The sequence below is a fragment of the Centropristis striata genome, chromosome 15 (assembly GCF_030273125.1).
Source record: "Centropristis striata isolate RG_2023a ecotype Rhode Island chromosome 15, C.striata_1.0, whole genome shotgun sequence".
In the NCBI taxonomy this organism is placed as follows: domain Eukaryota; kingdom Metazoa; phylum Chordata; class Actinopteri; order Perciformes; family Serranidae; genus Centropristis; species Centropristis striata.
The window spans coordinates 31,586,606-31,708,501 of NC_081531.1; the positions used below are offsets into that span (position 1 = coordinate 31,586,606).

At 38.0% G+C, this 121,896-nt stretch overlaps 7 protein-coding genes across 17 annotated transcripts; 4 read left to right on the forward strand and 3 right to left on the reverse strand.

Moving 5' to 3' along the window:
• Window positions 1-1,340: 1,340 nt before the first annotated feature.
• Window positions 1,341-24,580, reverse strand: cxxc5a (CXXC finger protein 5a). Of its 5 annotated transcripts, none has more exons than XM_059352411.1 (4): window positions 24,463-24,580; window positions 24,280-24,337; window positions 14,504-15,522; window positions 1,341-2,792 (listed from the first exon to the last, which is right to left on the reverse strand). In XM_059352411.1, exons 3-4 carry the CDS (start codon window positions 15,296-15,298, stop codon window positions 2,748-2,750), a joined length of 840 nt encoding a protein of 279 aa, XP_059208394.1. In that variant the 5' UTR covers window positions 15,299-15,522; window positions 24,280-24,337; window positions 24,463-24,580; the 3' UTR covers window positions 1,341-2,747. The 5 variants fall into 5 exon arrangements, with proteins under 5 accessions (XP_059208394.1, XP_059208396.1, XP_059208397.1 ...); XM_059352413.1 differs by having other exon boundaries at window positions 24,276-24,337; XM_059352414.1 differs by having other exon boundaries at window positions 1,341-2,789; window positions 24,280-24,569.
• An 11,976-nt stretch (window positions 24,581-36,556) lies between these two features.
• Window positions 36,557-72,783, forward strand: ppp3ca (protein phosphatase 3, catalytic subunit, alpha isozyme). Of its 2 annotated transcripts, XM_059351493.1 has the most exons (14): window positions 36,557-36,759; window positions 44,980-45,180; window positions 53,304-53,428; window positions 53,529-53,640; window positions 54,075-54,220; window positions 54,310-54,449; window positions 62,928-63,005; window positions 63,133-63,227; window positions 64,713-64,838; window positions 64,944-65,024; window positions 65,378-65,462; window positions 65,603-65,700; window positions 67,703-67,753; window positions 69,881-72,783. In XM_059351493.1, the coding sequence occupies exons 1-14, from the start codon at window positions 36,705-36,707 to the stop codon at window positions 70,057-70,059; spliced, it is 1,572 nt and encodes a 523-aa protein (XP_059207476.1). In that variant the 5' UTR covers window positions 36,557-36,704; the 3' UTR covers window positions 70,060-72,783. The 2 variants fall into 2 exon arrangements, with proteins under 2 accessions (XP_059207476.1, XP_059207477.1); XM_059351494.1 differs by lacking the exon at window positions 67,703-67,753 and having other exon boundaries at window positions 36,559-36,759.
• A 1,055-nt stretch (window positions 72,784-73,838) lies between these two features.
• dnajc18 (DnaJ (Hsp40) homolog, subfamily C, member 18) lies at window positions 73,839-81,494 on the forward strand. The gene is made up of 8 exons (XM_059351986.1): window positions 73,839-74,537; window positions 75,629-75,797; window positions 76,011-76,156; window positions 77,301-77,510; window positions 77,649-77,761; window positions 78,037-78,146; window positions 78,266-78,438; window positions 79,659-81,494. Exons 1-8 carry the CDS (start codon window positions 74,411-74,413, stop codon window positions 79,781-79,783), a joined length of 1,173 nt encoding a protein of 390 aa, XP_059207969.1. The 5' UTR covers window positions 73,839-74,410; the 3' UTR covers window positions 79,784-81,494.
• A 1,135-nt stretch (window positions 81,495-82,629) lies between these two features.
• Window positions 82,630-100,961, reverse strand: brd8a (bromodomain containing 8a). 2 transcript variants are annotated; one of them, XR_009395754.1, is made up of 20 exons: window positions 100,484-100,961; window positions 99,090-99,186; window positions 97,013-97,082; window positions 96,854-96,903; window positions 96,602-96,724; window positions 96,408-96,488; window positions 96,240-96,304; window positions 95,998-96,140; window positions 94,621-94,812; window positions 92,695-92,785; window positions 91,461-91,604; window positions 90,392-90,543; window positions 89,305-89,758; window positions 89,142-89,185; window positions 88,747-89,015; window positions 88,545-88,637; window positions 87,734-87,802; window positions 87,212-87,546; window positions 83,998-84,042; window positions 82,630-83,788 (listed from the first exon to the last, which is right to left on the reverse strand). XR_009395754.1 is itself a non-coding variant. In XM_059352450.1 (20 exons), the coding sequence occupies exons 1-20, from the start codon at window positions 100,500-100,502 to the stop codon at window positions 83,729-83,731; spliced, it is 2,544 nt and encodes an 847-aa protein (XP_059208433.1). In that variant the 5' UTR covers window positions 100,503-100,961; the 3' UTR covers window positions 82,630-83,728. The 2 variants fall into 2 exon arrangements, 1 of the variants encoding a protein (XP_059208433.1); XM_059352450.1 differs by having other exon boundaries at window positions 87,264-87,546.
• A 3,783-nt stretch (window positions 100,962-104,744) lies between these two features.
• Window positions 104,745-106,136, forward strand: gng8 (guanine nucleotide binding protein (G protein), gamma 8). The gene is made up of 3 exons (XM_059350931.1): window positions 104,745-104,854; window positions 105,542-105,655; window positions 105,897-106,136. The coding sequence occupies exons 2-3, from the start codon at window positions 105,572-105,574 to the stop codon at window positions 106,023-106,025; spliced, it is 213 nt and encodes a 70-aa protein (XP_059206914.1). The 5' UTR covers window positions 104,745-104,854; window positions 105,542-105,571; the 3' UTR covers window positions 106,026-106,136.
• A 445-nt stretch (window positions 106,137-106,581) lies between these two features.
• tmem45b (transmembrane protein 45B) lies at window positions 106,582-110,014 on the forward strand. Of its 2 annotated transcripts, none has more exons than XM_059350930.1 (6): window positions 106,582-106,722; window positions 107,785-107,982; window positions 108,071-108,280; window positions 108,373-108,557; window positions 108,915-109,057; window positions 109,760-110,014. In XM_059350930.1, the coding sequence occupies exons 2-6, from the start codon at window positions 107,793-107,795 to the stop codon at window positions 109,869-109,871; spliced, it is 840 nt and encodes a 279-aa protein (XP_059206913.1). In that variant the 5' UTR covers window positions 106,582-106,722; window positions 107,785-107,792; the 3' UTR covers window positions 109,872-110,014. The 2 variants fall into 2 exon arrangements, with proteins under 2 accessions (XP_059206913.1, XP_059206912.1); XM_059350929.1 differs by lacking the exon at window positions 106,582-106,722 and adding an exon at window positions 107,005-107,026.
• A 124-nt stretch (window positions 110,015-110,138) lies between these two features.
• On the reverse strand, window positions 110,139-121,401 carry nfrkb (nuclear factor related to kappaB binding protein). 4 transcript variants are annotated; one of them, XM_059350925.1, is made up of 27 exons: window positions 121,309-121,401; window positions 120,784-120,936; window positions 120,479-120,680; window positions 120,261-120,388; window positions 120,014-120,185; window positions 119,804-119,908; window positions 119,642-119,715; window positions 119,474-119,555; window positions 119,188-119,383; window positions 118,986-119,097; window positions 118,281-118,407; window positions 118,121-118,198; window positions 117,948-118,024; window positions 117,770-117,816; window positions 117,446-117,506; window positions 117,171-117,345; window positions 116,954-117,060; window positions 115,885-116,008; window positions 115,702-115,781; window positions 115,373-115,569; window positions 114,994-115,264; window positions 114,733-114,912; window positions 113,501-114,220; window positions 111,915-112,021; window positions 111,144-111,279; window positions 110,621-110,774; window positions 110,139-110,500 (listed from the first exon to the last, which is right to left on the reverse strand). In XM_059350925.1, exons 2-26 carry the CDS (start codon window positions 120,907-120,909, stop codon window positions 110,634-110,636), a joined length of 3,825 nt encoding a protein of 1,274 aa, XP_059206908.1. In that variant the 5' UTR covers window positions 120,910-120,936; window positions 121,309-121,401; the 3' UTR covers window positions 110,139-110,500; window positions 110,621-110,633. The 4 variants fall into 4 exon arrangements, with proteins under 4 accessions (XP_059206908.1, XP_059206910.1, XP_059206909.1 ...); XM_059350927.1 differs by having other exon boundaries at window positions 110,139-110,774; window positions 117,446-117,479; XM_059350926.1 differs by having other exon boundaries at window positions 110,139-110,774; window positions 115,373-115,566.
• Between the last annotated feature and the right edge of the window lie 495 nt (window positions 121,402-121,896).

The window sequence follows — 121,896 nt, forward strand, 5'->3', positions numbered from 1 at the left end:
TCCTCCCTCCTTAACAATTGGACTGCATCAGTTGCTGCTATCTCCCCGTTCAAAGACGGTGGTGAGCGAGTGGAGAAGGGGCCAGCCTGTGCAGGGGCATTTGGATGGGGGGAAGGGCATGTCTGCTGGCAATGAGGGTGAGTAGATCAGTGCGGCTCAGAGTCTGTGAGGCGGTGATAAGATTCCAGGATTTTCCCAGTGTGACAGGCCTGCTCACCAAGCCGTACACCCCTCTGCATGAAGACAACCACCACCACCACCACCTGACACCCCCCCTCCCACCCCCACCCACAAGCACCCCTGGGCTGCTACACCTCAGCAGGCAGCAGCCACAGTCACCTGCAGCCACACCCCAAACTAAAGCAAATCTAAATTCTTCTGTCTCAGGTGTAAATGTGAAATAAAAGTACATGAATGATTTTCTACTTTCCAGTCGTGTGCTTCCACACTATACACGAGTTGTGCTGTCTCTTTCTTTCTCTCTGGCTCACTTCTCTTTCTTTATCTCTGCCTCCTCAGTCCCCCCTCCCCACTCCTTCTCCCTTGGATGGCAGGTCAGGCAGTGAGCTGTGCGGGCTCAGAGGAGGTAAGGACGCCGCGGTGCACATTAATAATGAAAGGCCTTAGCCACCACTCCCCCCCCAGACGCACACATACACACACACACACACACACACTCGTGCACACACTCCCCCCATCGCCATGGCGATGGCACTAGCCCAGCACTGTCACCGGGGGGGAAGCTGGGAATATAGCTACACTCTCCAACCCTCCGCTCGCCAAGCTGATCACGAGCTCGTACACAAGCCCACCATACTGGGCCTTCCACCACGGATATTCACTAATTAAAAACACTCAGCACTACGGCTGCGGCAGAAATCTGCATCTACTTCCCCACCTGGATATGAAAGAGTGACTGTGGAGCTGTGAAAAAAAATAATCACTGAGAATCATCATTTAGCAGGAAATGGAAATTCACTCTAGTGTCACAGACCTGAGGCATTAGAATCAGTAATTACTCTGAAACCAGTGTGAGATTGACCACGTTTTGGAAAAGGCTTTTTAAATCAGCAATGCTTTCACTTATCCATGTCTTGATCCAAACTTCATTCCATGTATGCATAACTCATCCAGCCCTTAACACTTTATCCAGGCTTCCTCTGGATAGCCTTTTTAGCTCTGAAGACAAAACTTCCCATCAGTAATCCATGTCTATGAATGATTTTCTGACTGTAAATGTCATGGCTGAATGTCACAAAGAGAGAAGAGTGAAAATCATTGAGAGAAAAAAAGACATTTGGTAGGATTTTCAGGAGGTTTCATGCATTTCGAAGAAACACTGCAATCAAAATTGTTCTTATTCAAACATCTTTTAAATAATTTTGGTTACATTTTAGCATAGCAAGGCTCCATCAGTCATTCCACTATAGGAAGATATTACATAGGCAGAGAGAGAGAAAGATCTCAGTGAAACCAAGGACATCGTGGTGATCCAAACCACCGCCTGATTTACTTTTAATGAGTTCTGCTTGCGTCAGAATCTGTGAGAATTTTCCAACACCATCCAATTGTAAAAGAAAAGGGAACATTTTTTTAATTCATGGAAAATTCATACTTAATGTTCTTTTTGTCAAATCAGCTGTTTAAAAAAAAAAAACATGCATATAGACAAGTAGACAAACATCAGAATTGTAATTTTTGACACGAATACATGCATTCCTTTTTATTCACAAAACCAGTCCAATTTTCTAAACAAATACAAAGATTGGTTATTTTTAAAAGCTGTAGCTACCCAGCAACATAACAAAATCATGAAAATATAACAAAAAAAACAAACAAATAAAAAAAAAATGTAATCTTGTCTCAGTGCGTTCAGTAGGGTAGACTTAGAGCAAGTGCTGTCTCTTAGTGCTATTGCCCCGAGCAGTGTTGTCACATGCTCAGTAGGGCCACAGTAACATAAGGCTGCCAGTTTCACTAAAGGAAAAGTTTGGAAATGCAGATGAGGGCTGATTGAGGAGATTACAGTAGTGACGGCTCGGGCGAACAGCATCTTCAACCCAGTGAAGAGTCTCTGGAGATCCGCTCAATAACTTTTTCACTTTAGTTTAAATCCAAAATCAACAGCGTCACAATTTAAAATATTTTCCTTTTTTTGTCTTTCAAAGACAACCAGCGACCTGTCTGAAAACTAGACTCTTTAACAAAATGAATTGGAAATTAGACAAGGGTTTAAGTAACATAATGGTGAAGAATTACAATAATGTTTGCCATTAGCCACTAGTTTTGAAATATAGCTGTAAATTTACATTCTCTACACAAGTACTGTATCTTTCCACACATGAACAACATTAACACCAAACACAGAAATTAGTTGATTGTCCACACTCAGTCCGTCATTTCTGTTTCTGGCAATGAACAGTTCCATGTTTAAGCGACAGAAAAAAACCTGCTGGAAAAAGGGACAAAAGGTACCAAAATGGAAACATAGAAAAGGGAATGAAAGTTGCCATAGATGCTTTTCTTTACGCTTCATTTTTGGTTCAAGGAATAAGTAGGTGCATCCATTACCCGATTGATTTTTTTTTTCTGTTCTGCTTTGTTTTTTTGTGTCATTGTTGTTGTTTTTCTTCTAGAATTTTATTTGTTGCTTGTTTGTTTATTCGCCAGTGTCTGTTCCGGAGACAATCCAGGAGTTGGCATTGCACTTGATGGCAGAGCTTTGGGTAGGGAGTGGAGGAGGAGTCCTACTGGAACCACCGGAACGCCGCTCCTGTAGGAAGCATCACCTTCTTGGAGAAAGCAGAAGACGAGGGGGAGGGGGAGGGGAGGGGGAGAGAGAGGACAGGAAGTTGGAGTTGTTAATGAAAAACAGCACATTTGCGATGCTAGTAAAATCAAATAAACAACTTCACTGAGAAGCTACTGTTTCTTCCAACCTGGTCTCACAGAAATCCGTGAAATAGTCAAAATATTGATTTTTCACTAAAAATGAGAGAACTGTCCGCCATGTTTTTTGTTCTGACTGCCGGGACCTTGAAAGTCACGTGACTTGGAACAAACCAATAGCCACGGGATATGACTGTCATTAACTTGCATTGTAGCGAAATCCGTGTCAGTTTCACGGAAATTTGAGCGATTCCGTGGCTATTCCACAGATTTTGAGTTAAGCGAAATCCGTGGCTATTTCACAGATTTCTGTGAGACCAGGTTGGTTTCTTCACACATTTTTAGTAAGACATACATACATATTGTTTCCCTCCTGCATTCTCTGTTATTAAGGACTGCAGCTAATGACTGTAGTTAACGATTCATTTATCAGGGTTTGGTTTTTTTCTTCCCAACAGTTGCGAAGATCCCTGTTTAGTTGTCTTTGGCAGCACCTATGGCAATAAGCAGTAATTGCAGATTTGCCTTTTGTTTGTTTTTGAAGTTTCATTATCTGTAGTATTTCCTTTGTTTGTTCAGCCATAGTACCCATGGCATTAACTGAATGCTCAACTATCGGCTAAAAAGTCACTTGAATATAAAGGAGAGAATATACACTTCCTCCTCATTAACCTGCCCGTCTTCCTAATAATACACCAACCTCATCAGCTACCACTCCACCACTGAGAGTAACCATTTACTCACAACAGAAGTAAAGACTGGAAAACCCCCACTATGCCTTAACTCACAGTATTACACTGAAACAACAAGTGATTAAAGGCTCAATCAACTTTGATAACTTAAAAACAATATTGAGACAACTAGAACATCTACATTTTTTTCTAAAAACTTTATTTTCCAGGTTGAAACAAACTTTTTTCATTTTTTATTCAAACAGATGAATATTATTCTTCAGGCTAACTCTGGCTCATTCAGTCTGACTGTTTATTAATGTTCATTGTCCCTGGAAAAATAAACCAATACATAAAAAAAATGTTGACTTAACTTTCATTTCAAGGCAGCAGGTGAACTTTGCATTTTTTAATAATGAAACTTATTTATTTCAAATTATGAGATAACTGTCTTAGAATTTTAAGAAAAGTTTTAATCTCTTGTTTTTCGAAATTATAAAAAAAATTGTCTGGCAGATTTTTTTCCCCATCAAAAATTGTAATTTTAAGATATTTATCACATTCTAAAAAAGGTGTTTTTTCCCTTAAGTGAATGCATTATGCTTTCGAAATTGAGTTGAAGAGTCTGTTGCATTAGCTCTGCCTATCCTCTCTGGTGGACCAACTACTGCTGGATGATGAAATGGTCACTAACTGTGCGCTGCTTGTGGTTTTTCCGGGAATCTCGCCACAGACATCCAGGCTGTAATGCTACAATCACTAAGCCATATGCTTTATCCACATCACCTTATTAATCTTATTAGGCTTTTTTTTAAATAAAATCCTCAGGATTAATGTATGGAATGTGAAAGAAGTCTTCAAACTGCTTGTTTTGTCCAAACAACCCTCACATTCAATTTGTGATACTACAGAATATGATAATAGAATAAAGCAGAAAATCATCATGTAGGAACCAGTTCATGTTTACTATTTTTACTTGACAAATTACTTAAATTATGAATGTGCAAAAACTAATCGATTAACTTCCATTACGCTCCATCTTCCTGGATGAATAGTAAGTGTGAAATCTCTACATCCTGCATTGTCTGGCCCAACAGCTGCCCCCCTCTCTCCTCAGCAGCACCACAGGAACGGGCTTCAGTCCTGGCTTCACACAAAACCCGATATGCCACATTTATTATTTAGCCACCACACGCGTTGCTCTCCCACACTATCATCGATGATTATGCCACTCTCTGTCCCTCATTCCTCTCTCGCTGTGGTTATCTGTGCCTCTGATTGCACCGAGCAGGAGTGGCACACATGCATGCAGCTGCAGGGCTCAGCAGCGGCCTGCCAGTCAGGAGATAGAGAGCCGCTCCAGGTCCCTGGAGCTGCAGCGCGGCTGGCCTCCTGCGAAGTGCAACTCGATTCTGCAGCACGGATTCTTCCGTTAGCCAGCTCTGCCTGGAGCGAGCGAGGCAGGAGGAGCTCGGCAAACATTTATGCACCCACACACACTCTCACACCGAACCAATATGTATTCAAGTACAGTCACACACCTCCACACACAGTGGCACGTTAACCGGCACTCACAATACACCCCCGAAATCACACCAAACAGTGAGGCTGTTAAACTAAAATTCTCATACACGACGGTTTCAAATTCCCTTTTCCATCAGTAGGCTACTCTACAGCAGAGGGTTTAATACGGAATCAGACATACTGGGAGATACACACTCATGCATACAGTCACACTTATCTAATGGAAAGTGAAACAGAAGGTGTACTGCATGTTAGCGTCATAAACTATTCACATGTCTGTACTCCCTCTGAAGATATTAAAGGGATAGTTCAGATTTTAAAAAGTGGTGTTGTATAACTTATATACTTATTCATAGTCAGTATATTAACTACATAATATGGCGGTCAGTATGGCTTCAGTTTGGACAATAATGCAGGAATATAGGCACGGAAGCTAAGCAACTGATGAACAATGTAAACTTAAGTGTACACTATATTTAGACACCTGTTTAAGTCGACATGGGGAAATGAAGCAGTTACTGGAAAGCCACCAGACTCCACTGACAGAAACAGTCATTTTATTTTAATTTTTTTTTTTGTATTAACATTTTTATTATTATACAACATAAGATAGACACAATAGTAACAGTAAAAGTAACATTCATTCAACAGTCATTTTAGCTTGCAAAACACGGAGTTGCTGGTCTATCGTTCCATGGATCAATTAGTTTGTTTGTGTCATTGTGTGGCTTTATAATAGCACTAGCGACATGAACAAGTTTACTGTTTGAGGCAGTGGTAGACCAGCAACTCCTGTGTTCTGCGAGTAAAATTACGTTTTTTTGTCATTGGAGTCTGGTGGCTTTAAAGAGGGTGTAGATATTGACTTAAACTAGACACATAAACTTAAACATGGCTATCTGACAACAAGGTAAAGCAGTGAGACATCACATACACTCAAAGGGATTGATATTTTTTGGGGGTGGCTGAAATTTTGCTGCAAGAGTACATTTCTTAGTTTCTCATATTCTTAATCATATTTCTTAATCATAATCTACTGTAGATGGTACACTATGGATATGGATAAAATCCACATACAACTACACACCCATGAAAACATTTCAAAATATGTCCACATTCTAATGAAAAAAATATTTTAAAAAAGGTTGTGTCACCTGAGCTAATCAAACTTCTTTTGTGTGTCTTGATGCACCATTTTCTTGCACAGCTGCAGTGAAATTATGAGTCTTTCAACAAAGGCATCAGAATCAAATAGGCCATTAGTGCAGAGAAGTTAGTTTGAAACCAAAAACAATACATGTCCTAATTATTTTTCAGGGCCACTTAAACCGCTCCCCTATCCTTGAATCAGGGGTGTAGTGGTATTTTAAATGGCATTGTTCATATCTGGACATGAAACTGAGTGACAGCGGGGTTTGTTCTCCACAGGTTTCATTTACTTTTATTTCAAAAGTTGACTCCTGCTGACAAAAATGAAACATTTTTGCTCAAGTAAAAATACTTCAAACAAGGTAATTATTCTGGTTATCTCAGCCAAATATAGCCCACACTGTGCTTTATTTGTTAAATTGACCTAATCAGGAATAGTCTGACAGCGGAGACACTGAAAGCCACAGTGCTGTCCGTAGCCCCCACATGCATGTGCCAGTTCACATCAGCCTCTCAAATTCATATCGGTTTCTCAAAGATGTAGCAAACGCATACATGTTTAGGAAATTATTTCAAGCTCACATGAATATTCACAGGAACAGAAAACCTGGAGGTTAACAGTCAACATATTGCCAACATTACTTTATGGTCCGTGTGTCATCATTGGCCCGCCATCCATCTCTGTGATGACCTTTCTACAGCAGCGCTCAGCTGTTACGAAGACAGTCAGAGGGCAGCAACATCTGGCGCTGCCACAGATGTCAAAAACCTGGTAAAAGCCGGACGGACCATGACGTAATGTGTGGGAAGAAAACCAACACATCCGCTCGCTAAAACTGTAAATGCTGTTTTTCCTCATTATCAAAGATGAGCAATCAATGGTAAAAATGGCAGCAGTTCAGGAATAAAGAAACCCTTCCTTCACCAACACTGATTGCACCGGTTCAAACAGATGGAATCTGTGGGTGTGAAGTGGCCAATCACTAAAATCGATGGATGTGTTTTTTCAAACAAGGCAGGCGCATTTGTCTTAGCGTAACACACATTTGGTGTACAACAAACAACAAAAGTAGAGAAAAGAAGCATCTGTTATTTTTCGAACAAACCGCCTCTAAAACAAGCTAAATAAATCCACCACAAATTACAGGTCATTCCATGGGAACTGCCCAGATTGGACCATTAATTTTCAAGATGTTTGATCATAATTAAACCAATAATTTTACATTCATTCGTATGAAGAATAAGTCAAAACCACAGTGCATGTTTTACAAGTTCAATCATTACTATTTTTATATGTATATATATCATCATACTAAAGCTTGTGTAGGGGTGTTAATATTTAAAGTATTAAGGTCAAAATTGTGATAAAAGCCAAAACAAAACTTTGTCTGAATCTTAATGTTTTATACAAATTGATTTGGAAAATTTCACTAAAAATAGTTTCCCCCCCTGCATTTTGAGTAAGTGTGTGGATATGTTAAGCTTGACAGAGAAAGTTCTGATTGAAAAAAAAAATCAAAACTGCAAACCAGTTTTTAATTTTAATTTGTCTTCTTCAAACTCTTAAAGATGCAATTTCCTCTTATTAATGCCACTTAAAAACAGTACGGTATGTTGGTGCAGAAATACATTGGTGTTACATGAAACCTATGGACACATAAATCAATGTATTTTAAATTTGATTAACACATTTCGCATAAATAGGGAAAGATTTATGCTCTTAAAAACAAAAACAAAACATTGATTTATCTCACATGAATGTAAGTTATGATCAGAACAGACATGACAAAATGACTTTAAATTAAACACTGTAATTGTATTATTTTATTTTAGTTCATGCTAAAAAAGTACACTTGAATCAGTGTCACTATCAATGACAATAATATCTACAGTATACAGCCTAATCTTTGCCTTTACATTTTGGGAACCCAAACTTAACAGTTTTCATAGAATGATTTTTATAATGGCCCTTCAGAGTACATCACATTTAGTTAGGTGTTACTGATGCAAATTCCTCTAAGCCACTTTAAGCCATCATGAATTCAGTTGTTGCCCCAGGGCACTACTGAGCCTTCTGGTTATTGTTTTCATGGCTTTATCGTCAACAATTGTGAGGATTCCCTTATGGACACCCACGACAGGATGAACGCAAAGCATCTCCTCATGCAATAGTGCATGTGGGATGTAACACTGTCTGCTGCTCACAAGGAGCACAAGAGTAAACCTTTAAAGCAACTGAATCAAAACACAGATCACTTCCAGCTGCAATGAACACTCACTGTTAGTCCGACTGAAGGAGGGAAGCATTTTCCGAAGCCTGCTCTCCCTTCTAGATGTAATTTGTGATTGATATGTAAATACATTGGTACGATTTTTCTTAATGAACCAATTTATAGATCTCGTAACCAGGTCTTTAACACACACAAGCTGATCCATTAGTTCAACCTATACATTTTGTAATCAGCCAAATACACGCTCAGTTCAATGTTGTAAATAGGGCTGCAACAAATGATTATTTTCCATTTATCTGCCAGTTATTTCTTTTAATAATCTATTGATGATTTTGGACGGTGATGACTGCTATTTACCCATTTGTTCCAAAAACCTTAAGCCATTCAGTTAACTCTCATGATATATTAAAGAAAACAGCAAATTTACATAATTGAGAAGCTGGAAATGAAAAGCGATAGAAACAGTTACTTTTGATAAGATTAACTTTTGCCGATCAGCTAATCGTTGCAGCTCTACATGTGAATATGTATGTTGGATATTAATGTTTATAATGGCTTATCTTAACAATATTTACAACATTTTTATCGACACTGAAACCGAGGAAAGGCTTCATCCTGGATTTTAATTTGGCTGGCCGAGTTACCCTTCAGATATAACTCCCTGCTAAAGAAGTCCACTGGGGAGCAACTACAACCATTAGATCTGGGAAAAGTAATTTGATTAGTTTTGATGCTCCTCACATTGATTTTATATTTATTTGGCTCAGGTGGTGTCCAAAACAGCTTGGCGACTGTGCCTAAGCCGTATAATGGCAGGGAAAACCCTGTTGTGTTAATTCAGTGAGCAACTTGAGAACAGGTCTAAATGAAACTCTTCTGTTGTCAGTCTGTGTCTGTACTAGACTGCAAATTACAAAATTGCTGCTTAGTGGATGGACTACCCTGTTTTATTCATTTATTTTTACAAATAATACCACAGACCAAAAGCAAAGGACTCTTTTCTCAATGCACTACACTCCAGTGTACAGTACAACACCTGGGATGCCTCACTGCCTTCTTTCTCTCTGTCTTCCTTAGCCTCCTCTGTCCACTCCAACTTGTCCCTCTGTCTGCCCAGCAACTTGCCCACACATCCATGTGTCTCGGTGTCAGTCTGCGTGCCTGTCAGTTTGCATGAGCCTCTTCTGTCCTGACTGTCTGGTGTACGGTGTCTGGGAGGCAGGAAAGACCATAAGGGAATACGCTGCTCCCATATCAACGTCTCATACTGGCAAAGTGGCCCCCAATGGACAACACTAGTATGTTCAGCTGTTTAGCTGTGTCTGATGGCAAAGAAGCACAGTCTTTGACACAACCAATACATTTCAGACTAATTACAATATATTATTCTTATATTTTTTTTAAATACATCAGTACAGTATACCCTGAACGTACAATGACATACAAGTAAAAACAAGAACAACTTCCTAACCCTGACCCTCCTCTTTGTGTTGAACAGCATCGCTGAGACTGACACCACTGGAGGGTATTCAGACATAGAGCAGAAAGGAACTGCCTTCCCACTTATTTCTCTCAAATGTAGCATTCCCAGAATAAATCCAGACATCTTCAGCCAGTGAGCTATGAGGTGGCAAAGGCCTCAGCATGCTAACTCCCCCTCACTTGCCAATTTTACGCTCCTCTTTGAGCTGCCATGAGCTTTCAATGGAAACCGTCAACACCCTTAAAATAAGCACACTGCTGCTGCTGGACTGCACTTGTGTACCGACGCGTATACGCTCACAGGCTCGTACAAACACACGGACAAAATCCTCCATGCAAATACAGTAAAACAAAGCCAAAGTCTTTCGACGGACATGCGCCTGCACGCACAAAGCAATCAAAACCATATGACAAACTGACCGCAATACGTAGGTTAAATAAGACTTCATGCCCATTTAGAGATTGCACAGTGAGCAGAGCAGCCACAGCAGACGGAGATGTGCCGCTCTATCTTTGATTGGAGGGGAATGTGACACTCAGGGGCTGTTTGAGCTACAGCTGAGGCTCACTGCAGTTCACTCTGATAGCTAGGACCATCTTCTCTTCTGGCACAGGTGCTTCCTGAATATGCATCAAGAAAAAGCAGGAATTTCTCCTACAGAAGCCGTGTTTAAACATAATAAAGAATACATACAGTAATATAATATTACATCATCTACGCATTATTGACATTTGGGATTTACTGCTGACTCTCTGCTCTCTCCTGACACAGCACATCCTCCATGAATCTTATCCTCTGACATTTAGCTTGTACTGGTGACATCACGCTCACTGACAGTGCGGCCCAGGCCGTATCCTCTGATCTAATCACCTGCTGAACAAGAGCTGTTGACTTAATAACAAAGCCATTCGAGACAACTACTAGACTGCTAATGGGAAATGTATGAGTGCATGAGGACAAATAAAAAGCAGGCAAAATTGAAAATGGTGTACTGCTGTCGGAGCTCTATACGGGGAAAAAAACCTGATGCAGCAATGGTGTAGAAAATCAAGTTTGTGGCAAAGAGGTAACAGGTTGCAGACCTCTGACTAGTCTCATTCTGATTTCAAACCTATTTACCATCCATATCTTTTATTTTGTCAGTTGTGCTGCAATGTATACAAACTATTTTTAAAGGGACAGTTCAACCCAAAATCAAATATATATTTTTCTTTATTGTTGTGCCATTGATCAATCTAGATTGTTTGGTAGGCTCATGTAGTATTAAAATAGTTTCTAGATGAGAATCTCTGGATTATCTCAGCCTGATCTCACACCCAACGTGTCAGATGCCATGCTTTATCAAGGCCCTTGCCATCAGACATTGACCCTTTAGTGTCTGTATAAGACACAGCAAGCTTTCCAATGGCTGCCATGTAAACCTGCCCACGTCATTATTAGATGTTCTGAGCAATCAGAGTAATATAGTAGCGCAAATGTCCATTTAGAGTGGTAAACCAATCACCTGGGTTTGACCCAGGACACTGGAGTTTGTGTCCTGTGTGAAACCAAAGTCATTATTGCTATTTGAAAACCCACTTTGCATGTAACAAGCAAAGAAGATACCATCCCTGACCACTCCAACCAAAAGTGATGCTTAATATTGGTATCTGATGAGTTGGGATTGAGAATGTGCTGATTATCTTTATTTAAAAAAGAACACTACAACATGAGCTACAATAATTTTATGGTAAATGCCCCTTCATAAAACAAACTTTGCAATGTAAAACCTTGTAACAAAGATGCCCAAAGTACTGTAAGGAACTTGAAAAAGGCTATTAGGTTTAAAAGGCAACATTTAAGGAATATTTCAGGGATCACCTTGTCACAAAGATTTGATTTCATGCCGTGGGTTGTCAGGTGATTGAGGTTATGGTTTGATTCATGCTTTCTGTGTGGGTAGAGGTGTAGAAGCTGCACACTTTGGCACAAATGTTTCTTGCCTTTTCCATGGCAATCTCATGCCAAAGACATTTAGTATGACTGTGGCCCTGCACAAACCCTTAGTTATCTGAAAAGGCACTGCATCTTTTTACAGATGTCATGTTTCATCAGTGTGCTGTTTCTTTTGGCAATTAATGAGATTCTGAGCATTCATGTAATCACATCCATTTCTAGTTGATGAAAGAACCAACTTTAGTGTAACATTATTCACGATTCAGCCAGGTGAAATATACTAAAACGTCATTCTGACTCTGATGTATTACTAAGTACAGGCTGAAAAAAAATGTTGCCTGGACAGCAAGCAGAAACTTTTAAAAGTACAATATTCATTAGTCTAATATTGTCATAATGTATATGTTAAATTAAGTTGCAAGCACAGATTAGCCTCCTCATTTCTGGTCCGGAAAGAGGAAATTGCTTGACAGACGCATTAAATAAATTAGCAAGTAGTACATACTTTCACATGTCAGGAGTAGAAAATATGTGCAAGGCAATTACAGGACTAACAATTACTAAAATCAATAATCAGACTGCTATTATACTTGGTACTTAGAGGCTTGGCAGGTTTTTGTACCCTGGAGTTTCTTTCATATGAGGTGGCCACTGGCAACCTCAGCAGACTGACGTTTCAAGCAGCATGATGACCTATATCAACATCAACATTCATGAATATTCAAGCCCCCTTGGGTTTGGCATCACTGGTGTGAACGACTGGTATTAGGCTAACTGCCATGACAACATCAATTGCAAATCATAAATTAAAATTAAATTCCTTTCTGTTGCAGACATTGAGTCGTACCACCTACATAGCGAGTCGACACATTTCACCATTTTGGTGAATCATCGACGGAGAAAAAAAGAAACCTCTCATTAATTTGCAGCTGAACAATACAACAGTAAAAAACAACATGCTAGTTTTCAGAAGTATTACTCTGATTCTCAACTTCAGAGAAAGTCAGGTTTTTTCAGTCACAATGGCACATGATGACCAGCATACAGACCTTTTAATTCCATACATGTGGGCACTTTATAAATCAGGACTTTGTATTGTATTAATTGCATCTGATTTTTTCGTATTAATCTGACTTGACTTGTACATTAACTTGTTAGTTGAAGAAACTTTAAAACACTATTCCAAAGTCACAGTACACAGCTACTGTTACAACTCAACAGCAATTTTTCTTTGCAGAAACTACGGCATGGTTGCTTATGATAACAGACATCTCTACAGCAGACATTTCCAACACAGTTTTGATTTAATTTTGGGTTGAACTGTGCCTTTAAACATTTAGAGCAGACAAAACAAAGTAGACTGTGGCAAAAAAACAATTGTCCAGCCGATGTCAAAGCTCCATGAACATCAATGAACTAAGCTATGGTAGTAGAATAATCTTACATACATAATGACATCACCCCGTGCTGTGTATTTCACTGTGGATGGATATAGCACATGGAGTTGAACAACCAACATTTCAGCCCTCAAACAAGAGGCCAAGCTGTCACCCTCAATCAACATCAGAAAGAGAAAGAAGTAAAGCCATTAGCAGTTTGAAGCGCAGATTCAGTTTGTGTCAATTAGACCAGAGGCCTCTCCACTGGTTCATGTTCACACTGTGTTACATACATACCCAATTTATTATGTAATGCCAAAGTGACACTATTATCCATCGATCACAAAAGTTTATTTCCTTTGAGATGGAACATCTGCTGGAATTGATTTTGTGATTGGTCGCTCTGTCATCACAGCCGGGGTTAGTTAGGCCACAGAGTGTGATGGAGGTAACCCACAGGAAGTTGGAGGGACATTTAGATGAGCAGGAGTGTCAGCAGAGAGAAGGACAGAGGCAGCAAAAGTCGGGGAGGAGGGGCATGTGCCACACTGACACCTGGTACTCCAGATGACAGCTCTGTGGCCAGATGGACCTTGTTACATGCAAACACATACACAAACATACCCCTGCGTGTACACTTACACTCTCACACATACTGTACACATATTCACAATTACTGCCACTCCGCCTCCACATATACATATCTATGCTTCACAATTAAAACATATGCACAAGGAGGATGTACTTGTGACCAAACAGAAAATGCTCCACAGAAGGGATTGCATTGTGTAATCTTTAGTTTAAGCTAGTGCATTAGCCTTCCATTTAAAAGATGTGGGCAGGGTGTGTGGTTATGGTGGACAGATTAAAGACACCCCATGGTGCATGCTTACCCTGCACATACCCACCACACTCCTCACCACCTGTCATTTCCCTGCTTGTGGAGCCATCTCCTCACCAACCTGTACTAATTTTCTTAAAGGGGAATGGCATCCAGGTATGATCCAGAAGTTCTTTCTGTGCTTTCAAGTGGGAAGCTGAAATGTGTTTGTTTTGCAAACTCTTTAGTATTTAAAAAAAATAATTATTCCAGTTTTTAACAGGTTTCTAACTCTGTGAAAGTGCACCCCAATATTGTTAGTTTTTCTCATTCAAAGCAGACCTGTTGTAACTCTTTAAATTAAACCTTTTAATAATTATTTTTGGGCCAAAATACAAAGGTCATAACCACTGCCCACTTACCTCCAGAGCAGCAGAGGGCTTCTTCTTCAGTTCCTCACATTTGCGAAACTTGCAGATCTGGTGGCCTGTTTTGCGATTCCGGCAGCTACTGCATTGCTCGCAGTTAATCCGCCGTCGGCAAGGTGGACACATGCCGCAACGTTTTCGCTTCTTTTTACCGGAGTTGATAGCAGAGGCCAGCTCGCTCTGCGCCGGGTACTCGGCCAGGCCGGCCATGTGCAGCGCGCTGTCCGCCAGAAACACTCCTGCCGGCGTCATGATGAAAAGCCCCGGGTTGAAGGGGAAACCACCCCCTACTCCATATGGGAAGTCAACAGGACCACCTACGGCGTCCGTGACAGACGTACCCTCCAAGTCGCTAGCCCCCGAGCCTGCGTCTCCACCGCCAACTCCCACTCCCATGCCTCCAGGCAGGAGCATGTGCTCCATACCGGCCCGCTTTAACAGTGCTGCTGCCTGGGCAAAGTGCAGCAGGCCATTCTGTCCCTCCAGAACCTGTTCTAGGGTCCGATCCAACTTGGCTGCTGTCAGTGCGGAGACAGTGGGCTGGGGCTGCGGGGGTGTCGGAGGCTTGGCCGAGTGGCTCTTAGTCTCACTATTGTCCTTGTGTCCATTGCTGGTGGCAGAGGGGACTGCTGTATACTGGGAGAGGGTACGGGACTTCTTAAGGCTCTTACTGAGGGGCTCACTGATGATGCCACTGCGGTTCCTGCGCTCTATAACAGGAGAGTCCTGTTTGCAGCTGTTCCGCTCCTGGTCCTCTGTCCGGCCCCCCTCCGACAGCCCGCTAGACATGGTCCAGAGCGTACGTGGCTGGGTTGGGGGTGAGGGTGGAAAGGGGGCAGGGGTGAGCAAGGAGGGGGAGCAAAGACCTTTTCTCGGGCCGTTCTGTGCCCCGGTGAGAGTGGCGCCTCACCTCAATGGACCAATCAGCCAGCCGTCACCAGGCAGGCCCCGGAGCCTTCTGCCTGCACTACAGCTCAGCCCTCATCCACGTTCTTCCATGGGCCACCTGGAAACTTCACACAGGAAGAGAAGAGAGGTAAATTACTCATCTATGATCACTTCACCAAAACACTTGAGAGATACATTTTCCATTTTTGGTAATAATCAAATTAGGCAAATACAAGCAAAACTAAAATGAAGAACTCGTCTTTAAGATGATATGCTGAAATTTTAGTTCAGCATTTAGTTTAGCAGTTATGGAGCAAAATTATCATTAAATTATTGTTATAGGCCACCTGAAGAACACATTATCCATATATACTCAGTTTTAGCTCCATTTTTGGTCTCTACCAACTCCCGAAGGAAATATAGGACTATTTAGCTGCTAAATGCTCCTCTGTGTTCACCAGCTAGTCGCTAACTTTCGCTGTCTACTTATGATGTTGAGCAGCTGCCTGCTGTGGCCTCAAATGACTTTATGAGACATTGTAGATGTTGTGAGTATAGTTGCAGGTTGGACAGCTAAACAATGAGCTGAAACTGCCTATAAAGCTCCATAAAGCTGAGCCGAGCTGCAGGGATGTAAATATAGACTGTGCAGGAAGTGCAGTTGCACTGGTGCCTATAGGGCAAGGGAAATTTGTATTGCCCCCTTGGAAATACACCTGTGTTAAAGGGAGATCTCCTGTTAAATTTAAAGTGGTGCCAGTTGCTATATTTCCCCTCTAAAAAGCAAATACATTTTCTATAAACTCTAGAAAAAAAACTCTAAATAAACTACTCAGTTAAATAATTAATTATTTGGGGGATTTTTGTCAGATACATACATGCAATGATGATTGTGGGGTGTTATGTATGTTGATGTTGTACAGTTTCTATTTTAACATGTAATGCAGAAATATATAGTAGCTAGTTTACACAGCACCCCGACTTTTTTGATGTCAGAGTTGCTGCAACAAACAGCTTCTGCTGAGATTACAGATGTCTAACCTCACTTACATAAACTTCTTAATCTGTTGCCTTATTACCTGCTTGGAAATGATACCCAGGTGAACTCTTTGACCTATCAATCCTATTTTTCTGTAGATCTCTGTTAGATGCAAATAAAACTGTCATTACTGTCAGATTGTTTTAGTGAAAGTAGTCACTTGACATAATTAGTATTTATCTGTAATAATACATAAGCCCTATTTGAGACAACCATTAAAAATAAATTGTAGTCCCCTGACTTTAGTTCAGTCATTTAAGAAGTGTTGCATTTATTGACTTACAATTACATGCTGAGATCCGAGTGTATAACCTTGTGATACAATATGCGTGTCCCCTATTAGACTCTCGCACAATAATCTGGGAAGCTGCTGAAAAAGCCCAGATACAGAACAAAGAAAGTTGATTTTCTTTTCATTTCCATTTGGGTGTATTATGATTGCTATAATTATCTATATTATATTACTTTTATAGAGACCAAACCTGTAGAGCAATACCATTAGGCAAAATATTAGCTGAAACAAAGTGGTGAGGCTTATGAGGAGGGTTCAGCAGACTCCCCACTGGACAGAGATGCATCCATCCACCAGCTTTTAGCGTAAGATTCCTGTGACTGCTCATCTATGAAAAGAAAAACTATGCTGCTATTCTCCTGACCTGTCCATGTTCACAAACAAGCATACTACCTCCCACAGAAAAGCTGAGGAAATGGCCGGGCCAGTCCTTATAAGGGAAACAAAGGGAAAGGGAGGGGAAGAGGATGGAGGGGGGGTGTCTGTGCAGTGTGTGGAAATTGGAAGGCCAGAATTAGTGGGAGGTAAAGCTTCAAAGGCAAGAGCACAGCCCCCACATTCTCACCAGCTCAGGGGGATGTGGCGCCAGCGAACCAGAGCCAGCTCCGCAGCCCCTCAGCCCCATAGTTTCAGTTTCTCCCACTACAGCACTGACCAGGGTCCGGTTTCCTGAAGGCATCTCAAACTAACTGCATCTCTGCCCAGTTGTGGTTGAATGCATAACAGCGCTGCAAATCAACAAACTGATACATGGGTGGTTTTGGTGGTTTAATGGAATATTGGACCTGAAATGATGTGTTTAGTGGTCAGTTATAAATACTTTAAATTAGTTAGAGGTTATTTTTAATCATTAGTTAATGATACATTGTCGCAATTGTGCTCCCTGGCAGCTGTGCATCTATAAAACTAAATCTTGGTATCTAATTGTACAACAACACTACTTCTTGATTAATCATGGCCTGGGAGAATATCCAGCTCTGATCCAACTGCTTCATCAATGCTCTAAATACAGTAAATGTGATAAAAGACTTGAGTTTTCCCCATAATTAATGAACTGGCACATTATCAATAGCTAGAATAAATGAGTTCTCAAGTCGGCTACAAAGTGACGAAGTTGGCAGTCGCGGCTCATGAAAACAGTTTCAAAAATATCACCAATCAGCTGTAACATAATGATTCAGCCAGGGAACTATTATCAAACCAGCTGACCTGCTGATGACACCACTGGCTTTCATAAAAAAAATTATAAAAATTGGAAATAACATAAATTCAAACGGCTGCTTTCCTAAAGTGTGGATGATCTTGACAGTAAGGATGTGACAACACTTTTTATTCTGCTGACTTGCTTTGCGTCAATTCCAGCAACGCCTGCTCTGTGACGACAATGCAGTGACACACAGTCTCTTTGCTCCTTCAGTGAAGTATTAATAATTTGACAAATGACTAGGATTTATACGCACAAGGTTAATTTGTATTGTTGCTGAACAGTGTAACAAGTGCTAAAATGCTTCAGTCATCAAGGTTATATAACTCAGTGATGTCATAGAAAAATAAACAGGTAAAAGTGATAACACACAGAGTTAGTGTTAAATGGCCAACAGTTATCCTATGATGTGTAAAACAAAATCAACAAATTCTTATCATTTTATCAATACTCGTAGACAGTCATTTTTACACAACAAAAATTGCAAACTGCACTTCAATAGTCAATATTCTGCCACAAAGAAAATACTAAAGCTCCACCATACCAGTCTTAGATGAAAAACACATGTACGCAGATGTGTATCTTCCATGTTTACAGGTTGTGTTTGCACCGCACCACATTTGTTGCTTTGGTCTACCACACTGTGTAACGCATGAAAGCATGATCACCTATTTTAGCCTCACACTCAGCCTCCTCTGCTGTGTGTGTAGAAATCTGCCTTCCATACTGACCTATCAGTCACACTCTCTCCATCATCATCCACCCTGAGCGTGGCATATAGTCTTAGGCTAATCACCCTCCTCCAATTCCAGCGTCATGGCTCTTCAGATCGCTTCACCACATCATTTACAGAGGAGGTTTATGTCCTTATGTGAACTGTCTCCTAAACCACAACTGTCTCTAGCACTGAGAGTGCCATTGCCAAACTGCTGAAACCAGATAACTGGTGCTGTTTTGTCTTTTAAGCATGTTCACGCAATTATCTGCAATGTTATAGATTAAGTGCTCTGGTTCATATTAGTGCCTTACACCTCAGGTTTCTGTGAATTGGCCTGACAATAGCACCAGGGTTAAAGTTATCTGTCATAATCATATCACTATATGGACTCTTTTTCAAAAAAATTTTTAAAAATCTGTACATTGTTTAGAAAAAACATGATAGTTGGTAAGGGAAAAAAATCCTCCTGAATCTACAATTCACAAATTCACGTCATCCAAAAAGAGGCAATACCTTTTAAGGTACTATACAGGTCAGGCTTTCCTCATTCAGTTTGTATGATTTCCTAAGAAAAGTAATACACTGGAATTTGTATGTATTCAATTAAATGTTGACCAGCGCAAAGCAAAGTAATATTAAAATGACAACAAGGTCACATGTAGGGTCGCTGGAATGGGTATCAGAAAGTTACGCCAGGAGCTCTTTTTGCCTAACCCTGCTCTTTTTGTGCAGGTTTTTATGGCTAAACCTAAAATACATGTTTAAAACGGTGATTGTGAAGTAGGGTACATGTTGATAGTATATTTTACGGTCACGTGTCAACACGTTAAAAACAGCGCTTATAGCATTTCACATTTCGTAGAATATCATACAAATTACACTGCAAACAGTACTTTAATAGATAATAGAACTTTGAATCAACGTTTTACCATTCCAGTCAGAGAGACTGAAGGGAACACAAAGCTGAAGGCATTTCAAAAACCTAAAAGATTTGGGGCTTTAGTAAAAACATTTGGGGCTGGAGACCCAGAAACCACCCCCTACCCCTCCATGCTCCCCATAGAGCCCTGTAACTTGTAGTCATGTGTTAAGAGAGCCACATTTCTTGCCCCGCAACCTGTCTCAGTTAAAAAATAGGTGTAAATATTAGCTATACCTGATATTTCCTTAAGTCTTTCTTCAACGTGCTGCACATGGACGGAGATAAAGATCTGGGTATAAATGGTCTGAATGATCAATACGTTCTAACAGCCTTTCTGGGATCGACCAATGAACTCAGTTGGACATTGTAGAACACAGATGTGGCCTGAGAGGCTTGATCTAAACCTGCAGTCCAAACATCCATAAAAATGATAGGTGGCGTCTTGTGTCTTGTCTTGTTTAAACTGCAGCAAGAACAGTCACAGTTTATTAATATTACTTTTTGAACCATTTCTTTGATGCCTGATTCAAGGTAAAACTGAATCTCTTTGTTATTACACTTTAAGGAAAGTAAATCGGAGTGCTGGATAATTACTTTAGTTTTAATGGTCAATAAGTCATTTAGTGTAGCCGACAAAATATTGACTAGCCCAAGGAGGTATAACACAGCGTTCTTAATGCGATTATAAATGTTGCTGTTCATTCAGTAAAGACACTTAGTGAAAATCTTGACATTAATTCCAGCCTCTTTTGTTGAATCAGCTGAGTGATGTCAGCTCAGTAGCTCTGTCACTTTGTGGACACTTTGTCAACAGCAGCTGGACAGCAGGACCTAAGAATTTCTGAATGTAGGTTAACAAAATTTCACATAGGTAAATACATGATATATCAATTAGTAAGGAAAGTTTGATTTTGTTTAATCTGCAAAGAGCTTATAAATGAGTCTGGATCCACATATAATGTAGCTGTTCTGTCAATATATACCAGTATTTGTGCAAACAGCCTCATGAAAATTCAGAATTGAAAATGTGAGGGTGAAATAGGGTGTTGTTAAACAGATGTTCCTGCTCTGCAGAATGCTATTGATCCTTTGAGAAAAGAATCCGTTGTTGCTGTATCTCTTTTTTCTACTTGACCATGCTGCCTGAAAAAAATCCTCCCCTGCTGTGTATAGGTTTGTTTATATCGTATAATTTGCATTACACTTGCAGCTCAGTTTCAGTGACCTGAGACACTCAAATTAAAGGAAAGGTTTAGCATTTTGGGAAATGTGTTTATTTTTATTCCTGCAGAGAGTTTAACAAGATTATCAATATCATGTCCTTTATCCCAAATACGAAGCTACAGCCAGACAATGTGTGCATGTTGAGGCTACTTTATATGATAACATGAGTGCATCATTGTAAGAATGCAGAACAAAAAGCCTCATTTTGGTTTGATGAAAATTAAAAGTGGGGGCTAGTTTTATCCCTAAAGCGTGGGAAATCATAGGTGAATAATGTACTCATATAATATGAAATCAGTTTTTGGATGCATGTCAAGCATGAAGGCATACAAAATATACTATTCATGTTTTTTTTTTTTTACCTAAATGGAAATTGATAGTCTGCCTTGTAAACCTGTTTGGGCTGGGTATTTACTGAAACTACACTGACTTCAGAATACAGATTCCTTCATGAATATATTTTCATTGTTGAACAATAATTAGTCTAGATAATTTTGCAATATTCAGCTGTGAGTCCTTTCCAGTGATGGTCAATGTGAGAATTTATCAGCAGTCAGGTCAAATTCATTTGTAAATCTGCAGTGAAGTCGAGTGGCATCTGCATGCCAGCAGTACAAGGTGCAAATGTGTATCTTCTTAAATTCATAATCAAAAATAAATAAGAAATCATCTCTGCATGTCTGAAATAATAATTTGCCGTGAGGTCTCGAGTAGGTTTAATTTTTTAAAAAGTTGGTCAATAAACTCCTGTTTACGTTACAGTTTTGCTTATCCAATAAATTATAAGAAGACTCAATGCGACCCGGCTAGAAGGTTCATCAGGCACAACACTGCAGCAGGAGATGCTTAGCTTAGCATACAGATTGGAAACGGGATACAGGGGGTTTGAAGGTAACAAAATCCACCTATCACCAGCTCTAAAACTCACTAATTAACACACTAACCTGTTTCTTTAATCCATATAAAAAGTGTAAGTGTTTAAAAAAAAACAACAATTAATCATTTTACATTAGGTTATGTGCTGAACTAGTTCTTGTTCAGGACCAGTTGCCAGGCAACCAGCAGAGACACCAGGAAGTTACTAGTTCTGGCCATTAAATAGTAACCCTCTGTTAAAACGCCCAACAGTCTTTTTAGCCAGCTCCTAGTGGTAACTTCATTCTTAGTGTATGAACATGTGAGTGGTTGGCTACCAATCTTCCCATGTGTAACTCAGAGCAAGAAAGACAATAAGAGCTTATCGAAAAACTTCTCCTTTAAGCCATGATGCACAAACATGATCAATGCATCCTGCATACCTGAAGCAAAACTGGTCAGAACATCTACACCGTGGGTCAAAACAATACAAAACCATTCAAAAGCTTGATTTAATGTCAGGTGTTAGGTATATGAATCATTGGCCATACAAGCAGGTCTTCAATGTATGTGCCGCATTTACAAAAACATTTTAGCTGAAATCAGTTGAAGTCGTGATGTAATAGAAAATACTGTACTCGCACAGTAAAACCAATGAGAGGTACTTCAGAACGGCCGCAGTGTTGCTGGTTGACCGTTGTCAGCACTGTGATGCTTGTATGAGCATGAACAGCTCATTTAACACTCACATGCAGCTCTCAGCTTGTAAAAGCTCCAAACTTTTAACAGTTTCCTCAAATAAGCAGTTTTTCTTTTAAAAAGTGTGTATAAAAATGGATGTCACTCCACCACACCATACAGTGACAACTGAGTGATGGATGAGTGGTTGGTTGGTTCAGTAGTTCAATAGGGTCAATCAATAGGTGATGGAGGAAAGCATTTGGGGCCAGTTTGTGTTTACATCTCCAATTGTTTTTAAGAGTGTAGGCTAATACGCTTGTTTAGAGCAAAATCTAAACAGAGTAAACAACAAATTAACCAAGAATTACCAAGGGATGTTTCTCCATCATGGCTGCTGAAATATTCAACACACTGACTGTCCCCACAGTAGCCTAATATTACTGGTCAGAAACACATGTTTGGGGCTGTGATGAACATTTAGGGTTAACGCAAGGTATGACTCTATGAAACCTTCTTTACATAATGCATCCTGATTGATTTACATATTTTAAAACTAAACAAATAGTCCTGCTAATTGATATAACATCAAGTTTGATTAGACAATTCACCTTCTTCACTGAAGTAAGTTTCCTTCCCCGACGTCACTGCATGCGCAGGTGCCAGGTAATCACAGTCAGTTTTGTTTTTCTAATTTCCTGCAGGGTTATGAGGCATTTGGCCCGCCACAAACTCTGGAGCAGCTGACTTACACCTCCAGAGACGCGAGAATACTTAATGCATTAGTTCAGGCGATGCAAATGCAGCGTCCCCCCTCCCTCCCCGCCCAGACGCGCTGTCTGCGGACTCTTGTACTTGTCTACGGTGAGCTACACATTCTCTATTCCTCCCACCTCCTGTCGACTGACGCGCGCACACGGACACGCACACACTCACTCATACATGCATAGGCTGCACACGCAGATGCACAAACAGAGGAAGTTAAAAAAGCCTGGTGACAAAAATAAGACTCAAGGCTCCATCCGTGGTCTATAACCTGCTGCTTCTTATTCCCCCTAATGAGGCTATATGCACACAAAAAGTTAGAGGAGAAACGCAACCACGCCGTGCATACTGTGACTCCAAATCATTCGCAAACATATGGAGCACTTGGAGCTGCGATACCGGAGGCTGATAGCAGGGAGGGGGGTGACTGTAAATCTCCGGGCACCGCGGTGAAAACTGGTGTACCTGGGAACTTTCTAATGATGCCGGCAGAAAAATAAAGAAGAATATGACATTTAGAATAAATAAAACCAGACTGATTTCTTCACCTGTCCTTTGCGAGCGGAAAACTGTGATATCCACTATGTTTTTAGTGTAAAAGTTTCAATTAGGATAGACAGGGTGACGATCAGTAGGAGTCTGTTGTCAGATGTAAGCATGATCCGACTCTAATGCGCGTCGATCATTTCTTTCATTAACTGGAAGCATTAAGTTTAGTGCGCATCATTAACAGCTGATTCACAATAAAGCATCGGGCTTTTGGTTCAGGATCAGGAGGCGACTTATCAAATAGAGAATTTTGAAAAACTGACAGCAGCTTTATAATAACCCTCTTCAGCCCAGTACAGTGCTGAAGCATCGTTACCTATCCAAACACCAGCTATTTTAAAACGGTATTTTTTTAATTTTCTTTCAAGAGTAAAAGCAGATGAAAATAGCTGGCTTTTGTCTGGACCCAGTGATCTATGAGCACGGTAGCCTATCTGCGGTACCAGCATATGGTCTGCAGTCGCACATTTCCAGAAGAGCCCCGCTTCACCCCGCTATAACTTGATCCTATAAGAATGACATCCCAACTTTCAGCAGACTTCAACAAAGTATGATCCCCCCTATCACCACCCCTCCTCCCTCCCCTTCCATGTATCTGCATATTTGCAAACACGGGTCCATTTTATTCGCACCTACCAAAGCAGATCCGAGCAGAGGGGAGGGCTCCCACAGTCCGAGCGGTCCGTCTCTCAGCCTGCCGTGCAGAATGGTGACAAAAAAAGAAAAGGGCAGGGGGGAAAAAAGCTTATTCTCCGAGAACACAATCCTACAGAGTGCCTGCCTGTTTATGACAAATGTGAAAAGAAAAAAAATATTCACCGTCAGTTATTCGGGAAAAGCGTACTTTCTCTGAGGCTGAACGCGTGGGTTCCCCCAGCTTTCTCGGTCCTTGCAATCCCACCTCTACATCCCCGCTTGCAGAGAGGAACATGCAAACACATTTCATAGATTTTTGGAGCTTCGCGGAAAAACCGAAGTGGACTTTTCTGCGGTGCGCGCGCTTCTGCTGAGGCAATAATAAACCGAGAGAGAGTGAGAGGCTCAGTGTGATCTCAGGACAGCTGAGGGGAGAGGTGTTGATTCAGAATAAAGCTGAGGGCTGAGGAGGATCTTCACTGCTTGTGTTTCTTTAATGGGGCTCCATCTTAACCAATAGCCTAATATTATTGATTTAAAAAGAACTACATGTATACGGATTAGTTTTAAGCCAGCGACACAAAATTGCCTGGGTCTTTTGTTTCATAATTAAAGAATTAAAAAATATAGGCCCAAAGAAACATTTTTAAATGTTAGTATTTGCATTATTACACTTTTGTGACAAGTGTGAGTTTATTTGCTTGTTTGTACTTTTTTTGTCGAAAGTGGATTGAGGCTGGTGGAGGGTAAACACTGAATGAATTCATCTGGAGGAGTGTTTATGATCCACCATGGGAGGCTGACAGCAATCCGCCTCATCCCCGGTCGCTCCTCCTCGCGCTCAGCCCCAGAGTCCACTCCACCTCTTTCGACTGTCCTGTCTGCTGGCAGGCGGCCAACCCAAGTGTGTGGAAATGACACCGCCAGGGCGGCAGAGATTTTCCTTCATTTCTCTCCTTCCCGATCGCAGACTGGCTGACATTGGCTAGAAAGTGGAGCAGCTCGTCAGGGACAATCAATGCGAATCGATCGAGCTGCGCGGTTGAGGCTCCAGAGCTGGAAAATATCGCGGCAGCTGAAGAGAGAGAGAATGAGAGAGAGGGAGAGAGACAGAGAGAGAGAGAGAGAGAGAGGAGGGGGTGTTCTACCAACTCTGCCAGTAGCCAACCAACCTCCCTGCAAACAAATATGCTCTGGCTCTCATAAACATGACACTCTCTTAGTAAATACTAAAAGTCAAGAAGCCACCAAATGTGTAATTACGCACGGGGTGTGTGTTCCAAACGCATACACTGTAAGGATGTCCACCATAACAAGTTAATTTAAAATGTATTTAGTGTATAATCACCTGAAATAGTGAGTTAAATTAAATGGGATCCCAATGGGATACAGTCTGTTTCCCTTGTTTCTAAATGTTTGGACTTGTTTCAGATGTTTCTCACTTGTTTCTGAAAATTATCTCACCAATCAGACATTTTTCAAGCTGGAAAATCTGCTTGAAAATACAGTACAACACACATCATCCTTATTAATACACAATGCATAAAGTTACTTTGCATTGTGATTTATTTGTATTAAGGAAGACACTTTCAATATAAAACATTGAAGAAACCATTAAATTGAAATAAAATGTGAGAAAATGCCTTTATCTGATGTCTGTTTTTAGTATCATGCAATCTAAGTCAGTATAAAAGAGTGGGTGTCATTAATTAAAATGATGGGCATCTCATTTTGGAGTGTATCTCCTTAGTCACCCAGTATTATTGCTTATTGCCCAAGATGTGTTTGTCTAATTTGCGAGGCATTGTGACACTTTCACTGAATTGTTTGTCAGAAGATTAAAATGTTATTTTCATCAAAGTTTTCAGATTAGATTTTTTGTGTTTTCTTACAGCTGTTAGTAAAAAAAAAAAGAGAAAGAAGGCATTGGTTTAACAATTTAGGCTGGTTAGAACATTTCACTTTTGTACAGTTAAAATGGGCAAAGAATATCTCTGTTCCTCACACATAATATAATTGCAATCCTTATTATAGACACACATCAGCCCAATGTATGTGCTTTAAATCGCACAAGAATTACTACTTTATTTTTATGTATATTCAGAGTACAAACATGAAAACTATAATCAATAAGATCTTAAGCATCCATAACTGGAAAAAAAATGTTCATATTTGTTTTGCCAAGTATACTTGTAACCTAGAAGTGATGTGATGGTCACTAAATTGGCCTTAAAGATGAGGAAACTAGACACTTTTTAGCAAGAACAACAACAATATATGGCATTACGAGACCAGCAAAACAAAACACATTGAAGAAAAGATCCATTTGTTTTTCAAAAAGCTGCTCTCACTACCACATGTCCCCCCGTGTGTTCACTGTCTGCCTATTCACACCTGTGTTGTTTTCTTTGCAGACCAATCCCTTCAGTCTCAGGTTAAGTGACTTTTCAAAACAGCTCACCAAAATTAGCAATGTGGTTGGGGGTGTGAAAAGGATCCAACAACACACTCCCAAGTTGAATACAAATTGTTGCAGTGTTTCACTGATATGTTCCAAACATGAGAACATTAAGATCAAAACAGCTACAACTATTTTCATTACCAAAACACATTTGGGAGGAGATGTAATGCTACTGTGACCTTTTTTGAGAGCTGCATGTGTTTGAAATGTAGCTGTTACAAAGGTTATCTTCATGTGATATATATTCAACAAGACTTCCAAGCCATACGGCTGGATAGGTCATTTGTTCCTACCCTCTAAAGAGAACCACAGGAGCATTTCCTAAATTAGAGCCATTTACCAGGAGCAGGAGATCAACATCTTATCTAAATAGTCACAGTTTTGAAACACGTGGGTAATACTGTGAAAAATTGCAGTTTGGTGAGGTTACACCAACAAAACTATTAGGTCCAGCCCTCAGGATGCTTTTTGCTCCCTTTTTTTTACTATTATTTCCTATGAGCCTACATGTTAGGCAATCACAAGTTGATAACGAGTACCCACAATTCTGTGCCATTAGGCAGACATGTCTCTCGTGAAATGATGTAAATGCAAATATTAAGGTACTTCAGTTTAAATAAAGACTCATACAAGTCTCACATTTGGCATTGACTATGCTGAAACAAAGGGTAAAGTAACTAAATAAGATAGTGGGGCTTTCTATGCCTCTATTTTGAAAAATCACTGTGATTTTTTTTGTCTTTTTTAGGATGTTGAGATATTTCAAAATAGAGATCCAGAAAGCCCCAGTATCTTATTTTGCTACTTCCCCCTTTGTTTCAGGATAATCATTGCCAAATGTCATATTTATTTATGTGTAGTACCTTAATATTTGCATTTAGATTACTTCACCAGAAACATGTATGCTAAAAGGGCTTTTTGACCCCCTGAAACCAAAAACCCAGAGTTGAGGGTGCTTGTTGTCAACTTGTGATGGCCCAATGTATAGGGTAACAGGAAATACTGGTGAGAAAAAGGTAGCAACAAAACATCCTGAGGGCTGGATCTGACTCAAAACCTGCTTATTTATTTTTGGGAAAAGTTCATGGTTTGGGTTAAAATAAGTATGATGGCAGCATTACTTAACTTCCATACATGAGCACCTGACCCAGTTATGAAAGTGATGTAGAATGTGACTTACTAACATTACTAGCTAGTTTGATCCATCCATCCACCCCAATCCCCTTCCAATGCAAACATTTTCTCTTTTGCTCCCATCATAAGTAGTAGGGCACCTAGAGATGGCCACCTAACAATAAAAATAAATATGGGTCGGAATACACTGCTTGTACAAACAACATATGAGTTGTTTTGGGGGAGGACAGTCTTGATATCATTGAGTTCATATAATATTATCCAGGACTCTTTCTAGCATAACACTGCACTCAATTCCAATGCCAGACAATCCTCGCCCAAATTCAGACATGTATGCATAACATGACTACATTGAGGATTGCCTTTGTTTAACAAACAGCTACCCTATCCTTGTTGTCATCCAGCAGATTGTCTTTTTACTGACATGCAATAAGAGACTACAGCAAAGAGCTCCAGACGTGACTTGTCTAGTTCACAAGGCCTTCATTTTGGCGGGAAAGGCCATAAGAGTTCCAATTTATACTTGAACTCACTGGACATTGAACTCTATATTTCAAAACATGTCGGATGAAACATCACTGACCCTTATAATGCCCCTTGATGGTTTTCACTAATCTCGAAACAGCCAGAATGGACTTGCAGTATTCAAACATCTACAATTATCTGATCAACTTTCCTCTCATCCTATTCTAGAGAGTCCCTGAAAAACTATAAGCGCCTGGAGGGACATAAACAGGCGAAATCCTGGATTTATGAATAACATTCAGCTTTGCAGTCTACCAGCTAAAGCTTCAGTTCAGTAACGCTTAGCATCATCAACGGGCAGTGTACCATTAATGCTAATGGGTGTGCTAGCAACAGTTAGCTAGTCTGTACCTCCGTTAGAGTATCTAAATCATTACTGTCTGAATGAATTTCGAAAGGAACCACCTCAAATCTAAAAAAAAAACCTTTATGATAAACAGCAGCTGTCTTGAGAGTGCCATGATTTTCCCCCCCAGTACCTGATTTGAAGCGATCACAACGCAATCCATAGAAGTTGCAAACGAAGTCCTGTTGCTCAGCTTCTTCTGTTCACTTCCAGTTTTATTGCAGTAATCCATTTTTGCCGTCTTTCAGGAAGCTTTGAGAATAGAATAAAATGCTTTCCATTATATTTGTCCCGTAGCAATGTTCTGGTGGATTAACAGCTAGCTACCACCATGCTAACCCTAATGTGACGTTGTTTTCATTTCGACTGATTGCATGAAGAGGGCACGTGTTGGGCGTTCCCGATGGCACACCTGGTAGAGCGCGTACCATAGAGTCCTAGTAAGCGGGCGGGTTCGAATCCCACCCAGAGCCCTTTCCCGCATGTCTTCCCCTCTGTCTCCGCCTTCACTCTGTCTCTATCAATAATGCCCAAAAATATCTTTAAAAAAAAAGGCAGGTGCTTGTGGTGCGTTCATGTCAAAATTGGGGGTCGGAATTTCCTTGTTCATATGTTCAACTACTGACCTCAAAGCATTCCAGTTGGATATACAAACGTAGACACAAAAAAACATGGCTGACTGCCACAAACTGATGTTTTTTCACTGTTGACCCCGCAGCAGCCTCCATGTATATTGAACGAAAATTGGAAAGGAAATGATACATCAACCAAGGTATGTATTATTTTCAAGTGTTACAGGCAAATATATAATGTGTGGACTTTTTATTGCAGGAGACCGGAAGTTTTCGAGTTCCGAGGTGTCTGCAACGCAGCATCAATCCTGGTGTAGGTGCTGTATAAAGGTATGGAGACATAGTTGTGAATATAAGTATATTGTTTACTATTTTCACCAACTTAGTTTAGCTTCTTATTATGCTAACATTTGCAAATTTGCACTAAAGACAATCTACAGCTGAAGCTTGCAGCTATTAGGTCATACCTTCCTACACTTACACCAGGTTTTGTCATATCCATGCTTTTGAGAAATACTGTGTGTCAATTTTGTTCTATCTTTTAGCTATCTTATTTTTAATTTGACGGCACTAAATTAGAGTTTCACTTTTGTTTCTCCAATTTCTGTATGTTTCCATTCAGGGTTTTAGACTCTTTGACTTTAATCATATTCATATGGAATGATGTAACAGGAACTTGAATAATTTTGTCTCCTTAAAAAACAACTCTGACCACATTCTTTTTCTCTAATTTGGGCACTCTATGTGTCCTCCTTCTTGACCTTCTAAAGTCCTCTATCTCTGGTATGAAACGGAGGTACATTACATTGAGCATTGCCTGCAATCGCACACGTCTTTCATAGGTTGAAAAGAGGGTCAAAAGAAAGAAAGCACAAGAGAGAAGAAGAGTCATGCATGGGTAGATGGGTAGGAGGGAGCAGCAAGCTGTGACTCTTGGACATGTTCTGGTGGGTGCACTGAACCCCGGAGGCTGCAGCCACACTCAGCTCTTTGTTGTTTTCGTTCTGCACAGGGAGGCAGGGTACTTTCCTGAGCTGGGGAGGAGGATTAGCGTTGCATGGCCTCCATCCCCATCTGCACACATGACCGGCACCGTAGGAAAGCCCCCGAAGACGGCCCAAAAAGAGGTACGTAAGGGATGAAGGGAGCAGGGCGAGGCATGAACATCAGCTCTCTCCAATACTGAGGAATGTTGCAAGCTCTGTAAAGCCTCCAAATGATCACTGTAACACACTTTCAACATCCCCCTTATTTCGGTGAGGCTGACTTCTTGTTCTTCTACTTGTTTCGCCAGTGTCTTTCCCAGCATACACTTTCAGTTAGTACACTTACAGATTGTTTTTCTCTCTCATTGATCTGCAGCACCAGAGAGTTGTTACATTCCTTAACCTCTAATCCTTTTCCACATTCATGATAAACATCATCAGGCCATCCCCGCCTTCACCTATGTATTTATCTAGCTATATAAATCAGCATAAATTTTAATATTGACAATTTTACAGTCTTGAAGATGCCTGTGGTTGCTGAAAATGACTATTTATTCATACTTTCATTGACAAAATGATCCCATCCAAAACACAGCTGTGTTTGCAACTGTTTCATTGCTGATTCTGTAACTGCTTTAGTTTATTTATTTGTTATATTTTTTAACTACATCAAGAAAAGCCATACGAAATTTCATAGTACCTGAGAATAATGATGATAAAGATCCTTCTGATTCTGATCCCGACTCATTCTTTCTAAAAACATGTGTGAAACCTGACATCTACTGGCGACGAACAAAGCCCTCGCTCTCTCCCATTGGCTGGTCTTTGGTGCCAGGTGATGTCACTTCCTGCAGAATACCATAGATCGTCTGTCACCAAATTTACCAGCTGTTGGGGCAGAGAGTGTTCCAGTTGCTGTTTGTTCTCACAACCTCCAGGCAGTCACTGAGTTCAGAGCGAAATAGTTCCAACACGTAAAACTTAACCAGTCTATTTTTACATTTGAGTATCTACACAGATTAAACAAACAAGACACAAGGTGTTAAACTACTGAACTTCAGAGGTGTAGGTAGGCATATTTCTGAGCCTCTGAACCAAGCTAGCTGTTTCGCCTTCTCATTTCTTCCTGATCCTTCTGATCTGCATGCTAAGCTAAGCTAAATGCCTGCAGGCTGTGGCTCCATGCACAGATACGAAAGTGGTATCAATCTTCTCATCTAATTCTCAGCAAGCAAGTGTGTAAGCATCTTAAGAGGTGTCACTGTTATTTGCAAGGAAACAGATAACTATGTCTTGGTTGCAAAATCAGCCATGCACCGTCTAAGAGACTGAGACAGCTACATAATGGAAAAAATGATAAAATGAAAAGGGAAATCTTTGTGAAGGGATAGACACCTGAAATTCTGCATGTTGCTGAACAGAAGAACACTTTACTTCTCTTCATGAGAAAGAAAATATTGTTATTTTCTTGTTTTTCTCCTATGAATTTAGATGAGCTTATTGGATTAGTTTTTGAGAGTCTGATATCAGCGTACCTCATTTCCTGCTTTCCTTCCATGCTGAAATAATTACTGCTGCCCCTAGAGGTCGCCTTCTAGCAACAAATGTCTATATCGGTCGTAAAAAGCTGCTCCTCCGTGTTGACAATTATGTGGCAGTTATGTACCAATTGGAGCGCATTACTTTTTACTACAAATGGTAAATGAGAACAGCAGATTTTGATACTAAATACAAATTTATTTATTTTTTAAGATACAGTGAAGCACATTTCCCAAAAGTCCAACAATTCCTTTAACAAAACAAGTAATTCCAAAGTCAATTGGCTGATAAAGCAATTTTGCTCAATAATTTACTTTACTTATGGTTGTCAATGTAATGAGATTCTTTTGTTGTAGAAGCCAGTGATTCTCTGCCATTAGACACCACATAAAACTCAAGTCAATCAGAATAAAGCAAACTCATTGTATCTCATCTAAATCCAGATTAGCTCATTTGAAAGTGAGTTCTCGGGGCATGACACGGAGAAAAGAAGAATTATATGAATATAAATGTACTTTTGTTGTTACGAGCCAAGACATTGTGCCTGTGATGTCATTGAATCACATGCAACGTGGCTAGTGATTTAATTAATGGCTCGTGCTGTTGACGTGTCTGCAAATAACTGTGAGTTAATTATGTGGGAACAGCTGTATAAGCTTCAGTATATAATGTTGGAACTGGCCATTTCTTTGTGCCGTTTTCTCCTACCAATGTGCCAGGACAGCATGCCAGCATAAACAGCATTTTAAAGGAGGGGTCAACAGTTGAAGCTGCCAACAGGCCATTGCCACTGCGGAAATACTCTACACCAGAGAACTAGATTTTAATTAAAAATAAATTTCATTTAAAATGATGTTTGCACACTTTACCTCTGGAACAGTCAGTTAGTCACTTCCAAGAACATGTCACATCATAGTCATGCTATAATTTTTGTGTTTTATACATAAGAATACTGACCTGAGAGTGAGAACAGCAGCACAGAATACAGCGTAGTTGGCCTTTCCTTTCAACACTACCTTCTCGTTTATCTGTTCCAGCAATATTGGCAACTTCAAGGACACACCATGTCCATTGCAGACTCTGCTATCAATTGAGTCTCCAGAGTGTTAGGGATATGGTGTTGTGTTTTCTCGTCCTACTGAACGAGCGTATAAGTCAGTCACGCCTTGTGTGAGCCTCACAGCTCTGCTCTGTAGAGGCCTGCTGCCTGATGAGCAACACTGGCTCCATTTCTAGAGATTTATTACTCATCCTGCCACTAATCACATGCTCAGCCTCATCTGTCAGGAAGCAAGTGGCTCTATTGTCTTGACTGACAGTATGAGGACAAAAAAGCATGACAGAATTACATCAACAACTGTTTAGCTTGTACCACTAAATAAGTAGTGTCAGTGCTTTCTCAAATTATCATGTCTCTAAATGTGAGGCGGCAAATACTGCCCCTCCTGTGGCAATACCAGCCGACCAGCTGTTGCTGCTGTTGCAGTTAAAATCAGGGTTGGGGCCCCATCTAGTGGCAGGTCCTCTCAGAAGCTTTCTGAGAAACTGCATCAACAATAAATCTGAATGTGGAGAATTGAAATAATGATGAAGATGCCTAACAAATGTGTACACTTTTTAGGTAATAAATGAGTCACACAAGTAAAACTCTTAGTGATCATTCAAGCAGTGTGTACCCCGTGGTGCCTCTTAAAGGTATACTATGCAGGATTTGCCTAAAAAAAACATATATAGACTTATACAAAAGTAATCCCTCTAAATCATCATCTTTGCTCACTAGATTTACAGAGACCGTTCCCTCTGACATTTCTGGGCATTCCCTTTGGGCACAGCACCACAAAAATAACGGACAGAACTTAGAAAACACCCTCAAATATAGCAAGGCAAAATGGTTAGCAGACAGAGGGGATCTTCCAAAAATAAGAGTAGATATGGGTTTTGCTTTCACTTGACCAGTGTTTGTGTCTAAGAGTGTTATTTGGAGTCAACCTGCGTAACTGCATCTGGTAGTAAAGTGCGGAAGTAATTGTTTTTTAAGCCTGACCCTGTACTTCAACCCTATCCATAGTCAAGTGCTGTTACTGTGCAAAGCTGTGAACATGGAAGTTTATTTTGAAAATGTAAATGGGCTCAGAGTGTTTGGGGTTTTTTTGGACTGCACCACATACGGCACCCTCTGTGTTTCCCAGAATACAGCATGCAAAAATCAAACCGAGCATCCTGCTGTTTGATTGCTGAATTCGTCAAGTAGGCCTACTTTCAATCTAAAAAAAAACCAACAACCTGGTGCTAAATTGCATATTCATTCTGGCTTAACAGGTTAAACATTGTATTTTTGAGACATGTTTGCTTGGGTGTACTTCATTCAAATCTGAACACTGCAGTGATGTAGGCATATAGTTTGATAATCGCATTGTTCCAAAAATGCATACTTTGAGCCACATCTAAAAATATAATATATAAATAATATATAATATATATAAATATATAAAAAAAACACAAACAGTACACAGAACTGCCTTCATTCACTGTTATATGCCTTAAACAGATATTAAACTAATGTCCTTCTTTAATTTGCATGTGAGTTTATCTCAGCTGTTTCTTGTACTATGTGATGTCCTTCACATCTCTTAAGTTCAACAGTGTGTGATCCCTGTGTGTTTAAGCATCACATGATGGATGACATGAGCAAAAATGCAGATATCAAAAAGCTGAGGTCCTGTTTTTAAAAAAAGAAAACTGCTGCTGCTCCAAAGAAAAAACTAGCAAGAGGAGAAAAATTAGGCAAGAAATGCACAGCTTGCTGCGAAAAACAATCCTGTCCACTGTTCAAACTTTTTCACAGCTACTAACAAGAGCAGCAGTGTGCTCAAAGCTTTTACTGCCCGGAGCAATAACGAAGATGAAAAGCTACCAAACATCACAAGCACTGAAATGAGTCATTCTTGTTTTTCAGAACAGTTGTTATGACTGTTGCTAATAACGATGAAAAATGTTATGATTGTAAAGATGCAACTCAGTGATCAATGCATGCAACTCAAGGAGTAATCCCCTTATTCAGTCAGTTAGTAAGAAACACAGCTACATATTTCAGTTCTTGTTAATAAGGCAATGAAAGATTTACATAAATATGAAACAATAATGAGTGAATGTGCAAAAGTGAGCCAGCAGTTTTTCAATTCTTCTTACATTTTCTCACTCTGTTTCCGACACTGACAGTTTGGATTGAAACAGTTATATTTATATCAGTAACTTTGTTGTCACTTTCTTTTTAGTGCCATTTGTGTAACATTACAACTTTACTGTCATAGATGTAATTTTGTGTATACAGGTCTGCCTCTACTGGTGGTCAGGGAGAACTGCAGCAGACACAGAGGCTGTACAGTGGTACTGTATATTAACATAATGTATTATTAGTATTATGTTTTTTATTAGTAGTAATATAATATAGCTATTATTATTATTATTATTATTATTATTATGTTATTTTATTTGCACAATAAACAACACAATAGAAAAAAGAAGCAGGGCGTACAGGTGAGTTTAAAAGAACCCTAAAGGCGAAAAAATGTAACCTCAATACGAAATAAATACAGCAAATACAAAAAATGGGAAGACGAAAGTAATTTAATCCACATAAGTAAATAGATAAAGATTTTAAAAATCAAGCAAATTTATCAAATAGAATACTACTACTACTACTACTACTAATAATAAGAAGAAGAAGAAGAAGAAGAAGAAGAAGAAGAAGAATGATAATAAGAATAATAAGATGTTTCTTAAATACAAAAGTCATGTAGCCTAATCAACAAAAATAAAATAAAAAAACAATCAGAAGGTAAGCAACATAAATCAAGCAAATGTATATTATAAAACAATACTAATTTAAAAAAATATATTTCCTTGTCAAAGTATCTGGTTTGACTAATTGTTTACATTCTTATAACTAAATAAAATAATTAAAAAATAAATCAATACTTTTCTTGATTAAGTAAGTTAGTAAATAAAAGAAATTCAATTCAGAAGGTAAGCTACAAAATTTAAGGAAATGTTATAATAATAATAATAATAATAATAAGAGGAATAATAATATTAGTATTATGTCTCTTTATTTGTGAAATTATCTGGTTTGAGTAGTTGTTTAAATTCTTATAACAAAATAATCAAATAATAACAATTAAAAAAAAAACATTTTCCTTGAAAAACGTGCTAGATCGCCAGATTTTGTTTGCACAAACCCTGATGGTTTGTCGCCACCAAGTGATATCCCCCTGCCATCACTGCGATGAATTCAACTGCTTGTGATGCTCGTGTCGCGTGCACATGCGCGCGCGCCTGTAATCAAAAACGCACCTTGTCTAAGTGATCATGAATGTTACACATGTTTTGAGGCCGAGGCCCATAATAACGCTCTCATCTTTCGGGCGTACCGAAATTTCGAGAATAGCGAGACATGGCGCAACCGTGCGTGCGCTGGGGCAACCCCGTCTCAGCCTCCATCTGATGGCAGCATCAGGCAGTCCCGTGAACATTTGCGTGGGAGTTCCCTTCACCGCCATGTCGGGATAGTGCACATCTCTCTCTCTCTCTCTCTCTCTCTCTCTCTCTCTCTCTCCGTGCATCCTCCCCCACATTAACAGCTTAGCACAGCAGCAGCGGCAGCAGCAGCTCCTACAGCATCCAGCATCCATCCCTGCCTGGGGAGCAGCAGTCCTACCCGGCGCAGCACCGACGCACGGAGGGGGCGCATCATCTAAGTGATGCCACAGCATCAGTCGCATTTCGACAACAAATACTAAAAGAGTAGACCCCAAAAAAGGAGGGAGAGAAAACAGCTTCAGCCTCGAAGACAGCAACTGCCCATGAAGATGTCTAACGCTGACATCGTCTTAAACGCCACCGATCGGGTGGTGAAATGTAAGCTAGCCTACATTTTTATGGTTGTGGCTGTAGATATTACATAACATCTCCAAATGTTTAGCTCCTGGCAGAATGTGGCCTTTATTTTTCATGTCGTGCATTAATATGGTGTATATGCGGCCATCAAGTTGCGTTCACGGTGATGGTATAGTGGGATGCTGGAGCTTTGATGTTGATAAACAATCCGGGTTTCTTTGCTGCACAGCCCCCGCGAAGATCGGGTATAAAGCTTAGAAGCAGCAGCAGTGCAGCGGAAAATATGGATTTTTTTTTTTCACACGTTTATTTATATTTCAATCTGTGCTGTCACGATTTGACTGTATCTTGGCTTTGGCTCGGGTAGGCAGCAGTGGAGAGGAGAGGAGAGAGGGGGAAAAAACAGCTGAATTGCCGAGCTGTGGTAGAAGCTGGGGCAGTGATGCAGCAGGATTTCACAGGCTTTGACAGGGCCAGTGGAAGAGGAAGAGGGCATGAAATTGACATTTAATGGGGGGGTATATTTTACCGGGAGTGAGTCATGTTTTAATGTGATGAGAAAAAGGAAAAGGAATCCCAAAAGCCGCATCAGTAGATGTGTAGAAGGCTGTCAGAGAATTACTGAGGGATACAACTTGGATCAATGGAGGGATGATGAAGTGCTCACAGTTGTGCCATAACTCATTTAGCCGTGCTCATTTTTGACCATGGATCAGCTCACAGTCATCACTGTGCCTGAATATATTCACATTCAGTGTATTATCGTAATGGTCCAGCAGCTCAGTCAGCATTAACAACTTTGTCCTTTAGGCTACAGAGTTGTGGAAACACGGAGTAATCTGCGCTGTGAGATACACTTATGTGACAATGACTGCAGGCACAATGAATGTCCTGTATGTACACGCTGTTACAATCAAAAATACTTATTTAGTAAATATACTAACACGTCTGGACCTTAAAAAAGGAACTATATTGTCAAAAAAACCAGTCACAATCTTTTTATTCTGACTATTTTTAAGGGAAAATAACATTGTGCATGCTCTTTTGCTGATACATTTAGTTAGCAGTACAGTTTTGCTTTGTTTGCAGATGATATTGACATTTTATTAGGATATTCTCATCTAATTGCTGCTCTGACATTTGTCATAATGTCCAATGTCTAAAATGTTGTTTTGAGCAAGACCTCCCAACCAAGGTAAAAAAAAACATTGTTGGTTATGTTTTTTGGCAAAGATTTACTCACCTCTAAGCGTTCAAAAATATGTCGAACAAAAAGGTTTATATCAGCAAACGCAGCACGGCCAAGAATTCTGACTCAGATCTTTGGTTTTGTAACATGGTCATGTAACATTTAGGATTTTTTGTAAGGTTTGAAAATGCTCAAAGCATTTCTTTCTAGTTGAGTAAAATCATATTGCATTTGTTTCATTTTTTTTTTTTTTTACCATTCTTGTAGCCTCGGGCTATGCAATTTAAAAATCTTTCTCAGCACCTTCATCTATGTGTTCAAACCCCTACTAATTTACTTTTCCAGACGGTTGAAATGGATCATCATTTCCCCAGAGGTGAATATTCCTTGTTTTCCACTTTGAAATAGAAGTAAAACCCAAGTTTTTTTTCAAATCCCCGAAAGACTAAAAAGTAAAAAAGTAAAGCTATCAAGACAATGGCAATTTCAATGAGTCAGTTACTGTGTGTGGCGCATGTAGAAAATCGAGCTCTGATACTACAAGCAACTCCAAGTTATTTATATCTTTAAACTTAAACCACAGCAAGTTTCTCTGCGCTTCTCTCTTCTCTCCCATGTTTTAACCTGACAGAACATATCTAAAGAGATACAATAACTGCTGGTCTGTGCAGTTTGTTTTCCACGGCACTGTCACCACCGAGCTGTGGGCATCTAGAGGCATATTCAGGTCAGTTATTTCAGGGATGAGGCCTTTAGTACACCTGTGAACTATTACTTTATTATAGCACAGCAGAAAATAATTTTCTTTGTGTGTCAGTTCCTGTATTTTAAAAGAAATGCAGGTGAAATAATCAGCAAGCTGGTTCATTTACTAATGTTTTTATGGAGCAATAGTTGGGTTTGGAACAATATATCAGCTTTTATCGACATGTTTAAAGCAACTGCAAGAGATTTTCATTTTGTGGTGATTTTGGCGGCTCCTGTGGACAGAAGCGGTCATGTTTTCATGATCTGGATGTGGCTAGTGCATGCATTTGTTTTTTTTAAAGCAAGTGAAAGAAAAATGCAACTTATTTCAAATTATATTTTTCTTTTTTTAAACACAGCTGTTTGCAGGATGCATAGCAATAATGTAATGTGGCAATTTTTTTGTTTTGTTACGTAATTGTAATATGATAATGGTTAGCTGAAGATAACGTATTGTAAAAATGTAAAATCACATATTGATATATTTCGTAATGATTTAAATAAAATGGAGTTATTACACACTTATCTAGGGGGAAGAGGGACATAGGCGCAAATTCTCTATCTATCTGTTGAATAACCGACCAAGGTTGACTTGCGTTTGTCGCCCCGTGCTCTCTTTGTCCCCATCAGTCCTTTAATTCTCTTAAGGAAAATCTCCTCCTGCTGCCTTTTTTGCCTGGCTATTGCTACTCATTGCCAATCTTTGGAAAGGAAAATGTAAACATAGACTCTTCTGTTCTGCAAGTCGTAAATCATTTCATCAGATTTTTGTGTGGGATCTGACCTGATGACAGGCTTTCAGAATAACTATATAGAAATTAGGCCGACAGATATATCGGTTGACTAATCTTATCAGCCTATCCAAGGCCTATTGGTATCGGTGTATATACTGTGCCGTTGTGAATGTATAATAATGTATATCAATGTTTAACATTGTTTAGTAAAGTTTTATGTTTGAGAAAGTAGCTCTCTGGGTACTTTTACAGAGTGGTCAAAATTCAGTGCACAATCTACATAAAAAAGGTCTGTTTTCATTCTATCTTAAAAAATGACTTTATCGGCCGCAATATAGGTTATCAGTTAAATTTCCCCTTCAAAAATCAGAGTCGGCATCGGTCTCAAAAATCCCATATCTGATATCACTGATGGTCTTGTTTGCTTATGTAGGTCATATGAAGGCATCATAATTAAAATTGAGACTGTTTCACAACTAGTTTAAAACACTTTAGATGGTATATAACCCTTCAAACATCACATAAAGCAGATCCCAGCTGGTGCAGCTGTAGGCTGTAAGCAACACAACATTATGTTAAAAGCTTGACATTAGAGGCTGTATCGTGTATGTTAATTGGACCTCTTATAAATGCACACTGTCTAGTTGGTCCAATCAGATGAAGCCATTCAGCATTTCCTGACTGAACCCAGGGTTGCTCATTAGCAACACAAACCTACCACATATATATATATATATATATATATATATATATATATTCTTTTCAAGCTTGCAGTATGCCAACCATTTTCAGAAAAATATATGTAAATTTTGGCGTTTAAAATAAAAGGTGCACGATACAGGCTCATGCTCATCAATATGATCGAAGAATTTGACTACCGCATGAACATTTCTAACAGCATCTATGTGAACCTCCAATGCAAATTGCAGGGTTTTTTTGTGGCGGTACTGGCTGTACTCCAACAGTCAGCTGCTGCTGCTGCTGTTGCCCGGCAACATACTGTATTTCATAGTTCAACTCTGCTCTGGTGCTGAGCAGAAGTCAGCTTTTCATCTCAATTCATCTCAGCATACATCTATATCAGTACACTCGTACATTTGTGAGTGTGTCTGCCAAATGCGTTGTTGAAGACCATTTGTTGAGTATCTGTGCTTTACTTGAGTTTTATTTGTTATAAGTGGGCTTAATTGTTTGTCGCTACATTCTGCAGAAAAAAAGCTAAATGTTTTTCCTTTCAAAGCATCTGCATGTGACTTTATTTTATTTGATTTATTATTCTTTATTTTATTCAGCTTTTTACAGTGTAATTTGAACAAAAAATAGAGCATGGGGTGATTTGTTTTTAAAGAGGAAAAATGTAAACATTTAAAATTACAATAATATATGTGTAGACATGCATTCATACCCATACATTTATGCTTCTGAAATTGCATGCATATGGGAAAAAAATTGAAACAAAAGAAGGGTGTTATGGGGAAATATATATAAACTTTCCATTTCTGCCATATTTCCTCAAATTTATTTACTTGATGCTTCATGAAGAAAGTGATTCTTTCCATTACAAAAAATCATAAATTATATCATACCATTCTCCTGTAGCCATTTCCTTATAATGGCCTTTCTGGCAGTATGCCAAATACTGTTTTATTTTAATTATTCTGTTATAAAGGTGCCAGCGGTTTGAGTATCTTATGTGTAGAAGTAAAACCAATTCAGGGTAATTTATGTTTCTGCATATTAAATTTGTATAATGTAAATTACAGTACTTATAGCAAGATATTTAGGAAAAAGTCAATCATTCAGTATCGTTATAGCTCATTTTGCTCATTCACCTCCTCTCAATTCCCATAAAAATTTGTCTGTTAAGGTAAAGGTTAAGGTATTTGTTGTGTCATCACACAATGACATTAACCTCGCTAAAACTTTATAAAAACTTTAGTGGCGACTGTGGTGATTTTGTTCTAGCTGGTTAAGTGTCACCACATCACCATCACAGATACACGCTGCACATTGTGAATTTTTTTTTTAGTTCCATTAAATCCACTCGCTCTGGCCCGCCTCATTATCCCAGGAGCAGCGACTTTGAGATTTCTCTAGTCAAGCATTCATTATTAAAGAGCATGTTGATCATGTTCGGTTTAAGCTCGAGCTTTGAGACTCTTCCTTTGTCTTCTCTTCATTTGGCACTGCTGAGTGGCCCTGTTTGCTATGCACTGCACAAATCTGGCAAGCATACCCCTACTCCTGAATATACTGCTGCTGATGTGTGTACATATGTGCAGGACTGGAGTAGAGTATGAGAATATTCTACTAAAAACATGCAGATAAAGGTAAAAAGTGGGTGACAGTAAACGTTACTGCATTAAATTTTTAAAGGGGACGTGATGGTTTATCATGATAATGTTACATGATTCAACTATTAAGCTAAGAAGCACCTTTAGGCTGCAAAAAAAAGTGCATAAACAAGTCAAAGTATACACTAGTGATACAACATCATGCCACCAACCCTTATATACAAACAGCAATAACTTGCTTATGATAGACAAAAATTTGCATCCTTTGCAACTGCTGAAAACAATCTTCTTACCAACAATTAATAGAAAACGATATGGACGCTGCAGCATGGGCAACAAGCATTATGATGGCTACAGTTGGTTGTTGTACTCACCTGTCAAAACGTCATCATGGAAGTCTTATGCTCCACAAAGTCCTCCTCATTTGGCCTGGGGTTAAACTTCTAATATAACTCAGCCTCTCTGGTCCCATTGTTCTTCTGAAATTTGAAAAGTTTCAAGCCAAAAGAGCACTTTGCAGTCACAGCTAATGGATTACTGTTGAAAACAGCAGACAGCAGCAGGCCTCACACACCTCACTAAAGGTGAAAGCCCTGAAGCAGGTATAGAAGTCACTGCCATCCTTATTTTATCATTTAGGATTTTAAGTATGCCCAGCATACACCTGTCACAAAACGTCTTGGGTGTGTTTAGCATGCTCACCATTTACCGTGCTGAGTTAGTATGATGCAGATACAATAATGCTAACCTTAACCACTATCCATAATTATGCCATCCTCAGCTTGTTGCATTATGTGCATTTTTGTTCCATCTATTAACTGCAAACCTTGGCCAGCCCAGGTACATCCGTACCCCTCGCACCCCCTGACATACTGAAAATGTTTACATGCAACATGCACAGTGGCAAGAATAGGGCAATTTGATACGTATTAAGTATATGGGCTAGTTCAGTGTACGAGCTTGAACTGGTTTGATGAATCAGCATTTTTCATAATGACAAGGTCCGGCAAAGTGAAAAGCAGCCGACATTGGCAACCTCTGCCAAAGGCGTCACAAACTAAAATCCAACTTGTATTTAGTGTTTTGACATACGACGACATATAAATGGGTGAGCCACCAAGGCATATTTATGGCGATCAAAGTGTATCAGGAAACATTTTGGATCAAAGCTGAGCCTAGTGGTGATTCCAATAAACCGGTCTGGTCAGGTGGTTTATATTTAAGAAAAATGGTTTGAAAATTTTAACACCGGCCCAGTCCTAGTCTATATCATGATACATACAGGCTTTAAGATTCAATATGTTGTGATTTTTTTTTTTTAATTGAATTTTAGAAAACAATCCAGTATGAAGAGCACAACACCATGTGCATAAAATCAGAGTTTACACTGTTTAGGCATTTAGAACAGTGAGATCTGCATTTGCATTTATCACAATCCTGAAACATCATAAGTATTAATTACAAATAAATTCAGTTGTTAAGAATCAATACGGTATCATGAAACCAAATATTGTGATACTCAAGAACATTGTTATTTTCTAGCATCCCTGAAAACGTTCACCAGCTGAGAGTGGAGGGTCTTTTTTTATTTGTTCCTTTCTCACATCTCAATCATGACTGTGTTGGTGTCCGGCTAGTCTAATGAATTTTGCAACTGGACCTCATGTGACTTATTTCTCTTTTCATCTAAATTATTTACAGCTCTAAGACTTTTCTGTGTTAAACCAGATGACCTGTAGATTAACGGCGATACATGGGCCTTGAAAGCTTACAGTCACAGCACACAGAGATCAGCAGCGTTAAGATCTAATAAATAACCTCTGCTGCCACTGAAGTAATGATCTCTGGTTGGATTTCACACGTTCACAGGCAATCTGTTGGGTAGGTGACTGGTGCATTTTAATGGCCACAGGCTTTAGCGGTCCAGAGAGAGTGCTGGATGAACAGAGTGCTTAGATGTTAGCTGAGTTTTATCCGGCACTCAGGAAATACTTAACCACACATCTGTACTGGAATAACTGTTATTAACTGGCAGCTTTTTGTATATCAGTGGGTCTCAGATGATCTAGCTGATATACAATTTACATTTATGTTTTAAGTATTCAATTATTTGCTTTACAAAAACACATTACGAACATAAAATAATATCAGAATATATATATATTTAAAAAAACACAATGCATAAATAACTGCAGAGTGATTTACACCTCTGACCCGCTATTACAAGACATCACCCTCTTCAAGAGATCAACAAAAATACACTATCGTAGAAAAAAAACTAAAAAAACATCCTCGATATTTTAACTTTCTGACAATCCTTGAACGGATCATAGGTCAAAATCACTTTATTCTACATGTCTCATTTAAAATGTCACCAAAAATAAACTGTTTTGAATGACTAGATCCTTTTAAAAACATTAAATTCGGCTCCTCAGGGACACAGTGAAACCATGATTGATCCTGCTGAGATGAACAGTCACTTGAAAAAAAATCACTGAATATCTGTTTACACAGAGCAGAGTGGAGAGGACAGGAGAGGAGAGGTTGTAAAAATGCAAATAGTTCAATATGTATAGCATGTGGAGACACAATTTTTCCCCCAATAATCATGACACTTGTGGACTTGTAAAAAGTTGTATGTATAATAATATATAATGTAATGTAATATGTAATACATATAATGTAATAATGTCATTCCATTTTTTTAATGTATCAAAGAAATTTAATTTTTTCATTTTTTGTATGATTTGTGGCATTATAACTTATTTATTATTCTGCACAAAAGACATTTTTGTTGTAGTTACCACTTCTAGCCATGATTGTACTGATTCCATAGAGCTTCAGGACCTATATATAGCAGAGAAATACAAGGCCACAGTGAGAAAAATGAAAAAAGACAAAAAAAAATTGCTTGGGGTCCAGAGGGTTAATTTAGATGTGCAAATGGTTTCTCATACTTTATGCATATTAAGCAAAGCCATGTTTATCATAATTGTATTCATGTTGAAGATGTACATATACTGTAAGTCAACAGAGATGGATTCAGCAGAAACACATTAATGCCTGCGGGAGAAACATGGATGGGTTTTGCTCAAATCGGATTTCTGCATGAATTCCTTGATGATATGTTGGCTGGATCCTCCTGAGTCTCTCACGCAACAACAACAAAAAACAACAACACTCAAGAATTGTATTCTCGATGGCATTAACCGTAGCCATAGTAACTGTGAGGTCCCCTCTGTTTAAATGTCACCATGTGCCTGTGCTCTGTCCTCAGCTGTCCCCTTCCCCCTGAGCCACCGCCTTACCATGAAGGAAGTGTTTGACTGCGAAGCGAAACCTCGCGTGGATCTCCTGAAGGCCCACCTCACCAAGGAGGGCCGCGTGGAGGAAGCGGTGGCGCTTCGAATCATCAACGAGGGAGCGGCGATCCTGCGTCAGGAGAAGACCATACTGGACATCGAGGCACCAGTCACAGGTATCAAACCGCTTGTCCACTGCACTTTAATTCAGCTGGAAATTGTAATGATTCAGCACTCAGATATAAGATGACACAGGGCTTGAATAGGAGATCTCAGTTTGAAAATCACATTTATCTACTTTGTCGCAAAATGTGAAAACTTATTTCACACTTAGGTAATAATAATGCATACTAATGCAGCAGCCCTGCAATAAATCTTACTTTCCTGAAGTTTCTAATGTTCCGTTTTGTGATTTTCGAGAGGTGTTGATTCAACTCACTGGTCATTTTGGAAGCCACAGTCTGTGGTGCTGTGATTGCATTATACTGAGAGGTGTTTCTGGTATTTTCTTCACCCATTTATATAGATGAGGATAGAGATGCTGGTCTGTGGATGTGTGACATTGTCTTACTGTTTGTTTGTTCTTTTTGGTGTTTGTGGACAGTTGATAGTTGAGACAGAAAGGAAACAAATGGGAGGGAGAAGGATATGACAAAGACCAGACCAGAATAAAACCAGGGATGTCGTGGTTGTTGAAATTTTATAGGTGAAAAATATAGAGAACAGTCCTAGAAGAGTCGGTACCACAACAATCACATTGTCAAGAAGAGTGAAGTCTTTACTGTACTGCCAAATCCCTCAGCAGTCTCTTTGCCCAAATGTTTCACTTTTTTGGTAATTGGTTATAGAAAGTTCAGCATTTAGCAGCTGCCTCGACACAGAAGTATGGTCAGCTTAGTCATCAAGGACAATATGGGTTAAAAGAGGGTTGTTGTTTTTTTGTTTATCCGAGGTTAATATTGGACTTTGGTTCTTTAGACGTTCCAAAGTAATGTTTATGTTGCTCCATGTCCGCTGTATGTGTAAGAAGGCAATTGTTGCCACCTTTATGCCACATATTTGTTTGTATACTATGGTTCTGAAGCATCTAGTTTGGCATTTTTGTTTTGCTTATCTGACTTCTTCTTGCAAGTGCAAGTGGAGTCGCCCCCTGCTGGCCATTACAAAGAATGCAGGTTTAAGGCACGTGCAAACTAATTTCATTTTTCAGTCTGCAGCTTGGCCAGACTTTTTGTCTTATTTTTTACTTTTGTTTTAGAGCTAGCTATATATAGAGCTCTATATTAAATTTTCAGTTGACCTTATGATGTTAGTTTAATGTAACATTTAAATCAGTGAATGTTTGCCATTGTTGACTTTCACGTAACAAGGTTGGATATCAAAACCATGCCTAAAAAATATGTCATGGTCATGTCATATAACTCTTTTGCCATCAGTGTGGCTCTCTGAGGCTGTTCTTGAGTTAAATACAAACACCAACATGTTCGCATGCTCACAGTGCACTGTAAAACCCAACTTGTTGTTTCAACTTAAATATTTGAGTGTCCATGCTGCAAAATAATTTTATGTCAAGACAACAAAGATAACAGAGTTAACTCAAATTAATCTTGCTATTTGACTCAATATTTTAAGTTAAAATGACTTTTTGCACAAATCTTGTTGTATTGAAAAGGAAAAAATAGTTATAATAACAAACAAGCAACATTGGGTTTTACAGTGTGACAATGCTAGCATGATCAATCATCAGGTGAATGCATCAGGGGTAGTCGTTGTCATGAACTGGCATGTTTTTGGTGAATCGATTCAAATTTAAGTTCAAGTGTGTTTGAGGTGACATGAATGCCTGGACGCAATTTATTTAGTTTTAAGATGATTATGTTTCATTGCTAATTTTTCCTTCGGGAGAGTTTAGCAGAGAGGATGACAGTGGGAAAAAGAGAATGAGCCGTAAGAGGCAGCGAGAGGATGTGGACTGACAATGCTTCTGTTTGTACAAAAATAAACAAGGCACCTGACTGGAGCACAAGCAAAGATGAAATGCAGATAAGAGAAATTTATATGAATGTAAATTCTTACAGTAGGAAACTGTCGCTTTCAGGTAGAATCATCATTATGAGACAAATAGGCCAACAGTACGTCAGAAACACTGTATCTCCTAATATTAGTCCTCTCATCAAACACACAATCACTGGTTCCCTTATGTGAAGGGTTTTTAATAGAGTGGATGGGTCTTTTTCTTTTTCTTTTTTGTTAAATAAATCAACCACATTCTGACTCAGAGTAAAATACTCAACACATGTAACTTATCTGACTAAAAGCACAAACAATTATACAGTGGCAAGAAAGTGAATCCTTTGAAATTACCTATTTTTTTGCATTAATTTGTCATAAAATGTGATCTGAACTGCATCTAAGTCGCAAGTAAAGAAAAACACAATGTGATTAATAAGTAGTAATCTAATACGAGTCAAATTAATAATTTCATAATGTCCACATACTTGTTCTTACCAATGTATATTATACCTTCAAATCAAGTTGATTTTTAGTCAAAATGTTAGACAGTTTTATTTAGTTGTTGTACAACATTAGGCTAACGTGCTTCTTTTAATAAAAGGGAGTAAAATAAATAAATAAATGGCCACCCTGTCTGTATCTCTATTCTCACTATGAAAAGGTCAAATCTTACCATGAAAAATAGCATAAAAAATGTCTCTGGCTGCGACAGTGAAGGTGTCGGCCGCATGGCGCTCCAACATGGACACATGGGGATAAATATGTTCTACGCTATAATTAGGTGGCATAAGCTGAACAGCTCTATTACTCCGCAACCACCATGACTAATACCGTTTATTAGCTACAGCCTGTCCAGTTGTTTATCACTTGAAGATCTGAGGTCCAATAAAATACAACCCGGGACCCTGTGTAAAATGTAAATAAAAACAGCATGCATCAAATTCAGAATTCAGAGTGTGTGTGTGTGTGTGTGTGTGTGTATATATATATATATATATATATATATATATATATATATGTATTTATTTATAATGCAAAAGCATCAGTTGGCACATAAAATATACAGTCTTCATACAGTTTTTTTCCACCTGACCACCTGTCATAAAAACGAGAAAACAAATATTTTAGAAATCTTTCAAAAGCTTGTTAAAAACTAAAATGTTATTGTTATTTATTTGGCAAATAACAAACTGAATTGACCTTTTTATAGCCAGATGTGAGGCGGCTCACTGGGCTTCTTTGAGAAGTCAGAAATTAAATATTCATTAAAACTCATTTTTCTGTTCAGGAAACAAGTAAATAACTATAATTCAATATATTGATCAAGAAATAATAATGTGCTTTACTAGTTTTACAGGGTTTTTTTTTTGTAAAATAGTAAATTAAAAAATTCATGGATAACAATAATAATTATATTTTAGCATTAAAAATATAATTTCATTATAGTAATTCCTAATGCTGTTAATTTATGACAGCTATGGCACAAACCGGTGGTCTAATAAATGTGTTAAGCACTGTATGTCACAAAGGATTGGCAAATTATCACATTCTGTTTTATTTTTTCCATTGTAGACAACCTCCTGTGTAAATGTAAACTGTGTAACTTTGTAAAAGTTGTGTAGTGTGAAACTTGAAACTGTGAAAACCACCCCAGAATGAAAATGCTCATCCAGACATGCATTGTCCTCGCTTCCCCTCTTCCTTCTATCTTCCTTTACATCCTCGCCTCTGCAACAAAAATAAAAATATAATAATTTATTGATACCTAATCCTTGCTGATTGATGCTGAGACATGCCCATCAAAGGAGTTGACTATAGAGCAATGAAGAAAGTCCTGAAACTCGTAAGCATTTTGCTTCAATCAAAGTTGCATCTTTGTATTCTTGATTAATTCCTGAAATCCCCATGAATAATTTGCACCGTGCACATGGGGTTTTGGTGCATTAAGCATGTCTTATGAAACTGTGTGATATTAAATGTACAACCCTGATACCCAAAAAAATTGGAAAGCTGTGAAAAACGTAATAAAAACAGAATGCAGAATACAGAAGAAATACAAGATATCAAATGTTCAAACTGATAAAGTTTATTTTATAAATACGCACTCTGAATTCTGAAAATTTGTTTGCACAGTGTCCCAACTATTTTGGAATCAGGGTTGTACATGTAATAAGCATCCCCCCAGCTTAATTGTCTGAAAGCAAGTACAGTGTTTAGCTGAAACAAAGGTGACAAATTGATGAAATGCACACTGACTTGAAGAGAAGTCTCTTCATCTTGACTGGCGTCAGGAAAATGGAGGCTTTATGTATTAAGCATGAAATATGGATGATGAACAGAGTATTGTGTACGGGCATTTGTGTGGAGGTCTGTTTTATGTCTTTGTGAGCTTGAGTTGTGTTTCAATGTCTCTGCAGCTGTGTGTGTGTGTGTGTGTGTGTGTGTGTGTGTGTGTTTGTGTGCGTGTGTGTGTGTGTGTGTGTGTGTGTGTAGTCATATATTATGAGGCATTTATGCACTTGTGAATCTTTACTTGCACGGATGTTTTTCTGCGGGTGTTTGCGTGCGCGCTCGTACATACGTGCGCATGTGTGTGTTTGATTGCTTTAGTCACACAAGCAGTCTCCCACTCACATTGCTCTAAGCTTTGAGTGGGCGAAGGCCACTGTGGAGCTGATAGGGGAGACAGAAAAGAGAGAGGAGATGGAGGATGAGTAGGAGAGAAGGAGACAGAGGAAGATGATAATGAAAAATTGAAGGCAGTGAGGAAATGAGATGTAGGTTTGCACTCCAGAGCCATAGTGTTCGCTGCAGGAAAAAAAGTATGTATCTCCCCTGGGGGCTTGAGCCTTTTCTACCTCTTTGAGGTGAGAGCTTCACATTTCTCTGTTGAGGACCGAGGCCTTTCAGGCAAAGACCGAAGCAATATCTGAAAAAGATGACGACCTACTGACATGAGAAAATTCTACCATTATATTCCTCTTAAGGTGTTTTAATATTGGCAGTATAGCTGTGAAGGTGAATTAAATACACTGTGTATTCTTGCAGCAGGAATGTCTTTCACAGCCTTTTGTGCTGCCTTGCTGACTAGTTAAAGGTGAAGTCCAGAAGAATAACAAAAAATAATAATAGGTGTTCCTTTTTAAACCCCAAAGTTACACAATAACACAAACAAACTGAACAGTCAACGCAACGGTAGATCACCAACGGATGTGCTCTGCAAAATAAAATGACTGGTTCTGTTAATGGAATCTGGTGGCTTTGAAGAGTGCACAGAGAACAGCTTCAGTTCCCTCCACGTCAACTTAAACGCTGTCTGTTGGGCTGGGCTGTTTGACAGCAAGTTAAAGGGATAATGGGACAATATTCTTAATATAGCCTACATATTAACTGATATTGTGGCCAAAATATCTTTTACTGCTGCCCCCTTTCTTAGCACTACTCAACTTAGCATCCATGCTGCCTTACTTTTCCAAACTGGGAGCGTGCTGGCTGCCGTTTATTGTAGGTAATACACCGAGTTAGGGGTGTGCCATATCATATCGTTCATGATGATACCGGAGTAAAAAAAATGCATATCATGATATTGGCAACATTCATACTTCTTGACGTAGTGGTGTAAGGGTTTCCCATTAATTACCTAGACCGTGGCGGCTCACCATAGTCATAGCCGCGCTAATGTCACATTTCAAGCTACTGAAATTTTTTTTACACGATTCATAACATAAAGTTATTTTTTGCGTTGTGTTCTGCTCAGCAGAGTGTCTGTCACCCATACTTACACACACGCAGTGAATTTACCGAGCTGCCCTCCCTCCTCACTGTGCTTCGAAACAATTCAAGCATGACAGAGAAACGTGCCTACCTGTCTTTATCAGTCCCGTCCCAAAATCATCTCTCCCTGTGCGTCTGATTCTGCGCACAAGACGAACTAAGTACTATCAAAATGTCCGGGTCGTCAGAGTCCAAACACACTGCTGCATTATGCCATTCATTAGCCGCAAGCTAACATTAGCTAACAATTAAAGTTGTATTAATCACAAAAAGCTACTTTTACTTCCTGTCGCTAAACACATGCAGCTTTCAAAATAAGAGCACAGTGTGTTAACAGAATCCAACACAGAATTTACAAGAAGACTGTCAAAATAAGATGCCTTAAATAAAACATACAAGAACCTTTATTCTCCTTTACAATAATTAATTAAAATAGGCAATGATTAAGATCAGTGTATATGATGGAATAGTGGAAATGTATGAGAGGCACCAAATTTGGGTTTTTATGGAAAGAAATTCTCCAGGGGGACATGCCCCTGGATCCCCGAGCCAGCTGTTTCCCCACATTGTCTGGCTACTCCATGTCCTAGTGGAAAGCCCTGTTGACTGTGAAAAATGTTATGTGAGGTGATTGCTTACTTATTTAGCTCTCAAAGTGAGCAAGATTGATGCATTTTACTAAAAAATGCGCAAACTTTTCTCCTTGTTGGCATGCCGCCAGACCCTCTAGATGGTTATTTTTATCATTTGCTAATACTCAAGAGTCAAGAGTAATTTTTGTTGTATTTGGCAACTGTTGAGATTTGCAATTAAACTGAATTTTTGATTTATGATTGATTTTTATTTTGTTGTAAGTTTGTATTTATTTATACAGACTAAAAAATAGTTTTCTATATATTTTTCAGTATTTTGTAATATCGACAAGAATATCATTATCGAAAAAATGCCCTGAAATATCGTGATATTCTTTTAGGGCCACCTCGCCCACCCCTACACTGAGTATGGATAAGCACCTCATACAACCCTACTGGAAAATAAACCCAAACTATCGCTTCAATAATTGACTGTTCTTCATAGATGTAATTGTTATACAATAATACGTGATAATGAAGAAATGTTGGCAAATCTCTAGCTGTAACACATTTAGAATGTAATGTATAACATACTGTATAGCTATTATTATTTATGTGGTGCTTTAGGTTACATAACATCTATATTTCATTGTACTATGTACTTCATTATTGATGACAGCCCACAGTAAGTTTACTGCGTTGATATCATATAGGTAGCAAGAGCAATCATTACAACAAACACAATATCTAAAGTGGAATTATTGAGACTGATGAGAAACAGATATTAACACAAACTACAGTATCTCCATGTAGCTGCACTGCCTGCCTGTCTATTTATAAAGCTAACCTGTGAGCATGAAAAGAAGTTCACCACCTGTGATACAAAGTGCACTACTCTGAACTGCCATGAGATCCTGCCAGAACATTCTCTGCTGACTCTCTAACTTTCTGTCTTCAAATCTTTAAAAACAAGCAGATAAGAGAAGTGGATCTCAGGATGTAGGTGTTACACACGTCCAGAATATTTTTCTGGAGGAGAAACATCCTTGATTTCTTTTGGTTTATGGCGATACATTTATCAGCTGTATACAATTATTTATGAGGTCTGAGAGTGGTATCAACCCGTTGTGAGGTCGCTGTAATTGTTTCACTGGTAAAATGCAAGTGGCTATGGTGCAAGGTGCTCATGCAAGAGGGCATACTGGAATTTCAAAGATTTTTGTAGTTGTAAATGTAACAAATAATACGAGTGAAGCTAATAAAGCTCAGTTAAATGTATGCATGTTATCCATTTGTCGGAATACATGTATATGACCTATATTAATGTGTGTCTGATCGCTTAGGAAAGGAAATTACATAAATACATGGCCAAAATCTGTTTGATCAAATAATCATCTAGTGATATTCTCAATAGCTTTAATAGATTCATTGACCCAGAAAATATATATTTTGACACCAACATTGACCTTCTAAGTGGCTTGGAAGATATATTGGTTCTCATAGATTTTACATGGCGGCCATCTTGGATCCGCCATCTTGATGAAGTGGCTTCCATCAAAAATTGAAACTTATGATGATGGAGAGCATGTGGAAAAAATGTGGTGCTTTTATCCGGCATGGCCCAGTTATTTTGTTTAGCCGCCTGACTATGGATAAAATACGCCAAAATTATGCTAAAATATATTTCCCCCGACTATATTTAAGTTCCCTGTTAAGGGCCAACCTTCAATTTAGGAAATTCCCGGTTTATTCCTGTTTATTCCCATAAATTCCTATTCATTCCCATGGAAAGTTTCTAACTTCGAAAATAACCAGGATTTTGCAACCCTAGTTAACAATAATATTGGAATGCAATTCTGTGTTTCTTAAAGAAAAGAAATAAGATATTCTATGAGATTCTTTGATTCTGTAACGTGTGCTGTCCTTTGGTTGTTTTGCAGTGTGTGGTGACATCCATGGGCAATTCTTTGATCTTATGAAGCTGTTTGAAGTGGGAGGATCACCAGCCACAACACGGTACCTGTTCCTCGGGGACTACGTGGACCGTGGCTACTTCAGTATTGAGGTAAAACCAGCAGAATATCATCAAGCATTTCATGGGGGAAAAAAAACTATTAGCAGCTGATGGCGTGTAATAACTCTCTGTTCATGTATTTGTTTTGCAGTGTGTTTTATACCTCTGGTCGCTGAAAATCCTCTATCCAAAGACACTATTTTTACTTCGTGGAAATCATGAATGTAGACATTTGACAGAATATTTCACCTTCAAACAAGAATGTAAGTACCTCTCAGTGTTTATCACATTGTTTTTGTATTATTTTGTCTCTCTGTGTCTCACTAATGTCATGTGTAGCCTTGAGCACTTTTGCTAGACAATACAAGTGATGCACCTGTCTGTTGGGACCGTCACGTTAAGTCCGTGTGACAGAACAAAAGATGGGGGAGATGGAAACAAAAAATTTAGACCTGATCGCAAAACAAATGCCAAAAAGATATATTTTTTATATCTGCGTATTCCTCTAAAAATAGCCATCAGCTGCTTTCCCCTTGCAGATATTTTAATGTACTAGTTTTGTAAATTTGTGTTGTTTTATATCAAAAATGTCTTACAAGATCGAACCAACATGCAGTATTATTTAATGTGCAAACGTACCTGACCAGTGAAACTGTTGGACATGAATATTAACATCATAACATGTGTCTTCTCTCAGGTAAAATCAAGTACTCAGAGCAGGTGTACGACTCATGTATGGATGCATTTGATTGCCTTCCCCTGGCTGCACTCATGAACCAACAGTTTCTGTGTGTCCATGGAGGGCTCTCACCTGAAATACACACCTTAGATGACATTAAAAAGGTTAATACCACCTCAGCAATAAAAGTAGGCCTTATGGTACATCGATTGTTCTTTTTTTTAACTGTACATTTCTGCTTCTCTTTGTGAAGTTGGATCGGTTTAAGGAGCCACCGGCTTTTGGGCCCATGTGTGACCTGCTGTGGTCTGATCCTCTGGAGGACTTTGGCAACGAGAAAACCCAGGAATATTTCAGCCACAACACAGTGCGAGGCTGCTCCTACTTCTACAGGTGAGCTGGTCTTTCTGGATCATAATAACTTGAAAACATCATTGACTAAATCAGCGGTTCTCAACCTTGGGGTCGGGACCCCAATTGGGGTCGCGAGATGATTTCTGGGGGTCGCCAAATCATTTTGGAAGTCAGCTCTGTCTCCACTGTGTTAAAGTGTTCATGTGTTAATGTGTTTTAGTCTTTTTGGTCACTTAATGTCTTTTTTTTTGTCATTTTGTGTGTGTTTTTTTAGTAATTTTATGTCTTTTTTTGATCATTTTGTGTCTTTTTTTGATCATTTTGTGGTCAATTTGTGTCTTTTTTGATCATTTTGTGTCTTTTTTTGTCATTTTGTGTCTTTTTGGTAATTTTGTGTCTTTTTTTGGTCATTTTGTGTCTTTTTTGGTCATTTTGTTTCTTTTCTGGGTGATCTGAACTGTGCGTGTGAGATTGTGTTCAGTGAGCGGGGGTCGCGGACAACATGCATGTCAAATTGGGGGTCGCGACTCGAAAAGGTTGAGAACTACTGGGCTAAATGATACATTGCAGTGCTGCTTTCATGCATCCAATAGTGAAACGTTGTGTTTGTGCCGTCTTGCATTATGAGCAATCATCTACATCAAGTGCCTCTCATATTCTAGACTGATCCTATTAGCTTAACCCATGTGGCTCAATGAATATCTGGAATTATACACTTTACTTTTAAAAGAATGAAAGATTTCAATTCATGCCATGGATCCTTCAACAATAAATGCTGCCTCATATTTACAGAACCCCAAGTTTTTTCTCCTTCACACCTTTACTGCTTTATTAGGCCAGGGATTTAAAGCTACATTAAAATGCCCCCCTAAAAAAGACTAAACCTATTTTCATTTTGTTTAATTTTGTACTTTAATTATACCACGTTTTTCAACCCAGACAAATCTGTCATTTTAATCGAGGTAACAGTCATACATTGAGTTATTATCCAGTTTTAACTTACATTTTTATAATGTACATTTTACAATACAATTAGACCTTGGACATTTTCACCTATATATTTTAAGTTTCCTTTTTTTTTTTAGATTTTCAATTTTTAAATATTTTAAAATATTTTTTACATGTTTACTGCTTTCAAAAATTTGAATCAAACAAACAAAACAAAGAACTAAAAAGAGAAAAATAAAATTAATTAATTAATAAATACCATGTTAAAAGTTGAATTTTTTTTAAAATAAATAAAAATAAATTATTATTAATAATAAATTAATTATGAACATCAAACAAAACAAACAAAACCAGGTTGGATATATACAGGTGGATCTAACAAACAGGTTGAATACTGCACATATTTATCAACATGAAATACATTTTACATCCCTCTGTTTGAAAACGAAATGACGTATGACATTTTGATGATATTGTTATAATGTCCCATCATCTAAAATCCATATTTTCTCAAATACATCTTCCTATAGTTCTTACTTTGTGAGTCAATTTATCCTTGAGTTTTACTTCTTGAATCATTATTTTCCATTTTATGGACTTTTCATAGAGTTTTAAGTCACATTTTTACGTTACAATTTTGAGATCTACGACATATTTCACTTTATATTTTTAGTTTAGTTCGTACATCTTGATCTTAAGTTATGAGAGAAAGAAGCAAACATTAGCAGCATATCGGACATCCTGTGTCTGCCGCACAGTGTTAGAGAAACATTTAAATTTAACATGAAACTGCTTCGTTTTGTTTGTTTTTTACTGGTTTTAATCGCCGGGTTTCTTTTGTTTTGGGGGGGAGGAGACCTGCGAGTAATTCTGCTCTAATTCATAAAAACCTACATAATGAAAACTTCTTTTGTTATTGTTTCAATTGGGGAGACCCAACAGCGGCAAAAAAATCACTTATTGTGTCCTTAAGAGAAAGAAGAAGCTAGGAAAAAGGTAGAAGCATGCGTTAAAAGATCAACAGTAAGAAATCTAATTTAGTCTTTCAAGAGAATTGCTGAAGTGCATTTGTGTGAATGTGAATTGACTGCAACTCCGAAGACTCCCACACTAAACTTTTAATATTAAAAATAGATGACCATCATAAATGATTTATGCAGATCAAACATTTAACGCTATCTGATGTAAAAGAGCAACACAAACAATAGACGGGTGCTTTACACCTCATATTGGAGGAAGGAGATTGACTGAACGAACAGGTAAACATATCCATAAAGCCTGTAGATAGTTTGTGTGTGTAAATGGGTCATGTTGCATTGGTTCCCAACAGTTTCTGAGAGGAGTTTGTCTTTTTGACTCCCAGAACAGATTGTTACAGACAAAGGATTAGCCGGGTGAACCTGGAGTCAAATAAAAATAGAGGCAGTGGTAGAGGAGTAAAATATAATAGCGAAGCAAATTGGGAACGGGTTCGTTATGCAACTATTGAACCCCTGTGACAGAGCATGTAAAAGAAGGGGGAGTGAGCGCTGTCCTGATACTGCTGTGAGATGGAAGAGAGGCTGTGGAAGTAGGTGGTGGTGAGGAAGAGAGATTAGGTGGCAGTTGTGGTGAGAGTTTTCTTAATGAAGGTAGGGAACAGTATAAACCCTCCTCTCTCTGCCTGCGTGGGAGCTGCAGTTCTGCTCATATCACAAAAAATTAAAATCAGGAAGATTTATTCCTCCGACGAAGATGAAATGACAGTCTGGACAGTGTGTGCAGAATAATTGCAGTTCAGGTTCCCATCGTGTAATTCTCATCTGCAGGAGCACAGGAAGTGTCAAAGGTGACGTTTGCTTCAAATGATGTCAGATGAAATAGCTCGACTGAAGTGCTGCAGACTTTTCTGTTTCACTTCTGCATGGGCGAGATCACCTTGTTACTCTGAGTTTACCAGCCCCCATAGGGACTATCTGATTAAAGAAAAGAAGCAGGTGATTGGTCTTATCTTCGCCTATCACTGCAGTTAAATGGTCACCAATGAGAAACCATCTATTAACAGGGAGAGAGGAGCTTAGTGAGGATTATTCTGTAGATGTGTGGAGGATGCTGCTATAATAGTCATCTATCTCCCCGTGGCTTTGTTCTGCCTTCACTCTCAAACTTACCTCTCCATCATTATGACTCTTGCCAACTGTACAGTATGTGTGCAGCGCAGAGAACCACATTCTCCTGGGATGTGCAAGAAAATCTCCATCTGAAAAAGAAGAATGTATAAGCAGGTTGAGGGGAAAAAAAGAGGTACTTTAAAATGCAATCAAACATGCAGTTATTTGACTTAAAGCTACATACTGACAGTGACTGATTGTGGCAATGCACACACACACACACACACACACACACACACACACTGGGCTTCATTATTTGACTCCCTGAACATGGCTGAGAAAAGATGTAACTTATTGGAAGAAAATCCTGTGCTTACGGAGTTTTGTACATTAAATGCCTTGTATTACTGTATTACTTATATCCCTTGGTTCTCCTTTGATCGAAATAAATTAAATCACTGCTTTATGTTAACAACGGCCAATGGATGCATTGTACAAGACCAATTACTTCATGTCAGATTTGAGTCATACATAAATCCTGCAGTATTTTAAAGGGGTTTAAAAATAAAGGCTTTTTATATATCATATACCTTCTTTATCTGAGGGCACAATTGCAGACTTTATGTCCTCACTCAGATAAGAGCAATGGATTTTTTTATTTGCATTTTTAATTTCCTTGGGGCAAATATGTAAGATCTCACATTTTACCATTACTAGCATAATTTCCACTTATTTATTCAATATGTATACCATTAAAGCTCTCTCAGAAATGGTGAAAAATCATGTCGAATTTTATTTTGTTCACTAAATATACAGTGGAATAACATAAAATATATAATATTAACGACTTCTGTTTTATTTCCCTAAAATTGTACATATATTTTCTTATATTACTACCTTTTTCAAAAGATGACAAGTAAGTCAGTATTTTAATTATAATTATTTATATTTCATATATCGTTATCTGAAGGCACAATGGATGTTTTTCTTAATTTTATTTCCTTGGGGCAAAAATAACCACCATTTTATTAAAAAAATGTTTCCATAAATCTCACATTCTACCAATACTGGTATTATTTCCACTTATTTAGTCTACATGTTTACCATTATTGCACTCTCAATAATGGTGAAAAATCTTTTTTTTAGTCATTAAATATTTAATGGAATAACACAAAATATAACTAATTAACTCCACTGAATGTTCTTTTTTTTGTAACAAATAGTCAATTTTAATTACACTGGCTTAGCTTCACTACCTTAAACATTAAATGACACAAAACAAACCGGCAGAGGAACTGACATTATTATTTTTCTTAAATTTATCTTTGTTCAACTTTTTTTCCCCACATCATTTTGTTCAGTAAGACCTCTGGATCTATCAAATGTTGGAAACTGCACAGAGCCCTCATTTGTGGAGTGCTTTTTTGTAACTAAGTTGCAGTAAGGAGGCAAACTGAAAAATCTTGATACTTAAAGACACAGCGATATCAAATGGATTTTTTTAGCACAACACATCTAAACTGGGTGATAGAGATTGCCCAATCAAGTTGAGTTAAGTTCAACACATTTCTCAATAAGATAAAGTGACTGAAAATGTGCTCAAACAAACAGTCAACCAAACATCATTATTCATTATTAAACACATCCATTAAACACTCATAGTGCTGGTGGAGAAACTAAGTCTTGCCACTGTATATTTATCCGTTTCAATAATGTAATATAGTGATGTTTTAATGCTTTTACACATAAGGGTTTGTATTAAGTCTATTGTCATATAATGCTGGCTACATATTAAGTTCTATTACAATTATATTAATCAATATAGAAATATAGAAATATCAAAGCAGCAACCATTTTACCAAAAGAAAGATGTAATTGATTAGAAATGTAGTCAGATTATGGTTTTTATATTGGGGTAAATGAATGTGATGACCATCAGCCCGACAGATGGATTATCTTTAGGGAAAGAAAAAAAAAAACAACCTCTCAGCTTCACACTCACAGCACTTCCATCGCTCTCTGTCTCCTTCGCTCATACTCACTTGTCAGATTTCTCGCTCCCTCTCACTCACAGGCTCACCGACACATAATTGTGTGTTTTCACAAAGGGAAGAGAAGGAATGTGAGCCGCGGGCGGGCAATGTGTGTGTGTGTGAACTGTGTTCCCTCGCAGTAATCAATAGATACCGTTGGAGCGGACGAAAAATAAATTAGTACATGGTGTGCGTTATTACGTGACATTTGTGGCACCACTGTGTACAAGAAACAAAAGAATCCTTTGCAGCTTTGACAAATATTATCTTTAACACGTGTGATGCAAAAAGTTATAAATGCATTGATGTGTTTAAATAGAAACACTTATATAACATTTTACAGCTCTGTTAGGGACTACTGCCAGCCATAGTGGAAAGAGTTACAGCATATCCATGTTAGTGTGTAACACAGCTATTCCTGTAATTTATATATTGGCCACCGAGGGAATGTTAGCCATGTGACCTAGATATAAGAGGATGGCACAGTTTCGCCAGGTGCTCAGGGCACAGCAGCAGTCTCCTTGTTTTTCTTCCGGCACAAACCTTTGAGTACTTAAATATTTAAAGCACTTCTGAAAGTTTGATGTGTGCATGGATGGCAGTGACTGTAAGAAAGTGCCAGAAGAAAGGATTGTTGCTGGGGAAGGATGGACTGTTTGTTACTGTAGGTCTGAAGAAAGACAGAAAAGTCACTGGTGTTGAAGGAATCTGTCAATTATCAGTCAACCATCAGAAAATTTAATAATTCTGGGCAATCATCTATGAAGTTAAAATGTCTTTTTGCTTCGTCAGACTTTTCTCTATTTTATTTTATTTTGAATTACTTTAAGGCGCTCACTAAGAAAAAAGCAATGGATATTTTTTTATTTGCATTTTTAATAATCCTGCAGCAAAAATAGCAATTTTTTCATTAATACTAGCATTATTTCCAGTTATCCATTTCAACATGTTTTCCATTATAGCACTCTCAGCCTATATATTATAAATATGTATATTTATTGTGTTCATTAAATAAATAATGGAATAACATACACTACCAGTCAAAAGTTTCTCATTCAACAGTTATATATTTTTGTTTTTTTTGTCAACATTGTAGATTGATATTAGATAACACATATGGAATTATTTATTAAACAAACGTGTCAAACAAACCAGAATATGTTTTATAATTTAGATTCTTCACCTTCTGCTTTGGTGCTCTCAGACACATTAAGAAGGCAAGAAATTTCACAAACTGACTCTTGACAAGGTGCACCTGTTAATGAAGAACCATTCCAGGAGATCAGCATAAAAACAAGAGGTGGCTACTTCCAAGAATCTAAAATATAAAACATATTCTGGTGTGTTTAACACTTTCTTGTTTTTTTACTACATAATACCATATTTGTTCTTTCATAGTTTGATGTCTTCAGTATTAAGCTACAATGTTGAAAATAATAAAAAGTGTAGAAATGGAATACAGTGGCTTGAAGAAATAAAGGAATCTCAAAGGACTTTTCAAAACTAAGACAGATTGAGGGCATTAATCATTTAAAAGAGCTAATCAAACCATAATCTTTAATCTTTTTATTCTAACTCAGGAGACATAGTTTGAGGGGATGATACAGTCTCTGAATGACATAACACAACCTTCTAGGTATTACATAACAACTGTGGGGAGAGCTGCTAAATGGAAGGCTGCGTTCACACTGCAGCTGGAAGAGTCCCAGTTCTCATTACATGTCCCTCCAGTGTGACACAGGTCTGATGTTTTCTGCGCAGTCTTATGTTTTCATTTTGACTTTTGGTCCTTAATCTGCTCCATACCAGATCCACAAGTACACAACTCTACTCTGAACTGTCAGATAGGAAGTCATGTGGTCTTTTTATCATCTTTCCCCACGGGACAGCTCATTGTCCATCTGGCCAGACAAACATGGAGGATGACTTCAGCCTGCAGCCGGCGGAGAGATAACGATCCCAATCCCAAACAAAACTTCATCAGAAATATCACAATAAAAATGTTTATAAAGCTGAGAAGATCAGTGTCAAAGGAAGATCAAAATAATTACTGCAACAATATACACTGTAAAAAAAAAATCTGTTGAATTTACGGTAAAATACCGGCAGCTGTGGTTGCCAGAACTTCACCGTAAGAAATACAGTGAGCATATGAAAATGTAAATATCAGCAAAAAAACTGTAATTTATACTGAATAATCCCATTACTTTCAGGATAATTGTGTCATCATGGTATTTCTCCATTCATTTTTACAAGAAAATTGTTTATTTTTACAGCACAACTGTGTGTTTTCTACAGTTTGACAGTAGAATTTAAAGTTTTATGCTATTCTTTGATTTACAGTAATTAAAAGTATCTACTACAGTGATGTACAATGTTCAATTTTACGACTTATTTCTGATGCAATTTGACAGTGTTTTACTGTAATTTCTACAAACATTTTTTACAGTGTAGGGTGAAATATCTATCTATCTATCTATCTATCTATCTATCTATCTATCTATCTATCTATCTATCTATCTATCCATCTATCCATCTATCCATCCATCTATCCATCCATCCATCCATCCATCCATCTATCCACCTGGCAAGCTATCTTTCTTTCTGGAGACAAAGTATTTTTTTAAAGATTATGATTTTAAGAAAAAGTTTAAAAAGGATTCCAAATTGGAGAAAATCTGCCAAAGGGGTTAACTCGCCATAAGAAATTACTCCACAAATAATATGATAGAAATGCATAAACGGCTGGAAATTAGCAGCCTGCAGACCAAGACACCAGTCAGCTGCAGCAAATACTCAAATGGATAAAATAAATCAGTGAACAACAGTGTCTAAGCTGGCAGTAAACCCTTTAATATGATTCACTGACAAAAATCTCGACTTCTGGCTTAAAGTGCACCTTTGTGGCTACTAAAAAGGAGCTGTGAAATTCTGGCAGCAGCAGCTGGGAAGATGGGACAGAAAGTTGTCCCGAGGTGGCCTAATGGCTTGACAGCTTTAAAGTGGCCACCTTATTGTAAAGCATGCATTGGATATAGCACATATTTCATGCCATGTGTGAATGTAGCATGGCAGACTTCCTTTCCTTCCAGGCACATTTCCTGTCAGGTTAGAGCTGGCGGGGCAGGAAGCTGTGACTGCCGCTTATACTGGGTTAGTTTGTTTTTAACTGCAACAGGTAGCTGTTGGATTGGTTTTTCACAGCCTTGCATCATCCTCAGCGAGGCTTCCATAAATGCATTTATGAGTGATAAATCTTTGTTCATTTTCTTGCGAGTGGAACTGTATGTGAAGTTATTATTAACCTGCAGCTTCAATGTCGTTCCGTTGTGTGATGGAAAAAAATCTCTTTTTTTAGTTTCTGTCAAGTAAGATTCTGTGTTTATTTGAATTTTATTTATTTCACGGTGCATTTCTAAAGCCAGTTTTTATTTACTCTCTTCCAGTTATCCAGCTGTTTGTGAGTTCCTACAGAGCAATAACCTATTATCAATTATCCGAGCGCATGAAGCACAAGATGCAGGGTAGGTTATCAACACAACACACACTTGAACAACATACATATCCACACAAACAAAAACAGATTTATTTACATGTGTAAGAACAAGCTCTGTCTCTTTATGTCCTTACCTCCACCTGACCGCCTTGAAGCTATCGGATGTACCGTAAAAGTCAGACCACTGGATTCCCATCCCTCATTACCATCTTCTCAGCACCAAACTACCTGGATGTTTACAACAACAAAGGTGGGAAAATCTCTTTGATTCAGTTTGCAGCTCTGTCATCTGCTTCTGTTAACATCTGTATCATATTTCTGCACGGTAATAAATGTATTTTTTAAATCACAGTGATTTTAAAGAAACGGTTTATCCCCCCCAAAAAATACTTATTTTTCCACATACCTATAGTGCTATTTATCAATCTATCAATCAACTATTTTCTTTCTCCTAAAAAGTCAGCCAAATAACCACACAGAGAAATGAAAAGATGCTTGCAGCTTCCTTCTGCACAATGATAGGGTTAGTGGGTGTAGTTTGGGAGGAAGAAAGTAGTTTCTTCATGAAACTGCTCACAACAAGGTCTGTGGATTGTCTTTGAATAACCGGGTCATGGTTTCTGGAAAGCATTTGAGTTTTTAAAATTAAATTTTTTGGCCGATTTGTGCCATCTAGTTCTAGAATTTATGAGAAAAAGGACTGTGACTTGTCAACATTGACAAAATAATCTAAATTGATAAATAGCAAAAAGAAAAGAGAAAAGAAAAGAAAAGAAAAAAATATATTTTTATTTTATTGTAAACCAACCCTTTAAAGCTATGTAAAATTAATAAAGAACTGTTGAAAAAAATAAAGCATTGGTTCCATATTTCATATAATTGCTATGGCAGAAAGCCTTGGTAAAAAAATGTAATTACTGTTAAATTAAAAGTCCCAACAAAAAATAGTAAAACCTGGAGTTGTGAGATGCAACATTTGCATCTCTGACATTTTAACTGCATATGTTTTTGGTATCATGTAAATTTCATTTCATACATGGGCTCATCTGACTTACCTTTTAAAATGGTTGCAACAGCACAAACTGGAGCGTACGGGTTAATGCATCTACATTTAGCTTGTGAGCAGGCATAAGAATGCATCAGGGAGCCCCCGTTTGTTTGTGCTCTCAGATCTGTGTCTTGGTTGCTATGGGCTATGGGAGATGGGGGAGCGTGGGAGGGACTGTCGGCATCACTGACTATCTCCATGTGGCTTTATCCCTCTTGATGTAACAGTGTCAGCAATCCCTGGCCTCAGCTGGGCCATCTAGTGGTCGAATGCATCATTTTTATGCTCTGCCTCTGTTTTTGCACACAGGAGAGTACTGCATGTACAAAATGATCTTACACTGGGTAACATCACTGAACATGATTACATTTGAAGGGAACGTATAAGAAACACTGCCGCGCATATGGCCATGCAATAAAAATGTACATGTGTGTATGTATGTATATTTATATAAAAATTGTAGAAAATAGCAAAATATACAGACAAATATTCAAATTTGAGAAATACAACTTATTGCACAAGTAAGCAGGTGACAGGTGACAATGAATTAAAATAAATTATGGTGTGAGGTGTTAGTGATTATTTGTCAAATATTTCTTAAAGTAGCACAATCGTATCAGAGCATGCTATTCACGGGACAGGATGGATTTAATTTGACTCTGCTGTCTCTCTTCTGTTTCCCAACAGCTGCTGTACTGAAATATGAAAATAATGTCATGAATATCCGACAGTTCAACTGCTCACCCCATCCCTACTGGCTGCCCAACTTCATGGACGTCTTCACCTGGTCTCTGCCGTTTGTTGGAGAGAAAGGTACTGAGTGTTTCTAGAGCCAGGTCTTCCCATATGTGTGTCAAGGGTTTATCTGTCATCTTTGTGGCTTCACCTCTTTTTCCTGTGCTCTGTTTCTCCACACAGTCACAGAAATGCTGGTGAACGTGCTGAGCATCTGCTCTGATGATGAGCTCATGATGAATGATGAAGATGAGATATTTGATGGTAAGAAGTCATGTAAATAATGATTTAATAGCTTGTTGATTTTATTTACTCCATGCTCTAAACAAGGGACTGTGTCTCGTTTCAGATACTTTTGTTAGTACACTGTGTACACTATGCACTTATTTGCATAATGTGTAAATTATTATATTATCTTAGTTTTGTCTCAATTAAAACATGGCTGTTGTCCACTTAAACATTATGATTGTATCCCTTTTAAAGGCAAATTGCATATATTCCATGACTTATATAAAACCATTTATTTAATGTGCGTCTCATGCAATCTATAGGCATATAATGATGCCTTCTTTTGGGTCAGAGAAACCCGTATTGACAGTTTGTGTATTTCTTTGCAGCCAATGCAGCTGCAGCACGCAAGGAGGTGATCAGAAACAAGATCCGTGCTATTGGAAAAATGGCCAAAATGTTTTCGGTTCTCAGGTAGACTTTATGTTTGTGTGTCTGGATGGAAGGTGATTCCATGTGTTTTTGAAGTGGGGCTTAAATTTCTTTTTCTCCAGTTTGATCAGGGGCTCAGTATAGTTTTATGACCTGTTTGCCTCCTTCTGTGTTTCCTGCAGAGAGGAGAGTGAAAATGTGTTGACGCTTAAAGGCCTGACGCCCACTGGCATGCTGCCGAGCGGGGTTCTCTCTGGAGGCAAACAGACACTGCAGAGTGGTGAGTACAAGGCTCAGCATAAGCCTTTTCTCCACCCTATTCTCCACCTTTTCATCACCATTCTCAGTCCAACCATTGGTCTCGCTCGCTCTCTCTCTCTCTCTCTCTCTCTGTGTCTCCTTCTCTGACTAAATGTAGAGTAGCCAACAAGCTTTGTTTTTAGCCTCTATGTGATCCTCTGGTCACATTTAAGCTGTGGAAGAAGAAGTTCCAACCAAATATTCCTTTTTGTTATTTCTGCCTACAGCAACATATTGCAAAAGTCACATAATGTAGCATAAAACCATCATTGTACCAGACAAAGATGCAACTCCCTCTTGGAGGTGCATTAAGAATTTCTTTGCTTACGAGAAAATATCTGTCTCTCTTTACTTTACTAGCTGTCATATTTTCAGCTGCAAAGAGCTTAACAGTTCAACGCTGATAAACATTGGGATTGGTAGTACAAAGAGCTATTTGATTCAGTGTCACAAGTATTTTCAAAGCAAAGGTGAGCTACCTCTAACTCAGAGGTGGGCTATTTATTTTCCCAAGGGGCCACATAAGATACTACGAAGGTTGTGGAGGGCCGGACCAGTAATCTGAACTTAATTCTGCTCATTAATATCATCGCTTTATAAAAAGCAGTAAATTATCTGGTTTTGAGCTGCTACTGGTAAGAATACATGTAATGATAAAACTATGTTAATGTGGAGTAAGTCAAATATAGCAGTAAAAAACAGTAAAAACTCCAATCATTATCTCACTATTCCATTTATTTTAAACACAACATACATTTAAACCACAAAAATAAATAGCATGTATGTTATGCAGAAAACCAGCAATTTATTAACTTTATGCAGAAAGCAAGAAGTGCTATTCACAAGGTAACTCAGTGCTTTTCTGTGCAAGTGCGTGTGTACATAAATCGCCTTCAAAATAAAAGCACTGCTGTTGTATTGATTTCTTATTTCCGGGTAACCTCACGCAGGCCGGACAGGGACAGACAAGGGCTGGATGTGGTCCCAGGGACGCCTAAGGCCCAGATCTGCTCTAACTTATTGTATTTTTGCACAAAACCCTGGGCAAGTGTGTGCCACTACTGTGTGCCGACAACAAGCATTATTTTACACTGACTTCAGACTGGTCTCCCCTCAAAAACGACTGTATAGGTGGTTAGTACAGGCAGAAAAATACGACCAATATTTATGTTTTAGACCGTCCTCCGCTGCCCTCTAGTGACCATTATAATGAATAACGGCGCTGCTGAGTTGCGAACAGACTTTCACCCAGGAGAACGGGGGTCGCGTCCCATGTGAAAACATATAAAAAATTATGGAACTTCCATGCCTAAGGTTTTGTGCATCACATTTTTGTAGTTTTTGTGCATCACATTTTTACGTAACTATGTCACTTCCGGCAGTCACGTCACCCTCGTAAGTATTTTACTTCGAGCTTTTTTGTAAATGTATTTACTGTCTTTTATAACATCCTACCAAGAGGTTTTTGGACCTAAAGTTAGATCAGTGGTTTTGTAGCCTAAATTCAACAAGCCAACTTAACGGGTATGTATAATGACTTGTGCGCTATTTTTAGAAAGCTCCGCTCTGTAACGAGAAACGCTCATATGTGTCGTTATGGATGGTATTGACAAACAACTTATTCTGTCGTTTAGGTTGTAGATCTAATTGGCTAAAATATCTCGTTCAAATCCAGAACAAGTAAACTCTGTCCTCTTATCTAAAATCCACGATAGTCTCAATCCAAAATCACTCTTTCTGTCTCAATATATATCTGTCCCGCCTCTCTCTCCATGGATCTGTCTTTTTTTATTTTTCATATCTAACCCGACATTAATTCTCTCAGTATTATCTCAGCATGGCATTCCTCTGAGTTTGGCTGCATTGCCAGTGAACATATATTTCTCATCTGGCCTAACATGAGCCGCCTTTTTCCGCTGGGGCTGCATTTTTACATTTGCATGGCTTTATCAGGAGTAACCTGCTCCCCTCCTCCCCCTCAGCCACCATTGAAGCCATTGAAGCCATCGAGCCGACTGATGAGGACGGAGAAGGTAAACCTGTGCCCCATCTTCCACCCCCCTCTACATACAACATAACATAGGTCACCTGTCACGAACACAACAGCTCACAGAACAATAAATCCATCAAACAACAAGTCACAGGAGAGTTTGATGCTGCTATGGTTGGCACTTTACTTTGCAGTACTTTGATTAATGCAGAAATCCAACTGGATGATTGCATTTTAAATCTTAGAGAACCAAGTGAAGACAAAAACTATGAGTTAAATTGAGATAAAGGGTTATTCGTAATGTCAGGTGAGGATTCCATTGTTATGATTGTTATGTAATAATTGGAGGAAAGAGGAAAAACCTCTAACAGTCAGCAGTATTTGCAGGGTGGGAAGCTGGCGAGGGAACATGAGGACTGATGAGTTTTTGCAAACTCCTGCATGTGACTGTATGACTGTTGCACACATTTGGACCTGGTCATCTTAAACTAGAAAGAAAAAAACAGAGGGGAAATGCTAAGTATAAAGAGAAGTGCTTTTTAAGGCAAGTTCATAATAAATTAAAATACTGCAAAGTCAGGTGCTGCTAAGAGATGCATGACTATAATACTTCATTGTTTTTGGTTTGGCTTGTAAACGGCCTCCATCTGGTTCTGAAAAAGTGTTGCATGCACAAGAACAAGAAACAAACCAGAGCATCAACATGAAATATGCATCTTGAAACCTCAGCTCCTCGTGATATGTCTAAGGTAATCATTGTTCACTAACTAAAAAGCTCTGATACGAAACGGCAAATTACAGCGCTGACACAAATATATATTTCTATTTACATACACAGTATATTGAATTAAAACATCGAGCTGAGTGGTTGTTGAGATTTTTTAATTGGATCTTATGTGCCTGCATTTTTGCTACCATATGTGTTGATACTTTAGGGAAAAAAGGGTAAGACAAAAGCTTCAAGTTACAATGATCCAGGACTTTTTGAACATTTTTCTTCCTCATTTGATGTACTTTCTGTTGAAACTGTATACTGGAGTTGGACATGTAAACCAAGAGATTTTAAATGGGAAATGTCAGTAGAAGGAGGGGCTGTTTAACTTGAGAAAGGACTACATATGTCAACCTGCACCACCTGCAGGAGAGTAAGCAGTAAGCAGTTTAAACATGCAGATAGCGTGTCAATGTTGCCTCCTAAAATGTATTTTCACACTTTTGTCATCTGCAGGTAGTGATGTGCAAATGAAACCTTTTGAATTATTTTCTTTATGTTCTGAGCCCTATAGATGGTACTCTTGGTATAGTGTGCTTTGTCACTAATGTCAGTTGCAGAATACAATAGCAAAAAAACGACCTGCCAACTGTATCAACTTCCAGAAGGAAGCATGCATCTACTCAAGGAAGAAAGGCCTGTGCTTGTGACGGTGTCCTACTTGGCTGAGCTGTAATACTAATTCGCTTAGTAGATACATCACTCCTTCTGCGCTGTGATACAGTTTGCAGGTGGAGTTTGGTAGAAATAAAATAGTTCCAACATCAAGTTTCAATAAATGTATGTACAAAAACATGATTTTCACAAGGTACAGGGATGCAGAAGGGCTTTAAAATTAACTGACAGGTTATGATGGTTATTGGTTGTTTGTTTATTTATTCATTTGTTTATTTGCAGGTTTTAATGTTAGTATATGTCTATATAATTATATAAATATATATGCAGATATATAGATGTGTATTGTAAGGGGGTAAATCAGTGCTGGAGTATACATACTTAAATTAATATAACATATCAGTAATTATGGGAGTTGTACATGTTTATACAATTTAATACAAATATATAAGACAAAAGAAAAATCATTATATAAGTTGAGGTAGATGGTTGATAAACTAAACTATATTCTGCAGGAGATATTTGGTTTTAAATGATGTAATGTAACATAATTAAGATACTGAACCCCAAATTTCTCCCAATGCTGCCTTCCCAGTGTGTGAATGAATTCCCACTGGTGGCAGGTGGCACCGTTGAGGGTAGCCTCTGCCACCAGTGTGAATGTGAGTGTGAATGGGTGAATGAGATCAGTCTGTAGTGTAAAGCACTTTGTCGTGACATCAGGGATATCCTGAGCCAATATGAGGTGAGGTGATCTCTTTATATGTGTTTTCTTTCCTCCAGCTATCCGTGGGTTCTCCCCCCAGCACAAGATCGCCAGCTTTGAGGAGGCCAAGGGCCTAGACCGCATCAACGAGCGCATGCCGCCTCGCAAGGACGGGGTGAACCACGTGGGTCACTCCATGGGGAAGATGAATATGTCGGAGGCAAACGGCACGGATGACAACAGCAACATCCAGTGATGTGCTGTCTGAGCCTCAGAACCGTGCTGCTGTTGCGCCGTGCAGCAAGACATTGCCAAATCGGGAATTCAGGCCTCAGAACATAGAAATAAACCAGGCCCACAGACAGAACATGAAAATCTGCAGCAAATCTAAAACGGGCGAAAAAGGTCATTTTTTTCATGACAGTATGTCATTGCACAGTTGGGGGAGGGGGAAGCTGGGGTTCACAACAGAGGGCAGGAATAAAGAGAGGCCAGAAGGCTGCAGCTTGACTGAAAAAGTGTGGTTGAAAGTTGTTTCTGCCTGTTGTTCCCTTTCTAAGTTCAATTACAGATTGAATCGTTGGGGGTTGTGTTGTTCTGAGTGCTGACAAATGTCTGCTCCTTCATTACAGGGCCTGGCAGAAGACATAATTGCAGTATCCATGCCACACAAATCATGTTACTGTTTCATAAAGTGTTTATTATGAATCACTCACAAGTTCACTTCATGTGGAAAAAGAATCTTGTTTACCTACATGTTTTGCTAGTATTAAACAAGTCACACCACTTTGTGAGAGATAAAAGGAAGCTAAATGTGAACCTCTTAAAACTTGCAGTGCAGTCTTACCAGTGGACTTTAAATTTATTGATTTACCTTGTCGTAAGATGCCGTCATCCTGCAGGGGGAAAGAGGACAGGGTGCTCATCTAAGCCACTGCAGGCAAACTCCTCCTTGGGTGCGTTCCAATACTTTTCCTTTCCTCACCTCCCTCATTACCAGTCATCTCCTAGCAAGACTCAACTTGGAGGGGATGAGGGGAAGAAAGGGAGGGGATGAAAAGACAATTTGGAAAATCTGGTTCCACTGTAGGTAAACACTGAGATCTAACATCAGAACTTGCACTCTGTCCCATATGAAGATGCAACTTCATCATCAATGTCCGTAGGGAAATCTCAAAGGGTTATATTTTTATCCAGACCATCCTTAAAATAATTTCCTTCCTAAGTAGTTCACATCAGAGAAGCATGGCATTTGATCAAGCTATACCTCACACACTTTCTGGAAAGTATACACTTGTGCATCCTCTGCTGAAGGAGGCTTTTCTCATCTCTTCTGCATTGCTATGAACGGCAACAGAGCGGCATTAACACCTGTTTCTGGACCACCAGAGTAAAAGAAGTGATTTTGAACTTTGGGACATACCTTGCTGTCACACACTACCTGATTATTTCTCACCTGCTTGTTGCTAAACAGAAAGAAATAAAACAATATGTGCAGTCACTCAAGTATACATTAGCGCCCTTTGAGTTTTTGCACTTTTTGCTGTGCTGCAAATTCAATGAGATTTCATGCCTCAACACTACACAAAGTATACTATATCAGAGTGAGGGAAGGAAATTCTACAAATTTGTGAATGCATATAATTAAAAATAACAGCCACAAAACCACTGTAATTTAAAATAAGCAAGCTTCCGTCCATAAAATATATTTTAAGGGATTTTAAGAATGTATCCTGACCAGATTTGAGATGATTAATGATTCTTTTTGAGGAAAATGTGATTTCTTTTTCACTAAAATTGATCTCAGCTTAATTAAGTACTCTGTTCATTAAAACTGAGTGCAGTGTAGACCCGGCATTTGGTTTATAAATCTACTCATATTGCATCAAAGTGTGTTAATCGCATATCATTTCATGATTTTTCAATCATTCTTCCCTAATCCAAACTAATTCTACTGTGCAGTACAGTGGAGAAAACAGGCCGAGAAAAACTTCACTGAAGTGTACTGTGATCCAAATAAAACAAAAATTCCCGTGTCTAATTGACTGATAAATGAAAATACAAAACATTCTGGTTCTTTCAAAATAAATAATTTGGGAAATTCAATACGAGTGAAGCCCCAACATGAAGCGACACTTACTGTCACATAAATTTCTAGAATTTCCTTTCATACATTAATATTTTTTCTACTTTATATTTCATCTTTCTATTAAATGATAAAGGTATGTGAATTAAGGATGGACAAAAAGTGATTTTTAACACAGCATCTATGGTACGGAACGCATCAATGCATGCAATTAAGTTCCTAATTGTTATGTGAGATTATAATTGTGATAGTTGTGTTTCAAATAGTAAACTTGAATTATTTTATTTTTTGAATTACATTTGTAGTTTTATTTGTCTTGTTTTATAAATTTTATAAATAGGCTTCCTTTGATTGTTTTTGTCCATTTTTTTCATTCTGTTATTTATAACCACTGCTTTTAATTTTATAATGATTTATTGTATGCAGAGATGCCCTTCTAAGGTGTGAAGCCTTGTGTTTATTTTTTTTCTGTTGTACTGATGTACAGAAAATGTTCAATAGTGTGAATGAATATAATCTCAGTGAAAAGCAACTTTCAGGCTGCCAAAGCATGATAGCATGGTTTTCAGATGTAAATGAATCGGACACAAAGAAAATCATGTGTCGCACTTACGTTTAACAGGAAACATTGTACTCTGGTTATATTTACTGCTGATATTATTATTGTTACAATTTAGCTTATGGTTATTTTCCTTCCTCTGTTTCTGGTTCTTGTATGGTCTTACATGCATATTTCAACAAACAAATATAATGGATTTTATCTTGCAACATTTTTTATTATCTATGGAAATATGTTTTGGCATTTGACTTCCTAAATGATACACACATTGTAAGCATGCCCTATGGGACAAATCACATTTTTTTACTCTTGAATAAAATATGCATGAACAAAAATGTGTTGCATAGCTTCTAACTCACTGATGAAAGTTAATGATAATTTAATTTGTTTCACCCTGAACCCCTCAAAAAAAATCAAACTGTTTTACTTGTGTACGGTATAGCCAACCAAGAATATTTATTACACTTAAAGCTGATTTTCTACCAGAATCATTACACTACAGTATCTTACATCTAATCAAATCTGCTTTAAATGTGCCCAATTATGTCAATGAATAAGTGTAAAAGAGGTGTATGAAGAATAGGAATTGCTAAAATATAAGGAGGGATAAATAAAATTATGGAAATATAAAGAGAGAAAAAATAAATAAATGTGTAATTATGAGGAGAAATAGGGTAATACAAAAGAATAATTAGAAGCATTTACACATGTATTTGTTTAATTATTTTGTATGAATATCTTTTAATTGTATTCTTTTTTTGTTTTATTTATTTATTTGTTTTTAAGGTAACCCCTTCCCTTTTCACAATTATTATTTTCCCTGTTTCTTTTACTTTTGCAATATGGACAATACATAGATAAAATAAATGCAGAAGAAAATACATGCAAAACATAAACATTTATTTTAAATTACATCAATAAATAAAAATAAAATGAATGTTAAAATAAATGAAACTGCTTATTATTATTATCCAGTATTTATGTGATTCCTCTGTAAATGTCTACATGTATTTCATTTATTCAGCTTTATATTGCCACATTTATTTTATAATTTATTTAAATCGATTATTTTCTATTTCTCTTTAATATTTTATAATGTAGTAATATTAATACGAATATATCATATTTATTTCTGAATATTCTTTCATATTCATTTATTTTATCCCCTCCCTTTTTTAAATTATTCTTTTCTCTATTGTTTTTCCCTTTGCAATAGGGAATAATAAATAAATAAAAGGCATTATACACATTTTTTTTAAATAAACACTAAAAAGTCGTAGGTTTGTTTATATGATACTTTTTAAGGGGCATTTGAATGCACCATAAGCAAGTGTCGTTGGTACGTCTTTAAATGAAGGATCGTGAATGCAGCATCAGCATCATTACACCTGCTAATGCTACTCAACCGTTTCCAGGTAGTGTTGGCTGATACTCAGGACAGGAATGGGATGGTAAAAACAAACTGCACAGCTAGTTAGAACAGACAACCAAGTAAAAAAAACACCTCTGGCCCAATATTGGGGCGCTTTTCCTCCAGATTTCAGAGCTAACTCCACAGGATATGACGTCTTACCTCCACCTCTTGTCCATCACAGCTCAGAGGGTCCAGTCTATATACAGTCTATGGGGCCAGTTTAATTTCACAGGGTGGCCCTTTAAACGTTGCTAAAAGGGACAGACAGCTTAAACAACCCACCTTTTAGGCCTTTTAGCTTAAAAATGGCCCAGCTACAGGCCTGTTTGCAGCCTGACAACAACTACAATCGTCTGCTAATCGGATAGCGCGAGGGACTTTGAGTGACTTGCAGCTAGCTAACGTTACGCAGCTGTGTGAAACCGAAGCTAATCGGCTACCTAACATTAGCTAAAGCGGCTCGCTTTGCCATATGATATTGACGCACATTGTACAGGGGAAAGACCTCTACAGAAAGCGACCTGATCGGCGATAAATAAACCGGTGAAATGGACAAAGAAGAAGCAGACCGGCTGATCGAGAAGGCGAAGCTGTGTTTACGGTCCGGACGGAAAGATCGGGCGCTGCAGCTGCTATATGAAGCCCAGAATATTTATCCCAGCACCCGGGCCAGAGGTAAAATTAGCTGACGCACATTTTGCAATGGCAGTCTGACAAGCCAATGTTGGCAACTAGTGTTAAACTGTAAAAACATGGATTCATATATGTCAGACTGGGGGCAATGAATTGCTATTTCTAGAAGCGGAGATTATAAACAGAGCTTTTTAGCTTTAATACTTAATGTCTGTGCAGGCTGCTTGCTGAAATTTAGAGCTCCCTTCCCCCTTGCAGTTAACAGACAGCACCACCGACTCTGAGGCAATGCTGTGTTAAAAATCTGACTCCAGTTGCCTCAAAGCGTTTGCAACATAGTCAAAATAATGAAGTTGTCATAGATTACTTTGAGGTCTATGAACGCATATGAGGCAGATAAATGTCCATTTTACAGGACATGTAGTGCAAGGGGTGAACAACTTTTCATGCAGTATACGTGTATAGATGGGTTACAAGTAAAAGAAGCCTGAATAAATCAGTGGCGAAACATGAGCAAATGAATAAGGAATCACTGAATGATTTACAAGGTGTACTGTGCAGGATTTTCCTTATAATAACTACATTCTGAGGCAGTGCTGTGTAAAAAAAAATCTGACTGTATCCAGTTGCCTCAAAGCGTTTACAACCTAGCCAAAATAATGAATTTGTCATATATTACATTGTGCTTTTTAAACGTGCATGAGGCAGTTAAATGCCCATTTTTACAGCGATTGCACATGTAAGTGCAAGGGATGCAAAACTTTTCATGCATAGATAAATAGATGACGTGTGAAAGAAAAAAGCCTGAATAAATCAGTGGAAGGAATCACTGAATGGTTTAAAGGTACACTATGCAGAATTTTCCTAAAAACAAATAAAGAATTAAATAATCAATACTCGTGACCCACTAGAAGTGAACTTAGATCAAACTGTTAAACTCTGCAGTGCTGATCAAATATGAATAACCTCAAAATCCACCTCAAAAACTTTTCTGACTAAATAACATTTGCAAATTAGTCTGGTGAGCCAGGCAACCAGAAACCATAATGTTAATGATTATTTTGTAAACACTTTTTGTGTTTAAGCTTTCTCCATTGTCTTTCCTGTTTAACACCTGACTGTGTTGTTTGCAGTGCTGATAGATGCCATAGTAAAGAACGGAGGCACAGATGGGCCACAAGCAAACCACGTGCCCCCACCGTCAGGCTGGAGAGACGAGGACATTAGAAACAATGAAACAAGTCATGCAGGTGGTGATGAGAAGAAGAGCTACACCGAGGATCAACGCCAGGGTGTTCTCAGGTGCACAGTTACTCTTTTACATTTGTCGTTTTTCACAATAAGAAGCGAAAGATGGACCAGACATTGTTCCTCGCTGTGTTAAGTTGTCTGTTGTAGGGCTGTTTGGTTATGCTGATTGAATATTCATAAACGTGATTATTTTGGTCAGTATTTAGAGTTTCAGAGAGAGTTCAGTCTTGTGTTTTGACATCATTTACGTTGTTTTAATTGCAGAATAAAGAATTGCAAGGACTTTTATGAAATTCTCGGTGTTCCCAAAAATGCAAGTGATGAAGATTTGAAGAAGGCGTACAGAAAGTTAGCCCTCAAGTTTCACCCCGACAAGAACTTTGCTCCAGGAGCCACAGATGCTTTCAAAGGTATGAGTTTTGATGACCCTCATGCTGGTAGTGTCATGTTTAAATGCACTTCAGCAGGGCAGAGGCTTCAAGGTGGGTCACACACTCTTAGCAGTTTTAATGAAGTTCAGAAAATCTTTGTTGAGCTGTTTGCATGCATTCCCAGAGCTGCAAGGGAGGTGCAAAGGAAGAGACACGAGGCAAAGATCACTGCATGAGGTGAAAGGGGACGAGTGCAAGCTGATGTTCTGAAAACATAAGTAGTGGTAGCTTGGCCCAATTACAGACAGTCGGTGGTTGCAGGCAGCAGTAACGGCTAGTAAACACAGCTAATGGAGGCAGTTTAGGTACGTTAAAACTCACTGGACCCAATCACCAAAAATTGCATCAAAAAGAATACACTTTCCCTGAGTCATTACTCAGTCCAATCTGACTGCAGAGACATGACACTATTTTTTTTTTAGGTTTAGTCAGACGTTCACTTTCCGAGGATTAGGCATAGGAATCACTAACCGGTCGTGGTTGAGTACAAGTTCCATGTCGTCCGATCCATCTGAATCATGAACCTGCAAGCCTATTAATTTTATTTTGGTAAATGCATGCAAGGTGTTTCTGACAGTTGCACTTTGCAAAACAATGTTATCAAACTGATGCATCTACGTTGCTGGAAACTTGCAACAAGAAGGAGTCAGTCAGACTGTTGCTGTACTGTTGCTACACTTTAGGGCCACTTTTTTCCACACAAAAAATTGATCAGGATAACAGGGATCAATAAGGGACTCTGTAAAGAATAGAATAGAATCTTATCAATTCCCATCCATATCACAGGGACTAAATCAAAGGAAAAATATGCTCAGTATAACTCCAGAACTTTCCTGAGAATCATTTTTTTTTAAGTTTCTTCAAAGCTGTGAATACATACACTGTACAAATAGGAATTGCTAATAGCTAATTCAGCTTGCTTGCAATGGTGGGAATTTGCAAAAAGCAGACAAATACAGGCTAAAAAACAAAAACTCAAGTTGTAGCTACCTAATTGAATCCATTGCATCATTATACTTCCTGTTTACATCCACCAAAACATGCTATGATTTTCTACCAACATAATACATGAATATTTTAAGAGGTGCCTTCAACCATTAATGTTTCCCTCATCTCCTAACAGCAATAGGCAATGCATATGCAGTGCTGAGCAATCCAGAGAAGAGGCAGCAGTATGATCAATATGGAACTCAATCTGCAGCTTCGAACGCACCCCAGCACTCCAACACCTACAGCCGCCATGGATACTACCGAAGCTTCCACAGAGACTTTGAGGCCGACATTTCCCCCGAGGAACTCTTCAACATTTTCTTCGGAGGAAGATTTCCAACAGGTGAGCGGTTCTGTGTGAGTGTTTTGGTTGGGTCACTTAAGTCTAAAGGGAATATTATCGACCGTCTTATTGTGGAAGTGTCAATGTTAAAGAGGTGTGTGTGTGTGTATGTGTGTTTGTGTGTGTCCCTTCCTACAGGAAATATCCATGTTTACACCAACCAGGGAGCCTCCTACTCTCAGTTCTATCAGCCTCGTCGTCGACGTGCTTATGAGAGGCGCGAGGAGGTGGTGGAGGAAAACCAGAGTCAGGTCAGTGACTCACAAAACTAAGACAAATCCATTTCAAACAGCCACAGTATATGGCATTGTTCTAATCATTAACATGCATTGTTTAACATACCTGCAGCCCTCCAGCCCGTAACGTTTGATCTCATGTTGTTGATTTAATTTCCTCTTAACTGAAGTGCCTTTACTGCTTTGTGGTTTGCTTCAAAGACACAGAAGTACTGTGCTGGCATGAATCAGTGCAGCCTACATGCAGTTTTATATGCTTTGTAATCTGTGCTGATTTTATCTTCCCACAGAACACCTTCACAGCGCTCCTGCAGCTTCTCCCTGTGCTGGTGCTAATCCTCATATCAGTGTTTACGCAGATGATGGCCACTAACCCGCCCTACAGTCTCTTCTATAAGCCGTGAGTCCTCTCGCCCCATTAACCTCACTCCGGTGACATTTCAGCAAATCCCTGGGTTACACCGCAGTTCAGGCCATAGTTTCACTTTATTCATTTTTAATCATGTGTTTGGGTTTCAGGGCCATGGGGCTGGTGGTGTCGAGGGAAACGCAGCACATGGGCGTGCCATACTATGTGGATAAAAGTTTTGAGAAGGAATACCGTGGGGCTGCACTGGATGAACTAGAGAAAACCATTGAGAGCGACTATATCGAACACCTGCAGAGCAGCTGCTGGAAAGAGAAGCAGCAAAGTAAGCGAGCATTTGGCTTACATGATTGTGTTTGATATTACTTTCTTACCTTTGCATAAAATAAAAGGCTACAGCCAGCAACTGGGAGCAGTAACTTCCTGAAGTCTCTGCTGGCTGCCTGACCTGTGGTCCTACCAAAGACACAGTCTGGATCTGATTTAACAAACGAGATAGGGTGTGTTCAATTATGGCAAAAATCACAATTGTCCTGGTTAATATTCAGAACACAAATATTTAACACAATAAAAAAAGTATTAACTAAAAAAAAAATATATATATATATATATATATATATATATAATATATATAACACATTTGATAACTAATATATATGAAAAAGGATAAATTATATATATAAACACACAATTACATTAAAAAAAATATTCTGATATATTTACAAATATTTAACACAAATGTTTTCAACGTGAAAACAAAAAAAAATGTCTTACATTTATTAATTAGCCAAAAAATATATAATACAAAAATTAGATAATTAATATATATTTACAAAAATATAAAAAAAAAACACAATTTAATTTAAAAAAAAATGTTAAATGCACTTTGCCAACTTACTGAACACTAAACAATTATTCATTATGTAAAAAATATTAGTTTAAAAAATTGTCTTAAATAAAAATAAATGTTAAAAAAAGGTAGATAAAAATGCATATAATAAAAAAAAATAATAAATAACTGATGAATATTTATAAAATAAATAAATTATGTATATGTATATATAAACACAAAAATAATAAAATATAAAAAAAATCTTGCCACATTGCCATAACTGGTATTAACTTATTGAAAACAAGCAAAAGGAAACAGGTGCACTGGATTTATAACATAATCCAAAATGAGGCATTAAGACTAAACTGAATAAATATAATAATACACACTACACACATTAATAAAAAAGTTGTTGGAAGCCAAAATTTTAATTTTAAATAAACTATGATAATCGCCCAGTCCTAGTGTGTTCTGATCTTAGGAGGTGCTGGCAGGCAGATTTTGTAACCCCTGGACGGAGCCAGGCTAGCAGTTTCCATCCGTTTCCAGTCTTTATGCTAAGCTAAGCTAACCGGCTGCCTACTGCAGCTTCGTTTTTAACGTACAGACATGATTTGTATTGATCTTTTCATCTAAACTTTATACAAGACAAAAGTTGTACCTTCATAGACTGCTGTGATACACCTTTTTTTTCCTCCTGTCCTCTTTTTCAGAATCAGACTTGGCAAACCTTGGACAACTGTACAGAGACGAACGGTTAAAGCAGAAGGCAGAGTCAATGAGGCTGGACAACTGTGAGAAACTGCATCGATTGGTTGGGCGTCAGAGAGGCAAATGAGGACGGTTTTAGAGGAGAACAAGTTTCTTTACAGACTTTAACAAAAATGCATTTTATTGAAGTGTGTAATTTGTCCAATCTGGCCACTTTGTAAAGAAATCTCTTTTAGGTACAGCGCAGTCAGTGGGAGATAATGCCACTGGAAACAATGTGCCTTCTCTCCTCTTTGATGGTAGAAAACAGTTGCATGCTGGCTGCAGACCCTGCCTGTGGTGGCAGCAGCATCGAGTGCAAACTCACTGTGGCAGTGTGTATGATGTCTCAGAGCCTTTAAACTTTCTTATAGAAATGGCATGACATACGGGGTCTCCCTTTGGGGTTATGAAGGCAGTAGTATGTTCACACATACATGTTTTATTTGTTTAGGTTTTTGTAGTTTACCTATATTTAATTTATTGAATATTTTGTGTCCTCGCTGAACTTTTAGGTGTATTTATTTATTAGTTTGTAGAGTGAATGTTACTTGAGCATCTTTTTTTTTTCTGTAGGAAATAATGAAGTACAGTGACTTAAATAATACGGTAGTCTTTGGACAAATCTAAGAGCTTCTGTACTGTGAAATGACAGGAACTTACAACATAGACAAATCTATCTATACTGTGGTTAATCAGACAATAGGCGGTACAGTAGAGTCAAATTTTACAATTCATGACCACATTTTTCTGATTGTGTTCTCGTCAAAGGTTTTTTACTTGCCAAAAAATGAGCTGTCTCCTACAGCAGAGCTTCCTGCTCCCCACACTGCTGCTTGCATAGGTGTCCAATACATTGGTCATTAAGCTTCTGCCGTTCAAGAAGTTATTCAGTGTTTTTAGCTGCAGGCCTATGTTTGAGGAATGATTGTTGTGCTGCAAAAAGAGGCCACATTTCCAAGGTTTGTCACTAGCAGGGAGACCAGATCAACCAAAAAGCCTATTCACAGTCCCGACCAGTGTTCTGGTGTACTGAGTAAATATGGGACGCTCCATTGTGAGCAACATCTGTAAGGTTGCCGGGGCTTAAATGGCATAAAATACTTTCTTTCCCTAAAGTGCGCACAGCACAATTTATTGTGTTGTCATAAAAAAAGCAGTTTGGCCCTTGTTTTCTACATTCTGCACCTTCATTAATTTTATAAAGAAGACACATCTTATTTGAAAATATCATGTAAAACTAAATTTACTAATTGAAACCTTGTTTATGTTTAATTCTATTAAATATCTATGGATATCATTTTTTTTCTCCTTTCAGCAAGGAAACCAGAAGAGCGACTTTAATTTTGAGCAAAAACGCTAAGTTTGTTAAGTCTTTATACCAACCACAGGTGATTCAAACCCTATACACATCTGGATAGTGTTTCTGTGCACTGAGACTGCCAAACTGCCTTAGCTGTTCACATACTTATATAAGTATTCAGGTTCATTTCATGCACTTTTCAGTTAATATTTAATCCTGTGTGTCCTATTGTTACTGTTGCATGCACCCCTAGTGAGAGTGTGTTATTAGTTACGTATTTATTTTTCAGCGAACACATCATGACTACTGACGCACTAAATGTTAAGTGATTAGAATATCCAGGTTCAGACAGTAAATCACAAACGTAAAAACCTTAACTGTGATGCACAAAAAAATCAGGTTTTTGGTATCAGTCAGTGTGGTATTACACTTAAGAAAAACTGCAGAATTCAGTTTTCAGCCAAATAAACCTGAAATTAAAGATGTAACCAGATTATGTGTTGGCCTCGTCTGATTTATTTACGATTTGATGGAATTTTGACTCTGGATGCCTCATTTGTTTTTGTCAAATTATTAAGGATCAAATGAAAGATTTAGGTTATGAAGGATAAAAATGATGCGTAGAAATAAATAAACATAAATGGAAAATGCAAAAAGATTATTTTTTACATTTATTTTAATTATTTAGGTATTTCTGTATTTATTTCTAAATTTTCATTTTGTTAAAAAATAAATGGAACTTCTATATTTCTACATTTATTCATTTTGAAATTGTTGGTTGACAAAAGCCCCACAGAAATAATACATATAAAAATGTGTATCTATATTAATAAATAAATGCATAGTTAAAAAAGTGGAAATAACTACATAAACTAATACATACAGAAATACCTAGATAAATAAAATAAATGTAAAAATATAGAAGTTCCATTTAGTTTTTGCATTTCAATTATATTTTTTGCATTTATTTGTTAATGTCATTTTTTTTTCATCATTCATAGCAGGTGACATATCTATGTGCAACATTAGCAAATATTGTTTAATATAAAAAGACTTAAGGTACAAGAATCTATTTCAAGATGATCAGACAGTAAGTTTTAGTTTTATTTTTTTTATTAAATCGTGCAAAATATTACAAGCTGAAGCTAAATCTACTGTATCTGAACCATTCACTACCACCTTTAGAAAAAAAAAAAAAATCAAATATGCCATTTAATGTCTCACTTTCAAGAGATCTGTCTGTACTTCACACCCTGCATGTACAACTTACTTTTCCTGTTTGACTCTATTTAAACTATCAAACTAATATATTTAAGAGGAGATCTGGATTTAATAGAAATGGAAAAACCTTTGTTATATAAGTTTAACGTGTATTTTGTGATAAAGTATACAAAAAAAAGGTTGTACACTAAATAAAACGGCCAACTATAGTTTGAAAAAACTGTAATCAAAAAGATAAACTCAACAAATATTCTGAACGTTAAAAAGACCAGTGGAGTCAGAATATACAGCAATTACTTTGACATAAAAGAGGTTGTATATTGTTGTGTGTTTCAAACAGAGCTTCTCTGTTCTTTGCTGGAAAACAGATTGTTTTCTTAGCAACTTTAAATTGGAAATTTGGAATTTAAAAAACTTAAATTGATGAAACAATTAACTGCAGTAATCACTTTGTTGAAAATTGCCCAAGCAATTAAAGCAGCCTCTTTCAAGATATTTTAGTAGGTTTTCATTTTAATAGCTGACTTGCAGATTTTCACCGAAAAGTCTTCTGCTTATGTCCAAAGTCTGAACACATGATGAGTGTGGAAACATCATATAGAGTAACACAATTTGCAACCTCTGCACAAATGTTTTTGATTTAATAGCTCTTAATCAGGATGGTTTCAGTGTGTGTATCGTGTTAGAATAGTGGAAAACGTTTTGTGCAAATTCAAGCTAAACATGTTGATTTAGGGCTCATTATGAAGTTTTTATTATTTTTTTTAACATTTCAAAGTTCACAAAACAGTTGAATAACGTGACGTTTTCTCAAAAATACCAAAAATGACTCAGAATATGCATGTAGGTACTGTTCCACAGGATAAAATCAATTAATCACAAACAATGAAGCCATATTTAAAAATGGTCTCAGCATTTTAAAACTAGGAAATTAAAATAATAACAACAATAGTGATAATAAAAACAACACAAATGGTTTAATACCAGCAACCGAAAGGTTTTTGTTTAAAAATTAGGATGTGTCCCACCTGATTATTCACAACTTCTGGGTTCATCAGTTTCTTTGGCCTCTGATTTTAGATATTAACACCAACATGGTACGTTTCTCCAAATCAACCACACTAATCTGAGCACAACCAGGCCTCATGAAGGCTTAATTTCAGCCAATTTGTTGCCCAGAAGTAACTTATAATTTCATTTACATAACCGGATGTAATTCAGAGCAGGTTAAGTCTAAGTGATCTGCAGCTACATCTACAAAAGGTCTGACCTATTCTTCCTGCCCCACTGTAATCTGGGATTATACACTTATTAATCCATATCTGTATGGCTGTCTCAGAGGAAATGAGCTTCTCCATATTACAGTGTAACATAGAGTGCAAATGAAGGTTATGCTGCATTTTATGCAGAGTGAGAAACTGTGCAAATGACAGATTAGGTTCACTTCGTGGGTTTCACACCTTTCACTTCAACTCGGGGACACTTGGTTAAAATGTTCATACTCCATGTTCATTTCTTCATCTTCAGATCAGCTTCTATGGCACAACGGCGCCCTCTGGTGCCTCCATCCTGCAGTCAAAGAGAAGAAGGAACAACCTGTTGGTCACATCTTGACACATTTAGTCTTCACACAAACCACAGTTCTATTTAACAAACAATTTGTGCTCATTTTCCTTTTTTTGATAAAAGCAACAGTTGTAGTTTTTATTCTGTCTGCTTCAGGAACAAAGGACAAGAAAGAAAGGGACAGTTTTAAAGGCTGTAGGATGGGTACTTACAAAAAGAGAAAGAAGGAAGGCAGGAGAGGACATGGAGACAGTGTCCTGTAAGAGGAAAATGATGCATATCAGAGATGCGACACAAAAGCCTCAAGAAGAGGCAAAATAATGGCAAGAAATGTAAAAGTATACTCGGAGGAGGAAAGGTTGAAATAAGCTTTCAGAGAACTACAGCTGGAACACATTTCGGTGTTTAAATATTTACTATTCATTTGTCGATGTGCTGCGATTGCAGTACCTGTCCAGTACCAAAATGCCACCATGTTTGATTCATTAACTACATACAACATATTAAACTACAGACATATAACCATTTCTCAAAGCATAGCGTGATGTTTAACAATAATCTCCTACCGTTCGGTCAACTGCTGATTTCATCAACATCAGAATGTTCTGAAACAACATTCAACACTTAAACTCTCTTAATATCAGGTCATTTTTCATATATATATATATATATATATGTGTGTGTATATATATATATATATATATATATATATATATGCACACATACACATACATACAGTACAGGCCAAAAGTTTGGACACACACCTTCTCATTCAATGCGTTTTCTTTATTTTCATGACTATTTACATTGTAGATTCTCACGGAAGGCATCAAAACTATGAATGAACACATATGGAATTATGTTCTTAACAAAAAAGTGTAAAATAACTGAAAACATGTCTTTTATTTTAGATTTCTCAAAGTAGCCACCCTTTGCTTACTAGAATATAAGACATGTTTTCAGTTATTTCACACTTTTTTGTTAAGTACATAATTCCACATGTGTTCATTAATAGTTTTGATGAATCTACAATGTAAATAGTCATGAAAATAAAGGAAACGCATTGAATGAGAAGGTGTGTCCAAACTTTTGGCCTGTACTGTATATAAATATATATTATGTGAGCTGTCGCTACTGCACTAGCCAATTAGGTGATTAACTTGTAAAAAAAATACATTTGAAAAAGAAAAGCTTTAGTGGTGGAAAAAGTATCCAGATCCCTTACTTCAGTAAAAGTACTACTATCAAAATGTACCTGAAGTATCAAAAGTAAAGTACTCGTTTTCCAGAACGGATCCACTCAGATTGTTTTATATATTCCAAATATAGTATTGTCTTATTATTATTGATGCATTTGTGTAAGCAGCGTTTTAATTTTGCGACAGGGCTCTTTTTAACAATTTAATATACTGTTATGTGGTTTAATTTATAAACATGCATAATCACTTTAGATTGATCATATTTTGTCACGGGCTAAATGGGTAAATGTAGTGGAGTAAAAAGTACAACACTCGCCTCTAAAATATAGTGGAGTAGAAGTATAAAGTTACATAAATGTAAATACTCACGTACAATTACCTCAAAGTTGTATTGTGAATTGTAAATATTTTTTCATATTGTTTGATTGCATCTATAAATGAGCATTTCATTATACCTGTGCATTGATAATAAAGATTTCTCACTTGGAGTGACGTACAGAATGTGTAAAAATTTGGTAATTGTTTTATCAAAGTCACATTTTTTGCGCAGGGTAATGCAGCTGGACAAAAATGTCCTTAGATCGTGAATTTTTTAAGACCATATAATTCAGGTGAATTGTCTCACTGTGTCTGTGCTGTAAATATTTTCTTTAAATGCAATTCGTATCAATTTCAGGCTTTAAATATCAACTTCTGGTTAGGTCCCACCCACCTACGTTTTAAGCCTTGTCCATTCTGAGTACAGCTGCAGATAATCTAGTTGTTTGAAAAGATACAGATCCCTGTTTATTTGTTTCAAATTCAGGTTCGAGCACAATTCTCCAAACCCGCATCAGCAGTCTCTTACTCATTCAGTTCATTCTCATTAACATGCAAAAATAATGCAAGTAAAGGTGACTAAATGTTCATTGTGATTCATCTGATTTCCATTATCCATCACTTCTTTTTCACACTGTGAAATTAATGGAAAACAAAAGCTTTCTTGAAGGTAGAATATCAACGTAAAAACTTACTGTATGCTTTGGTAAATAGTTGTCAGTAATGTTGTTGTTTTTTTACATTGTTGCACTATTACATTTTGCCTACCATTTTCCAAAGCATAAATGTTATGTTTTAAAATAAATGTCTTGCTTTCCAGTAAACCATTGGTTTGAAACCGACTGAAGAGGAGAAATTGAGACATTGTGGAAGCTCTGACTGACAACCTGCCAATCACAAGGCACCCTCACCCTACAGCATACCCTGCTTTATTGATTCCATGATTCACAAAATACTGTGCTGAAGAAGACTTCAAACTAGCCCATAAAATTAGAAAAGTGTTCACTGAGGTAATAACTTGATTCACCTATGGCTAAGCCCCGCCCTCTCCACTCACTCGGACAAACTGTCAACATTCGGTGACGGGCGCTATGGCAGCTGTGACAGTCGGAGAAATTTCACAGGAGGCAATTAATCATTTTTGGAGACAGAAAATTGAAATATCATCTCGACGTCACCAAAAGGGCCTTCATTAACAGGTTAGAGGTTTTCACTCGTCTTTTCACCCCACTGACACCGCTCATTCTGGTGCTTGTTGTAAACAAACAGAGATCGCTAAGTGAACACCTCCTGCAGCAGCAGCACATACACACTGTACTGCTAAAGAGCTAACTGTAGCTAACTGCCGCTAACAAGGTTAGCTCGTTAGCGCTCGTTAAGACGGAGTCGCTGGATTTGTCTCCAGTCATTAATGAGATGTTGTGTCAGAGTTGCATGTACCCCATGCACACCATTTGACCATTTTAAACTTAAAATCTCAAGAAAAAACACATAAAAAAGACTGAAACGGACTAACTCCAATGCATTTCAATGGATGTGGAAGCAGAGAATGTCCGAGTGTATTGAGTTAGCTATGCGCACTGTGATTGGCTCATCGCGTTTGGGGGTGTGGCTTAGCCATAGGTGAATTGACAACTAGGGTTGATCAGACTTCTTCTTGCAACCAGAGAGTCGCCCCCTGCTGGCCATTAGAAAGAATGCAGATTTAAGGCACTAGCTTCAGTTTTCAGACCCAAAGGTGCAGTTAAAAGCCTCTTCAAGCCTCTGCATGTTGATTTTGCCAGTGTAGCAAACCAATGGCTACCTGAAAAGATAACGTTCTGAAAACTTAAGTCATGCTTTGGAAAATGTTAGGCAGATATAGTTTACCATCACTTTCTTCTACCTTTAAGTCAGCCTGTTGTCTCACCCTTGTCTCTTCTTCTGTACTCTCTGCTTTTGTCAAAATTCTAGTGAAGCACCTTGTCAGTGGAGTCCTGTCTGCGTGTGCTCTCACGGCCCCTCAGGCTCTTGGCGCTGATACCAGACTCTGATGTCTCCATGATGAGCTGGGTAGCCAGAAACTGCTGGATCTGCTCCAGGACATCACGCTGCATCTCCAGAGCCATGTGGTACACGTCATGATCCAGGCTGTTGTACATGACTGCATTCTGAAACATCAGCATGATGTCCCTCTGGAACTCGGCGGTGGTCCGTATCAACCCCGTCTCAATGCTCTTTTTTATGGCGGCAAGATCCATGGGCCTGTAGAGGTGAGGAGCAAAGAGTGATTCTGAATGTCAGTAATCTTGGTTTGTATTCCTTAGTTTCTGAAAAGTTTATATATGTGAGATGTAAGATGTTCTCTCTCGACAAGTGATTTCTTGAAAAACTATTAGAAAAATGAAAATACTCATAAAATATGACCACGGCAAACATATCACATGCTTACCTCTGCACAATACTGTGGTATCCAGGTGCAATTTCATCTGTTACTGGCTGCAGGAAGACATTTGCATACCTAAAACAGGTTCACATAAATTACATCTGTTTCAGAAATGATACCAAGAATTAAATATATATGAGGATGATCTACTGTGTTCAGAACGCAGCAGCTAGGATTCTTACCGGTTTTAACAGACTATATCACATCACCACAATTTTAGCATCTTTGCACTGGCTACCTGTTTGATTTAGCATTGTTTTTTTTTATTTTACTGATCACTTTAAAGCTTGTTAAGGTCAGGCTCCTAACTATATATCAGAACTCTTGATTCCCTACAAATCGACCCGCGTCCTCAGATCCTCTTGTGGCATCCTTCTGACTTTTCCAAAGTCGAAACTAAAATCTTCTGCCGTCAGATCGCTCCCAACTTTGGAACAAGCTGCCTGAGGAAATAAGGCGCACAGACTAAGTGACTTCTTGTGAATCACTTGTTAAAATCCGCTTTTATATAATTTTTACATCTTATTCTTTTTTTTAATTCAATTCTATTCTCTATATAGTCAGCCTTTTACCTTTTAATTCTATTCATATTACTTAATTGTTTTTCCTTAGTTGTCTTGTAATTGATCCTACGGTGTCTTTTATCATTTTTATGTAAGAATGTTTTCTTAAGCCTTACCTCTGCTCTGTTGGCCTTATGGCATCATTCTCCTTTGTGATTAACCGCTCTCTGTTAAATCCATGGTTAGCTGTTGTTTTTAAAAGGTGCTATAGAAATAAAGTTATTTATTAATACTGTTAAGAGTCATATTCTAACCTGTGATTGGCTGCTGCCCGCCACACTAGCATTATGGCTTTCTTCCAGATCTTGTGCGCCTGTAGAGCTTCCAGGTCCTCACTGCACATAGAGCTGCACAGCAATGGTATGCAAGAAGGAAGGTAGTAGGAAAAGACAGGTGATGAGGGCAGTGTGACACAGGGATAAATAGTTGACCGAGAATAAAATGTGTTTAACTCACAACTGCGATGATGCAGGGCTGCTGGGGATGGAGTCTGCGGTCATGTGGAGCTGCAGAGACGAGGAGGCCGTGTGGAGGCTGTATCCATCCTCACTCTCGCTGGCCGCAGGTTCAAGCTCCATCTCGCCGTCTGGCTCTGACAAGAATCCCTCCACCCCATCACCCTCTTCTTCTCTACACACTTCTGGCCCATTTAGCTCATTGTACACTTTAGTCCCTGAGGCGTTCTCTCCTCCCCCAACACTTATTCCATCCTCCGCTTTCATCTCCTGCAAGGACGGAGAAAAATGCAGAGAGATTCAAACAGAGCTTACAGTGCAGGAATACTGTGGAACTACGCACTCTGCATTTCATTACAAGCATCATGTTCGCTCTGTCCTCGTTGGGTGCTATACCTTGGGTTGCCTTTCTGTCAGTGGGCTATCTTCTAATACTGAGTCTGCCAAGATAGTAAAGATGAATAATAAGAAGGAAATGGTTATGCAAAATGCATAGTCACATGCAAACTGCATGTTATGAAGCAAGTGAACACTGGTATTGATGCATGGGTGTGCATACCTTCATGGGGTTTTCCAGGTCTTTGCTTCGCCCACTTCTCACTCTCACATTTTATAGTAACATTCAATGCTCCAGTGTTTCTCATTGCCTCAGGCTGTGGAGGTGCTCCAGTGCGGCAGTGCTCCAAACTCTTTGAGTTGCATGAGGACAAGGAGGTGGGAGGAAGGCCTCTGAGTCCCATGGGGAATGCTGCGAGACCATTATCTTGACTGTTGCAGAGAGAGGAGAGTGAAGCTGAAGTCCCACCCCGGACTTCCAACACTTCTGTCTTCCCCTGCAGGCTACTGTGAAGACACGAGGACTGCTGGACCCCTGTGGACACTGCGGGGTGAGACACATGTGGCTGGAAAGGCCCAGCCTCCCAGGCACCAGACAGAGCGTGGCCATTCTCCTCACACAGTGACAGCGCAGCTTCAACTGCAGCTGCATCCAAAGCCTCTGCAGTCTCATCTGCCTGTAGAACAGATATGAATAATTGTAAATCTCAGCGGGGATGCTGGTAGGCAAACTATTGTTCACTATTGTAACTCACTATAAAATGACCGATTGAAAATACCCATATTTCTAAAAGAACATTAAAAACTCTCACAGCTGGAAGAAATGGAGGGACTACATGTATGAGAGGTGATTGCATATTCTGTGTGGGAAAATCTTTTTAATTTATATTATTGTATTTTTCCCCTGGGTCAGAAGCGTTTCTCCCCTAGTATAAATATGTATATATATATTCCATCTCTGCTTGTTATGGGGTTATTTCTTATTTTATTTTTTGTACCGGTGACCTTGTGGACAGCACAGACGAAGTCATTTAGTGTCACTGGACCGAGGGAGACTAAAGAACTGTGGGTGCCTTAAAGCCTCTAGACCCGATTCATCAGCCTGAGTTCTGCCAGCCCTTTGTTTAGAATAAAATCTGCCATTGTATTTTGCCATGGATGACCCTGTTTGATGTACCTGTTCTGTGTGTATAATTATATGTTTTGTTTTTCACTGAAAAATCAATAAAAAGAAAGTAAAAAAAAAAAAAAAAAAAAAACTCTCACAGGCATAATTTATCACAATTTATCTCACTTTTTTTTTTTTTTACCTTGTCTTCAATGATAGCGATAATGTCCCCCACTGTCTTCAGGTCCAGTTCATCCCCCATGTAGGACACAGTCACATCGTCCTCACTGAGCTCTGACACCTTATCCTCTGCAGACACAGGCTGGCATCCAGAGGGCACCATCCCATCAACCTCTGCACATAAACAACAACTCATTTTTGTTTTCCAAGATACGGTTTGACACTAGCCTTATTAGAAGTAGCACCTAACCACAAGAAATCTGAACTCCCTTTTACTTTTTCTCAAAATGTTGACATGCTTTTAGATTAGGGCTGTATGCAGTAGCTCAATGCTTATAATAATAATAATAATGTTAACTACTATGCATAATGTTAAATGCTAGGCAGTTTTCGTTGCATGTCTTTTAGTTTTATGGTTATGGTTTGATGGTTTTGTAAAATTTGATTTCCAGTAACTTCAGTGCATTGTCCAAATGTAAACATTTCTAGAAAAAAAATGACATAGATCTAATCATTTCCAAATTACATTACATATTCAGATTTAATCCATATTTGTTGGCGTTTCGCCTTTCAAATAAACATTTTCACTGTGGTCAAATAACTGCTGCTCTCCTGCTTACCACACACTAAAGGAAGCATGCACCTGTTTTAATCGCTTTTAATGCAGCAGTAAAGCAGCAGTCTAACAGCACCATAAATCACCTCTACTGATTAAAAAAGTGGATTCGAAAAAAGAAAGTAATTTATTTAGATAAAAATAAACTTAAATTGAGAATTTAGTTTGATCTTTATTCTATTCATTTGAAACTATAAAAGGAAGCTTTGAATTAAAAAAAAACTGGCTACAACCCTACTATGGTTGACTTTTTTCTATTTGAAAAATTTTATTTGTAAAATCATACGTGTTTTATCTTAATTTTGTGCCCAAAAAGTATCCTTACCACAAGTTTCTTACAACAGTTAACAGTTGTAAGTAGACCATTATTACAACTTTGAATGTCTGAAATGAAATGATCTATCTAAAAAGCAGTTGACATTAATGATGCGAGGTGATTTAACCTGTGGATTGAGTGCTGAGTGGTTTGTCTCACCTGTATTTGCTGAGGCAGTAGAGTCAACAGGCACAAGAGTGGCAGCAGTGAGAGAAGCACTGGAGTCTGCGCTGACCATGAAACCTAACGGGGCAGAGAACTGGGTGGGACCCGCCTCCAGGAGACGAGACAGCATCGGGGCACCTGCCATGCAAAGTGCAGACAAATAATATACAAATGTACGCGCAAACAGATTAAGACGATAGGAACATTTCCATATCCACAGTTGCTCATGAAGTTGGAATAAATAAAAAAAATCCATTAAATTATTGTGACAAAGTGATTTATTAGTGACAGATAGTGTGTATCACCTCAAAACTTTATTAATCAATCTCTGTATAATGTTCCTAAATGTTATTTTCCTTTTGTCTAAATTGTTAATACTTTTTATATTTCTACTTGTTTAAATTGTAAATTGTTAATACATTTTTATATATTTTACTTGTTTAATTGTTAATACCTGTCTTATTTTTATAGTTTATACTGCTTGTTTACTATTTATTGTTATTTTTATTGAAGCTCCTCTCTATCTTGCTATCTTCTTTGCTGCTTTAATACTGGAAATGTCCCTGTTGTTGGACTACTAAAGGAAAAACTTATCTTCCAAACATATCACAATGAAAATTAAACCACAATTAAGAGAAGATTGTGTCTGAAAACAAGATTATTCAAACTTTATGGCCGACCGTGCAGAAAGCGTACATATATTTAGGAGGAGTAATCTTTGCTGAGCCTGATGAATAAATAAGTTATTAACACCTCTATAGTGAAGGGGCAATAAATAATAGTTTTTTAAAAAAGTGCCTAAAAGAGTCCAGGTGTTAAAAGAGAGAGAGTGTGTGTGATGTCCAAAGTGATTTGTGTTGCTTTTTCTACTTAATATCTTCTTGATATTATATATGAATTATTATATTGAATTAGATGTTATTTAAATCAATCATTTTGTGAAACATTTGTTTAATAATAATAATAATAATAATAATAATAATAATAATGCATTTTATTTATAGCCGCCTTTCAGGACTCTCAAGGTCACCTTACAATAAACAATTAAAAAACAAAACAATAATAATAAAACAGCAATGACAGTAATAATAAACAACAACGAAACAATTACAAATTAGAACAATAAAGACAACAATGACAGTAATAATAAACAACACTTTGACATGGAATTTATCTTTATCAGTGTCGAGTCAAAATGACAAGTAAAAATCAAACAGTGTATCCGTACCTGTTGCCTGAGAGAGAGGTTGGCTAGGCGGAGCAAGCTGCAAGTCATGTGCTGATGTCATATTTGCAGCGGTCACATCACCCTCCCCCATCTGGGATGTAAACACAGTCATGCATGTCAAACATTTTGAATTTATTTTTATAAACCTGTTTAATCAGAAATACTGTTTGTGCTTACATTATTCATTCTGTGAAAGTACACTGTATATTCACACCACACAATTTTTTAAAACTCAAGCTGAATGTTTTGTGATATTTCTACAATTGAACAGGAACCCCTGTGTGTGTGTGTGTGTGTGTGTGTGTGTGTGTGTGTGTGTGTGTGTGTGTGTGTGTGTGTGTTTGTACAAAGGGCCCGGCAGGCAGCAGTGCATGTCACAGCAGAGATGTTACCAGAGGAATGTGAGGAGGCAAAGCACTAATAAAGGATACACTTATTCTGACACTTTGGGATTTCACAAGAGCACAACAGGCTTCATAAAAAAATGGAAATTAAAAAAACATGCGGGAAAATCCAGGAGGTAACTGTACTGCAGCTATTCAGGAAGAAGCTTGGTCTGAATGACATCTTCTTGGCTGTGGTGGGAAATCATGTCATAGGGCCACCACTGATGAGAAATGACAAAAGTTTCATGACAGCAACCTAGAAGCAAAAGCCAACCTGCAGTTTTCAAAAAGACGCCTGAGCATAGTGAGCATTGAAACAAACCATTGAATTCTTCAGCTACATAAATATAGCGTGAAAACAAATGCTATGTTAACTGTCAAATGACACCTTTGACATGCAGCACAAGGACCTCGGGCTGGATTCAAACCCAGGTCCGCTGCAGCCAAGGTTATTATAGTTAACGAAAACTAACAAAATAACGAAAACTAAAATTGAAAAAACATTTTAGTTAACTGAATTAAAAATAAAAACAAGAGTTTTTTAAAAAACGAGAACTAACTGAAACTGTATTGTGTGGTTACAAAACTAACTAAAACTAACTAAAATTATAGTGAAAATGTCCTTAATTTTCGTCTTTGTCAACTTTTTTCATACATAATTCAGTGTTTCTATTTCAACATGCAGGAACACATGGTAAATATGTTTACTGAGACTGGGATGTTTACACTTCAACCAAAATACAAAACACCCCGAACTCTAAGAGTTAATAACCTTATTGGGGTTAAGATGGATAAACCAAAGGAAATGAAGGCACATACCCATTACAAAAAAACTAAAACTAATAAAAACTAAACTAAAACTAAGCATTTTCAAAAAATAAAAACTAAACTAAAACTAGCAAACTCACTCTAAAACTAACTAAAACTAACTGAATATGAAAACAAAAATTCACAACAAAATTAAAACTAAAACTAATGAAAAATCCAAAACTATTATAACCTTGGCTGCAGCAAGGACTCAGCCTAAGCTATATGTGCTCTCCAGTGAGCCACCAGGACGCACCAAGTCATACCTTTTTATTTCCAAGATAGTGAAGCAAAAAGTTTCCCTAGATTGATTTACTGTTCCAGTAGTGCAGCCTCTTGGACTTTTAAGAATAGAAAGAACAACTTGTGTTTTTGGAGCAGGAGGAGACGAGTGCTTATGACACACACACACACACACACACACACAGATAGAAAAAGGAACAGGACAAAAACTAGGCATATTTGAAAGACTGCAGTGGTTTGAAACAGGACTATGAATGTCATTGTGTAGCAGAGCCTCACCTGAACACCTGAATCCCCAAAATTACTAAATAAAAACCTAATGTGATTAAAGCTACCAAAACCATAAAACAGAATAAAAGACAAAATTATAAAACACTCCTTCATTGCTCTGCAACTCTACAAATAGGGAGATGACGACAGGATGCACTTTAACATGATAATTACAGAGTTTGGCACTTTTGGCATAATACAGTGAGTCCCCTCCACATACCAGTCTGGAATTTGTGGCCAGGATACTGCCTTTCTTCAGTAACTCTGACAGAAGTGGAGATGGTGGTGGCGTGGCTTTCTGGCTCAAGAGTTTCTTTTGGGTGGGGTCATCAAGAAGTGATCCGTGGCTGATGTCATCATTACCAGCTCCAGAGGACTCAGCAATTGTGATTAATCTGGCTGATCCTGAAGCCTAGAAACACCGAGAGGGAAAAATTCTGTCATATTTTCATACCAATCGGGAAATGTTTCAACAAAACCTGCACAACCCTTATCACCACTTTTGGTGTGAATGCAGTCTTACAGCAGCATCCTGCAGATTCAAGTTAAAATGCAGGGTGTTTATTAGGAAATCTAAACACATTGTACACAACACCCAGCTCAAAGAGGAACACCGATTGGTCAGCAGTAATCTTCAGATAAATACAGATTCTTAAAACGGGCACTGCACCTACTTAAAATACCACATACCAAATGTTTTTAAATGACTGATTAAGAGGTACACTATATACAAAAGTATTCAGACACCTGACCATTATACAAACAGGGACTGCAATGACATTGTATTCAAATACATAAACTTTAATCTGGAGGGCCAGTCAAGTTCTTCCACACTGAACTCATCAAACCATGTCTTTATGGACCTTGCTTTGTGCGCTGGGGCACAGTCATGCTGGAACAGAAAAGGGCCTTCCCCAAACTGTTGCCACAAAGTTGGACAAAGCATAGCATTGTCCAAAATGTCTTGTTTTCTCATTAATATAGCCCTTCACTGGAGATAAGGGGCCTAGCCCAAACACTGAAAAACAGCCCCGTACCATTATCCCTCCTCCACCAAACCTCACAGTTGGCACAATACAGTCAGACAGGTGACATTCTCCCGGCATCTGCCAAACCCAGAATCAACTTTTTGTGCTCATATAAATGCCAGTGGAAGTTTAAAACTCTTCAGCTAAGGCATCAGCAGAGCATTAGTGAGTTTCAGCACCATGAGCCTTAGCAGTCGTTGTGTAAAATCTGTGATTTTACGTGGTCTTCTGCTTCGTGGCTGAGATGCTTTTGTTCCTAAATGCTTCCACTTTCTAATAATATAAACTTACAGTTGACCTTTGTATATCCACCAGGTATGAAATTTCCCAAACCGTGTTATTGCAGAGGTAGCATCCTATCACACTATCAGAGCGATCCATTTAGCATCACAAATGTTTGCAAATGGAGACTGCATGGCTAGGTGATTGACTTTATACACCTGTGGAAAGGTGTGTGATTGAAACAACTGAATTCAGTAATTAACAGGTGTGGTCAAATAGTTTTGTCCATATGATTACTGAACAGTAGGACAGGCTTTTCATAATTTTTTGTACCTTCAGCCACTTACATTCTTTGTTGATGCAATATCCAGTGTCAAGAACTCGAGTGGGTCACCTGGTGAGAACTCAGGGCTCGGGGAGCTACAGCCTGAGGGCGAATGCATGGTGATGCCGTGTACTCGCTTAGGTGTGTTCTTTGCCACCTGTCTGGCTGGAAGAGGGAGACAGAGAACAGAGAGGATTGTCTTGTCAGACACACGATTCTACATTGATGCAGAAAAAAACAACAAGTTAACAGTGAAGGAGATACCCTGATAAGCAGCATTTGTGTTTTTTCTTTTCAACTCTGCTTCCTCCTCCTCCACTTTCTTCTTCCTAACAGACAAATATATTTTGCTTGTTAGTAGAGAACATCTACGTCTATGATGCACTGTATCATTGTTAAAACAGGACAAATTGAAAGTTTATTTCTTCTTACTGCAGCATTTCTTCCCATAACTCTTCAAGTTTGGAATCTAGATGTCCTGCTTTTATTAGTTCAGCTTCTCTTTTCAGTTTCCTATGAAAAAGGAAACATGTCAAACATTCTCATTAATGCAGTATATGAAGAAACGACTTGTTTTTTGTTTAGTTTTTTTTTATAATAAAGGTGATGTGAAAAATGCTGCGTACCTGTGCTTCTCCTGTGTTTCTTTGATAAACTTTTTTAGTTCATCAATCCTGTCTGCTGTCAGCTTGCGAACTATCACGTCCTCCACCGTCTCCACCAATTCACCTTTCTCACCACGCTTCCGTCTGAAAATAAGACATGAATTATTAGTTTTACACTGCCAATGCAAGTGTAAAACAGTATAAAGCTATGTAATATATTTCAGTTTTCATGTCTACTAAAGCTAGAGAGGTAAAAGTCACTTCTGCGCTCACTTTGGGGCCTCTGTTGTTTCCAGGAGCTCCGAGTACTTGGAGGCACAGTGCTGTGAAGAGCCAAGGAACAATCAAGAATTAACAACAGACAAAATATAATGTGATAAATATACTGCAAATGGCATGAATTTGGTGATTGTGTTGTGATTTCGTAAACACCTTTTGAGAGAACCAGTCAGGTGGCCGCCCGGGCTCTGCAAATGGTTTGATGGCTCGACTGACAGATACCCTGTTGAGATGAAATACTCATTAAAAAATGTCAAGTCCAACACAGATATTATTTCTGCCCTGGTTTGTGGTAGGCTTAATACATGTTTTCTCCGAAGTTTATATGTTTATATATGACAGTTTATATACCACATACACTACTGGTCAAAAGTTTTAGAACACACCAACTTTTCCAGAATTTAATTGAAAATTATGCAGTTTAATGTCTCAGTGTACTCTGAAATTAATGCACATTTGCAACATTTAAAATTCTTTATTGAGCATGATAGTGTTTTGAAAGTAAAAAAAAGATTCAAAATCACATTTTGTGTTGGACTAAAGGACTAAAAAAAGACACAAAATGACTAAAAAAAGACACTAAAAGTCACAAAATGACTTACAAAGACATGAAAAGAATTCAAAAATGGACAAAATAGCCCAAGACTCCATAGAGTTAAGTTGTTAACCCATTTCTTGTTCCCTGAAAAAAGGCCTACTTGTATAATTCTGAAATGTACATTATTTTTCAGTTTTGGTTAACCTTACCTTTTTTTATTTACCTCTGGCAGTTCACCACTCTGTACCCTTTCTAGCTGTTCATTTGATGTGAACTGCTTGAATTTCAATAAAAAAATGGAAAAATTGGGGTGTTCTAAAACTTTTGACCGGTAGTGTATATCATCATAGACAAACACATTTCTATCTATGGTTAATCTATCTAATTTGCATGTCTTGAAAGAAAACACAGCGACCACCCTTACAAGCAACAATGCAAACAAACGAGTCACCTGATCTAATCTTAAAGGGATACTACGCAAGTGGTTGTCACTTATTTATAAATGCAACAGTCACATGTGGCCACTCCTTTCAAGCTAAACAAAAGTAAAAGCAAACCCGGACTTCACTTACGTTTTGGAACAAGCTTTGTCCGCTTCACTATATTTGTGTTTTTTCTGCGCTGTGTCCACTATTTAAAAGGTGGCACCCAAGAAAGTCAACAAAATGAAAAGAAAGGACCAGGTGTCTTCATTACAGAGAGCACAAAACATTTTGAATGGGTCATAAGTGCTGACTGAGAAGGTGCTGTGATGACTGATTAGTAATTTTACCATTTGCATTTTTTCCATATAAAAAGTAAAAAAAAAGGTAAGTGTAGTTAGTTTGTAACTGTCAGTGGTTGTGAATCATGCAGTAATATCTATGTTTCAGTGCGTTTTTTGCTTTCTGTACTGACAAATCCACTCTGTGCTCCAGGTTCAAAGGTTCTTTTTCTGGGTTTTAATTGGCTTTTTCAAATTGGGACGCACTTAATCTAGCTTGCACTAATATATGTTTGAATCTCAGATTGTAGGGGAATGCAAAGGCATCTCCCCCCTTCAGTAGAGGAATTTAAAAGCATCTCTTTAGTGCCAAACTCTGTACATCTTCTTCAAGATGTCACAACATAAAAACAAAGCAACATCGAGCCCTGCCATCAGCTTCCCTCTAAAGTTCTGGTTTGAAACTCAATGCCAGTTTGTGTTTGATGATGAAAGGCCAATTACAACCGGAGATAAGGTCAAATATATTTACTGTAAAAAATTATAACTAGATGTTCTCCTCATTTGACCTCTTTTACGTTATATTTGCAACCTGTGTTAACATTTGCATCATTTAAAAGTCATAATTGAGCATGATTGTTTTTAACTTCAATTTTTATATTTTTATTGTGTTTCTTGGGTTCAAAATGTTTATCCCGACAGAAAAAGTGAAAAAATTATTATCAGGTCATATAAGTGAGTTTCGGCTGAAACCAACATGGCATGGTAAACATTTTTTAAAATAGCAAATACAGGCAGAATAAAAAGTCAAAAACAGCCCAAAATAGCCCAAATGGGTTAAGCAAAGGATATACCAGAAAGCATGTGACCGTCTGACAACTTTAACATATTCATAAATGTTTGAACTACAATATCATAAACCTGTGACACAACTAAGAGTCACTGGCACCAGTTTCAGACTCAAGTGGAGCAGTAGTAGACTACAGTACCAGTTCTGGTCTCCACTCTTCATGACAGATGTGGCCAAACACAGCTTCTCCCTCACCGACCATGGCTCTGTTGGTCCAATGACAAGCAGCTTGTGTTCTACAGAGGTGAAGGAAAAACAATGAACAATAAATAAACATGCTTTGTTTAGTCCAACCGATTGTAAACTGTAGCTCTCAGACTTGGAGTAAGATGAGATAAGATTTTTTTTTTATCCCGCAGTGGGGAAATTAAGTCGTCACAGCAGCTTAATACATTTACAATTACATATTTGTAAATATACTCTATTTGCTTCAGACGAATTTCTATATTTCTATTTTAATTTCTAATTGTACATATCTCTATTTACTTCAGACGAATTTCTATATTTCTAATTTAATTTCGAATTGTACATATCTATATTTACTTAAGACTTGTTGCATTTGCATTTGTATATTGCTGTTGTATATTTAGTATGGCAATCTATATTTTATTTACAGACTTACTTATTATCATTTCTATTTCTTATAAAGCAGCAACTGTAACAAAAACAATTCCCCCCCAGGGGATCAATAAAGTATTTCTGATTTTGATTAAGATACAGACGAGGTAGTTGAAAAGAATGTTCAAGCAAATTTGCAACAACAAAAAAAACAAACATGAAAATACAGTACTGTGCAAATGTTTTAGGCAGGTGAGGAAAAAATGCTGTAAAATAAGAATGCTTCCAAAAATAGATATGCTAATAGTTTATTTTTATCAATTAAAAAAAATGCTTTTCTTTACACCATCCACAAGACTTTTGCACAGTACTGTATATTAACAAGCTGTATGGGTGGTTTTTGCCATCTAGATAGATAGATAGATAGATAGATAGATAGATAGATAGTATAAGTATAATGTACATGTAATGCAACTGGGGGGGGGGGGGGGGGGGGGGGGGGGGGTCCTGCAACAATAAATAAGAAAATATATATGCACATATGCAACAGATATACAGCATAGTATAGGGTATAGAAATATAATATAGAAAGTATGCATTAAATAATTATGTAAAGTATGCTTTACTGAAAATATAGAAAAGTAGAAAGTGTGCTACTTAGTGTGATGATGAAGATGGTGTGTGGAGACTATTAATCTCTTTAACTTGGCTTTCTTTTCATGCTTGAAGCCTAACTGCTTTGAATGTGCAGACAAAAGCATGCCGTTTTATACTGTGGGTGGTAAGCAGGAGCCACCATTAATGTAAACAGAGCTGTCAACTGACTAATGACAGCCATTAATCCTTGCAGGCTCCCCTGCAGGGAGCGGAGGCTGCCGTGCAGGAAGTTAGTGGTGATAACATCAACAGTACGACACACTCACCGCTAACACATAGCATGTCATCACATCTGCTACGTTACCAACATTTACTCACTTCCAACCCCGTTTGCCATCTTCCTGTCATCCCGACATCACATACATCTTGGTAGATGGAAAGCCCAGAAATGAATATGAAACACTGGCGAGATCCGTAAACGACATGCATCAAATTAGGGGGAAATCAATGGATGTTGGGTGTTGAGGCTTTCAAGACTCTTTCTTTCTAGCTAGCTCGCTGAATCACCGCTGTCCGTTAAAGTCTCTCAGCTACTGGTAACTTAAAGATTAAACTAGCTAGCGGAAACATGCTACAGAGGGTTTTCTCTGTGAAGACTCGCACACACGTTTTGATTTCGGCTTAATCTCAACACAGTCTGTGCTACAAAGACACACAGCCAGACGAGAAAATGTAGCTTACAGTAGTCACTAATGTTATTTATCACTGTAGCTAGCAGCGAACTGTTCGTACACGCCCACCACACACACTGAATGGTACGACCCTGGCTGCTCTTAACTTGTCCGTTTTTCAGTTTTATACAAATATTTTTTTAATTATACTATTTTCTTGTGACGGTGTAACAACAGCATCAACAATAATGATGATAAAAATAGCAATAAATGCATAAATCTGAAATAACCAGTCCCCTTTCTTTCTTAGACTAAAGGTATGGAAGATATTTAATGCCACTATCGTGAAAAAACTAAATATAGGTATTATGGATTAACCACATGTAGACTGCATTATATGGAAGATTTAAAATGCCAGTCAGTATGTTTTTTGTGTGTGTTGTTTTTGTTTTGTTTTCATTTTTCAGGCTTTGAATGGCTTTTCTAAATTGTAGCGTATCTAATCTGAGATGATATTATGAGATTACCAGTCCCCCTTTTTCCTAATGCTAAAGGTATGGAATATTTAATGCCACTATAGTGAAAAAACAGGGTATATACACTTGTTATTACTCATATTTACATTAGAAAAAAATGACAGCCATACAGCTATTATTGATTAACTCTGGGCTTGAGGTTGTTTTTCGGTTTTTGATTGGCTTTTCAAAATTGTGGCATAAATAATATGACTGAGATTATGAGTTAATTTAATTTTTCCGAAAGCTAGAGTATGGCAGATATTCAATGCCACTATAGTGAAAAACCCAAGTACAGGTATTATGGATTAACTATACATAGACTGCATTATTTGGAAGATTTAAAATTCCACTCAACATGTTTTTCATTTTCATTTTATGCTGTCATACTTTCTTTTTCAGTCTTTGATTGGCTTTTCCAAATTGTAGCATACCTAATCTCAGATGACAGTATGAGACAACCAGTCCCCTCTTTTCCTAATGCTAAATGTATGGAAGATATTTAATGCAAACATCACTAGTTATAACTTATCTAATGGTGTCATATTTAATTTGAAAACATGATGCTCCATTGTTATAGTGTGTGTTTTTTTGCTTTCTGTACTAACAAATCCGCTCGAGGTTTCTTTTTCAGGTTCTGATTGGATTTCCGTACTTAGTTTTGACATACCTAATCGAGTTTGCCCAATTTACATTTGAATCTCAGACTGGAGGGAAGTGCACAGGTAGATACCAAATGTGACAAACTTTGCATGGATTAAAGTGAGTATAGAAAAGGTCATACATAAATAAGAAAAGCACATTTTTGAGTGTAGTAGGACCTTCAGCAAAAAAGATGTATATGTAAAAAACTGAACTTTTTAGTTTTGAAAAAGTTAATTGCTTTAATTGCTTCCACTGTATTAATCAAACAATAGTTGCAGTGGGCCTTACCACCAGTGTGAAAACCTGTTCTGATTTCCTGGTAACACCAACACAGCAGTCACGTGCTGAGCAGCAGGAGCAACAGACTAGAAAAACTGGTTTGCAACCAGCATGCTGCAAAAAACAACAACAACCAGGGCATCATTTTGAAATGAATAGCTTGGGCTTATAGCTCTAAATGCAGTGTCAGTACAAAATATGTTTATTAACCACTTTTATAGTTTTATCAAATTGGGACACAAATCTAATTGATAATAACATGTTTTAAGGATATTTTGAAGGCACTGTAACACATTGCATTTACTTGTATTTCTATAAAAACTACACTAAATACAATTCTATAATGAATAATTTTGTTTGGTTCATTTTCGGTATATCTATCTTGTATGAATGTAAAGTGTAAATTAAAATAATAGCTTGGGCTTAGCTTTAAATGTATGAAATAAGTCTTGTTGCCACCTTTAGCGTTTTACGGAACTGGGACACAAATCTCTTGATAGTAAAAATGTTTCAAGGCTGTTCTGAATGCACCACAACATATCGTATAATGTTAAATGCACCACAACATAATGTATAATGTTGTGATTGTGATTGTATTCACCCTTCTGCAGTGGTGGAAAGTAACTAAGTACATTTACTCAAATACTGTCCTTACAATTTTGAGGTTTGTCTACTTGAGTATTTCCATTTCATGTAACTTAATACTTCTACTCCACTACATTTTGAGGCAATTTTTTTTTACTACATTTAGCTTCCAGCTTTAGTTATTTTTTAGGTTGAGATTTATCATAAAAAACATCATACATTTAAAGTGATTACACTCTTTTTTTTTAATTAAACCAATATATCAAAATTACCTAACTGACAGCAATAATGCTTACATGCATTAATGCACCAATAATAACAATAAGGCAGTAATATATTTGGAATATATAAACAATCTCCGTGGGTCCATTCTGCATAATGAGCACTTTTGAAACTTTAAGTACATTTTGATGCTGATAATTTTGTACTTTTACTTTTACTAAGTTTTGAATGCAGGACTTTGATTTGTAGTGGAGTCATTTCACAGTGTGGTTAACTTCAGTAATGAATCTGAATACTTTTTCCACCACTGCCCTTCTGTCAGATTTTTCCAGAATAGTTTCTTTATATTAATAAACTGCTTACACCAGAATAGTTTGTGTGTGTTTAATAGAGCTACAAATAAGGAAATAAATTGTTACATTAGAAACAATAATTCGTTCTTACAAAGTTGGACCACAGAATCTGAACATTTGCTGCTTGGATTATGCAGCACAACACCGGGGCAAAATGTATTTGGTGACAGAAGTAGATTAGGTGAAGCATTACCTCTTTCGACACATACAGTCCAGTATCTTCCATAGAGAGATGCCAATTACTACAGTGAAACAAATGTTAATGAGGCACTTGACATTTAACTCCATAGCTCTGCCTCGTTGCCCCCTGCTGCTGTGTGGAATAACTGTCAGCTCTGCAGGAGAGACTGGCAGCCTTGAAGAGGACAGACATGAGACGAACAATTCTGTCTGGGAAAAAAAAAAAAAAATCATGCCCTGTCAAAAATCAATCACTCAATCACTTTTCTTGCAAACAAATTCATTTCAGAAACGGATATTTCTGTTTTGATTTATTTTCCAAAATAATGTCAAACAGCTGTTTTGTTATTTTTTAAAGAAATTTTCAAAAATATATAAAATTGCTAAATATGTTATTTAAATTGTATTATTTATATATTATTATATTTTTATCTTGTAGTCAAGAGAAATTCAATAAAAAAGCTTTTATCTTTTTTTATTTTTTGAAAATGAACTCCTCTTTATTGCATGGTGTCCAATGCTCGTGTATTTGTCGTTTATTTTTTTTTATAATTTTACCAACCGTGATAATACCCTCCTGAAACAAATCGTTAACTTATAAAAAATATACATGTGGAGTCATTTTATTACTGTTTCACTTTAAATCTGAATGTTCATGTAACTTTGTCAAAGAAACACCTTCAGGTCACATCTGACCTTCAGCTTAAACTACAAAATACAAAAAGAACATTTTTGCTGAAGGCAAAGTAATGTGCTGCACTTATTACCTTTAAGGGGACTTTTATTTTGACTTTATTATACATATAATGATTATTCTAAAACCTGATTACTCATTATTGATTGTTCCTGCCCAGTGCACCTGGAATGAATGCACTTTGCAAACATATCCAAGTATTACAGAATTTCTTCTTATTTGTATTAGAATTAATTACAAATAGGAAAATCAATTAAACTCTGTGTCAGGTGTTATGAAGAACTATTGTTTATTATTTAAATCTAATCCTTATTTAGGTTTTTTTAAAAGCTACATTTAATGTTGCATCTGGCAACACAAGCTCTCAAGAGGGTGATAGAGACTCTAGAGATGAAGGTCACACCACATGTTGCCTTTAACTGCTGCACTGAGCCCATCCTGGGGGCAGAACCACAGCTAGTAATTGAAGGAGGGAACCTATTGAAGCCTCCCTCCTCATCTTTGCCATTAATCTCACTTCATTTGTTACTGTAAGTTGGAGCCGAGGACCCCATTGAAGACGAGTGGACCTTCATTCCAGCCCAACGGTTGCTGTTGGTCTTGTGGTAAGTGATGCTGTGATTATTAGGATGAATGTTGAAAAAAAAAATCTATTTTTGCACATATTAATGGATTATATATCAGATCATATATCTTAACATGCATGTGTTGATATTAACATTTCATGAGTCAAGTGTGAATTACATTTATATGTAGCAATCATTTGCTTGTTTAGATAAAATTGACCGATTAATTTCAAATGGACAAAATAGTCTTTGGTTGTTTACTAATGCTGCTGTTCATTTACTGCTCTCTAGAAGAAATGTATGATTGGTCTCTTGCATCAGTCTATGGCAGCACCAGTGCAACATAGGCCTTATTTAAAAAAAAAAGATTGCTTAAAAACTGCCTGCATCTGCAACTTATGATAAACCTATGCTGAAAGAGCAGCAAGTTAATGTTAATGTTAGGTGTGTTTATATTCCCAGCTAGTGGATGCCCTCCCCTGGGGAAGCTGCTCTGCTTCCCCTCCTCCTTTGAGACCCTCCCTGTGCCACTTGCAGCTGAGACCCAGGGAGCAGAATTAACAAGCAAATTGAAACAGACTCTAACCATGGCACACCTTCAGTGAACTGTCATACACTGTGTTTGCACTTTAGAAGTGTATTATGTTTTTGTTCCACTTTCTTTATTTGAGTGATGCATACTGTTATTTCTCACCTGATAACTCAACATTTGATGGTTTGCTGCAGGTTGGCTGACTTTCGTGGGAAAAGGACAGGATGTCCAACAACATGGCAAAAATTGCAGATGCTCGAAAGACAGTAGAACAACTGAAGCTGGAGGTCAACATAGAGAGGATGATGGTGAGTCCACTCATTGTGGAAGTACACTGTTAACAGGAATGGAAAAGTTTAAGATTGTTAAGTACGGCAACAAGCCTTGTGTTTTAAATAATGAATATAAAATGTTTTTACTTGTCTGGAGGGATTGAAAAGTTTGAAAATAGAATCAATGTTAAAAACAATGAAAGAATAATCTACTTTAAAGTGATTCATCCTCTTACCTTCCCCTTTTGACTCACACTAACACACCCTTTCTGCACAGATATCCAAAGCTGCAGCTGATCTGATGGCCTACTGTGAGGCTCATGCCAAAGAGGACCCCCTGGTGACCCCAGTGCCTTCTTCCGAAAACCCGTTTCGAGAGAAGAAATTATTCTGTGAAATACTATAACCGCCACATGTATAAGTGTCTACGCATTTTGACTTCACAATAGCCATGAGTTAAATTTCACCTGCAATGACAATAAGAAAACTTTCATTTTTGTACTGAGAGTAGCTCTTTGGTAACCAAATTAACCTGAGGAAGGATCATCATTTGAACATAATAACGGCAATAAAAAATTATTGAAAGTGGGTGCAAAGTTCATTTCAACAGGCAGTGCTGCCTCTCCCTCTGCACACAGGTCGTTTCTGAGCTTATACATTAACCCAGTAGTGTAGTTAGTTCTCATTTTGGCATTACTGTTTCACACTGACTCATTTCAAGGAATTAAAAAAGAAAATATTACAAATTATTTATTCTGCTTATTTTACATCATATTTTAATATAATTTTTAAAAAAAATCTACATTAAGGTGCCAACACTATATGTTCCATTTTATAAATACCTGAATAAAGCACATGATCTTCAGCCAGGTATTGTTTTTCTGCCTGAATGAGGCAGCTGTCTCCCAGGAGGACGTCCCTTGCCCACAGAAACCAATGCAAATGCTGGGTGGGGCTGTGTGATGATGTCAACACAGGTTAGAAGTGCAGTCAGCAGGTGTGCACAGTTGACACAGACCAGAGTGCTCTCACTCACAGCTGGCAAGATTCACAGTGGTCCAAAGCTTTTACTGAGTGTTTGGGAATTAGCAGCAGAGAATAAGGTATGTACATTCTGTAAGACATCTACTATCACTGTTACCTTCATTAAGTAGCTGTAGAGGGATTTTTCTACAACAACTTAACCACAGTATGGTTTCAGTGAACGAAACTGTGTAGAAGACATTTGATAGTAAGACTGTAAAAAAAAAAAAAAAACACTAAATCTATTGGGTGCTGTCGACATCTGTGTGAACTTGTGAAGGAAGAAATGTGAAGAATCACGATCACATCAGGTCAAACAGGGCTGCTCAAGAAAAACTTGTCTAACTGAAACACACCCGTGCCTCATGCTTTCTGACATGAAGGGTAAGGAAAGGAACTTACAAACTTTAAAAGCACTGATTCAGACATGGACAAGGAAAAAATAATAATTTAAGAATGCTTGTAGCAGGAATATGTTTACATTTAGAATTCACAGAAATAGATCAGGGGCAATATTCCATTAGAAGCACATTCCTCTGCTTTGAGAGAAACACATTGCTCAGTGCTTTTTCTTTTTTTAAACTTAAGTGGTCAACGTCACATTTACCGTCCTGCTGTGTGATTTGAATTTCATTTTTGCAAAACAAATGAGCAGCTTTCATCTGAATCAAAGGGCATATTCTACACACCTATGCTGATCAGATAAAAAATAATAAGTACTTTAAGTGCGATAAGTACCAGTAAGTATCAATGTTTCCTCACTTCCATTGCATTATACATTGCATCTCAAGATTTAAGGAGATTAATATGACATGAAACTTACTCGTATATGACAAGGCTGATGTTTTGGCTCATATTAAACTCCATCTTACTCTTCATTTTCTTTTAAACTGTGTTCATGAATTGGCTATTTAACTACATTTATTTCCCATTTATGCTCTGCTGATCAAACCTTTTTCCATAAATTGACACTGTACGACATGTAACCATCACATGACTCAAAACACCATAATATAATGCTGCAAGAATGTACTTTAACCTTAAAGCTGAGTCAGCTCAAAGTAGAATTCAGAGCATTGAATCAAGATAATAAACATCAAATGTATCTTATTGAATACTAATGTCTATTTCTTTGTTTTCAGATCTAACAATGGCCAACTTCGGAGGACATGCCATCCCTGGCTCTTTTTTTTTGTTTTTTGGCTTTTGGCTAACAGTGAAACACATTCTTCAACACTACTGGAGGACAAGTCAGCCTAAAGGAAGACGGACCATGCCACCTTTGTTTAAAAGAATGGACTACGTGGAGGGAGGATTTCAAATCTTTGCTGCATTTGTTGGTCAGTTTTCCTCTCAATCATGTTCACACTCCAAACCCTCTAAATGTTTCTTGACTCATGTCATATGTCTGGTGTTGTCCTGTTGCAGGTATTATGGTTGAACAGTTTGTGGTGGATGGGCCACATGCCCACCTCTACAACAACACCACCAATTCATGGGTCAAGCTGATGAACTGGCAGCACGGCACAATGTATTTGTTCTTTGGGATCGCTGGAATAGCACTGGTTGCCAATACTACAAAGCTGGTGCCAGCTGGCGTGGACCGCCTGGCTCTCTCCTTGGCTCTTTTTGTTGAAGGTAAGCTTTAGTTCTACAGTTTTCCTTCACATCCCAAAAATGCCCCCCTTGGGTGTGTATTTCAGCTACGTTTTGTCTTCTATGCCATCCAGGGTTTCTGTTCTACTACCACGTGCACATGCGGCCCCCTGTGGACGCTCACATCCACTCCCTGCTGCTCGTGGCTGTTTTTAGCGGGTCGGCCAGCACCATGTTGGAGGTGTTCATAAGAGACAACATTATTTTGGAGCTGTTCGGGGCATGCATGTTCATCCTGCAGGGATCATGGTTCTACCAGGTGATTAATTAAGTCATTTCTTTATGCTTTTTCAGCACCAAATTAGCTTATTAGTGGACTTGTGTCATCCATCACACTGACTCAGAACTGGGTCCAGTTTCATTTAAACACACCTGATGCACGTCACCAGCTGTTACTGTTGGATCACCTGGTTCAGGTGCTCTAGAGCAGAAAGAACTGGAAAATGGTCAGATTTGACTTTTTATAAATAAATGTAATTAATGAAGCATTATATTAAAGCTTTATGAATCTGCTTTTTTAAACACATTGTCTAAGTGAAAGCCGATAAATATTACTGAATATTTTGCTTAACATCACAGGGAGTTGGCTGCTTCATCACCCCATTTGTCGTTTCAGATCGGCTTTGTACTTTACCCGTTAAGAGGACCGCAGTGGGACCTGACACTGCACGACAACATCATGTTCATCACCATGTGTTTCTGCTGGCACTTAGCTGTCGCGCTGCTTTTAGTCCCCTGCATCTCCTCTGTGGTTTGGTTGTAAGTATCACATCCTTCTTTTCTTTCCCTAAATATGTTTTTAGACTGAAACTTTAAAGGGCATGTTAAACCACAGACAGAAATACAGAAATTATAAAAGTTTTCTGTCTGGTAAAGTGTTCAAAACATTGAGATGTAGCTTTCTTTGAACAGAAAATAGCAGGACATGTTGAGTTTTATTCTGATCTCTCAACCGGCATTTAAAGGTGTCCTGTGAAGTTTTTATGGTCAACAATGTTTTGTTTACATTCAATGACATGCAAATTCTCAGCACAATATGTTGTGTTCTTAAGGCCTGCTAAACATGTTGAATGACTAGTTTACTAGGCCTTGAGGATATTTGCTTGTTTTGAAAACCGGTATTGTTCACATAATGTTGTCTTCTCTTTTATTTGAGCTTTGCATCGGCAGCCAGAAATGCTTATCACATTACCTGACATGACTGTGCTTCCTTGTATAGAAACTGGAAGAACATGAAATGCACACGTGTAATTAAAAAAACGTTTGGGAGCACCAAAAGTGGTCAAAACTAACAACTTGTTTTGAGTCTTCTCAGTACATTATGGAAATTTGGCTTTCCCTACTTGAAGGAAAACTTGAAATTAACATATCAACAGCAGCACTTAACTCCTGAGTAGGCTGTAGGTGAGTCATCTTTACGTTCATGCTTTCACTAAAGCCTTTTTTTCCTTGTTCCAACAGCACAGTGAAGCGATTCTCAAGCAAAGGACGGGACATAGAGATTGGAATGCGAAATACATCATCCAAAACGAGCTCCCAGAAAGCTTTGCTTGAAGAGTCGGATGAAGAGTAAATGCATGGTTTTGGTTATTTTGAAAATTTTCTTAAATTGAATTTCATTTTCTATGTTGACAGTCTGTGACAGAGTCTGCTGTTTTGTACAAAGTAATTTCGATTTTTTTTTTTTTGTAAAAAATAAAAACGTATCTATTTAAATATGATCTGTTATTATCTGTTAAAATATTTCAATGGCACAAAGTATATTCTACATAACAATTTGCAACCTGAAACGTCTGGCTTGAGAGTATGGCAGGTTATCAAATAAAATATAACACCTAACAAGAGAACAAATAATGTATTAAAACACAGAAAACAAGTCACAACATTCAAATCTGACAGACTTAATTACGTCGTTCATTACATCAGTTGACAAATAATTATATAGAAACTGCAGTTTAATATAAATGAATGAGTTGTGATTTAATGTTATATTTAGGTAAAATATTAACTGGTCATTTGAAATAAAAAGTAAACCAAACTTTCTATTGAAAGCTTTTTTTTTGTTAAACTGTTTTATACTTTTGGCTGTAACAATGTTGAGAATATAATTCAGGAGATGGAATGTAGTTGAGGACTAATGACCATTTTCACCATACTGATACTGGTAACCTTGCAGGGACCACTATGAGGGTATCATTAAAACTGAAAAGTAATAAAAGCATCTTACACATTGAAATAACAATGTTACAAAAATACATCAGATGATCTTAAATGCTTGAGGACAAACTGTACAGCTACGCATGTATTGTACAGTGGACCTACAATTCATTGCTGATCACTGTTGAGGTGCAGGTGGGGGATCGGGGGCACGTTTGGGCGAAGGTGCTGTTGTGACTACGACTGTGGAAACAGATTTTGGGGAGCTTGTTGCTATAGTATGCTGGAGCTGCTGCGCCTGGACTGTCTGGATGCGAACCTAAAGAAAGAAAGACAGATATTAATTAATACATTTATTTTATTTTATTTTTTATTAACTCAAGTGTTTTCCTCCGAGATTACTGTTGGTTATGAGAGGGAGGGATGGGGTTTTATGACTGTATGTTCGTTGTTGTGTTCATCGTGTATTACTTTTTGGGAAATAACTCAATAAAGTTTTGAAGAAAAAAAAAAGAAAAAAAGAAAGACAGATAGCCTTATGATGCTCTCAGCTTGTTTAAGTTGATCATAAAGCAGCATTTTACATGCAGTTTTTAAATACATTCGGAAGCACATTTCAGGTTATAAAAGCCATTATTCCCCTTCCTTGAAAATACTTCCTTATTAGTGATACTATATGTCGGCTAACCTGCGTGGCCTGTCCTTGCTGTTGAAGCTGCTGAAACTGCTGTGCTGTGACAAAGCTGACCGGTTTGTTCCCTGCAATCAGCTTTGTGCCAGCAGGCATGGTGGTCAGGATGATGTTCCTACCCAGACTGCTGATACTGCTCAGAAAAGAGAGAGGAAATGGAAATAACATCAATCTGCCAGCCTAACTTACAGCTGTAGAGAGACAGGGACACTCTGTGAAGAAAAAGACAATAAATCAATGACTACATATAATAACAAAGCTCAAAATGTAACCTTTTGCCACCAAGGAAACAAAATATTCAAATAGAAAAAAGAAATAGTTGTAAAGTAGTTGCTGTCACCTGATGAGAGAGGCCTGATAGTGGTCAAGCCTAAATAAAATTTAATCTCACAATGCATTAAAATAAACGACAGTGTTAATTTTCAAATAAAACAAGCTTTACAACTGTTTTAAAAAAAAATATTTAACCCATAAATCAAATCAATCAAATTCTTTATTCTTTCTGTCTGAAATAAGTAAGTGATTGATTATGATCTAGTTGTCTATAGCTTAATGTGAGCTTTTTACTTCTGGCAGTTATGCTTCAAGAATCATGAAAGTGGTGTTTATTTATTAAAAAAAACATGACAATGATGACATTTTCTAAAATAATCCAAAATCCAATTGAAAAATCAAACTGCCTTTTTGTTGTGAGGGAACAAGGTTGATGCCAACTTCTGGATTGGCAGACAAGTTTGAATAAATAACGGAGGAGATGATGAGACTTACTTTGTGTTAAGACTTCCTTTCACAATTGGCGTGGTCACAACACTCTTGCTCTTCAGTGGTTGGTTCAGGACAGAGAGGGGCACAGTTATCCGTGTAGGTAACTTCCCCTACAGTGTTGTAAAAAAGAGGATTGTAGAGAAGTATTTTTTAGTCAACATTCCTGTTCAAACCTAATAGCTGCCATTCAGAAATGCCTTTAGTTTGTTCAGATTGTGTTCAGATAACAGGTGTGAAGTGAAAGCTGGTTATAACAGCTTGTAGTTAACACCTGGAATACAACTACAATAACCCACTGATAAATACATGTCCTTTCCTTTTCTTACTCACGTCTATCTGTTATTTAATCTCAGATCACATCAACATATCTCAAGTTGTTTGGCAAATGTGAGCCGTTTGTGGAAGGTTTGCTTTATTTATATAACATGTGCCTGCATCCCCTTCCTGTAGGGGCTGCTGCTCTTTCACTTTGGTTAACCTGCATAACTTCCAACACCACCCTCATCAACATCACTTATATGACATGATATTATGGGCTGTGATTGTAATAAAAATAAAATGTTAATTTGCACAACGGTATTGAAAATGTCAGTATTAAAAGAGATGTGCATTACATATATCATAATGTATCAAACTGCTACCTGGGTATTGAAAGAGCATGAAACATATGCCTAGTTCAAAATTGCAGCTGCAATTACAACGTACGTACTGTTGCATGCAGAGTGCACACATTACAACTGGTAAATACTTTGTCATAACATTGCTTTGAACTTTGACCTCATATATCAGTCACAGTCACAGGCTGTCTGTGTTCTCTCAGCAGCTCAGTCCATGTCACGTATCATCCACCGGGCAGAGGACTGCGGCTCAGAATAGCCAGAAAAGCATTCTGCAAAATGCAACCGGAGGCAGTAGGACATCCTGGTGTTTTTTGGCATACTTCATTTGACATACTATGCACTGGGACCAGTATGTTAATATGGGAATGTTTTTTATTTATCTCTGCTTAAGTGAACATATTATTAGACTTTTATTTAGCAGTGGGTGACCTATTTGTGTTTTTGTTTTGTTCTGTGTATTTGTTGTTCGCTTCCATTTTTATTTATTTATTTATTTATTTTATTTTATTTTATTTTATTATTTTATATTTTATGTATTATTTTTATTATTATTATTATTTTACTTGTTACACTTGACACTGTTTTGACTCTTGTAATGTCATCTCTTGATTTTGTTATGTCACTGAAAAATCAATAAACAAATGTTTAAAAAAAAAAAAGGAATGCCCCAATCATTTCCTCATAGGAACCAACAAGTTGTTACAAGACAAGACAGTCAAGCAGTGTCACCTTGAGGCCATTCTGCTGCTTACATGTTTATCCCAAAAATAATTGGATCTATCTGACTAAAATTGACATTCCTTAAACCATACACCCTTTCAGCTTCGGTTAAAAACAATAAGAAATAAAACATTTCTGGTTAACCTTAGTTAGCACAATAATTCATCTGAAGGGAACGGCGGCCGAAACTACACAAAAAACCTTGCAATTTCCCCTGAAAATACGAACAAAGCAGAATAATTCTCTTACCGTTTGTGTAGTAACCACTGAAGCTGGGACCTGCCGCACAGTGGCTGTAGCTGTTCCTAGAGTCAGAGGTGAGCACGACACTCCAGGAGCCACTGTGATCCCTTTAGCACCAGCCACAACACTGGCAGCCATGGTCACTACATTAGCACATGTAGACGCTGTGAGCGGTTTACTGCCAGTGGTGGTTGTCATTGTGATGGTCTGACCCTGTTTCTGTGGAATAACACCGAGGCCTGGCATGATGCGAATGGTGGCGCCACTCTTGTCAGGCGAGGACACGGTGGAGAAGGTCCTGGATTTTTGGTCAGCCACGGAGACGGCCAACGTGGGCATCAGACGTATGGCCGTGTCTCCTGCAGCCTTCAACAAGGTAGAAGTAACAGGGACCGCTTTACTGCTCTGTGCTTCCCCTGTGCAGGATGAAGCACTGGAGACAGAGGAAGGTGGCGTCACATGCAGAGTGGCTGATATGCTCTTACTGCCTGTGCCGCCAGTGCCCAGAAAGTCAGGGGTGAGTTTGACAGTTGCAACAGGGGATTTGGCGAGAGTTGCCATCATGTCTGGGGTGATCCGCAGCACTGTCTGGCCTTTAGCGTCTGTGGTGATGGAGGATGGTGGAAGACGCAGGACATCTTTACCCTGGATGCGCAAGTTTGTAGCCGTTATTGGAATTCCTGCTCCTCCTGCAGTCTTCATTCCCAGTTGACCTGTGATGGACACCTTTAAAGAAAAAAAATTAACCAAAAGATTAGTCTTGTGACATGTGTTACTTATTTAAGGATGGGTTAGGCTGCTAAATTACTTGTAATAACTACCAGAAAACGCAGAATTTCCCCAAATTGACAAAGAAGAAAAGAATTAGGTTTTCTTTTCTTCTTTGTCAATTTGGGGAAATTCTGCGTTGAGAATGTAAGAGCTTCTTGTAATTTGAGAGCATGAAGTCCCCTCAACGCATTTTAAAATCTGTGTATTAACCATCTTCCAGAATATAAATAAATATCCCAGTTAAAACCTAGACTGTATAAAAAAGGGGACTTAATAACAGTGACATCACCCACTGGTTTGTTGACTACTATTCTGGGACCATCATTTACAAAATGAACATCATTCTGTACTAAAGAACACTTTAAACTAGTGATTAAGACCATAAACTCACGAGGAAAACTCATTTAAGATCAGGAAAGTATGTCCACTTCTTTTATGCAATCTCTGTTTGAAACCAAGTGGTTCACCTGTTTAATACTGGGGCTGGTGACTCCCTGCAGCATAGCAGGGGAAGCAGGGTTGTTAGCCGGGCTACCCGGTGATCCGGTTTGAGGTTTGGCCACAGCTACAGCAGACACAGACAGGGTGGTCGGCACCTGGACTGGACTACTACCAGACTGACTCCTCATTGGCACAGAAACCACTGCCTATTGACATGCACAATAAACACAGAGGATTATTTATGCATTATGCAACACAAAAAAACCAACAGCTCTTTGTCTGGTTACCTGTGAAATGCCCTTGGCTGCCATTGACACCGGCATCCTGATCTGGTGAGGGGTCTGATGCACCAGCGTGGCCTGCTGACTTCCTCCTGAAGAACCAAGCCCAGGCTGAGCAGAAACAACCCTCACCTGAGGGAGAGAGCCCGCCGCCAGGTGACTCACTATCCGAGCCGTGTGTTGGGACGTGACTGGCTGTGAAACTGGTGGACAAGCCTGACTGGTGGGTAAGATGGTTCCCAGCTGGGGCAACGAGGGAGGGGACACAAGAAGAACACTGGGAGAGCAGAGAGGGGAATCGTTTAGTTTAAATTGCAAAGATAAAACTCTGGACTGTGTTGTAAAATACTAATTAGAAGGAAAAAAAAAAGTGTATCGCACTGACCCTGTGCTTGTTTTAATTGTATCCGGGACTCCAGTCTTTGTTGGTGTGGTGGCTGTGCAGGGTAAAGGTGATTTAGGGGTTCCAGGTGTGTTTGGGGTGGGTGTTGTAGGGATTGGTGACATGGGATTGGAGCCTAGATCCTGTCCTGCCTCCAGAAATCCTGGGGTTTTACTGCCTCCATCTTTGCTTCCAGACTTCTAAATCAACAAATAAATAATCAACTGCAGACATTGATAAACAACAATTCAATAAAACTCATAGGGGATTAAACAACAACTTCCAATTCGGTAGCTCAATTTTCACAGTTTTCCAGTAAAAAGTGGACTCACAGGCTTAGATGCAGGTTTAGGTTTCTGCTGGAGGGCTTTTCTTGCTTTTGCAGCAGCAGCTTGAGCCTGATGGATCCTCTCTGGATGAAAGAATAATGACATAAATAATAATAATAATAAGGGATATTAACCTTTGTGAACTGTGGACAGCTAAACCCTTAAATCAAGCATGAGGCTGCTTACCAAACTCCTCTTGACTGCGACTTCGGTGCAGGTAAATCCAGAGCTTGCGGCCAATGTCATACTTTACACAGGGGTCTTTCTCATAGTGAAGTCTATCCAGGGCGCCACTGACAACAGTGTTCACCTTAAAAAAAGGAAGGAAACAATAACTTAAAGGCTGCAGGCCAAAGTATGGTCTCTGACCTGATTTCAGCTGATTAGCATAAGCTAAATGTGTCCTGTCTGGTAGATTTGTGTCTGTTTTGACAGACAAAAACAAGTGTAATGGACAGAAATGCCTTCTGTTGGTTCTTCTCTCAGTTTTGTGATTGATCAATGTAGCTGGGCCCTGCTGTGGCATTGCTATTTAAAATCTAACACTTGATAAAGCTCATGCACAGCTAATAATCATATAGAAGTAATAATCAACAGATTAAATTGATCATCAAAAAAGTTGCAGCCCTGCACAAGTCATTGTGCCAGAGTAAGCTGAATGACTAAAAAAAAATTAAAATATACACTACTGGTCAAAAGTTTTAGAACACACCAACTTTTCCAGAATTTAATTGAAAATTATGCAGTTTAATGTCTCAGTGTACTCTGAAATTAAGGCACATTTGCAACATTTAAAATCCTTTATTGAGCATGATAGTGTTTTGAAAGTAAAAAAAAAGATTCAAAATCACATTTTATGTTGGACTAAAGGACTAAAAAAAGACATAAAATGACAAAAAAAAGACACCAAAAGACACAAAATTACTAAAAAAAGACACAAAATGACCAAAAAAAGACACAAAATGACTTACAAAGACATGAAAAGAATTAAAAAATGGACAAAATAGCCCAAGACTCCATAGAGTTAAGTTGTTAACCCATTTCCTGTTCCCTGAAAAAGGCCTACTTGTATAATTCTGAAATGTACATTATTTTTCAGTTTTGGTTAACCTTACCTTTTTTATTTACCTCTGGTAGTTCACCACTTACCTTTGTACCCTTTCAAGCTGTTCATTTGACTTGAACTGCTTGAATTTCAATAAAAAACTGGAAAAATTGGGGTGTTCTAAAACTTTTGACCGGTAGTGTATCTTACTTGTGCACTGGTGACATCTGGCGCAAGAAACTGCGAGTCTTTCAACAGTTCACAGATCTCTGCCCTCGTTCCTTCTCCATTGGGTAACCTGGCTGCTGCATCCCGCACTACCGAACAGAGAGGATAGAAGTCAAGATTGTGTTTCCTTTTCACACATTATAAAGCACAGATTCTCCCCAGCCTAACAATAGAGTAAAAGTGAAACAGACGGCCTCACCCAGAGAGAGAATGGTGACATATGGTGGTCGGTCTGAGCGCAGCAGTGTGTGTTCCCTGGCTTTGTTGAGAGACATCTCCTTGTCAAACACTCCTTTAACAGGTCCCACCACAGATTCAAAGCCATGCATCCTGAAGGTGAAGGCTTTATGTGGCTGGTTGTATCGCTGCTGCTCCTAATAAAACAAACAAAAAGTATATGCTCTTAGAGGGTTCACGTCCAGGCAGAAGAAATGTTGTAAATAAGAAAAAAAAAAGCCAGCAGCACAAACAAACCTGGATTTGAAACACCTGTCTCTCGTCTCCAGTGCTGGGCCGGACCACATAATCAGTTGAGCTTTTTGGTTAGAAGTATTACATGGTTAACTTCAACAACTGTGATACTCTAACTACTTCATTATAATAATGTTGCGCTACAAATAACTCAGATTTATTTCTGATTAAGTTAATTGATTTAGTTTTTTTATATCTCAAATACACAAAATGAAGTTGACATAAAAGGCAACCTTAGTCCTAACAAGGAAAAAATAATCAATTATTTTCCAGTCCATCAGCTACATTAATTATTTAGCAAATGTTGTATGAGTCACTGAATCTTACACTCTTGGTGTGGGGGATGTCATCTCTAGCATGTCTTCATTTTCTGTCTGCGGAAGAGAAAAAAGCTGGTTTACATTCTGTCCCAAACAGTGAAAATCATAGCAAACACAGTAGCATAGCATACTACAGCTGTAGAATCAGTGCCAAAATTGTATTTGTAATATAATAACTGTATTACCTTGATAACCAAGTCTTTGGAGTCCAGCCACAGTTGACAGAGTGCACTAAGATCCTTCTCAGTATCCTGAGTCGGGCCTAAAATAAATGATTGACTTTAATCCTCAAGAATACAGTCAGTCTGAGTACCAAGCACTGAACCAATCAAAGACTTCAACAGATGATCCCTCTTACCGATCCACCTCCACTGCTGAGATTCATCGGCAAATTCCACAAATGGAGAAAAGCCACTGGGGAGTGCCATCATGCCATCTAATTCACAAACATAACATTTATGAGTAAAGGACAAAAAAAAAGCCTGAACATTTCAGTGTGAGCGACCACTGCTAGTTACCTTTAGTCTCCCCTGCAAGAAACTGCAGGGCTTGAAGAACCAAGTCGGACCAACATGGGACAGATGAAAACCACACATTGAGGGAGCTGGCTGGAGAGGACTGCCATATTTGAACTTTCTCCTCCAACTGAAAGAGCAGAGTGTAGATGTTATAATGTGTAGTCAGACAGGTGATTGATTTTTTAACACTCAAAGTTAACAAAAACAACCATGGATGACACAGATGGGATATCAAGTTATAAATCCAAATGTTTACTTTATAGCTTCGCCATTCCGGGAACTTTTAACTTTGATTATTAGCGACTAAACTGTGATTTCTACCAGAGCATTGCATTATTTTTTAACGATCAACAAGGGAGCAGACGTAACACAGTGCACCGATGCAGCATAGCGACAGTAGACAACATGACACGTACAACATGAAAGCAAAACAAGAAACAAGGAATTACAAAAAATGACAAGAGCTTACCAAGTGGCTGCATACCGGGTTGAAAGTATCTACCATGTAAACGAATCTACCGCTTCCTTTTCACACGGTAAAACACCGGTCACATGTACGCATAGCACACTCCTCTTTTTAAAGGGCCACAACACTATTCCCCACTAGTCTAACGTAAATATTTGATCAAACATGTAAATAAGAAATAACAATAAACAAATTACAGAAATCCACATAAAACACAACACTCTGTAATGAGTGCATACCATTAAAGTGCTGGTAAGGTTGTCTGCCTTTAAGATGCTCTCCAACAAGCTGAAGAAACTGATAGCTATCTCTTCAACTGGAACTGGGCTGCTCTGAGACTCCTCCACAATCCTGTAATAATGACAGTTATTTACAGTAACATTGATAACAAGAGTGAATATACACACACACAATTCTGTTAATATTCTTGACTAGACTCACTCCTCCTTGATGTTGGGCAGTGGAGTAGATGGCGTATCTGGTAAGGAGTTGATGATGCTTGCTGGGGGAGCTGATGGAGTGTCTGAAGGTGCAAGAATTTCACAGGGTTCCTCAGATTCCATTTTTATTGTCCTCATTTTCTTCTTCCTTCTCTCATCTTTTATCTTCTTTTTAGGCAGCGACAGTTCAAAAAGTGCTGCAAGAAAAAAAAGAGGAAGGAAACATTAACTGTGTGTTATGATATCAGCTTTGGCTTAAGATCTGTCATATTTTTTCTTATACTTACGCAAAGTCCCCTTCCGACCAATATTTGCTCTTGAAAGTATGTCTCCAAGGTGGATATCAGAGGTCAACAAGTCTGGATGATCCTAAGTAAAATCAATAATTAAAGATAGAGTAAACAAATTAAAATGAAACCTTTGCAATTTTTTTTTTTTTTGCCATCACCACTTACTGGCTGTCGCTTCCTCTTCTCCCGATGGTTTTGTAGCATGGCTTTCAAGTCCTGCTCCCCTAGCTCTATTTTTTCTGTGAAGAAATTAAAAAGTTTACATATTATAATAACTGTGCTCAAACATGTTAGGAACATCATCTTGATATTGTAGAAATCACTCACCAGTAGTTTTCATGTCTTGGGTGGAAAGGCTTGGAAGGACTTTGAGTGAGACAGTGGGTGTCGGAGAGGAAGGTGATTGAGGTGCTGGAGTCCATAATGATATCTCTACAAGCATAGGCAATAAGACTTGTATTAGTGTTCACAAGCTTCTCATTAGATAAGTGCTTTGAAAAAATACCAGCAGTGATACTCATGTAAGAACAGACTGACCATCATCATCAGATGAAGCATTGCTGTCTCCACACTCAGTTTTGACCTCCTTTAATATGCGGCTCAATCTTCTTCTCACCCTTGGCTCCCGCATTTCAGCATGAGTCTTGGTTGGTAACTTTCTTTTTGGTGGAAAGTCCAGACCATTGTGAACTGCAAACTCTAGCAGCTCCTACAACAAGAAGACACATTAAGACGAACTGCAAGAGGCCATGTGCCTTGTGCTTCAAACTTTTTCAAAAAATACCTTTCTGGAGACAAGGATGTGCTTCAATAATCGGTGGTAATACTGCTGAAGGGAGTACAACTGTCGCTTTCTCTGGGATTTGGCACACAATTGCCTGTACCTGACCACCTCAGGATTGAAGTAACCATCTGGGTTGAGAAAAAGACAGTCAGGATCAAAACATGCTTAAAGGATGAACTTAGCGTGGTCGGTAAATAAGTGGATAACTAGGAAGTAACCTCTGAATTGTTTTTGTGCAAGATGAAGAGGATTCCCAAAGTTAAAGTTTCCATTGTTGAACAGGTCATTGAGGGTGCTGTCCTGCTCTGCGTCATTGTTGTCAGGAAACTGTGGCAAAAACTGACGAAGGTGCTGCCTTTGGGAATCTGACAGTACCTCACTCCATGTGCTCTCACTCATCACAGAGAAGAAAATTTCAGGCTGATGGAAACAAAACGTAAACAACGAAAATGAGTGCATCATCTGCATTGTGTCTTCCACCTTTGGACAACTGTAAAGAGCAGCGCTTCATCAGAGTACTCACGTCCTCTAGCAGGTCCTCTGGGAGGTTCAATCTACAGTTCCCCAGCATGCACTCCTCTGTGATTTGGGCATCGTTTTCTTCTTTTGGGTCCAGTGGGTCTGTAAGCATGTGGGTGAGGGCATCCATTCTTCTCCTCTGCCCTTAGCTTTGAGTCTTTTGCACAGAAAAAAAACATATGGCTACAAAAATCCCACAAAACCTCATCTGTGGACGGAAGTCAACTGATGCTGGTCAGTCAACTTGCAAACATTGTTGTACTTATTGTTTTGTAGGAAAAATGTAGTTCAGTGATGCTGTCGACATGGATTTGCAAACATTCACCAATGTCAAAACATTAGCCACTTTGTGCAGCGCTGATTAGCAAGCTAAGCTAACAGCTAAGTCAGCAAAAGAGCCGTTTATAACGTTCAGATTCCTATGTCAGCTGTTATCGGAAACATTTGACTATGTCATCGACACATTGGCAAATCTGCATAACATGAGTAAGTTAATGTTGCTGGTTTAAAAGGCTGCTAAAGTACTTACCTGACACTGCTTTGTGTCTTGGAAATGAAGGGAGAACTATTTTTACCGACGTACCGTTTTCTTCTTCTACTCATAAAAAACAGTCGACCCGCCCGTTACTGGCCTCCACAGGAATCTAGTGAGAAACGCAGCGTTGTGGAAGTGGTTAATCACGGTAAAACTGTAAACATTATCCAATAAAAAATAAAATAAAATAAAATAAAAATAAAATAAAAAATAAAATAATTGTGTTTCTTTTTAACACTATAATTTTGAATTGTTGTCCTTACTATCAATAGTCATATCTTCGGGCTTGGGACGAGCTTTCAATCTCACTTTATAACCGAGCTAACGTTAAATGGAGCTAAAAGTCACCAAGGTAATGCCAACGAGTATATCCAATCAATTAATATTTATATTCTGCTCTGCTATTTTTTTGTGTATTTTTTTTCACGTCTCTACATTTCTTTAACTTCGTTTCACGTTTCCCTAAATTTGATCAGAAAGCGCAGGAGGCAGCCAACTGTCCCAACAAGTGTGGTAAGTTGTAATTAGAATAATAATAAATAAATAATAATTATTATTTACTATATTTTTAGATAGCTCCAT

Bases quoted from the DNA above. Each gene is read 5' to 3' on its own strand.
- cxxc5a (XM_059352411.1), bottom strand. From the start codon at position 15,298: ATGTCTAGCGGGCTGTCGGAGGGGGGCCGGACAGAGGACCAGGAGCGG. The intron at 2,793-14,503 runs GTAAGTGGGCAG...GCTTTCTCCAAG, and splicing joins AGCCCTCTGCTGCTCTGGAG to AAGGTGATGCTTCCTACAGG.
- ppp3ca (XM_059351493.1), top strand. From the start codon at position 36,705: ATGAAGATGTCTAACGCTGACATCGTCTTAAACGCCACCGATCGGGTG. The intron at 54,221-54,309 runs GTTAATACCACC...CTCTTTGTGAAG, and splicing joins CCTTAGATGACATTAAAAAG to TTGGATCGGTTTAAGGAGCC. The intron at 63,006-63,132 runs GTAGGTTATCAA...ACCGCCTTGAAG, and splicing joins CATGAAGCACAAGATGCAGG to CTATCGGATGTACCGTAAAA.
- dnajc18 (XM_059351986.1), top strand. From the start codon at position 74,411: ATGGACAAAGAAGAAGCAGACCGGCTGATCGAGAAGGCGAAGCTGTGT. The intron at 74,538-75,628 runs GTAAAATTAGCT...TGTTGTTTGCAG, and splicing joins TCCCAGCACCCGGGCCAGAG to TGCTGATAGATGCCATAGTA. The intron at 76,157-77,300 runs GTATGAGTTTTG...ATCTCCTAACAG, and splicing joins AGCCACAGATGCTTTCAAAG to CAATAGGCAATGCATATGCA.
- brd8a (XM_059352450.1), bottom strand. The intron at 96,141-96,239 runs GTATCTCCTTCA...TCCCTCTTCCAG, and splicing joins CACAAATGCTGCTTATCAGG to CCAGACAGGTGGCAAAGAAC. The intron at 91,605-92,694 runs GTACGGATACAC...TTTGCATGGCAG, and splicing joins ACCTCTCTCTCAGGCAACAG to GTGCCCCGATGCTGTCTCGT.
- gng8 (XM_059350931.1), top strand. From the start codon at position 105,572: ATGTCCAACAACATGGCAAAAATTGCAGATGCTCGAAAGACAGTAGAA. The intron at 105,656-105,896 runs GTGAGTCCACTC...CTTTCTGCACAG, and splicing joins TCAACATAGAGAGGATGATG to ATATCCAAAGCTGCAGCTGA.
- tmem45b (XM_059350929.1), top strand. The intron at 107,983-108,070 runs GTCAGTTTTCCT...GTCCTGTTGCAG, and splicing joins AATCTTTGCTGCATTTGTTG to GTATTATGGTTGAACAGTTT. The intron at 108,558-108,914 runs GTGATTAATTAA...TTGTCGTTTCAG, and splicing joins AGGGATCATGGTTCTACCAG to ATCGGCTTTGTACTTTACCC.
- nfrkb (XM_059350925.1), bottom strand. From the start codon at position 120,909: ATGGATGCCCTCACCCACATGCTTACAGACCCACTGGACCCAAAAGAA. The intron at 118,025-118,120 runs GTAAGAGGGATC...CATTTATTTTAG, and splicing joins TCAGCAGTGGAGGTGGATCG to GCCCGACTCAGGATACTGAG. The intron at 112,022-113,500 runs GTAAGAGAATTA...ACAACACTGTAG, and splicing joins CAGTGGTTACTACACAAACG to GGGAAGTTACCTACACGGAT.